Here is a 144,179-nt window from a genome sequence, read left to right as displayed (position 1 = left end):
CAATCTACAAACAATAGAATACAATCCGTGAACATACAATCTACAGACAATACACGCCCTTAACAAGACATTTAAACAGACCATCGGAAAGGCGTGTGAACGAAAGTATTGTTCTCTCGCCTACCTTCAAGTCAATTTCCAGAAGTTAAAATATTCGAATGATTTTTAGTATTTAATGGATATTTATATTGATTTTCATAAAACAATTTACATGTGTACTTATTTGGGAAAACGACGAAAGATAACTCTAAAATTTTAGTTGAACTCATGTTTTTCACTATAGAAATCAATGGAGAACGGAAACTATTTTTAAAACATCTCCCCCCCCCCCACCCCGTGAAACACAAATTCCTTTTTATAGGAAATATGACTGTCATCTCAAAAATTCATACCAAAGCTTTTTATGTTTCACGGGGGGAGGGGGAAATTTATTAACAGGCAGAAAAGCCAAAAATGCTCATTTCGTAGTGCTTTACAACTGAAACATTGTATTTTACTAGTATATATGCTTAATTTTAAAATAAAATTAAATCCAAGATAAACAAACAAGTTCACATTTAATTTTATATGCATTCTACATTAAAAAAAGATTCTATATTTTTTTCTTAAATAAGTTCCTTATCTCGAGGCGAACCCTTTGATTACAATACATGAAAATACAATATATTACATATACAGAAAACTGTTCGTATTTTGGAGGAGTAATTGTTGTCTCTCTTACAAAATATTTTTTTTCCACTTAATAATTAGTTGATATACATACTATCAGTAGAAATTTTCATCTATATTAAAAAGAAAATAGTCGATCCTTAAAGTAAGATCTACAAAATATTACTGTAAACCAACTTTTATTCGCGTGCAAGAATTTTTCGCGAAGTTCGCGATAGCATCGTCATCCCGAATATTTCTCGTCGCGAACCGGATCCGGTTGTATCAACATTTAATGAATGTTTAAAGCTTCATTAAACTGATCATTTTTAATGTGTCATTAAATTCTGTTGTATCAAAGTTTTAATGAACGAATCGGTGCATTAAACCTTCATTAATTTCCTCAATTTTAATGAAGGTAAGGGGGCTTCATTAAGTGGTCATTAAGTATGGCGGCCTACTTTATGTTTTGCCCGCTTGGCAAAAGGAGAAGAATCAGTGCTTATTGCGAGCCTTTATCACTGCACATTATGGACGAGGAAATTCGGAAATGATACCCTTTAAAAAAGAAAATAATGGACAGTCTGTCGAATCATCAATATAGACAGTAAGACATTCGGAATTAGAAATACATCACCTACCTTGTCAACAAAATTATAGGTATAAAGATGCTTCTTTAAATCAAATCACAATAGAAATCCCAACTGTAATCCCAGTGAATCCAAAATACCTTTGTGTATATTTGTAAACTAAGTGACGTCATTTCTTTCGTCATCATCTATGAGTTGGTTAGGTTTTTGTAACAAAGGTAAACAGTAAAAAAGATAAATACAGCTCCTATTTTAAGATCTACGGGTATCAATAAAATCATGCATATGAATAATAAACAGAGATCTTATTCAATATTATAATACTGTAATAGCAAGCCCCCTCCCCTTTCCCACATACACACCTTTCAGCCTAGATCTACCATCATGTAATATTTGCACAGATTGTCATTTTTTGCGTGTTAACATTTTCTTACATGTAATTAATTAAAAAAAAAAAACGTTTTTTCTCCATTGAAAAGTACTTCCAAAAGCCTGAGATTTCTATCGATCACAAGTACATACTGTACATACTGTAACAACGAATAAAAAAAAATCGTTTCGGAGATATTTTAACGGTTTATTATTTTTTTATTCATTGCTAAAGTGAAAATGTTATAAATTATTCATTGCATTGAGAAAGGTTTATTTTTAGTAGAATAAAAGAACCTGTAACCTTCTTAAAATATGATATCTTAAAAAAACGTATTTTAAGTTGTCTAAAAATTAACCTGTGTCTGTATCTAGAAAAATTGTCGGAAAGACACTTATGCAAAAAAAAAAAAAAAAAAAAAAATGCAAAACATAATTACATGTACAATACATATATGAAATCTTTTTCGCAAAAAGGTAAAATGGATTCCATTTTGCGCCGTGATACTCTCCCGTATTTTATCCTTTTCTATATTGTTAGTAGTGAACATTCTTCGTGACTTTGCTATAATGACATTGATATATTCTTCTATTCATATTGTTAGAAATAATTTGAATGTTGCTAGAACCCCCTTCCATTATTATGATTATATCTATATACATTCGTTGAATGAATTTCATAGTTTGTGTGACTGAATTTTAAGAATAAATGAATTACGAATATGAAGAGCTTATTGAGACAAAAGAGTTACATTATCAATCAGGTAGAGTGCATATAAGAAAACATAAATAGAAAAAAGATGTGTCGACCGGCCCAGACTTTAACGAGAAAAGAATGGAAGGAGCGGGAGGCCCCCCCCCCCAAGTGCCTGTAATATCAAATAATAGAAAAGTAGACAGGATAATAATGAAAGCGAAATACAAATAAACAGACTTTTGGTTGTATTTCCCTTCCATAACCCCCCCCCCATGCTACATGTATTTATGATATCAATTTTTCACTACATAAGTTCAGTTAAAAGTTGAATTTCGCTAGAATTATTTTTTCTTTCCCTGAATTCTATATATTACATTTGAATTGAATTCCGTCAGTAAATAATAAGTTAGGTATATCCTTCAAGACACTCACAGACTTCGTTAAATGACGTATTTTTTTTTAATTAGAGCTTATTTATTATAGGTATATTGTTAACAACGAAAACGCCCATGGATACGCCCCCGGAAGTATTAATGCATTGTATTGTGGGATATTTCCCTAATGTTAATAAATCTTTAATGAATTCTTAAATATTTAATGATTCATTAAGTAATAAGACTCTAATGAAGGTTTTGTACAACACACTTTAATGACGTTATTAACTAATGTATCATTAAGAATTTAACTATTCATTAGGCTTAATTATTCATTAAATTTAATGAACCTTTGATACAACCGGGTCCCGGTCCTTAAAGTGTATGTGTCTATTAACATTAGATTCAAAAAGAATTTGATCGCCAAAATTAATCGTTATTTTGATAAGATAAAGGACTATATGTCATCAATAAACAAAGGAAGAGTCTGATATCAGTATGATAAGACCCTCACACGCAATCAGTCACATTTGTTTGTTTAAACAATATTTCCTCCGATAGGAAGAAATAAATGATTAAATTGTTCCCGGGTTTGACAAGATTGAATGCTTGTTCTGTATGACAAAATATCATCTAAAACATGATACATCTAACAAGCCATGAAGAGTATTTTTGTGTTAATTCTGCATATCTGTATTTCTTCTAGTTACGGGTTAATAACATGTGATATAGCGAAAACGTGCACGGAATGGAAGGTTAGTCATTACATACACTGTTATATCATTTATGTTGTATACTTGATTATAAACATGGATGTTATATAGTTTATTCTGTGCTTATGCAACATGTAAGTGTTTTACAAGGGCCTGAAAATTTAAGCCGATATGTTAATCCCTTACATTATTTTTGCAGTTTCCTTTTTACCTTTTAAGAGACGGTTTTAAGTTAGATAAAATGAGACAAAATTAACAAATTGCTGAATATATCTTTGTCCAAATTATTTTATATCTTTAAAATTAAAGGCTTTGTTTACAGGAAATGAAATGCAGTACAGTCCCTTGTTCAGGTATGTAAAAGCGATTCCCACTCAACTGAGAATCGCATATGTACAAAAACTAGTACTTTACAATTCTTTTTATGAAGGATATGGATATAACGAACAGTATTAAAGGTCATTGTATCGACCAAAGATCTTACGAAATGATGACTTTCAACGAGACTGCTGATATCTTTATTTCATCAACTTGTTTGTCAATAATTACCCCCTTTTAGAAATTGTTCATACATAGAGCATGCTTTTACGAGCATGCTCTTGCGTATCGAATCAACGAGATATGTAAACGCCGTATGCAAGTGATGAAGGTATATTGCTGCGTTAGTAAGGGAAGTTGACGGTTCAAAAGTTAAAGTCATCACGTTTATCATAGAGCTTGGCTGGTAGATTACAATTAACGTCTTTCTCAAGTAAAACATCCAAGTATGAAACAGATGTGTCAGACTCTGTGGTATCTTTTATTTCAAATTCACCAAGATATATCGTATCGACATAGGAATGAAAATAATCAATGTTTTCACGCATAAGATTTTCAGAAATTCTGCTTCATTGGAATAAAAAAAAATAGGTCTGCAAATAACGGAACGCAATTGGTACCCATGGGAATTCCAATTGATTGTTGGAAGACCTGGTCTCCAAAATCCACATAGATATTGTCAATCAGAAACTCAAGCATCTTTTTCATATCAACTTCAGAATACTTGTGTGTGCAATCAAAATGTGTTTTTAATTAACAAAATAATTTTGCAAATGACCAATGACCAGGTATGTAAATTTACGAGTTCCATTTTTATTGAAAAAGCAGTTGTCAATGATATCAAAAAGCCTGAACTTTAATTTTTTGTGGGGAATGGTTGTGTAAAAAGATGAAAAGTTGTTAAGTTTTTAAGCTGTTGATTTCGGTAAAAATCTTATGATTTCAAATTTCGGAATTTTTGAGTATCCACATCTAATTCACTCCCCTTTTTGAATACACACTTAATTGACAACGGATTTTTCCGTTATTACCTGATCATGACACGGAACGGGTGTGACCGGTCAGCAGGGGATGCTCACTCATCCGTGGCACATGACCCCACAATGGTTGTTTTGGATGTCCGTGTTTGCTCTGCTCTTATATATTGTATTGTTTTTTGTTGTTTTTTTTTTTTTTAGATCTTTGAGCGTGAATACTATTCGTTATATTTATATGTTTCATGGTTAAAACATGATCATGTAAGCAAATACAATCCCTAACTGAGTCGAAGATAGAATCAAGTCTTTTTTTCATAAAATATGTATTGTTTGATAGACTTACTTCCTGCACGTCTTCTAATTTCAAGCAAAAGTTAATGGACTAAAAAAAACATTTTTAAGGGGGTAGATTATTATAGTTCTAGGGAAAAAGTTGAGAAGACACCCCAACAAAATTCTGTGTGCATTGTCAGATGGCACACTTTGTATCCCAATAAACATCATGATAAGGTTCAAGATAGAATAAATCACTTCTGATTTTCATGCTTTGTTGATTGTATTAGAGCTAAATCATCAAATCGCTGGAACAATGGTGGATGATCCGAAGTACAGAAGAGTGCATGCAACTTTTATGTCAGATGACTGGATATCATTTGTCATAAAATGGAATCCTCCAAGTAAGAATTACTAAATATTGGATCGGAATATTTCAAGATAGAATTACTTATTATTTATACAGAAAGATAGTAGTTAGTCATCTGTTTTATTGCAATAAATGGATTACTTGCCATCAAATACATGTATTATTATAAAGCAAGTAAAACCTTAATGCAGTAAATATTCTTCTTTAAAAAGCAACACAAATAGTGATGAAGACAACATTTAGATTGCTTTTGAGATCATTACATTCTTCTGACTTTTCTTGAATCAATATTTGAATATTTCTATTATCAATATACTTATAGTATCTTATGCAATAAATTTATATGTGTATTTTACTCGTCGTTTTTAGAGAAGTTGTGTCCTATCAAGTTAATTTCTAAATTTCCAGGAACTGGAATTTAAAAGCAGGACCAGAGAATATTTTCGTGTCAAGGAAGAACGTTTTCATTTTTAAAAAAATCTTATTGATAAAATCATCAAGAAAAATATGAATTAGATGAACGTTTTTGCTTTCGGACATAGTAATTTTTTGATGTCTGTCTCTATTTTTTTTTAATTAATACAATTTTTCTCTTGCATTCCAGCTTCACTTTTTCTGAAAGGATTCCGAATACAGATTGGTGATGGATTGGAAACCTCTATCTTAAATAATTTTTGCTTGCTTTTTCCATCTGACAGATGTTTTGTTGGAACATTAGTACTAAAGGTATTCTAGCATTCCACGATTGTTATGATGGTATTTTATAAGTAATCTTGTTATATTCTAAAGGGTAATTGGGACTCCAAAGTCTTCCGTTGTCGTCAACAGTGCTTAAGTACATGCATCCTCTTCATGTTCATTTATTGAGGTTGCATGTAATAGAACATGCATGTACAGACAAGCAAATGGGCGACTGCAATGAAAGTCTAGAACTCAATAAAAATTGTCAAAAATAATACGAGTATTATTAAAAAAAAGATCCTATCGGATTGTGAGTGAAACGGTGGATTTGATTGAGCCTTATTAATCCTATTTATTATTGAAAAATATTAAATTCAGAACAATTAGAATAGTTAAATGCAACTGAATGGTACAATCTTTTTAAAAAATATATATTTATAGTAAATTACGTTCTAATCAATTTTAAAATTCACGAGAAAGGTATATGAAGAAGAATAATGTACAATTATGGACTGCTTAAACGGGAGACATTACCTATCATGCAAGCGCCCTCGGATGACAACTCAGACCTGATATTTGGTGATGTCTCCCGTCTAAACAGTCCATCATAGTTTTATTATCCCGAAGAATCTAAATTTCAATTAAAAGTAGAAAATAGTAATCAAACCTCTTGTGTTCCCCATCTCTGCTCTGATTCCATACTTTCAAAATTCAGCTCAACGCACTTTTTAAACTCACGTGGCTTTTCGCACAAATTAAGGTCACATTCTTCTAATGTAAATTTGTGTAACGCGATAACAAAATATATTTCTTAAGGTAGGACAAAACACCCGAGGATTCTATTTTAAGCAATTTCTTAAAAAGTTCAGGAGAAAAGGAGAATAATATTACTATACTGACAACAATGAATGGTTCATGTAAGAAAAATAATAAGTTTTGGCATGTTTGCGTCATATTTTGTGAAAGAATCAGAGAATCATATATATTGGTCACTTGGGGGCTTAGATTTTGGAATGTGTTTACGCTGTCTCAGTGCAATAAACAAGCATGTAACAGTCTGTTATAAAATTCAGTGTAACTTTTGTTCAATAAAGAGTAGAGGGCTGATACTTGGACACATATATAAGGAGTCTCCATTCCTTATATGTACTACAAAGGTCGAGGTCATATCCAAAGGTCAAAGGTCAAATATTGTGACGTCATTTATTGAATCTTTAGCTTTTTTGCCATTGAATTCGAAATTTTTTTAATCGCCAAAATATTTGTAATCACTGGTTCAATTTTCTTTATTTTTACACATTTTATTCTAGGATCCATTTGAATCATTCTGTTGATTTTTTGTAAAAATTGAATCATACATTTCCTCTTAAGAAAACTTAAACTGTCGGATATTTACATGTGATTTTTTAAATCCGATGCTATGTATGTACTAATTTCACTTAATATTTTACTCAAATTTTCCAGTATCAATTTGACTTACTGATTTTAAGTAATAAAAATGTTATCTTTATTAAGAGGTTTACACAAATTTGCAATAGATCAATTGATAATTCTAAAATTAGGCTCATTATCAAGTCGAATGTCTGATTTCACAATCTTCTTACAGGGGTCTGCTAGGCCATATTTCAGACTATGTTGGCAAAAAATGTGTGGTTGAATTTCTTTCACATCATATATGAAGAGAGATTTTGCATCCTAGAACAAAATATCATAGTTTTAGAAAAATTGAATTTGAGGAAAATTTTGACCTATCTATTGTGTCCTACCTTAAGTGAATAACTTACTTTTGATCTTATTCCATTACTTTAAACATGGTTCAAACAAAATAATTGGTAGGTATTTTATAATATGTATAATATGCTCTTGGATGAAAGAATAAGACAGTTCCCAAATGTTTTTTCATGGTTTCACGTCAAATGCAGACATTTTTTGTATCAGTTCATTTTAAAGCATACCTTTGCCTTTGCTTAATACAGAAACAGTGAAATTCATGTAACTTCTGTATTTTCAGTACATGAATATGACACTAAGGCGCAAGATGATAGAAGTACTTCTCGTCTGTTCGACTGCTTTACATGTTAAAAGGATGGCATTTTTTCCACGTTAACTTTCCGAAATCTTGCATCATGAACGATACCTTCCAAAGCAAACTTTCAAGGTTTTAGACCATAAATGAAAAAGAATTTTCTTTTCAATACTGACAATTTACTGTGTTGGAAGAAAAACAATTTATTATCCTATTCTTTGACATGATTTCTTTATGCAGTTTTGTCATTTTTCGGTGCTGCATTTCGACAAGACCAAGACACGTATGGAAAATGTGCAAAGTAATTAGAAAAAATACTCATCTGTAAAAAGGCAATTTGAGCATTTCAACTACATGTAAATAATATCAACGAAAGATCGATTGATTAATTTGTAAATACCTGTGGTATAATTATAAACATGTAACATCATACAATTCGTGAAAAAAATCCCTTTTAAAAAGGGAGTTTTAAAACTTGAGAAAATGAATTTAGATAATATGCACCTTTCACATGAAATATTTGATAATATAAGGGTTACGTCTCGCACTGAATCTCGATAATTTTAAGTTTCATTGCAAGAATAATGTGACCTTAATTTGTGCGGAAAACCATGTGAGTTTAAAAAATGTGTTGAGCTGTATGTCAACGGACAACTTTGAGGTCATCGAATTGTCACACATCACGTGACATGTTATAAATCCATCAGATTGACTGTATAATACATTTTAAATACATTTATATTTTTATCCATTTATTAGACAATGTGATGAGAGTAATAATAAACACAACCAAGAAAGGTAATTGTTGAATCATGTCATCTGTTCATACTTTTTTTTCTAGAATGTCACTTTTGAAATTCACTGCAATTACACAGGATATTCCTCACGAGTTGATATTTTAATGAACAGCTTACCGATGTCTGATGCGCACAAACCTTTACCAGATCACCTGATTATTGAAAGGCCGTTTAAGAGTAAGCTCAAAATTTGATATCTTAGTATACAGGAGCAATTTCTGAAACTTATAGAGACGGAAAATGATATCCGAAATTGAAATACACATGTATATGTATGCTAAATCGGATTTATTTGTAGTTTGCCGGATATTTTGGACAAATAAACCTAATCAGATGTAAAGAAGGAAAGGGAAGCTAATTTAAATTCCTCCTGTCATGGCAATATAGTACAATACTTATTTATACTATTTATACTTATTTATATTATATAGGGGGACAGAGACTGACATCACATTACCTGGAGGATTCTGGTCAGCTTGACTATGAACAATTTCTCTTCAAACAAGAATACAAAAAAGAATGTCAAAGAAATGACGAAGAAGAAAACCAGCCCCATCATACGATCGGATTGATAGTTTTAGCAGTTATCATTGTTATCTTGATACCCATTCTCCTTCTACTGAAAATTAAACAAGGTACGTTAACGAAGAAAAATTATCTTAAACCTAGAAGTCATGCAAATGCCTTATTTTTATTAAATAGGCTGTCACGTTTAATTTCGTTATTATAGGTCAAAAAAGGTGTGACTTATTTTGTCCTAGGAATGAAGATGATAAAGAAAACAGAATAACAAAAGTTGAGCAAGGTAGGTCTATATTTCTGTGTTTTATTGTTTTCTCCGAATTTGAGTCAATGATATTTTAAGAAATGGAAAAGGGGTTTGTGGGATGGGGAGTGGATGATTTTGAAAGCACCCTCTTGGCAGCTTTCATTCTTTGTTTTTATGTACATTTCCTACGCCAAAGAAAATGGAAAATGATTAAACAATTAAAAACACTTATCTTCTGCTATTAGATGAACTTCAATTGATTATACCTTTTGTTTCATTTCAGAAATTTTGAACACGGAAAATAATGTTCATGTCTGTGTTCCTTGCAATGACAATCTTGACAGCCACATCTTGTCTGAACATATTGTAATCAAAGAATCTCCTCAGAGCAGCCTTCTTAATTTATCAACCTCTCTGTCTTCGGATGGAACGCAGGATATTGAACAGCGCATGCTCGAGATAAATTTTGGCAGTCCATTGAATAACCTTAACAAATAACGTGTTTGTTTGATAGAGTTTTATTTTATACCTTTCTACTACCTCCTATCTGTTTATATAATTATATATTTTATTATACTTGTAGCACTCAAGTTAAATTGGCTAAAACGTTGTTTGTCACTTATACGGGGGAAATTGAAGGATTTAGGAAAGTATTTCAAGTGTTTTCTTGCTGAGTTTACATAGAGTACCGGTACTTTAATCAAATGTAAATCATGTTCCAATCATATTATCTGTATGTTATAAAGTCACAAAGTTAGAGCTTTCATATATGTTATACTTTACATGGACTTATTAATATTGCAAATAGATTGAGTTTTGATACGGGGTTAATTATTTTTCCACTCACAACTGTATAATGTATATCAGGAAATACAGATCGATTTTAAAAGAGGGAAGTATGTTAGCTCCTACGAACTAACACTTTGTTGTATAATAATTCAGAATTATTTCCACCATATGGTCGTATCAGATGTACCAATTTTCATAATTATTTTCCTAAAATTTGAAAGCAAAATTGAATGTGCTCACTGAAGATTTTATAAATCGAAATGATAGGAGCAGGGGATATTGAAATATGCTAATTGCCTGACTGAATTAAAAGATATCTAATTATGTACTTTAATTATTTCTTCCTGTTGTTTGAGAAGTAACGCCCGCTTTTTTGAATTGGCTATATGAAGAATTAAAGAAAGGTAAAGCTGAAAAAGCATCATCAAGTACGGTTGACTCTTTTAAGGTAAGATTTCAAGCTTGTTCTTAAAGAGAACCGAAAGCATGCCGTTCATTCATTTGATAGCTATGCAAAAACCATTTCAAATATAATGTCCTGTTGCTTTTTTCAGTCATCGGACTTGAAAATTCGCCTGTTATAGTCCACAAACAAGGACATCCTTATAAACCTTTATAGATTTTTGGCGCACTTTGCTATAATCACGGACGAAGTACAAACGCATCCTCTATTTCCAGACATAGTACAGTTTTCATGTGTATGAATTCATTTTCCAAATAACGAGAAGGAAATATTGCAATACGAGGTCTTTTTAGTTACTTAATAATATTTTTGGTACCAATCACGGATAAGGATGAAAACAAACCACCTCTCATCAACTGTGTATTCAATTTACTTATGAATGACCAGAGGGGTGGGTTACAGTAAGATGACATTTTTGCTTTTGGGAATTTATTTTTTGCTGTAAGAATGTAAAAATCTGGTGAAATGTCCCCTCACTGGTGAAAGAGAATACGGTTTGAAGAAAATCAGAGTAAGTATAACATGTATATTACACTTCATATAAAGGAATCTAATTAACCGCACTTAATCGTAATGTTTTAATAATTTATACTGCTTCATGATTCCAATTTCTATTACTTCCTGAGTAGCAGTACGTGTACCAGTGCAGGTAATATCCTTGAAAAAATGTTAGAATTATGCCGAAACTTAAACTACTGGGAAGGCAAGAAATTAAACGAATTTTAAACAAGTATCCCCCCCCCAAAAAAAAACAGCACAATTTGTGTTATGATGGCGTGAAATCAATAATTTGATCCGGCTTTAAATAATTAGAAGTGTCCTAACATTGCGTTTTATTTTGCATTATGTGTCAGATTATCAATTAATGATCATTCTTAACTCAAAAGACATTACACATAAAAACGCACGTTCTAAATGACATCTAAAAGGTTGTTTATTTCACACAGAACAAGAAAAACAAACTTAAGATTTTTTAAATTAAGTAATTGTGTCTGTATTTTACAACAGAAGACCCAATTGTTTGTCAAACTGGCTATAGATAAATTGAGAATGCATGTTAAGAAAAAAAAATCCAAGAAAAAATTATTTAAATTAATCCTTTAATTTTGAAAAATTATATCAAATGGAATTTATCATGTAGGGTGTCAAAAATTTCCGTATAAATGTTACCTTATTTTAAGTTTAATACGGGGCATAAAGGTTAATGGTACTAGTTTTCAATTGATTCCTAATCAAATTTTCAACAATGTTCCGATGATTGTGATGTTCCTTGAATTTGCTACGTTATTGTACCAGCAAATAAAGAACAAATGTATCTAATTCTTCTGAACAGAATTTTGATGTTAGTGATGAATGTATATACAATTAGGGTCTAAAATCCACTTTTAATAAGCATTTTTGAAAAGAATCAAACACAGAAAATTTTTGATATAGTTAATTGATGAAAACTACTTTCCGTTATTTATGAATAATTATGTAACCATTTGCATGTGTTTCCTGTTTCAGGTACAAGTATTTGACAGCATGGCTGCACAGTTTATAATTACATGTGATTACTGTGACAAACCGGCCGAATGTTTCTGTAACCCGTGTCAAGCAAGACTGTGTACGAATTGTGTAACCATACACCTGCAGCAACAATCAGAAGACGGGCATGAAATTGTGCTTAACACCAAACGTAAAAAGAAGTACACATCTCTAAAATGCAAGACCCATCCAGAGCTAGAGTGTCACATGTTCTGTAAAACGTGTGATATTCCAATTTGTTCCAAGTGCGGTACAGGAAAGCACAAACCGCACGACCTGGCGGACTTTGAGGAGAAAATTGACAAATTATCTCAGACATTGGATCAAGAGCAATGGGAATTGGAATATACAATAAAACCGGTATATATGAAAATCATCCAACAAATCAAGTTCCGAATATCTTCTGTTCGAAAACATTACAGGTCACTTTCTGAAATCGTGGACCACAGTGGAGTAAAATGGCATCAAGTCGTTGAAGAAGTCATCATAGATCTGAAAAATGAACTCATGCAAATGGAAATTGATCAATTAAAGTTGCTTGAAAGAGAACATGAGATGTTCAAGGAGATCCTGGAACAGATAAACAACACAATAAATTATAATTCTGATTTAAGTGCATCAAAAAATCGAGCTAAGCTATTGCAATACACGTCAGAAATGAAGAGCTTCAGCTCGATTCCTCCCCTCACTGATTTTATACAATCAGAATTCACAGCTGAATCCCCCTCTAAAGAGAAGCTGAGGACCCTGATTGGAAGCTTAGAAAGATTTAAAACCATAGATCTGACTGGATACAAGGTACCCCTCGGACCACTCCCAAAAATGTCCAAGTGTATTCTCAAACACCCAGTTCTGATATCTCAGATCGAAACAGATTTTCCACCTGACGACCAGGGAAATAAGATCTACGATATCGTTGCTGCAAGTCATGGTCGTTTTTGGGCAGCAGGATACAGTAGGACTATGAAACAGTTCAGTTTCAATGGTCATTACATCGATTCATTTACTGTAGGTCACAAGAGTTCTTATATTGCCACGTCCACAAAGGGTTTGCTTCTGTACAGTGACCAGTCAGATAACACAATTAAAATGATCACCTCCGAAGGCAACACGGAGACACTTGTACATTTCGGAGACTGGGTCCCAAAAGGATTGGCTAGCTCCGAGTTCAAGAATGGTCAACGACTATTTGTATGTCTCCACAGCAAAGATGACCATAAGGTTGCACAGTACAACTCAAAAGGCAGCTTCGAGCAGGAGTTTCTCTATCCGAGTGAGCATCATCCATTATATATTGCTGTTAACAAAAATGGGGATATAGGAACAACAGATCACCGACAAAACTCTGTGGCCGTCATGGATAAATTTGGAAACCCCCGATTTATCTACAAGGGCAACATAGAATCAAACAAACACAAGTCCTTTCAGCCAATTTCAATTGCAACAGATTATTTCAGTAATATTCTTGTAACAGACTGGGCGAATCACGGAGTTCACATACTCAGTGGTGATGGTGCCTTTCTCCGCTTTATCTCTCCTCAGCAGCGGATAAAAGAGCCCAGGGGACTTTGCGTTGTAGGTGAGGGATTACTCTGCATGGGTGAATGTGCCTCTGGGACCATAAAAGTTTTCAAATATTTAAAAATTTGAATGAAGTCCTTCCAGGTACATGAACTTTAAACACAAAGTTCTCAGAATAAAAACTTATTTTTTATTAAGTAGATATCATGTGGACATTTCAAATAATGATTCAATAAAATTGTTATGTTGAATGTTGACAAAACTTTTCATACAAATTGTAATAAATATATTTTCACTTTTAATTGTTTGGTTTTTCTATTTATCTGATTATGACAGGTAGCACATTGCGAACGTGATCGGAGATGTGACATGATGAAACCTCTGATGCTCTAGAGGTCTACATTTGCTCTTCTTTGCTATTATCCTTTATTCTTACAACACTAGTTATGGCTCTACTGTGTTGTTTAGACGATTTGAATGAGTCATTTTCTCTTTTAGATAACGAACAAGTTTATTCAGTTTTTCATTTGAGAATGCATTTACATTTTGAGGATTATATAACATAAATACTTTTATACGACAAAAATGAGTGTATTTATCTTGAATTCGTTGAAGAGTTTGCTTATCATTGGTTAAACAGGCAAACACACAACGATCCCTCCGAGATTGTAGAAAATTTAAAATCTTGACAACCACTTGTTCATCTGGATAAACGACCTCTTTCACCATTCGATCACTCGGTACAATTATAAACGCTTGATTAGAATCTATTAGATAATCAACATCTGAATCGTTTCTGTAATTATTTTCTGCATTTTGTGAATCCACAATTGTCAAATTGAATCGGTTACCAAGCTGTTGTTGTAAAATTTCTAAATCGGTGTTAAGAAATGGTTCAGTAGCAATGTTCAGACTATTTTCCGAGAGGCCAATAAGAGCAATATCTGAAATTAGAAAAAAAAAATGCGTACACACGTACATTATATTGTATATAATTTTTTTTATTCTGAAATTTATTAAATTTAATCTGCATGATCAGTGAGCATTTCTGATTAACTGCAAAGAATACATTTTAAATATTTACTCTTGAAAAATAGGCTTGAATATCCATTATTATATTAAATGCAAGACTTTCATAGCGGTCGAACTTTTTAGAAGATCCATTAACCCCCACCCCCTCTCTCCTCAATCATATTGGTATCAACTATGTTTTGCTTCATAGTTGCCTTTAATAAGCCGATCAGTGTTTAGCGATGATAGCACAGTGGTATGTTACGTATGACTGTAAAGCATCAAAGATTTTTGTGTCTGTCGACATTTCCTGAAATCTGTTCAGGCTCCGGGGTCATAAAACTTGGAAGAGCTCTTTTTGATCCCAGTTTCATTTTTGCACTATTGATTCCTTTAGTCAAAGTGTGAATCAGGAATTGACATCTTTATAGCTCATGAGCACATTGTGATCAATCGACTAAATTTTGCAGAAAACATGCGTATTTAAATACCTTCAGCAAAGAATTAAAATATTAGCACAACCCACGATCCAAAAATGAAAACATTTTTTTTTCGGACACAGATCTTTCATTGTGCTATTCAATATTTTAGATTAGAGATTGTCTTCTGCATGAAATTTTAAAACAAATAAGGAATTATCCGTATAAAATTATGTTAAAATGGCACATTTTATGAAATTCTCAGAGCTAAAACAGGCCCAAAGTGGTTCTTGCTCTTTGGACATTTCAACTATAAATTATTTATACTGATGATTCCTGCAGATCGGACGCTTAAGATTTTCTTTTCAAAGGTGGTATCTTCCCTGACATTAAAAATAATCTTTGGGATTTATGCTGATTTCAATGTAAAAGAAAGACGGAATGAATCCATGAATCTTTTTAACCATGCATACAAAATAGGAGCAGAGCAAACACGGACATCAAAATCATCAGAGGTGGGATCAAGTGCTATGGAGGAGTGAGCATCCCCTGCTGACCATTCAATGCGTATGCCCCTTGTCTTGATTTCGAAATAGCGGAGAAATTCATCGACAATTCATTGTGTAAATAATGGCCTAACAATATGCATGAAAACCGTCAGTCAGCATTTGATTTAATGAGAAATTGTAATTGCTGACAAGGTAATTGTATCGATCATGGAATTTAATAAATGATGACTCTAAACGAGACTCCTGATGTTCTTGTTTCAGCAACTTGTTTGTCAAGTTAACGTTCCTGGTTTTAAAAATTGTTCTTACATAGGGCTTTCTTTTGTATATTGAATCAACTGAGAGAGAAAAACCATGTATGCATGTGATGAAGGTTTATTGCTGCTTAAGTAAGGTAAGTTAACAATGGAAAAATAAAGTCATTTCGTTTGTAGTGCAGCTTGGTTGTTAGATTGCAATTAACGTCTTTTTCAAGTAAAATACTAGTATCTAAATTTGAAAAGATGTGTCAGACTCTGAGGTATCTTTTATTTTCAACCGGGATATATCGTATCGACGTTAGAATCGTAACAACAATTGTTAATTAACAGTACGTCATCGATATCACTAAATGTCGAGTTGACGAACGTGACGAAATAAAGCTTTCAGAGAAGATCTAAGTTATACGAGGGTTGATCCAAAAGTAATGTCACAACTTTGATAAAATTGCTATAAATCGACGTAAAGCAACAAAATTACACATGAAGGAAGCTTTATTTATTTCAAATCAGACCTAAAATATTCAAAGGAATATGATGTATACTTCTCAAAATATCGGATTTTAAACAATGCGCGTTTATGGTAGTCGCCGCACCTAAATATAACGTCATATGACGGATACACACCGTCATACTTTTAAGTGTTTCCCCTTCCTTTCATTAAAAAATATTTGTAATTCGCAAACACTTTCATCAATTCCACTTTCTTTTAGAATTCTTGGTACTATTATACACTAACTCTTTTCATAATTAATCCCTCTGTCAAAATTTTTTGAACAGCAGCATAAGATAAACTTAAAAATTCACATGTCACTCTATACGTCTGTCTTTTTTCACAACGTCAGACACCACTTAACGTTTCCGTCCGATCTCCTTTCTTTCGGTCTTTTTGTCCTCTGCTATTCATTCAGTGACCAATCACCCGACCAAAATTGCTGAAACCATCTATCAAGATGTCTCTTATGTACATTCTTTATTCTGTAAGTCTGATTGATTAACGAAAATGTCGCTAGTGATGATTCCCATATTTTGAAGCAAAAATGCTTTACAACTCGTCGAGCCTTTTTACCCCCACTTCGACAATCCCTTTGCTCAATTCAATAGAGTAAAACAACAATGTTTATGATCAAAAATACCAATGCCGTCATTTAATTTTCAATTAAAAACTAGAAAATGACAAGAATTGTGTCTTTAAAAAAATTGGGAGATTAGGTGCTTTTTTAAAATCTTTTTAATATGTTTGTCGTTTTTATTCTAAGAAAAAATACACTTTAAAACGTGACGTTCCGTTGTGACGCGGCGACACCCCCTATGCTCTATGTTTTAAATATCTATAAAATAAATTCAAATTAACATTATTAAATTAAAATTTCAATATTATAATTAGATTTATATGTGTGCATCTTTTGGTATATTGTATTTGATAATATGACGCCAAATATAAAAGATATGGACACTGTGACATTATTTTTGGATCAAACCTCGTATCTTCTTCAAAAGGACACATACATTTCATTTTCTGTCGTTTTTCTGATTATTTCTTAGCTGAACGCCTAAATTTACTGAAACAGGGAATATAAGTAATTGCTAGTCGATCTGTTTGTTTCCTATCATCTTGTGTCACTACAAAAAATTTAGCAATTGTTATAAAATATCTGGTTAAAATCTGAAAAATTTCGATTGGGATTGGTCAAAACTTCTCAATATTTTAAATATAGTGGACTCATTATTTGCTTTTTAAGAACAACATCAATGACTGTCTATATGACTTTTTCGTAAGGATCGATTTTTACCAACATTAGGGATTCTGAGTGAAATGACTTACCCATAATTGACGTTGATGGTGGCCTTGACTGTTTTCGTTTTATAAAAATGAGAAGAATTCCGATTCCGACTGCAAATATTATAACACTGAAAATGATGATGATGTTGAGGTTTTTGTTAAATTTTCTTGGAGGCAATGTAGAAGTATTACTGTAAGGAACAACCAGTGAGTATAATGGTGTCATACCGCATCCCCTCTCTGAAAAAAGTTCATGAGTTTTACATAGTTTTTACTATAAAACTAAGGTTTTGAAATTCTTTTGAAAAACACATTGATAAAATGTATCTATATTGTTTTGTTAGATTTCTTCCAATACGCTACTCTTGATTTGAATTAAGAATTCGCAATAAATGCTGCCTTTGGGCATTTACAATTTATATCTACGTACAGATAAATAATATTTCGTATACATGATTAAGGATAGGAAAGGCTATAAATTCAAACTGATGTTTATTTCAAGATTATATCAAAGCAGTTTTGAATCTTTTTACTGGATATTGACAATGTGATTTAAACACACAGCTAAAAAATATTAAAAGTAAAAAAAAAAAAGCATTATAGATTATAAAGTTGTTAAAACTAGACACAATCATATAGAAATAAATGATTTTAGTTGGAATTTCAATTATTGTTAATAAACTTCAATTAAAGATGTCGCTCTCAAAAATTACTTTTCTCGATGTATGAACATCCTCCGTGCATCCCGTCAGGGTTAAAATATATCCTAAACACCTGTTTTGTCAAGATATATCAAAACATTAATAATATAATGTAGTAAATACTGTAAATCATGAAATATTCGCGATGCCTTATTTTAGCGGAATAATCATATTAACCTCTTCATAAGCGAAACGGATTTCACGAATTGTGGTTACTGATCTTAGGGAATATACGCGAGAATGAACTTTTTGCGTAAACACTATCTCTTGTTATTTTGCAAAAAGAAAGAACTTGACAATGAAAAGTGGTTTACCGTAATCAAATATGCTCAGTTTGAGCGTTTAAGTATAGAGTCTACAATTTATTGTGACAAATGATTTGACTTCAATTGAGATAATTATTTTTCATAATTGTTTTTTTAAAAGTTGTATCTTCTTGTACTTTTGTCTTCAAACGTTTATGAACTATAGAACTGTTATGGGACGATGTTGTTGATAGTCTCTCGACTGTCGTTCTATAAGTAATGCAAAATGCTGTTTATGATAAAATTTACGAGCGCTGAATGTTTTCTTTCGGTCGAAATGAACTATTTGAGGATTCAAAAATCATTGAAAACTGCATGCCTTTCCCTACAATCATTTCCAAGAAAATGTTTAAAGTAAGCATGGTCAATACACTAAGTTGAACACTGTTTAAAAGGCTTTGTGCTAAAAAATGAAAATGATATTGAAAATGTGCTTAATTACAAAATCGCTGAAGAACCAGTAATATAGACGTGGAATCAGAGAGAAAGCTGTTGTCTTATTATAAAAAAACCAAGGTTGCAAAAAAATTTCTTAACTGCAAGGGAAGTTAAATTACTCTTTATTGTCTGACAATGCTCTGATATTTTTTAAAAAAATGAAGAAATCAAGATGAACTAGTGCTAATTGTAACGGGAAGAGGTCCACAAACCTACACATAAGGAAAAATCAAGGATTGTGTTTATTGTATCTATATTAATTTATTTAAATGTACTTAATATCAAGGCATTCAAAGAGTTTCGAAAATACGAAATCAAATTTTACTTAACTGCAACATGGCATGTTGAAGTTAAATTACTAAATCCCATCCTGTTTGGCTGATTATAGGCATTTAAAGTTTTAGCCAGTTGCAGCGCACGCATGCGCGTGATTTCTGAAAATTACTTTATATCATATCGCTGCATGACAATGTTTTAAATTTCAAAGTATTTCGTTAAGATATAGATTTTTTTAAAAAAATGAAGAAATTTGACCATGTCAAATACTAATATATTCTTATATTCAAACACATTTCATCAGAAAATAGAAAAGTTACGGCTATATCAATTATATTGGTCATTTACATTTGATCGCGCTCTTGCAAGCAAGTGCGCGCAATATGACCTTGATTCCGAAATCTACATCACATGTCGATTTTACTTACATCAGATATTTACAAGATTGTAAGTTAATAATAAGAAAAAAAAAACAACAAAATATCATTCGGCTTATTGATCAGTCGATGATAACTTCGTTTACATGTAATATTTCGTTGTGTTGAAAAACAAAATATTCCCAAGAATATACTAGCATGTTATATTTTTTTCCAATATAGGGCGCATCTATAATTACCCGAACTCCGTGCGCAACTGGGTTTGGAAGGTCTATAATTTTACTACAATTCCTCAGAGGTTTCTGCAAAAAACAAAAACAAAAAACAAAAAACAAGCATAGCATTGACAGAATTATTTATATACTTTACGTCGATTGTTACTACATTTCTCCTGAATATAAAAAACCTTTAGCCCCCACATAAGAATCCAATATTGGATCATATACCGTAATAGTTTAAAATAGTTACTTTGGTTCACTATGGAAAATACCATGCTATGCAAGAATTTAATTAAGGATTTATTTATAATCATTAGCTAGCTATTTGATATGTTAATGCCTAAACAGTTTTAAAAGTAAAAATGAATTGATACTATAAATAAATAAAAAAAATGTTTACAGATGAGCAACTGAATTCCTTAATTTTCTTGTAATAAGTGTTGTTCACTTCAGCAACTTCAAATATGGCTTTTTGGTAAGAAAGATTTTTCATAGCTTCCCAAAATCCACTTGGCAGCATTATTGTTATCTTGATCTCTCCGGCACAATGTGAGTCGAGGAAGGGAAACCATTGAACGTTGTAAGCACAAATAGTTTCTACAATAGAGGAAAAAGTCAAACAACAAAATGTTTCTACGTACAATAGATAAATATTTTATAGAAATAAAATCTTAATTCAGTTACAAATAAAACAGATAAAATCTTATAGCCACAAATAGAAGTTAGAGTTTTTTTTAAAAAGTCAACCAAAGGGTGCTTGTAGACTAGACGCAGAATCAACAACACCAAACCACAAAATAACGAGGCCGAGGTAATTCGAGTGCGCATGATTTTGCGCAGCTTTTTATTTTCATGCAGTCATAAGTGCAACAGAACGCCTTTCCCAAATATTGTAATTCTAATATAGAATTAACATTATCTGTAACGTCTATTGGTCTGGAAATGTGATTTTACGACAATAATTAGGAAAAACGCTGAAATGGCTCTAACGGCGTAGCTGTTTTCCGATTTTGTACGTAATGAACGACGCTAGCTGAAAAATGAAACATGGCTCGCAAATAGGTTCGTAAACGTCCAAGGATATTGTACTTAAAACTGATGATAGAAGATCAGTCTAAACTATTTTTACCGCAAAAATCATATGCGCCGACAATTCATCTGCACTGATATTTATTTATCCCGTAATATGGCAATTTTAGAGGTATTGGATATTGAGGACATAAACGTTTATAATTAAGACCTTGACCAACCTAGATGTGTAACATTTTTAAAATTTCACAATTTGGTGACTTTTTACATTAACTTTCATTTACTTGACTGAAAAAGAAATCTCTAGGGCAGAAATACAATATTTGTGATAATTTGATGCTATTCCAACAAATTCCCATGGGGTCCAATTCTTTTGAGATGATCCACTAAGAAATCGGGGTGATAAACATTTGATTTTTTAATCTTAAAACAATAAACATAATAAACAAAAAATTATCAAATCTCTAGGGTAGAAATAATTAGACTCGGTCTCGTTAATTTTATTAATAATTCTTCTACCACACATTCATAACGTATTCCATATGGACAATAAAAATAGCGTAGAATATCCGCACTTAAATTATAATTGAACATTTCATGGTGTACAAGTACATATTATAATAAAACACTTACCAGAATCGTTGAAGGATAAACAAAACTGAAGAAGGCCAATCATAAACAATGTTGCACATTCCCGCTTCATTTTATTTACATATTTTAAGTAACAAATTAGAACTGCATTAGAAGGGCTGAGTGAGAAACAAGGAGCTTAATACATTGTAACAATAAAATACTGCGGGATTGAGTTCATACAAGTCATGTATATTTAAAGGTTGTTGTTTGATAAACTGATTTATGTTCTAGTTATCATTTAAAAGGAATCTACTGAATATGTCTGTCGTTACAGCTCAGGGAACACGCGTGCACAGTGCTTTTGTTTTGATAGCGATGGATTCATGATTAAATTTTTCTATTGATTACTCAATATGACATGCATTATGGTTATTGTTTTGAGAAAAAAATGCAATGAGTTTGAATGAATGCGTTGAAAGAAATAAGGATTTAATTATTAATTTTGGTTACCATGCGTTGAAAAAAAAAAGAATAAAAGTGGTCAAACAAAAAAATTTTGAAATATTTTTTGAGCGTTAACACATAATAATATTTGCAAAATGATGTCTGAAAAAACCTTTACATTGTGATTAATATTGTAAGAAATAAAAGATTTTGACCAAAATGAAAAATTAAAAATTCAGTCCGAATTTCTTCTGCATTACAATACATTGACTTTTGTTCCTGTATATTTTCTTCAAATAATAAAATATTTAATTTTCAAACTGATATTGAGTTGAAACTTAACTACTTTATCCATTTAGATAAAATGGATAAAATAATTTATACTTTATAAAATTTCATTTCTGTTTTCTCAATTCTGAGTAAACGTCATCCTTAAGTCAAATTCTAACTGACTTTTTCATGCTTTTTATAAGTCCATTATTTACAAACTGCATTGGTGACGGATTTTGCCGTTATTTCTTAATTATGACAAGGAGCACACGTCGGATGTGACCCGCAGGCAGGGGAAGCGCACTCCTCCATGGCGCCTGATTCCACCTCTGATGTTTTGGAGATCCGTGTTTGCTCTGCTCCTATTTAGTATTTTAAATGGACTTTGAGCTAGAATAATGTTCATTATTTCCACGTATTTCACATATTTTGAAATTCTGGATGCCCGAATTAAATGTTTGCTACCTTACTTGTTAGTCCTGAGTGGGAAAATCTAATTAATGGCGTCTGTTCAAATCAGGTTTTACGCCTATGATGACTTAGGTCAACTTGGTAATCATTTGTAAATGCAGTATATTTTTGAAATTCTTCTTGTCAACAAAGTGTCTACAAGTCGTGTATTAAACATGCTCAAATGGACGCATTGTAATATGTATCTGATTAATAGAGATGGCTCATGATGAGTGTGATATAGGTCGGCATGGAATGCTTTCTACTCTTTAAAACAGCCGATTCCTATGGTTTTAGAACTGTGTGGTTTTTGCACTGTTCACAAATTTAATTATTCAATGGATTTACTACCTTTTTGTTATCTTTATCATTTTCATTAAACATTGATATTTTATTGGCGATAAATCATTTTAAATATTATGGCTAGTGGCAATCTAATGTCCTTTGTCTTCACAAATTTTCGGAAATCTTTTTTTCAGATGAGACCTAATATTTAAGAAGGAGCTCCATACATATAAATTTGAATTGTTCTTGAAAATAACATTCATACAGGGTTGTTGCACATCAAAAGAAGACATATTTAATTTCAAGTGGGACTCAGAATGCCAAATTAAAAAACTTTCTAGATCCGAAAAAAAGATACTACAGAGATGTAAAATATTTCCGTGAACTATTTTAGTCATAGAGTGATGCAGCGTGGGAAGTTAATCGACCATGTGATAAACAAAGCATCCGGGTCCTCTCATTCCCAGAATAAATGAAAATGAAGTGTTATTTAGGATTAGTGTTTATAGCAAACACTGGTTTGTATTCATTTTGTTTGCTGTATTTGTTTATATTTTACTCACTTTTTATTTTTTTTTTAAACCATAACCATTTTTTGAAATATTTTTCTTTCTCATTATAAACAAAAACTTCCGGTTTGAAAGCTAACATACAATCTTTATGAACGTGTTCACATTTCAAAAAGAAATAATAAAATAAAATTGAGTTTAAAAATAATTTAAAAGAAAAAAGGGATAACCTAATATTTCCTCTTACATTACAAAAGTATAATAAATGAATTTTAACTCTTACTACATGGAGATAGTCAATTCTTTTCAACCTAGCATCATCTAATGCCAAAAATTAGCACTAATAGTAATTGTAACACCTGCTTAGATCTTTATTTTTAAAATGAAATAAGTTTATTCCCATCAACTGGATAACACCATTCATAAATATAAAAATACTGCTATATTATATCAATTAATACCTTATATTCATTAATTAATGATTCATCAGTTGACGATTATTTTCACAAGTATTTTTAGGGGAGGTATATCACATTTGAAAGTTCATAAATGCAAGTTCAGCTACTGTTCATACACATGTATATATTTTAAAGCAACGATGCTTCATTGGGAAAAAAAACCTTCGTGAAAAAAATTCATCTCATTATAAAGTTTTTAAAAAATCATTACTTCATTTATTTTTTAACTACAACTATTTATTTAGTCCCTTCAAATACAAGAGTAATAGCAAAATGTTTTAAAATTTATTTCATTTTATGCATACAAACTTAAGTTGTCTGACCTAAGATATTGCCGTGCATAGGGACAAGGATTTCTAGAAGATGAAAGAACTCCGAAAAGGAATTAAAATACGTCCTATGATAATAAACTAGAACATAAATGCAATTTTTTGTACTACAAATATACAAATAACAAACGCAATAGAATTATTGTATAATACCATAGCCTTTGAGACATGGATATTTATAACTCATGTTGGTATGTAATGCAACAATAAAAAATAGACTTTAAAGTTTGAACATATTAGAAACCAATTTTCCTATAATATAGTCGGTTTTAATTTGCTTATTTTGAGAGATGAAAAAAACACATGGAAACAGGAAGAAAACGAACCCAGGATTGGTTTGACCCTTATTGTGTACTTAATAACAAAATAAGAAAAACTGTTCTAAAAATGACATCTTACTGCAATTTTGTTTTGAGATATCGTGTTACAATTCATCTTTAGTCCAAAATCAGTAGACTTAAATTGTTCAAAATACAACATAGTTGTTTTCCTTATAATCATATAAAACAAACAATCAGGAAAATAATTATTGTCGTCGAGTGATATTGAATATTGCTGAAGAAAAGAAAATAAAGCAGTTTTTCTTGCATATATGCTTTAAATTTTGCGTTCGCGTACATGTCCGAATTAATAAAAATGTTTTCCTTATAACATTCCAGTAACTAATTTGATTTTCAGTACATGCTTTGATCTCAATAGAAGCCCAAAACACTACCATAGAATATGGAAGAACAAATATAGACATAAACTGTGTAGTTAATGGAACGTCCTTAACCAAGGTTATCGCTATCCAGATGAGGCGATCCGACACAGACATAGTAGCCGTTGTAATGGATAAAGGTATCTCATGGCAGGACAGAGAACTACAGAACCGGGACGGCGTATCCGTTAATGCTTCCATAAGTGACGTCACGACATCTTATTTTCGATTGGTGATATTGAAATCAGCCGTCAGATATCCTTCTGATATGGGTAGTTATCGGTGCTCTCTAAGTGCACATGGTGATAAATTTTCCTTGAAGGCCAGCAAATCTCCAAGTGTGTTCCTGAATATTACAGGTGAAGATTATTTTCTAGCATTTTTAATATATAAAAATAAACGTATACTAGTATTACGATTTTGTTTTATCAAGGTAATTTGATAGCTATGTTTGATTAATGATGATATGCAGGAATGTGTATGCGGTGTCTCTTACGGTATCATATGACTTCATTTTTTATACATGTTTTAAATGCCATGTCGTAATGGTTTTAATTACAGATATGAGTCTAAATACTTGTTTTCGATGTCACTGTAAAACCACGTAAAACAGAAACTGATAAATGCCTCAAAGTTGATATGTAAGCAATATTCGGGTTAGGGCAAGCAAGGTTTATTTATCATCGCACGAATATCGCTTATTTTTCAAGACAGTGAACATACATTTAAAATTCATATTCTGCCACAGTAAATTAAACATTACTTTACTTTTAATTCGTTAAGGCTTTGAAAAGACTGTCACAAATGGTAAGCATTCTAAATTAATAATAAATGTTTAATGGACTTTGTTGTAATATTTTATGAACTTTTGTTCTTGAATACTGTTCGTTATCTCCTTGTGTTTAATTAAACTAGCATTTTAATAATATAAATTCGGGCTAGGGCAAGCAAGGTTTATTTATCATCGCATGAATATCGTTTATTTTTCAAGACAGTGTACATACATTCTAAATTCATACTCTGCCACAGTAAATGAAACATTACTTTTAATTTATTTCAAAGGCTTTGAAGAGACTGTCACAAATGGTAAGCATTCTAAATTAATAATAATTGTTTAATGGACTTTGTTGTAATATTTTATGAACTTTTGTTCTTGAATACTGTTCGTTATCTCCTTATGTTTAATTAAACTAGCATTTTAATAATATAATTTTTCTAAGACTTCTTAAGGGGGCCGACTATAGTTTTATTGTGTGAAAACTACAATAGGGAAACTCTTCATTTTTATACCATATATAACTTACATAAACTTCAGTGTACATGCAAAGTTTGGGGAAAATCTATCGTTCAGGTATTTTGAGGGACCGTCTCAAAATACAGGTACATTTACTATAGGATTATGTAGGAAAATGCTAATTTTTAACACTTTAAAGCAAATTATGCAAATAATACAATAGACATACTGTTCAAACTATAATATTTGATGAGTAATACTACATTATACAATATATGTAAGAAACACAAAATTCTACCGTCTTGTTACCAGAGGGGGAAACTCAAAATGCAAAAAATTAGCAAATTTTACTATTTCTATAAAGTATTACAAAATATGACGTACACAATGGATTCACGTGAAAACATAATAAAAATATTGGAGATATTCTCTAATTTCTATGTTTTAAATTTCAAGCGCGTATGTTTATTACTTTTTCTTTAAAAATATTTTTATTACACCTTCGTCAAAAACACACTGCAACGACGTCAACCTACATGTACCTATCAATTGCAAAATCGGTTAAAAAGTCAGTTATATCAAATTGTAATTACATTTTTATACCTATCATTTCTTAATTTTGTTTAATTTTAATAATTAAGCGAAAAAAGTTGCATTAAAACAGTAAATACGCTTCATTTTACTATGATGTGCGAAATATTGCGCAGTGGAAACTATAGTCGGCCCCCTTAATTGATTAAATAAGGTTTATTTGATTTAGTAAAAAAAATCTTTATAACCTCAAATTATACACACTGAGTATCAATTTTAAAGTTCTGCTTCCTTTTCTTTCATACGGATGTGTTACAACTTGTATCGTTTTATTTCCTTATACCCTTGTTTTGGGATTCATAATTCTAACATAACATCACATTATATCCTGGTCTCCTAATCCTACCTCTGAAATTTCCGGAGGACTTTCAAAGAAAAACTGTTATATACATCTTTCATTGTGTAAAAATGTTCATTGACAATATAACGTGATCGATTTCTAGCTCGTGTTTCAAATATAATAAATTGAAAAGTTGATGTTTCTGAAAGAGATTTTTTTGTTTTATAAAATTGTTCTTCAATATTTTGCATCGTTTTAAAAAATGTTATGCATAAAGAGATTCTGAATGTGTGTCATTGCAGTGTCAAACCAAATTTTTGAGACCAACTAAACTTCAGATATGATTAGTGCATATTTTTATTATACTAGTAAATGGTAAATCTGGGATATTAATTATAGAATAGTTGTTATAGCGAGCTGCAGCGAGCTGTCGCGAAGCTAGCGCTCGTAACTGCGGGCCTTTAACGAAACGCCTAGATTAAATGGATCGAATAGAAAATTCGGACTACGCACATTCATTCGATAGATTTTTTGACCAGTTCCTCCAATTTTGACCCACAATGCTCGGATCGCTTTGTACGCAACATATAGCAACGTTCTCGCGAGAATAAGAACAAAAAAGTTAAACGAATAATAAACTTGCCTTGATTTAATGAAATTGTTGCAGAAAAATAGTCAGCAAAACGGTTCTTCATATAAATTAGCCCTGTTTAGGCCTGATTTTGATAATGCAACTTGTATACAACGTCATATGACGTCAGTTTATAAACTTATTTATTTCTTAAAGAAAATAAATTGAAAAGTTGATGTTTTTGAAAGAGATTTTTTTTGTTTTATAAAATTGTTCTTCAATAGTTTGCATCGTTTTAAAAAATTGTTTGCATAAAGAGATTCTGAATGTCATTGCGTGTCAAACCAAATGGGAGTCCACTAAACTTGCAGATACGATCGGTGCATATCGCTATATACTAGTAGGTAAGGGATATTAATCATAGAAAAGTTGTTATACAAGTTTGTTTTAATTTTACTATTAATTTCATTTTTCTAGATAAATATCCAAATTTTAAAAATGCTTTATTTGTGGTATCTTTTATCCCAAGTTCACTGGGATATATTGAGTCGACATATGAATATAAGAAACTACTTTCAAAGAAACATAACACAAAGTTTCTTATGTCCCATGGAGAAGAGTAACACTGGTGTTTTTTCAATATTTTTGTCAATTAAAATATTATCAAAAAATCTTAATTGTGTGTAATATAAATTATCCCCCAAAAACTTGGCAGTTAGAAATCTTCAAACATTTCCCAAACTTTTTAAATACTCAGTTTTCACATTTTTTTTCACTAATCATTGAGTTATTCATTAAATAACTAAAAAACATTTCTTTGAATAGAGAGGTAGCTTTTTAAATAAAGACATATAATTTTTGCAAGGAGAAATTTGTTCATGTTATTTTTGTTAATCGATAATATATTGTTGATATATCTATATGTCGAACTGAAGGCCACACCGTGTTTTCTTTTTTCATGTGTACTTTTTTGGATAAATTCTTTTTTAATGAAAACAACATTGGAGCGCATTTTTGTCATGGAAATTTCGAAAGGTTGTTGGACGATATGTTTGGAAAGAACTCTATACATTCTTCCAATATTTTCATTTTTATTGAAAAGACAGTTTAATGTATCTATGACGTCATAAAGCTTGGGGTTTCGTTTTTGTGGGGTATGGTTGTATAAAGTGTTGAAGAGGCATACATTCTAAAGTTTTGAATTAAATAAATTTTCTGATTTCAAATTTTCTCTGAGTGCCTTGGTGTGTTAATGTATCAAAATCTGATTAACACCACGTCTAAATTACACTGTTATAAAGTACTCCTAAATTCAAAGGTTCTCTTTCCCTGTTGCAAATATTTAAGTCAGAATTAAAGAAAAAAAGCTTGGTAGAACGATACATTAAATTTTTTTCTAACCATGGCAACAATATTCCTCAAATCAAAAAAAGTACGATATCTAGAACTTTGTATCTTAAGGTATGCTGTTGAATAAACTTAACTGTCTGTAGCCTGTCTCGGTTTCAAAATTGATCGTATTATGAACGTGGTCTCAAGTTTCAAATCACTAGTGGAGAATGGCACCTTAGGCGATTTTGGAATTTGATTTCGATGAAATTCTTATGCTTTGAACCAGACATTTGAAGATAAAAGTAGAGACACAAATGAAAAGCTTTAATTTGTGGTGTAAGAATTTAGAGATCTACAGAGAGATGGACGGGTATGGATATATATAGCAACATATAAAACATGTACATGTAATAAATTGACCAAATCACGTACAATCAAATATATACTATAGTACATTGAAGTTATCAGGATGATTTTATAAAACATCATTTCAATATGATGATGTAAATTCAAAATACAATTATGGCATTTGACACATATATTATTATTATCTGTATATGAACAAACCGATATGAAATATTTCTAATATAATTACAAAAGACCTAAACAAAGAGAATATAAATATAAAATGAAACATATAAACATAACAAAATTTCACAAACACATAGATGAAAATTTACACTTGTTAAAAAAAACCACAGTCTCTTTTTACATTAACGTAACTGTACTGTACAAATTGATTTGCATTCTCTCACCTGATTATTTGCAATTTTTGAATATCTCATTTTTTTTTCAATGTTGTTTTTTCCAAAATAACACTGGCAATGTTTAAATTCAAATTCATATATAACATTTTTGATAATTATTTCTTATGGAATAACCATAATACTACTCCATCCATTCCTCCACTCGAATCCTTGTCGCTGTACATCCAATAACAGTCCAGATTAGCGAAATAAAGCTCCCAAAATAAAATTTGGCACCTGGATATGAGGAACAAAAAGCATGATTGTATGGCCAATAAATATATACACACATAAGCTTTGGTGACATTAATAAAACATAAATATTTTCTTTACTCTATTGAGGCATTTTCAAAACTTTTCATTCAATATTTCTTTTTCTACTTAACATTAATTTTGACTAATAGTACATTGACCAAGCTGCATAGAGCTGCATAAGAAAAAACATAATATTTGCGTAAAATGTTCTACTTTGTACAATACAGTTTTTGTCAGGAAATAAGGAGACAGACACTCGAATGTATATGATTGAATGAAAGCTAAATCCATCCTCAGATAAAGCAAACGATGTATGTGGAGTCTTAAGATTTTAATGTTAAAGCATGTAGATCCCTTATAAGTGCAGTATTTATCGAGATCAAAAGGATTTTCAGTAATTTTCCTAAAAAGTATGATAAGTAACCATTAAAGCAGCCGTAGGAGAACTTATATAATGTCATGAATATTTAGTTTATGTTACAAATATTGTATCAAATATATATCACAATCATATATATAATTCTATGATGTTCATGACTAGTGACGTGTAATGGAAGCGGGTATTGTTATGGAAGTAGGTAGTACACTCATGTCATCACATAAGTATTGAGTAAATGTCACATATATTTCATTGATGTATTTTAAACATGTGGTACACTTACTTTAAATATATCATTATATCAAGCTTTAAATAAATAAGCCGCCATTAACTCTGTATCATGCAAAGCATCAGAAATGTATATATTCTTATTTTGCGATATTAATTCAGACATTGGAACCATTACTGAGAATACCTTTGAAGGTGAATTACCTGATGCACTGGGATCTTGGGTCCCAGACGGTGAATCTGAAATGGGTTTCATTACAAAGAGATTTTTTCATGGATCACTGACTACCAAAAATCTCTGGTGTATTTGCTATTTCTACTGTTGGTGTGGCTAGATGAATACAACTGACAGCAGTATTTGATAATTTTAATGATCATTTGGCATGTCCGTAGTTTATAACCGTGAGACTGCTAATCGAACGATAGTTTATTACCATGAGGTTGACATATCACTCAAGGTGAATCTATAAAGACCTTTATAACCACGGCAGTCCAGACATGCACTAAATAATCATTTAGATAATTCTGTCGTTCGATAAATTGAAACTGTCTGCAAATACTTATACGTTATGACAGTCAATTGCTATGCCAGGGGATAAATGCACCATCTGTCATCATCTAGCTAAGGGTAAAATGACTCTTTTTCGGTCTTTGGACATGTCGTGTTAGACGTTTACACATCAACGATTATCTACTGAAATTAACCCATTACAGTTCTAAGAATAATTTTTTTTTCTCCACGAAGAATTCTATACATAAAATTACCCATAAATTATAGCAAGTACATTCTGTGCAGAGCAATACAGTGGTTAGAACGTTACTAAAGAGCAAACAAGTTTTGGTCAAGCTTGATAAGAAAGCTTAATTACATATCAATAGAGATTGAAGATATTCTTTCAAGCTTTTTGTGTTTAATTGGTATACTTTAGCTTAATAATATTTAATATCGAATCAAATTTAAATAACATCTATTTGATATCCATAGTTAAACAATTATGATGGCAAAAAATAATGGCATTTGACCAAGTGTGAAAGGATTCGATTTTAAACAGAGATTCAAATTTTTAACCAAAAAATTTGCAAAAATGTGTCATTTTCTAATTTCTATTGTTTTTATTCATTATAGCTCACCATAAGATGTGGATTCCGGCAAAAAATTTAAGCCTATCTAATGTTCGTTTAAGGAATCAATTATTATTTATTGCTTTCTATGTTAGTAGAGCGTTGGGTTTCTATTTTCCATAAGGTTCAGTGTTTTACCTGAGGATGGGGAGAAGCTAGAAGCAGGCGTGTCTGTAATAATAAATTGTGAAATTACTTACATGTTGTAAAGACCAAGACAACCTCAATTTTGTATGTCCGGTATTATAGTGTCTTTCTATGTCAAAAAGCAGATATATTATATAAAAGGTTTTCTAATCTCATACCTGAATTTGTGGAAGTTGATAAAAGGACTGTTGTCGTTTCTGGGACTATCAAAAGAAGTGGGAAAATATAGACTGAGATAAACTTTTGATAAATGAAAAAGTGTATAAAAAATTATATAATCCAAAATTTCATTTATTGTATGCAGGACAAAGGTAGAAAATTCTGTGTAGGATTTAAAAATGAGAGAATATTTTTATATATGTGTAGAGGTATGCAAACTTTAACATACGATGTTTTCTCGAAATTAAAGGATGGATATCTTAAAATATTTAAGTTTGATCATAATGTACCAATTATTTTACAACTATTATCAATTAATTTACAAAGTAGCGGCGACGTTACAGATAAAAGAGTAATCTTACCCGTCGTGGTATCTACATAACCTGCAAAGCCAAAAAAATATCCATGCGTGTATATTGGGTAAATAATCCAGAGTTTTAATTTTACTAATCTAAAGCTTGTTTGATATTACACTTGCAAAAAACGAATACCTGTGATATTAACAAAAATTGTTCCAGATTCCACAGTAACACTCGCAGACGTTAAATCTAATCCTGACATAGTGCATTGGTAGTCACCCTCATCGTCAGGATAAACTACCGAGGACATCGGAATGTTCAGGTGAAGGCGAGCGCTCATGACGTCATTGACGGATCCATTGGCTATGACACCATTCCTGTTTTGTAGTGAAGTATCTTGCCAAGAGACTCCGGTTGCAGTTGCAGAGACAACTGGGTTACCAGAACGCCTTAACTGGATGGAGAACACTGAGTTTAGGGAAGATCCGTTTGTAACTTTGCACAAGACATCTATGTCTTCTAACCCATACTCTATGGTAGCATTGGTAATTTCAATTTCAAAAATTTGAGCAGAGACTGAAAGATATAGAGAAAAAAATCTTTTGACATCGACTTAAAGATTTGTCAATACTGTCTTTATATCTTTATTTTCTTTATATATATGTACACTTGCAATTAAGTGTCAATTCATGATTTCCATTTGATTTATTATTATTTCCATTTATAATAAGTAATATACAGTCCTTATACTGTATATATATGTATAGTCCTTGTGATATTGATGGAGTTTCTTATCAATATGCGTGTGGTAAAGTAATCAATTCATATTACTAAAATGATGATAATCACAAGAAAGTCGCTCTAATTAAACAAATGTAGAAAAGAAAAATAATAAGATTAGTATCTTACCTGTATTAATCAATACAACTATTCCTAATAAAAATATCATATCTTCTCCTTTCTTTGCTCACTATCAAAAACACATACACGATCAGGATGAAGAAAACCACGTGACTGAGGATGTTATTGAAAGTGCTATCATTTTAATAGTACTGGTGTTTGTATTTACAGATTCACTATGGCAATATTTACGACTTAATGACAGAAATACCATGACATGTCATAAACGCATTATTTACTCCCAACATCTTGAAACAAGGGAGGAATCACACGTAAATGACCAGGCAATGACAGTATACAAGAGGACAATAAATAATTAAAGGACTGGGGTCTTACTTTTCTTATAGAATCGGTTGATAATATAAATTAAAATATTTACTAATTGATAAGAAAATTATGCTTTCTTTTTGTATATTAAAAATTTATATTTATGTCTGTTGATATAAGAAGATAATTCGGTTTACATACAAGAAAATTATTATGGCTAGACGCTGTTAATTATTTGATTGGAGACAGAAGAAATCAAAAAATGTTGCAAATGTAAAACAAGCAAAGACATCAATCTGGCCTTATTATACAATAAACATAACTACATTGTACTTTCTTTTTAAATGAGAATATGCATATGAAGTGTACAATATGTAAAAGGATATTTTAAAAATATATATTGACGTATTTACTATAAGGACAAAGCTTTTAGTCGAATGTTTTCCTTATTTTTTAAACTTTTTTAAAAACACATATACATTGTATAGGTGTATCAATTTTGCTCTGACGGGCTTTTGTTGAAAAATTTACATGTTAAATATGTAGTAGTAAATTTGGCAACTGCTCTATTGATCTAATATAATAGCCATAATATCTACTTAAAAGAAGGAGTAGTACATTGTACATGTAAGAATAGTAATAGATACATTTCAGAAGATATGTAGTAGAGTTCATTTCATTGCTTAGTAAATCAAATACTTAGTATGTGTACGATGTAACAAATTGCTCTTCAAGAAAAGATTTATTTAAACTTAAACAGATTTTATAATGATATATAAAGCAATTTTCATACAGATAACATTCTGTTGATATAGTTGTACAGGACAACTTTAACAATTATTTTAAAATAAATTTAAAATAAAAAACAACAATGAATAAAACAAACATGATAAAATATGATAATCTGTTATGCACTTGATTTAAATTAATAAAAAATGGTTAATATAAACAAACAAATCATGGGTACAACAATATGATATATTATTATGGACTCACAAGTAATATGCAACCTGTTGCTGTAAAAACAAAGTACCACTTAAAAAAAATTGATAACGATATAAACAATAATACAATGTATATATGGTGTTTTGTTTTTTGTTTTTTTGTTTTTTTTTTTTAAAATCATAACATGCAGATAGGTACTCAAAATAAACTCACACAGTGCGGTATTTTTTTTTAAATAATTGAATAGAATGTTCTTCAAATTGAGGTTCAATATTGATAAAATTTTCTGGGTTGAAGACCCATGGGTACCCATAACTCTTTTATACAATCTTGCAACTATATACAACTGTTTCAACAAAATTTAATTAAAATATGAGAATTTATAGGACCTTTTTTCCTTAAATATTATTTATGAAATATGAAGTTAGAACACAGTACAATGAAGTATAGAAGTACATATATATTAAAACAATATAAAGAACAAACACGGACTTAATACATAAGAGGTGAATCAGGTGCCAATGAGGAGAAAACTTCCCCTGTTGATTGGTCACAACCGCTGGATACTTCTTGTCGTGATCGGAAAAATCCATTAGACAATTCAGTATTAAAATCATGGACTAAAGAAATTTATGGAGATTATAAATATAATTCAGTTTAAAAGCCCAATAAACAAAACTAATATAACAACCTGTATGAAAAATGTCGCTCAACATTTGGCTTCATGTTTATAGTATCGACGATACAATTTACGGGTGTAACATATTGCAACTTTAATGTTACAATACTTTCCTATTGGAGAACCGGTAAATTTTTGGGAAAAAAGAAACAAAATTTGTATCGAGTATACAATATAATACAGGGTATTACCAGAGTATTCCTCAGCTTTATCGTATCAATTCAATTTATTTTACCAGAGTATTGTTAAACTTTATCATTTGACTTTATTGGCTGAGGTCGACGTGGATATTTCAAGGTCACATGTGATAATACCACTTCTCGACGACTGTTTCGCATATTCTGCTGCTTATCCAAATCTCTACGACCTTGACCTCTCTGAGAGGATTGAGGATCAATGCCATTTTCCATGTGGTGCCTTAGTAAAGATCGGATATCAGGGAATTTATGTTCTGGAAAGAAGTAGTGCCAGTCTTGTCCGCTGATGTGTCGCTCTGAAAAAACTGCATAATGGACCAGCTTCCTCATGTGACTGCAAGTAAAAGTAATGTCTAGATAAAAAGCAGTAAAAATAAATAAAATGTATGAGATGTTCATATGCTATGGTGTTTTTAAATAAATTCGTTGAAACGACAGAGTTACTAGTTAATAATTCTACTGTTCATATTTTCATGAGAAGCACAAAAAGGCCTAGGCTACGCATACTCAGTAGTTGGGACATGCACAAGATTCCTTTATCTATCTTTGTACAGATATATTGAAATTTTAAAATACATTCTACATGTAGCTTTTGGTAATCATAATCAATTTGGTTGTTCGGAATATTGAAAATATATCACACGGGTTTTGAAGAATCTCCTTAAAAGAAAGGGAATTCTAATCTGGATTTAGGCTTGCAGAATTCAATCCAATTTCCTCAAAAATGCAATCGTATTTAATGATCATAACATGCAAAGACGATGGTGTTACCTGCGGATTGAACCGGTATACAAAGATCATGTCATGTAGCCAATTCTTCAGTAGCTTCTGTTTTTTTTAGTTCAATACAAAACACTGTTCCTCATTCTCTTAAAAATGTTATATTTACATTACATTTTTTATCCATTCTGAGAGTTTATGTTCTTCGTCATACTTTGCTTATATCTAGTATAATCTTCAACAAAATCACCCATGCTTCTCAAGTGGCAAGGTCCTTAATTTTTAGACAAGTAGATTTCAGATAATTTAACATTATATTATGATGGAGGGAAGTTAAAAAAGTTAAATTATTTCCCCAAAAATAATATATCTAATCAATAAACATGCAAACCTCAAAATAATTGCAGTATCATGAAATGCAAATATATATAAAATGTTTTATAGAAAAAATATTTCATTATCAAAATATATATATATATATATATATATATATATATATATATATATATATATATATATATATATATATATATATCAAATCACATAAATAGCATAGATATATTTTATTAGGTGAAACTTACTGGACAATCTACGGTATTTTATTTTTGAGTCAGACGTTACAGTGTATTTGTATCGTAATTATGTCATTTCTGGTGCCCCATATTTTTGTTTAAATACTAGTATACTACAGTTTTTGTTTCATATGAGATCGTTGAATGATTTTTACATCATTTATTTTTATTATCTGATGATTTTGATTTTGCTTTTTCACAACTGATATTTCATGGAACAAAATTGACGATAATTTTACCTGACAGTTACGACGAGACGATGAGCCTCCCTCATGTACCAAATGACATAGTGGCCATCTTCTTTGCAGTAATGGGACATTGACTTCTCAACCTACGAGATCAAGGAAAATCCTGGGTCTCAATGCTCAACAAACTTTCCCTTATAAATTTATTACAAAAAAGTAGACGCCATAGCACTGACCTCACTTTAATCATTACTCAAAATACAAGAGAATTAATCAAAATAAAGAGCTTGTGTGAGCAAGAATAAACTTTCTTGCTTTATAAATTACCATATTTTCTGTTTCCTCTGGATCCCAACCAGGAAAATTTCTCATTATTTCACAGATTTCTTGGAAAGATATTTCTATTTTACGCTTTTTAGGAAGTTTGGGGATTTCAGCAGAGGAAGACGGCATGGAAAGATTAAACTTGCCCTTAAGTTCAGCAACTAAAATGTCTGGGGGCTCGGAAACAGATCTCTGTCTTTTAGTCTGTGTCGCCGATGTCAAGGATTCCTGATCTACATTTCTGGAGAATCCTTGAATGTCATCATCAACAGTTGTGCCTGAAGGCAGCAGTGTGTAAGAGTTGGCCTTTGGTTTGGAGATAGAAAAGTTTTCTGCTGCATTTTCTCTTGTATGTAACTGTTTCACCGATGTCCTTTCTGAGTCTTCCACAAGAGAACACAGTGACAAACTGTTTTCAGTATTGAGAGTCATTAGGGGAAAATGGTTTGTGGAAACTTGAGAGGTGGGTGAAATGTTCGGTCCCATTATGCTGAACTGTTGATAGGTCATTCCAGGGACACTTGTTAGAGGACGTAATGGTTCGGTGGAGGGGATAGGATAAGAAGAACAGTTACAAGACAGACAGTGTACCCCGGTATTGACAGTGGAAGACGTCTCACTGGCTAGTCTCTACAACATCACAACAAATTAAAGGTTTTACTATTAATCACATTTTAAAAAAATCTTCTTTGCTTCAAATATAAGCTCTGTAAAAGAGGAATTACTTATTAAACATTCATACCCGACTGACTGTCCTCATTTTACCACAGTAGACACAATCTTCTGTGATATAAATAGTCTTCCTTATCATATCCCCACAGGTCATGGTATCCCCACCACAGCTCTTTGGTATCACCTCCTCTTGCTCTCCCTCTTTCAAGCAACAAGGAATTGTATTAGTGTATTCACTGGGTATGTATTTTACTTGTTGCAATTGAGTCATGGAGATGGTGTTTTCGATGCTGCTATCAGAGCTAGAAGTTTCTCCTGCTCTTATATTCAAAGGTAAAAGATCTGGTCGTCTTGAGGCCTTTTTTCTCAAGGTAATCTGTTTTCCCTGAAAATATTTTTTAAAAGTTCAAATTTATTCCTCCTCTCCAATCCCTCTCTTGTAAAAATATTAAAGTTCCATTTTCTTTTTAGAAGAGGGGAGACTGTTTTTTTTTTATAAAAGTAATAGATATTGCTAGAGTAAGGTAGTATTTCATATTGGACACTACCTTGAACCCCTTAGCTTTTGACAGTAGGGGTGTGTCCACCAATTCATATTCGCTATCGTCCGAGTCCCCACCCAGTAAATTCTGAAGACTCTCTTGTATTGTGGTGTCACATTTAGTACGGACCTTCAGCAAGCGCGTGGGTGAAGATGTATTCCAGTCATCAATGATTCGCAAATAGAGATGCATAAACATTGTTTCTGTAAAGAGAGGTTAATATTGAAGTTATACTTGACAATTCTTTTAACATCTTGCAATTGTAATTTCTTTTTCTAGCTATTGAATTTGTATTAATCTAATTTCCAGATAACTTATTTAAGTGTAAACTTATTTTCAAACATGTCTGACAGTCATTACAATGTTAAACACAAGTCAAATGTCCTTCCTTTGAAACCCCCTTCAATATGTCTTGTTTAAAACTGAAAGTGCAAGCTTTGGACTGAAAAGTGCAGTATGTCTTGCTGCTTTACAGGTCCTTAGAGGCCGGTGTATGTAATGTGTTATTGTTCTTGCTTTCTATCTTTCTGTTCAGTCTTACAGGTCCTAGCTGTGTATACTGATTATGTTATGTGTTATTATTCTTGTCTTCAATTTTTCTGTTCAGTCTTACAGGCCTTGGCTGTGTATGCTTTGTGTTATTGTTCTTGCCTTCAATCTTTCTGTCCAGTCTTTCAGACCCTAGCTGTGTATGTTATGTGTTATTGTTCTTGCCTTCAATCTTTCTGTCCAGTCTTTCAGACCCTAGCTGTGTATGCTATGTGTTATTGTTCTTGCCTTCTATCTTTCTGTCCAGTCTTTCAAACCCTAGCTGTGTATGTTATGTATTATTGTTCTTGCCTTCTATCTTTCTGTCCAGTCTTTCAAACCCTACCTGTGTATGCTTACAATGCTATGTGTTATTGTTCTTGCCTTCAATCTTTCTGTCCAGTCTTTCAGACCCTAGCTGTGTATGCTATGTGTTATTGTTCTTGCCTTCTATCTTTCTGTCCAGTCTTTCAGACCCTAGCTGTGTATGTTATGTGTTATTGTTCTTGCCTTCTATCTTTCTGTCCAGTCCTTCAGGCCCTAGCTGTGTATGTTATGTGTTATTGTTCTTGCCTTCTATCTTTCTGTCCAGTCTTTCAGACCCTACCTGTGTATGCTTACAATGATATGTGTTATTGTTCTTGCCTTCTATCTTTCTATCCAGCAGGGTGACACAGTCGTATCGGCCACAGCTCCATAGTGTATCTCTCAGTATAAAGAGGGAGCTGCAGTCTTCGTGTCCACGCCACTCCATTAACATCAGAAAACCCGCGGACTCACGCTGGATGTTTGATTGTACCTCAAAATTTTCAATATGTTGTTGGGAAAACCCAAGTAGTTCTGCAACATGTATCCAATCACCGGTACGTATTCCATAGTTCAAAGGTTGTAATTTATTGCCAAGTTCATGAAAAACCTTAAACAAGATGGGAATATATTGATTTAATAGATGACTTAAATTACATTCTGCTTATGGTCATTTCAATAAAATGTGTTAATTAAATTTATTTACCTAAAATGTTAATTTCAAACTAGGTCCGTGGGAGAGGAGTCTAAGTTTTGGAACTTGCGTCCAATCCCTTTGACATATTGTCAACAAAATATGTTTAAAACAAACAAAAATATGCATCCCTTACTTTTTAATTTATTATTCCCACTTATAAATTTGATCACCTGTTGTTGCCTCAAGGTTCATTTTTTGATCAAAGTTGTATTTAAACTATCTAAAAATCGATTTTGCTTTTTGATACATTTCTGTATACAGACTTCTGCCATTTTCCCCAGCATTATTCATTGAAAGAAGATCCCTTATATCTCTTATCCTTTTCAAACAATATTTGTATTACTAAATGCTGGTTTATTTGAAAAATTAACTTTGAGTATTTGTAATCTGTTTTCAACTTTCCAGATCTTTCCCTATGGCATATACATGGTATTAAAGGGTTGCTTCCTTGTTCGAAATATGTCTACTAGAACTACCTATATAAAATTAAGGTCAGTGTTAAAGTTTTATTTGAAGTTCAATTTACCATTTACAAAGTCTGAAAGACCTCCTGGCATGAAAAGAATTTTGAAAATACTTAAAATTATTAATAAAGGAATTGTACTAAGAGGGGAATTCCCATTTCCTTTTAAAAAAATATATGAATGCATTCTTTATTAATGCAATTCAATGTAACTGTTATTCATATAACAGTTATGTCTGGGGGGAAAATCGTTATAAAGAGTCCAATGCATTTATTACATACATAGCATGTTTAAAACTTTCTGAAATTATTAATAAAGGAAATTTACTAAGAGAGGAATTCCCATTCCCATTTCCTTTTGCAGATTTATGAATGCATTCTTTATGAATTATTCATTCATATAACATTATGTATGAAAAAAATTATAAAGTACATTTAACACATACTTAGCATGTTGGGTCTTTTTTAAAATGCAGTTATAAATCGTATATTTAATTTAAGTAAAATTATATCTGTTTATTTATTTTTATTCGTGTATTCATTTAACTTCCATATGCTACAGAAATTATATATAATACCAAAATAATTTTAAATGTTAGCATTTTTAATAAACCACTGGAATTTAGTTTACTGATGCTCATGTTCAATCATGTTTAAAGAAATGTCAATTTTAGAAATATTTCGAGTTTACTTCTATTTAATGATCCATTTACCAGGTTCCGGTTTCTATTGTTACATGGGATGCACATTTGGTACACTTTTTTAAGTTTCTAATTTTGTCATGCTCTATATGGTATCTGTCAATTTAAACTGAAAGCATGTGTCAAATCATCCTCACAATGTCAAGGGTTTGTGATTTCTCGAACTCCACACAAACTCTTGAGGGAATATTTTAATATTGTGTGGAGTTCATTCTCACCAAGACTGTTGTAATAATTGTACTGGTAACTCTTTAGCAGGCTTTGATACATGTAGTAACTGATATTATACTTACATGTAAAATTAACTCTTTACATATTACTGTTTAGCAGGCTTTGTCACTGCATAATATAATTCTTATTTGCTGGTTACTCTTTAGCAGGCTTTGATACATGTAGTAACTGTTATTATACTAGTACTTACATGTAAAGTTAAATCTTTAGCAGGCTTTGTCACTGCATAGTATAATTCAAATTTGCTAGTAACTCTTTAGCAGGCTTTGCCACTGCATAATATAATTCTTGTAAAACTCTTTAGCAGGCTTTGTCACCGCATAGTATAATTCTTATTTACGGGTAAAACTCTTTAGCAGGCTTTGACAAGCATAATATAATTCTTATTTACGGGTAAAACTCTTTAGCAGGCTTTGACACAGCAAAATATAATTCTTATTTACGGGTAAAACTCTTTAGCAGGCTTTGACACTGCATAATTTAATTCTTATTTACGGGTAAAACTCTTTTGAGCAGGCTTTGACACAGCATGATATAATTCTTATTTACGGGTAAAACTCTTTAGCAGGCTTTGACACAGCATAATATAATTCTTATTTACGGGTAAAACTCTTTAGCAGGCTTTGACACTGCATAATTTAATTCTTATTTACGGGTAAAACTCTTTAGCAGGCTTTGACACTGCATAATATAATTCTTATTTACGGGTAAAACTCTTTAGCAGGCTTTGACACTGCATAATATAATTCTTATTTACGGGTAAAACTCTTTAGCAGGCTTTGACACAGCATAATATAATTCTTATTTACGGGTAAAAACTCTTTAGCAGGCTTTGACACTGCATAATATAATTCTTATTTACGGGTAAAACTCTTTAGCAGGCTTTGACACAGCATAATATAATTCTTATTTACGGGTAAAACTCTTTAGCAGGCTTTGACACTGCATAATATAATTCTTATTTACGGGTAAAACTCTTTAGCAGGCTTTGACACTGCATGATTTAATTCTTATTTACGGGTAAAACTCTTTAGCAGGCTTTGACACAGCATAATATAATTCTTATTTACGGGTAAAACTCTTTAGCAGGCTTTGACACAGCATAATATAATTCTTATTTACGGGTAAAACTCTTTAGCAGGCTTTGACACTGCATGATTTAATTCTTATTTACGGGTAAAACTCTTTAGCAGGCTTTGACACAGCATAATATAATTCTTATTTACGGGTAAAACTCTTTAGCAGGCTTTGACACAGCATAATATAATTCTTATTTACGTGTAAAACTCTTTAGCAGGCTTTGACACAGCATAATATAATTCTTATTTACGGGTAAAACTCTTTAGCAGGCTTTGACACTGCATAATTTAATTCTTATTTACGGGTAAAACTCTAGCAGGCTTTGACACAGCATAATATAATTCTTATTTACGGGTAAAACTCTTTAGCAGGCTTTGACACAGCATAATATAATTCTTATTTACGGGTAAAACTCTTTAGCAGGCTTTGACACAGCATAATATAATTCTTATTTACGGGTAAAACTCTTTAGCAGGCTTTGACACAGCATAATTTAATTCTTATTTACGTGTAAAACTCTTTAGCAGGCTTTGACACAGCATAATTTAATTCTTATTTACGGGTAAAACTCTTTAGCAGGCTTTGACACAGCATAATATAATTCTTATTTACGGGTAAAACTCTTTAGCAGGCTTTGACACAGCATAATATAATTCTTATTTACGGGTAAAACTCTTTAGCAGGCTTTGACACAGCATAATATAATTCTTATTTACGGGTAAAACTCTTTAGCAGGCTTTGACACAGCATAATATAATTCTTATTTACGGGTAAAACTCTTTAGCAGGCTTTGACACTACATGATATAATTCTTATTTACGGGTAAAACTCTTCAGCAGGCTTTGACACTGCATAATATAATTCTTATTTACGGGTAAAACTCTTTAGCAGGCTTTGACACAGCATAATATAATTCTTATTTACGGGTAAAACTCTTTAGCAGGCTTTGACACAGCATAATATAATTCTTATTTACGGGTAAAACTCTTTAGCAGGCTTTGACACAGCATAATATAATTCTTATTTACGGGTAAAACTCTTTAGCAGGCTTTGACAAGCATAATATAATTCTTATTTACGGGTAAAACTCTTTTGCAGGCTTTGACAAGCATAATATAATTCTTCTTTACGGGTAAAACTCTTTAGCAGGCTTTGACACAGCATAATATAATTCTTATTTACGGGTAAAACTCTTTAGCAGGCTTTGACACTGCATGATTTAATTCTTATTTACGGGTAAAACTCTTTAGCAGGCTTTGACACTGCATAATATAATTCTTATTTACGGGTAAAACTCTTTAGCAGGCTTTGACACAGCATAATATAATTCTTATTTACGGGTAAAACTCTTTAGCAGGCTTTGACACAGCATAATATAATTCTTATTTACGGGTAAAACTCTTTAGCAGGCTTTGACACAGCATAATTTAATTCTTATTTACGGGTAAAACTCTTTAGCAGGCTTTATTTACGGGTAAAACTCTTTAGCAGGCTTTGACACTGCATAATATAATTTTTATTGCCTGGCCTCATGGATCAATATTTCCTAGGTGCGAAGCTAAGAGGTCACAGTTAGCAAGCAAAATTTTGTGCATGCTGATTATCATCGGTTTTTGTTACATGCGTTTCAGCAACAACAGTTAGCAGAAACATAACCATATTGCTGATACAATACATCGATGTATTTATCTCCTTTAGCTTTTTGCTAGCAGCTTTTTATTCCATGCGATTTCTTATACGGACCAGTCCGTTTGACCTTTTTTCTGCGTTTCTATACTACTGGATTAGTCCATTTGTCTTCTAGGTAAGGGGTGACACAATCATTTCGCGCCAAAATGTCACGTGTAAGTTTTTGCGCCTTTTCCCTGAACTATTCTATTGAATGGAAATGAAAACTGCATGCATTATATAAAGTAGTTTTTTTTTTGTCGGAATCCTGGTCGAGCTTTGGAAAAAAAATATCCATTCGGTGATATTGTGAAGTGGGTTAGAAGTTACATCATTTAAAGTAATAAAAACGAAACGAACAAAAATCTCTCAGGAGGATGTAATGGCCAAATATGCATCTGTTCATACCCACCCCCCTCCAGGGGGTTTCCTCCTACAAAAACAGTATAGACCTATGAAAGTGTCCTCTCACATTTCAGGATTGAGAAATTTATTACTTTTTTGTTCGTACAAATATTTTTGATGTGGACTCCTCGTCCCTGAGAAAAACTTACTGTATCCGCGCATGTTGCCATTCAAATATAGCCGTCAAGTTTGTTGGGTTATTTAAGCATATAGAACTTTATTTATTCCACGTTTCCAACAATCTTTAATGCTCTGGCATACCCAAGATACTATTAAACACATTCTTCATGTCAATCATGTCGTTACGATTCCCAATTTCTTGTAGTTATCATATTTTCATCTTCCTCAAAGCCTACGCTGTAGTTGAATCTAATTTATGTAACCTTTATATATAGCCATGCTTTTCAGCATTAATCAATCATATTAGTTTTCCCCCTATTTTTTTCATCCTCTAAAACCATTTTTTAGACTCGCGGAGTGAGGTTTTCATTTTTACGTCGAGGGTTCGAATCTACAGCGGGACATATGTACATGCTTTCATTTTTTATTTGTAAAACAATATATACATTTTAAATAAAATGTGTTCTTTTTCCATTGCTCTGATGAGTATCATACAATTGACTTGAAATGAATACATGATGTTTTGTGCAACATCTTTATAATTTACTCTAGTGAAATTATCTAATACCCCCTCCCCCTGCCCCAATGTAAACGTTTACATGTATAAATTATCATGCTTATAGGTTCAATAGATATTGATTGCATTAGTCAGGCAAGCTTTTTTGAAAAGCTGTTACTTGTTTACGGGTAACTCTTTAGCAGACTTTGTCACTGCATAATATAATTCTTATTTACGGGTAACTATTTAGCAGGCATTGCAAGTACATGGTATAATACTTAATTGCACTGTTTACTCTTTAGCAGGCATTGCCAGTAACTGATATAATACGTATGGTTACTCTTTAGCAGGCATTGCCAGTACATGGTATAATACTTATCTGTACTGGTAACTCTTTGGTAGGATTTGTCAGTTAGCAGGCTTTGCCAGTAACAGTTATAATATTTACTTGTACTTGTAACTCTTTAGCAGGCTTTGTCAGTGACTGTTATAATACTTACTTGTACTGGTACATGTAACTCTTTAGTAGGCATTGCCAAAACATGGTATAATACTTACTTGTACTGGTAACTCTTTAGCAGGCTTTGCCAGTAGACTTTCCAGTTCCTGGTTGCTTATCCCTATAGCCTGTATCAGGCAGCTCTGGGGCCCAGGTAAAGGTGAGCTCAAGGCCAACGCACCAGCGGGAAGTGGAGCTATGTTCTGTCTATTCATTGGTTGTCCCTGTCCCAAGCATGTGTGTGGTAATCAGGTAATATTTTATAAGTGATAACTGTTAGCACTTATATTACTCGTTGAAGAAAATTTATTTTAAATGTATACGAAATGACTTCTGTAACAGCATGAAATAAGAAAGAGCAAAAAAAAAAAAAAAAAAAAAAAAAAAAAAAAAAACTTGCAGTAGGGCCTACACATTAAAGAAAGGGATTAAGAAGAAAAATGCATTTAAAATGACTTAAGGCCTATCTGAGATATTGTTTATTTGCACATGAAAGATGCATTTGTGGGAGGTCAAATCAATGCTCAAGATGCTTAATTAACATATGTGAAAAAATGGAAAGAAATTAATTCTTTCTATATATATTTTTAAGCAAGAAAATCTTACCTATATCTTGAAATAGATGTAATACTCGTGAAGCGTTAGGTTACATTGTGAGGTTTATTTCCGCAGTTTATATTATTCTACCACAGTCATGCACACATGGACTTGAACTGGATCATCCATGGATGCAGATGGCACGGGTCTTTATTGCCCATTAACAGTAAGACTGGAAAATTCTTATACAACGCACCTTTTCCAAGAACAACCTTTAAGTTTAATAACCATCCTGCTCAGGCTGTTATGCTGTTAATTGTTTAGTCAAGCTTGACATCTTTTTCTTTGTATGTAAACAAACTAGAATGACCCTTTATTTTTGTAATCCCGTGCCCGACTTAAAATTAAGGTAATCGTTGAAAAATTTCCCGATAAGGCCGTATAAAATAAGGTGTCACTTATTTTCATAAAAATAAATTTCAATTTATTCTTTCAAAATTAGTTTAGAATTAAAGATGAATATCTTAATTTTTGTTATTAATATTTTAAAAGTTAATATGAGATAAATTCACACCGTAGCCGACACAAACTTAGATGTACCCGCAAGTGCGTTAACATTAGGCCTATGGGAAAATATAAGAGGGTGGCATTTATAAATCGATTTTCAGAATATGAAGCACTGAAATATACACACACACTGAGGGACACTCACCTTTTTGCCCAGTTATTAGATATGCCCTGCACACTAATAGTTTACAATAATGAATGTCGCGTGTGTACTTCATATCCAAAAATTGAAAATTGTCTAAAATTTGCATAACCTAAAATTAGAACCTTCTGGTTACTTGATCATACACCAGGTTAAAATACTAAGCCAAAGGAGCACATTTTTTTTAAAATCAAAAATAATTCTCGAAAATATTAACAATAGAATACATTTTCGGATACTGTCTTTATTTCTATACTTATTTCGTCGCAAGCATATAACGTTAACGTCTCATTTTTATTCAACTACACGGAACTGGGGAGTTTTCTGAAAATCGTCGGCATTAGCGTTCCCAGTTAAATATTTTTCAAGCAGATATTTTTTTATATCATTTAGTCCCTTGACCATTAATTCCTTGTCATCTGTCGGGTTTCAGATGCTGTGTTTTAAGCTAATATGGGTCGAGGTCAATGTTTTTAAAGTAAGTTAAAGTTTTTTTAGCAATGCCACTATAAGTACTTGATGACCAGACGTGCTTCTTGATGTATCTTCGGATGCACAGTACCAGACTTGGTTCGGAAGCTGGGTCTGACTTACATTTCATTGATGAATGCTAGAGTAAAAGCTTGACTAAACATGCACCGATGATACATTTAGGGTTGCACATTACCAGAAATGGTATAGATGCCGGATCTTACTTTTATTTTCTGACTGATTGAACGAAAGAAGTGAAAAGAAGTCCATTCCTTAACGTTCTGTATCAAACATATATCAGGAAAAAATATTATTTAGCCTTTTTTTCGAATAGAAACCCTTGCTCCTCCATTCTGCTAGAGAAGGTTCGTTATGTTTTTCCGTGTGGTTGATATTTATGTAGGGAGCGTAATTTTTTTTAAAGACTAAATGTTGATTTATATGTTTCTGCAGAATTTTGGTTTTAACACATCTTTGGCATTTATAAATGTATTTTGAACTGCGATCTGGACAAGCACTTTCAAAAACGATGCTACGCCACTGCACACACCCCTAAATGTAACTAGAATTGGTGAAGCAAGAACCTAGTTTCAGTTGCTGAGAACATAATGTGCATCTTTAAGTTGTTTTAAAAATACTTCCAACTTTAAGAATGAAATGGAGACACTCAATCTATTTAAGTTTTTTTATCAATTGGCTATTTATTCGAGTTAGTATTGCATTACCAATAATAGTTTACTACCTGCAAGTATAACCTGGTTTTAAAATTAAAAAAAAAAAACATGTAAATTCCAATTCAATAATTCCGCAAAAAAAATCATTGTAGCGAAACAAAATACAAATATGATCTATTACTGATCGAGGTTAACTCATTTATCAAAACTTAACACAATAGTCACAAGCATTTTGGGAAAAAAAAATGACCCCCACCCCACCCCGGTTTAAAATCATAATTCCGCCAAAAATCAATGAAGCGGAATTCAAACTCGATCTCTAATTCAGCAAGATACACTTAATACTAAAAATAAGTTTATCAAATAAAAGATTGCAAGCAAGCGATTATAGAGAAAAGTGCGGAAAACCAAATGGGAGAGACTGACAGACAGAGGGACGGACAGCTAGACAGACGATACGGAAACTATACATGTAGTCCCTCTGGTTTCACTGGTAAGGGACTAGTAAATGCTATCTTGATAAAATATATTGACTTTGTTTAATATTATTGATAAATCAAAATACAATGAACATTACAATGCGATTCTTTTGAATATACTTTTAAAATAATATAAATATGCACCTGCATTTCTTTAATCGTACAGAAATCCATTTTTTTTTTTTCAAAGCATGGTTTAAAACTAGATTAAATAATTTTAATGTATAATTTCACAATAAATTTTGCGCTATAACTTTAGTTGCTGAAAATGTATTGCAAACAGTTCTAAACACCTGTAAATTACACTCAAAGTTGATCTATCTCATGTTTTTTTTCTATTTGTTTCCCTACGTACGGAAAAACTGTTATAAATTGATTATTATGTTTAAATATAAACTGTCAGTAATTATAAATTCCTCTTGTAAACGTTTCTGTCTATTCTGTATATATATGCTTTATAAGTTAAATTCTATCTTTCACAGAAAAGTTACAATTAATAGAAAAATCTTGCAACTTAAAAAACATTCACATAAAATAATTTTTTTTAATTTTCTGTTTAAATTAATATTGAAATTGGTTATTTGATGTCTTTATTTACATTTGTCACATTTCATTTATGATTTGACGTTGAAAAAACTTCAGTATCCCGTTTTAAATCTGCCTACTCCTTAAATGAAGTGAAGGGGGTATACTTAATTTTTTTGTTACGTACCAGAAAATGTGCAGTATAAATTATTTTCATATTTTTAGGAAGATAAGACATTTATCTACAACATATCACAATTTCATAACATTTCTCGAGGGGCCGCAAAACAGCCTTATCGAAACTCCCCCTTTCCCGAACGACCAGTATAAAATAAGGTGTCTTGATTTTTTTTTTTCTTTTTTTTTTTTATTAGAATGAAACATGTCATAATTTTATGGATACTTTATGTTAACTTAAGGTATACTTAGTTTATAAGAAATTAATCATTGAAACAGATGTACTCTCTAAGTCTCATAACTTTTTTAACCACAAATTAGGAAAAATCTTATCATTTCAGAATAAAATATAAGTAGGCCTATTATACTTTGCATTTATAAATAAGGCATGCATGTATATGCACACAGAAACAACTATGTTTGTTGAATGACTGCAGAAATACATGTAGTATGCTGACTAAATTGAAATAGAAAGATAACGAACTATAATCAAGCTGAAAAATCCACTGAAATATACACACACTAGCCCCCAACCAGTTGGAATCAGGTGTCATGAAGGAGTAATCATCCCATGTCGACCAGTCACTTATATGCCATGTGCTCCTTTTCATGATCAAGTAAACGAGAAAATCTGCAGATATTTAAGTGGGGAAAAAGACAGCAAATATTCGAAAGACTGAATTTGCTAACTAGGTCATCGTACATGTATCAGCTATGCGAAATGTTGACTTGAATACATGTAAGACTGTTCATAGCTGCAATAATGTAGCCCTCTCCTTTATTTATTTATTTTTTTTTTATTTGGGAGAGAAAATATCAGATAAAAAAAAAATCGGAGAGGGCTACATTATTGCAGCTAGACTGTTCATATCCCTGCATCATTACTAATATGTCAGTATTTATTCAACCGTAGAACATGCTTAAACTAATTTACTTCGGGACTTAAACTCCATATGTTTTACTCGCCTATAAGTCGGTAATTTGAGAGTTAGATTTTAGTGCCAAAGTCTATGTCCGACTATAAGCGAGTCATAAAAAGATTGGTATTTTTCTGTATTGGGAATTGTAGTATTTTATAAACATTTTCAACAGCTATCGTTGAACAAAGTCTGGATATATTATTATCATTTATGTATAATAAGATTATACATACATTACATGTATTTTATATACATATATTAAATAATTTTATTTTTTTAATCTTAAGAGGGAATTATTAATTCTATTTATGATTTAAAGTTAAATAGCGACTTCGTTTCTAAAAATATTAATTAAAATCAGGGTAAAACATCAGAGCGTTTATTAAAAATTAGCATCTGATTCTGGCAAAAAATTGTACCGACTTCGCGGGTCAATGGCAAATCCCTTCCAAATAACCTCAAAAAAAATAAAACCGACTTATAGGCGAGTATATACGGTACATGTTTGTTGGTGATAAGGCTATACTGCTTCATGTATAAATAAGGGAAGTTTACAGCATAGAAATAAACATCGTATACACAATAAATTCAAGTTGCTCAGTCGTTTGCAATCGTTGTCTTTTATAAAGATATACATGTAATATCCAAAAATGAAACAGATGTACTAGTTTGGCATGTCAAACGTTGCAATATTTCATCTTTTCCATTTGTATTGTATAATTTTTATTTGTATTCTATAAATTTCCGTTTGCATTGTAAATTTTTCCATTTGTATTGTATAGTTTTTATTTGTATTCTATAATATCCCATTTGTATTCTTTAACTTTTATTTGCTTTGGTATATTTTTTATTTGTATATTCTATAATGCTCTATAATGCTTCACTTGTATTCTATAATTTCCTGTTTGAATTGTACAATTTTTTATTTACCATTAATTCTATATTTTCCATTTGTCAATATAAATCATTTGAATTGTATTTTTCATAGAATTCTACAATTTCCATTTGCATTGTATATTTTCTTATTTGTATTGTTTTAACAGTAACATTTCTTATTTAATAAGTACCCAAAATAATATCAACAATTTGTTAAAGACCTACTGAATTCTAGAATCTCAAACATCTTTTAAACAATTACTTCTGAATACTTTTGTGTAGAATCAGAACACACAAGTTGAATGACAAGGTATGTAGCTACAAGTTCCATTCTTATTGAAAAAATAGCTGTCTATGAAGTCAGAAGAGCATTGACTTAAATTAGTGATGGGAGTGGTTGCAGGTTGCATACTGCAGTATATTGTTGAAAAACAAGTACATTCGTACTTTTCATTAATTTGTTTTATGATTTCAAATTTTCGATCAATTCCATAGATTTTTTAGTATCTCTATACCATACCAGATAATCACCACTTCTCCAACATGTTGCTGTACAGTATTCCTGAAAACGAACAAGCCCCCCCTTCATTTTTTTCGCATGGATAAAAGAAATAGCCTCGGCAGAATATTAGATTGAACACGTTATGTTTTAATGTCGTTTAGAAATCCATTGTAGGTATAATATGGCAATTCAAACTTAATATGAATGAACTGGGGCCAGTATTTAATTATTTTATATTTACATCCATTGAATATTTTCTCGTCTGTTTTCTTACGCGGGTTATGTAATTTTTTTCTGCAATAGCTGCTACATTCATTCCCGTACTAACAACCAAAGAAAGCACTTACAACGCACTTTGAAAAATTACGCACTTAATTTGAAAAAAAATTTCAAAGTGCGTTAAATTTGGGACCAAGTCAACGCACTTTGAAAATATAAAATTTCTTTTCAAAGTGCGTTAATATCGACCATATTAACGCACTTTGAAAAAATGTGTTTGCAAATATTAGGTATGATAAATAATTCAACCCGTTTGATAACTTTTCGGTGATAAGGTCATTTTAGGATGCGATTTTGATTTTTCCATACTTTGAAAATTCTTTTTTTTAAATATTTTACTGTACTTAATTTTTTTTCCATTTTGCATGCATTTTATGTCAACTAAAATTTATTGAAAGTTTTCAACGTCATACCAGTTAGACAAATACATATATTTGGGTGTAGTGTAGGCATCGGTAAGGGGAGGGGGACTTAGGCACACAAATGTTTAGCAAAGATATACATAATATAGGCATTGAAAATTGAGGCTTACCTTTGGAAGGGGGGGTCCACTTTCAATTTGCTACCGACGGCTATGTACAATATTAATGTATCAAACAAAAAATGGAGAGGTGCCTGAGGGACCCTCTACTCGTCTTCTCCTTGTTCTCAATGGGGTTAAATGAATAATGTAATAATTAAATTAAAAAGTTTTTCGGAAGATATAATTATTACATATTGATTCTCTCAATTACTAAAATCTAAGTCTAGAATTTTTTATTTTATACATATTTTTTCAAAGTGCGTTAAATGTCCCCATGGTAAAAATGTTTATGTACACTCTTAACGCACTTTGAAAAAAAATTTCAAAGTGCGTCGAGTGTGTCCCAAATTTAATGCACTTTGAAAAATTTTTCAAAGTGCGTTAATTTTGTCCCAATTTGTACGCACTTTGAAAATTTTTTTCAAAGTGCGTTGCCACAAAGCATTGTATTGTTTATTAATAATGCATTTATAATGTATCAAATTCTTGCTTTTATAATTATTCATAAATACTTCGGTATAAAAATTGTCCCTCAAAAGTTTCATAAACGCAATATTTCAATTTCTTTTGATACTTTTAATCCATTCCGACACAGGAAATGTTTAAACAGGCGGCTGAGAAATAAAATACATCTAGAGTACTTGTTTGATATGCCAAAACAAAAAAAAAAATTGGGAGTTAAAAAAAATACACAGATTATGTCGATTTATAGTCAGAGTGTTCAAAATTTGTGACGTGGAAAAGTGACGCTGATCATGTTTGATAGATATTGAACTGCGAGAGGCAAATTATGCTGTTTATAATTATGAAAGGATCTTTCACGATGTATTAATTCACAATATTATGCTTTGAAATCAGCTGTTAGTGACATTGTAAAGTTTACTAAAGAAGACTGGTTTGTGTCTCTACTTAACTCTTAAGATTTTCACCAAAATAAGGGGGAAGAGGGAGCTGGCTTGATAAACAATGACGTTGTCGAACGTCATGAAAGTAAACAGCGACAGCGCCGGGTGATCATATATTGTGTTTTTTTCCCTAATCTTACGATTATTTGATAAATTATTGATGTATCAAGCTAAAAATTTAAACACTTATATATTTGTTGTTTTGTGTTACAGGTACTTAAAAATTTTGAAAGCCCACACTACGTGTATAGAATTCATTTTACCGTATCAGTCCACGAACTTTTTGATAACCTTTCGTATAGTCTTTAAATAAATTTTCGTGAATTCAAATCAGATTAAAATCAGGATTTTCCACAAGAAAAAAAAGCCTAAGATGGTAAATTTTAGTGGTTTTATTTTCTCCTTATGTAAAACAACCAGAATTGCTGGTATTTTACATTAAAATCAAATAGATGTCTAAAAGACATAAAAACAAAGTTGGTATTTCTATAAACATGTAAATAAAAAAAACTAAACTGAACAAAGGCCCCAAACATCACATTGGCAGTAAAGTGAAAAGTACAATTATAAAAATTGAAAGCACTGGACACTATTTTACTTAGCGCTTCTCTCTCTCTACAATATCACAGATAAAGTTAATAACAGAAAGCCATTTCAATGATATTAACTTAGTTTTAAAATGAAATTAAAAAGTATTTTGATGCTGAAACCATTTATCACTTCGTATAAAAAATACTTTTATTAATTAAAAACTTATATTGAATGTCACAATTTGAAAAGCAAATACACGTTCGTTATGCGTAGGACGGAATAACTGTAAAATAATTTGCACAAAAAGGAATTAAAAACTATGAAAATCACGGAAAAATTATTAAAAGAATTAAGAGATGTGATAATAATGCTAAATAATAAGTCAATTTGACATTCTTTTATGATTTGTCCACTTTTCAAACAAGGACATTTCACCGTTTTCAAAACAACGTAAATCACATCCTCAATATCAATATAGCAATGTACAGAATTAAGAATTCTAGAGATTCGTTGCATGAACATTTTATCCTTAATTATGTAGAGACCTCATTTCTGCACCCAAGATTACCAGAACCATGAAAAGTTATTAACTACATGACACACGTATCAATATTAATAGTATTCAAGGAAACTTCTGAGATTACAAACTAGGCCCATTGATTCACAAACGGTGTATACTCCACACAGTACGTAGGTTTGCGGGACTTCAGTACCAGGTCGGAGTGTTGGCGGTACATTTTTTCTCCCATCATGGGAAATCTCTCCGCTAGTAACTGCTCCTCTAGAGGTGTGGGGAGCGGCATAGCACGTTTCTGTTTTTGTTTACTTACAAGAATGTACCGTCTGGAAAAGTAAACAAAAGTAAGCTTTTTCATGTAAGTTAAGTTTACTTTTAATTTAAATCCTAATTTGAATGTATTTTCTTTTTATTTGCTTCTGCTTGTAAATAATTTGTAATTTAACTTATGTTTTGATCACTTGTGGGTCACTGCATCAACTATCTTTGACTCTAATGAGCAAAACGTTCTGTATACATATTTCCACAGGTCCTTATTATTACCATTATTTTGAATCTTATTGACCGACATATCATATCTTATACAATTATTTCTTAGATGTTACCAATATATTAAATTATATATAAATTCAAATAAAAATGACAACATACGTGCACTTGCTGGGAATGGATTTGGTTGAAGGAGGCCTTAGAGAATTCGGGTTTCTGGGATCAATCATGCGTGGAGAAAGACTAGGCTCTGATGTCTGACGACTAGGAGGTCTGGATAGTGGAGTATCTGATCCACCTTGTCGTATCTTGTATCTGAAATACCCAATCCGATTTTATCATTTATATCTTAGACATGGATCTGACATGCTAAACGTAAATGCTGTAATGTAATGTAGTCAGTGCTTTGCTACTGACGTTGCAAAGATGATATGCCAAGGACTACATTGACCAATTGAAAAATTGAGAGGAGTGATTGGTTCAGATTTTAAAAATAAGCATTGTTTCTTAACATCTAAAAAGAAAATAGAACTATGTAATTTAGGAGAGTCTAGTTGTGTCTCAAGTCAAAATTGAACTCAAACCAAACTGGATTGAATGAATAAAGATCAATGCAAAGTTGACAGTTTTCTAAGTGGAACTGTTGGAGCCAGAGCATTTCGAACGATTTTCTCAGGAATTTCTATGTTTAGTAACCATGGCAACAACAATTATCAAAATCGGAAAATTTAGAAAAATATCACATGAATCTTAAGATAGCTTACTTGAGTATAAAGTTATATTGAAATCGGATCAAAACTGCTGGAAGAGTAGCACTTTGAAAAATTGTTTATGGGCACCAAGATAGACAGACAGGTAGCTAGACGAACGGACGACAGACATCATATTACTAATTTATAATATCTCCTGTTCACTAACTAGTTGAGCCAAAAACATACACTGAAGATCCATAATAAATAATTGGGTATTTCTCCTAAAAGAATCTGGGGCTGTAACGTAAACATGAGCTTTGTTATACCTAAAAGGTTTCTCCACTTTCAGTGCTGTTTTGTCCGTCTGTTGCTTTTGAAGATTTGCTGCTGCTGTTTTGGGTCGCTTTGGGACTTGGACGGTAGGTTTTGCTGTATTTAGATGAGGCATATAGGACATCGAAGTGTTGGCCCTCTCAACCTGCGTCAGGGCAAAGAATGAGGTTTCAGAACGCGTAGAAAATCCTATGGCTGCAAAAAGTCGAGTAATAAATATTGTACAGCATAGTACTGAAGATCACTAAATTTTCGCGACATCTTATTTTCGCGAGATAGTCATTGACTCTTTATTAGCGAGACATAATTTTCACGAATTGTTGTTTTTCCTTTATATAATCCTTAGGTATACTTTTAAACGCGAGAATGAAATTTTCGCGAGCTCATTGTCTCGCGTAATTACGTGAAAATAACGTTCTCGCGAATAAAGTTGTGATTTACAGTATTATAACAAAATTAAAAGTCAGTGGAGTTAGTTAAGAACAAGATTAATATGTGGAATGCACTATAAAAATAAAGTTTTGGAATGTGTATAAAACTCGTGATCAAAAGAGTATACCAGGTATATTTTACATTATAGAGTAATACAGAACAAGAATAAATGAAGTGAAGAAAAAGTGACATAAATTAGGACGAATTCATCATTAATCCTTCTTTGCTTCAAATAATTCTTTGTCACCGAGTTCTTACATAACATATCTGGGTGAGAAGAGGACTTTTACCTGATTGTGTATCTATATCTCTTTGGTGAAGCTTTTGTCTCTTTTCCTCCAGCTGCTCTTCCCAGGCTTGTCTCTTCTGGGCTGCACTCTTTGACCGCAATGCCTTTTGCATTCTAAGCAACATGTGTCTGTTAAAAAACCGAAAGGGCTACATTTAAAATTCTGAAAATAATGAGAACTACAGGTTTTGTCTTTTTGAAAATTTAAAGAACTTATGATTAATATAAAGCCATTTAATATCATCATGTTATCTTTATATTGGTAGCTACTAGTATTTTGAATCTTTATATCGTAATTTTGGTAAATATCTGTAGAAAGTCTATATGGTGTTACAGGTAAATACGCTTGTTCATGTGATCAACACTCAACCAATCAGAGATCTTAGAATAATAATTTTAAAAATTGTGTACAATCAGAATAATTTTGCAAGTGATCAATGACAAGGGAAGTAAATTTACGATCTATTTTTAAGGAATAAGCATCTGTCAACGATATCAAACAGCCTGGGCTTTAATTTATCGTAGAAAATGGCTGTGTATAAAGTTGAAAAGTCGCAAGTTTTTAAGCTGTTGATTTTGGTAAAATCTTGTGATTTCAAATTTTCTAAAGGTTTCTTGGAATTTTAAGTATCCACGTCTGATTTACACCACTTCTCGAATATATTGTTGCACTGTACTCTTGAGGTTTCTCCTTCACTACCGTAAATATCTTCGAGAGGGGTAAAGAAAGAGGCTTGGCTGAACATATACTGGAGCCCGCTATGTGTCTTCGCTATATTCCTTCGCTAAGCGCTCGGCACTTTAAAGTGAAAGTTGCGAGTCTTTCGGATTCTCAATGGTTCTGAGTGCCGAATATTGGTCTTAATTTGAAATCCTTCACCGGTATACTGTGATTTCTTCATGTTATAGTGAATCGTTCTTCAATGGGAGGTAAAACAACGTAAATCCAGTCAATCCAACTGAAGTCATATTTTAGATAAATGAACAAGGTGATGATAACGAACAGTTATAAATCTAAAACGCTTCGTTTTCTTTTTATGGCAAAAAGTTTATTTTTAGCGATATAATCCGTACAAGATGTTGAAATATACATGTCTGTATTTTTCTCTTTATTTTAAAATATTTACATTTGCAAATGTTTTCCTTTATATAACACTACTGAAAGGAATGCGTATCTATAACTGTATAAATACAGGTATGGGGTCAAGAGGTCATAGATGTGCGTTTGGATAATCGTTTGACGTAATTTCTCAGTGACGTCATAAAGGGTCGACGCGCGTTCATTGAATTACATACATGCCGTTGGGTTTGAAAAATAATGCATTTCACACGTTAAAAGTCACAATTATGCAAATATAAAGTATGAATTAGTCACAAATGTAAATATAAGTAATAAGGTATCATTTTAAAACATCTATCGGGCTATAAATACGGGTCGGTACGAGATTAAATTCATCATAAAGCCCTTCGGGCTTTATGGAATTTAATCTCGTGACCGACCCGTATTTATGTCCCGATAGATGTTTAAAAATGATACCTTATTTCTTAAGTAAATGTAAAATACGTTTTGTAAAGACTTGCAAAAATAAATATAAATTTTAACAGAATTTCAAACCCCACACAGCCATGTCGTCTACTTGTAGAGCATTTGAGGTAAAAAGCCATAAAAACCCAACATCATTGATTTTTTCCCCGTAAAATCTTCTGCACAATTAATCCTCCGAAGATTTGTATCTCTTTCTGTCGACGCAAAGTCAACCTGGATACTTAAGTTGTCAAGAAAAAAAAGTTATAAGAAAGACCCAAAGATCCAACGTCTAGATCTGTATTAAGCGTGCCATTTCTTCCATGGTCCCAACGAATCCAATGTAATTTTAAGGAAAATGATTTAAAATGTTCATGCCTTGCAACTGCCATATAATGCATCACAAAAAGAAATCTTCAAAGAATCTTTCTTTTTAAAGATCCAATGAAGTTACCATTATAATTAAGCTAAACCTTTTTTTTTTCAAATATGTCTACTCTGTTTTGGAAACCAAAGCATACATTTTTATTTATTTAAACCCAAGTATAACACTCAACTATATCTTTTTAAGATTCTGTTTATAGGAATTTAATAATTTTCATGTTCATGCTATCATCAGATATCGAATTTGAGAGGCCCTTGACTGTGCACGTTTATACAAGCTTGTCAAAATAAAAGTGTGTTTTTCTCAATAAAAAACAAAATAACTTTAGCGTTATGGATAATCTCTGCTTCTAGACTTACCTCTCTATCTCCCGTTCTTGCCAATTTTCCTCAAATTGGTTCCCATCATTTCTGTATAATAATTTATTTTTATCCGTAGCTGATACTCTGAAATTGTGCAAAAATCATCTAATAGTATAAAGTGAGTGATAGAAAAAAAAAGCAAGAGAGGGATTAATAATTATCAATAATAACAATCGTTTCTTACCCATGGATATTATTATATCGCTCCAGTGCATCTTCAAAAGCATTTTGGAGATCCTAAGGATATACAACATGATCAAAATGTGGTTTAGTGACATCATAATATGTACATGCAACTGGAGGAACAAATTATATTATCTTTCATTTTCAAAAAAATCTAATAAATGAGATTTTCTTTAAAATCGTTCTTTTTTTTAAAAATACATGTATAACATTAACTTAGTTTGAATTAAAATTTAACAAATATAAAAAACGAAAATTAATATGCTGACAGGATATATTTTGCAAAGCTAATCAAAATGCATTTTTAATATTATCTAGCCATGCAAATATTGTGTTATGTTACAAGCCCTGTTAAAAAGACATATCTTTGTTTTATATAATTATTGGTCATATCATTAAACAATCGATTAAAACATTACACACGCAGATCAAATATTTAAGAAATCATAAAAAGAAAGCCACACATTTCGCTTCCATTTTACTCATCCATAAGCACCGTATGTTATAATTCTATAAGCAAATATTCCAAACAAACCACCAATTATGCAGCACAACCTTCAATACTCAATAAACATTGCAGGACACAAGACACAGTCCATGTACGTTACTGTGACCGAAGTCACAGTGGTTACTTACTTCTAAATTGTCAGGAAGTTCAAGAATAAGTTCTAGCTGTAAATGAGGCATTTCGTTAAGTATGTTTTTATCAATATAAGAGCCCTACAAACACATTTTTCTGATCAGTAGTAAAATCATGTCTATGTCACAAACACTGAGAAACAAAGTGAAAATCCAGAAACTTTGTCAATATCTCTATATGCAGGGTAAAATCAATTTTGACAATTTATCCATATAGTAAGCCCTTGTCAGCCATTATTTCTCCAAGTTCTAATCTCTCTGTTTGAAACTGTTTGAAAAATTCTAACACATTTTTAAACCTCCTGTTTGATCATTGATCAAGGACGATGAAACACGATGAATGCATTTCAAAATTTACTTTTGAATCAATTCGATCAATATCTCTTCAAATATAATAACAATTTTTCTGGTCCAAATCAATATCTCCCACAGAATGGCGAAACTCTATAACATTGTTTATCTGAAAATCCAAATAATCACATGTGTTCCATTGAATTTAAAAATCAGTCCTGGGTGATATATATTCTCCATGTAGATCTAGGCCCTTAGTCATTACACACTCCACTCCAAAACTCACGTGACTACAGGCTCTTTTTTTTGTGCATTTCGAATTTCAATAAAAGTTTATCAATGCAAGTGATCTGATCCATTAACTTTAATTCGATGGATCCTTTTCCCCCATTCTTCACCTGGTAGTGATCCGAGGAGATTTAAATTCATAGACTGTTATTTGATTGAAATGACTTTCCTCAGCCATGAAAAGAAAATTTAACAGTTATAATATTGTGTCTGTTGGCTATCAATTAAGTACAATTAAAGCATTAGAAATATGCATTGAGCTCTTTAATTAAACGATCTGTTTATACTATAATCTTTTTAATCCCCCTATCAATGCATTATTCAGTTGAAATTTGACCACAACATTTGGGTTGGGGAAGTGAAGTGGGGCAGACATGATTTGATTTATATTTTGAACTGCATTTGAAAGACACTAGTAAAGGTAAAAAGTTTAAATACTGTTCCGATTTTTTACATTTCTTGAATGGTTATAAATGTATTATGCAGAAGAAAGACATGTTTGAAATGACTTTTGATAAATTAGAAAACTGAAATTAAATTTTCACAAGACAGATTTCAAGATTTTATTCCATATTCCTTAAAACAAAATCATAGGAAAGAAACAACTAAAGAACCTTTTTAATTAGATATTTTAGTATCTCTTGCTAAGTTTTGTGTAATTTAATAGTCAATTATTGACCAAATATTTAATATTGCAGGTACTCAGTGTTACGCCATAAACCAGTGCAGTTTCCCAATAGATATGCAATACATATATTATTTCTTGTAATTAATCAATAATGGGGAAATCTTTCCTACTCACAATGAATAAAGTTTTGCATGATTCACCCAACTGGTTTAGAAAACAAGACATTCAATTTATGCTGAAGTAACTTAGTATCTGTGCCAGATTCCTATTTTCTTTCCTACATTATATACATGTAGATTGTTTATTTTACAGCATTTGAAAGGTTTATCCTGGCAATAGAATGATATCATTTGATATACTTGAAGATGTTTGCTCTTGATGAGAAAGGGAATACCTTCAACTACACTTATCTCGAATGTCACTAACATTCATCAATTTTCTTTAAAATGCAGTTTACTGAAGTCTGTGACAGTGAACACCTTACGTTTAAATTAAAGAGTATTTCAATGTTTGTTTCAACCAACTTTTATTGACAGTATCATGTCACATTGGATTTTCTGAAATCTTGGGTATTCCAAACCCCCACTCCACCCCCAAAAAATATTTCAATACAGAGAGACAGTCAACATTACGTTGTCAAATTGTAAAACAAAAGAAAAAAATAGACCGCGGAAAAAATATCCTAGAAATGTCACACTGTGCATAAACTAAGCTCATTGATTGATACGTAACATTGCAAATAGATTGATTCCTACAGCCCCCGCAAATTTCCAAGATCCTGTTATTGTTTTTAACTCGAGACAATGCTGCAGAATTTGCTTGTACAATGATATTATACAAGAAAAATAAAGCATATCAAGCGAAGATATTCAAGTAAAATGTGCATTCAATACCCAAAATTGTTGTTTTGAAGCACTAATTGTGAAATACTATTCCAGAGATTTTTGTGGAACTCTTGCAGATTCCAACAATAAATAAACTGGCTACCTCTATAATTTCCCATCTACCGGTACAGATATCTACATACTACCTATCTTCTCTACAAAAGACTCTATTTTTCTTTCTAAAAAGCATACATCAGGATATAAACTACTACAGTAACTGTTAAACAAATATGAAAAATGCAAATAGAGAAAATCTACACGTACCGCGATGTCGACTTTTTCCGATTCTGAGGACTTGTTATAACACAAACACATTTAACATAACTGTGAACATTCACAAACTGTTTATTTTTATTATAATTTATTTTCTGTTTCAAAAACATTTTTCTAAAGTGTTATGAATTTAATTGAAAATTTTCATATGCTTTCTTTCAAATAGAAACAGGATAAGACTCAGAGCTTTTAACTTTTTCCAATGCATTCAATAGAAGAAACAGTAATCTTTTTTATTTATTTATGTTTTTTCATAAAATCAAGTATATGTATATCTTGATGTGTGAGGTAAACAAAAGAACATTTGAAGTACATTATTGGGATCTAGATAATTTCATATATTTTAAAGTTACTTTTATATGACTTACCTCTAAATATGTCTATTTGTAAACAAAAACAAGAACCTGACATGAGCTGTCTGTATCTTGTTTGTTAATCAACAAATGTGTTCAAATCATTGCTAATCAATAAGGGAAGGAATTGTAAACATTTAATTTTTTAAACATGATGAAAATCTTCATTAACTAAGTAAAATAACATTTTTAAAAATAATAATACAACGGGGTTTTTAAACTCACAAAGTTCCGTTTAATAAAAGAATTAAACTCAGTAGTCCTGGTCAAAACTCTCTTGATTTCATCAGAAACACTTACAAAACACCCTCAGGTTTTCATTTAATTGATTCATATTGAAATATATGTAAATGTTACTTTATGTGTGTTGTCATTATAGATACGATATAAACACAATACTGTGATGAAAACATGGTTAAAACATATGCATATATTGCACAAACGTGAATACAGTTGATACACGAGTGTGTGCACTCTTGATTGTGATCTACAATATATGAACATGTGATTTCTTGGTATTCCCCATAACTCAGCTTAATATAATGTATATGTAATATATTCCCACATCCTCCAAAGTTACACTCACTAAAATCTTTTATTTCTGATGAAAACCGCACTATTCCTGTTAAAAAATTCGACAAACCGCTACATGTCAATTTTGCATCATGATTAATATTTGTACTTGAAATAATTCATAGTTGCATAAATGCATACCTGAAAATCAGTCTTAAAAATGTAGAGGAAAGAATATTCGTTGAGTGTTGAATTTCATTTATATCTTTGTTAACAAATTTCAATGACGTAATTAAATTCCATATAAAATGTTTCTATGATTTTTTTTTTTCTGAAAAGATCCATGAAACCTTTTTAGATGAAAGATAAAGGAAATTTATTTCATCTCCTCTCATAATACAATTTCTGCCGTATATTAACTAAATTGAATTTCCAACGCACACTAGAAAAATGTCAAGTAAGATTCAACTATATAAATGTTACTAGTATTTGTTTTTGTTTATTTATTGATGAGCCGTATGGCTGTTGTTCAGTAAAGAATTATATAAAAATATTTTCACTGTGTCTGTTTTTTCTGCGTAGTTTTCAAACTAGATTTTACTAATACTCCTTTACCATTTTTAAATACATTTTCATTTTTTCCCTGCATTTTAATCGAGCTAGGTGCAAATAAAATTACGAGTTGTTAAGAAAATGAAATTCTATCGATATCTTACCAAGAAGATCTAGATATTCTATTACAGAAGAAGGAAATATAAGGACAAGACAAAAGTGACCAAAGAGAAATGGTAATTACACATACAACTCTAGACGTTTAAAATTTTTAAGAGTATCACCACCTCCAAGTCTGATAAGCAAGGAATTAAATAAGATACAGACAAGTTATTAATGCAAATTTTGTTAATTCAAAAAGTTTCCTATTATTTCAGATGTAAAGGAAATAATTCTAATACATGTATTATATCTTACAGCTTTTCTCTGATTATAATTCACATCCAATGGAGTAACATAAACAAGAAGTTTTGATGTACTTAAGATAAGATATCAACATAATATGAATTTAATATGAGTATTTGTCTTAGCTTCTTACTTTCTGAAGGCTTGGGCCGGTGGAAGGAGGAGTTCGGTCTCTGTTGGATGTACTTTAACTCCTCCTTCGTCAGTAGAGATCTTTCCTTCCTGCTCTTGTAGTGGGTCCGGGGTCTCTGTCGGTCCATTTCATCGTCTGCCTCATGCCCACTGAAGTGTGACCGGTCCTCGGTCATTTCAGAAATAGGGGAGGCTAATCTGGATCGATCTAGTCAGGAGAAAGGAGCACTGGCGTTAGATTTGTAAAATACGGTGTCTCACAGAAAATCAGATCACATTACAATTCATTTAGGAGAGATCATTGCAGAAAATCGTTTTAGCAGTATTATTTATATTCTGTTCATGCAATTTTACTTCTTTATCCATGCTTTTTTTTCTTAAATAAGATTTTTTTGTTGACCAATGCGTTTTTATTAAGGTACATGTATGCAAAAGCTAAAATATTTCAATAAATACAATGAACTGGGTTATGAACACAAATCACGTTAGATTAGTGTTAATAGGCATGTATATACATAAACATTTATATAGAAGCAAGTGCAAAATGTATTTTTAGAATTAAAAAAGATTTTCGCAAGAATGGTGCAAAGTGGTTATGCTCTGGAAATTATAACATCTCTGTAAACAAGGAAAGCAAGGTAAAACTATAAATTACAAAAATTGTCACATGTAATATAAATTACAAAGTACTTTGGTGCTCAGTATATCTAAAACAGAAAATTTAATTGATAGAATTTATTAACTAATCCGCTAGCTCAGTTTCTTTGGCGCTTAAACATTGAAATATAGTTATAATTAATATTTGTTAAAGTGACTCGTCTTAAACATTTTGAAATACTTGTATCATCTTAATATAAGACAAGTATTTTACGTCCAGCCCTTTGGGTCTATGTGATCACATGGATTTAAATCAAACATTTTTTCTTTGAGATTCATTCTGGAAAATTTTACATTTTTAGGTGCAAGTCATTGACTTGGGCTCATAAAAATGATAGTGAGATGTATTCTCGTCTTAAATTCGGTTATTTTAAGAAGTAATTCATTTTTGTACAGGTCTTCACAGCCAACTTTACTTTGTTGTTTTTTGGTGTAATGAGCTGCTATAGTTTTTATTTCATCATTACTATTCACATGCAGAAACCAATGAAATTGACCAAGTGCCAAAGGCGTTTAACCGAAAGTCTGTGTAAAAAGAAACTGAAACTGAACACAAACCAAATTCATCTTTATCCTGATGATTTATTTAACGTAAATGTTGAAAATGAAGAAACATGGTTAAAAAACACCCAGGAACAACATTTTTTCCTCATCAAAGAATGAAGGGGGAAATGGGAAATAAGTAGTACATGATGGTTAATGTAAAAATCCTTGTTAAGTTTCAAAGCAAAGACACGGAAAAAGGAAAACAACGAAGGAAAACAACAGGTGGCTATAAGCAGTGAATTACATGTCTCTATTTTTCCGTCACTTTCTTTGGGTAGATCTACCCTGATCAGTTTAGGGGCCCCTTTACGGGAGTCTGAGAGTTTCTTGAGGGCCGCTGTGGGGGTCTCAGACCGGGGACGTTCTGGGAGGTCATTTTGTACACTCCACTGTCTTTGCACTGCTGTTTCTATCTCAGGAATAAGGTTATCTTGATCTTCCTCCTCCTCTAGTCCCTTCAGTGGAGAAATACGGCCTGCCAAATTGGTGGTAAGTTATCTTATTTCATGCCAACTTATTCTTAATCACTTTTAATTCATGCAACACTTCATGCATCTATGACACAAATTCATGCGCTGTAAATAAATGGTGCATGCAAGTACAATGCTGTGACTGATTTCAATACTTTATTACGTATAACAATATTTAAACATATATTATATATCTAATCTTTAATTTATATACTTGAATACTGTAGTAATTTCTGCAAAGGGCATGGTTTGTACTAATTTTTTTTTACCCTTTTTCCTCTAGAAAGCACATTTTGTTTGTAATCCTTTGCTAGAAATATTAAATTTGTTTTTTTACAAAGACACCAGTACCTTGTCTTGACTGCAGTTCTCTCCTCACTTCATCCGGGACTTTGTCAATCTAATAACAACAGAAATAAAGTATGTGTATAAATATCTAATATCATTAAAATATAATTCCATTTCTTTATACAGTTTCTAGGTATTCGAGACTGAATACTTCAGTCATGTGAAATAACAACGCACATTCAACATAAGGCTCTACTTTCTATTGAAGATTTAACCACTGCTTATAAATGGAACACAATGAAATTAAAAAAAAGAAAAAAAGAACGATGTTCTTGTTGATTTCTTTCTGCAAATCAGTTTGTTTTTACCCTTTTAACAGGCTACTTACAGTAACTCTAAGACATATTTTCCGCATTTTTGTAAACCAAAAAATACTTCAACATTGCAGATATAACGAAACTACATCTAACTTCCAAACACATTACATTTCTCTGAAGAACATTCAAGCGAACTGATTTAATTGAAATCTTTGTATGCTCCCTACAGAAATCTTGCTAATCCATTCCACCAATATTTAAATAATTAGAAATCTGAAGAAAACCTGTAATTTAAAGGGAATGACAGAGTCCTTTCATAAATGTGTTCTGTGGAGTTTTCCCTATGTTTGCTATCGCGGTTACTCAGGTTGTTTAAATCACCACTTGTCAAAAGTCATTTGTTCAAACTGCCTGGCATCTTATCGCTGCCTTCCATTATGTTCTCTCTAAGAGGTTGGTAATTTGCAATCGTTATAATTAATTACTAGTACAATTCTATGTATTTTTTGTTGCTAAATAATTAATATTTTGTTTTGACGACTGTGCATGGGATTTAACTCAAATAGATAAAAGTTTATATTTCTTATATTCAAAGAAGGGAATTATTTTCTTTCAAAAATGCTGGCGAAAGACATTAAAAGGATGGAGTTTTATTTGCCAAATACGCAACAGTTTCACGTAATGTATATCAAATAAATTATTTTTCTTTAAGAATTCCAGAACATGTTCTAAAAAATAACCATATCAGGAAAAAAAATCCTTAAATTGGAAAATTTTCACTTTTTTACAAGAATAATTCTTTTTAAAGTTGACAAAAACAGTTACAGGTAAATTGAAAATCCTCGAATACATTTAAGCAGGTTAAGAAGAAACTTTAAGACAGAAGGACTATTAAAACACATCAATACCTCACTTAAAGATATTTAAAAGATTTTCTCAAGTTATGGACATACAAAGTTTATTTAATTTGGTTTCGTGATATTAATAATCATTCTTTTTTTCTAATTACAGGTTCTGGTATATGTAACCATGTTTTGTTTACAAAACACGGTTATGAGAAAATTCTGTTGTGTTCCTCCATAACCTTTCAGGTGACTTAAACAAAGAAACTTCATTCCGGTTTTAAAGGCAAAAAGGAACAAGCTCTTCAGTAAAACTTCTGCGTAAAATACTACAACAGAAGTATGCAAAAACTGGTGTATGCAAAACTGGACTGCTTAGAGGCAAGAGCTTTAAACTAGTCCTGTTAAAATTTTCTGTAAATTTTCCTACTAGCTACGGACTGGTATATCAATTTTGCATTGACATTTGATTGCAGAAAGATGAAGCCTTAGGGGTAAAACAAAAAATTCTAAACAAGATTCATTCTAACGAAGTAAATAATTTTTCAAAAGAAATAGTAATATATCAAAATAAATAGTAGTATTTTTAGCTTTAGTTTCTTTCTGAAAATCTGTAGATTTTTTATAGGGTAGGTATGCTGCCTTAATATAACAAACAAACAAAGGAAATAATGGAAAAATCATTTGAAGGTTTGTTACATTTACGGATCATCAACTCAACAAACTCTTTTTAACAAATATTGCTTAAAAGCATTTTTTGGGAAGGAAGGATCATTTTCAAAGGAAAGAAACAGCAAAATGTATCTACAGGTAACTCTCGATACCTCGAAGTCCGCGGGACCGAGGAAAAACTTCAAAGAGATCAAGAGTTCGAGTTTTTAAGAGTCCGGTATTTTCCGGTTCTGTTTGACAGGTTTTAAAATTAGTCTCACCGGATGTAATGATTTTATGCAGTGCTAACCTTTACACGTGGTTTTTATAAAACAACGATATGTTTTAGTATTTTAGATGAATACATGTATTTATTAAACTGAGTAAAGCAAAAAATGTACTTCGTCAGTTCATGTTTATTTATTTGTTCTTTATAATATGGATTTCATACTACGCATTTTACATTTTACAGCATCGTGTGGTACACATGCACCGTGACTTTTCCAAACATGTGCATTAATCTAAGTTCTGTAAGTATTTGCCCAGCAATAGTCGTCATACTGACATTGAGGCGTTTCTGAATTTTCCTATTTCGTTAAACTTTGACACTGATTCGAAATAAAAAATAAAAATAAAAATTAAATTTATTATTAATAAGAGTTTCGTCTTGAAATCTGCAATTACAATTTTTCGTATCAGTGACACTGCGTTTCTAAATAATCATAATAAAGTCAATGATAATTATTTTAATAGCATGTAGGCAACATAAGATTAAATATAATTCAATTATCACCTTGCAGCATAAGTGTCACCTGAATAAACATCCCGTTTCATGAGACCCACGTCTTCTGCCTGAGGTCATTACATGTCCAGGTAAAGTTGCTAATTATGTAGCATTGTATACCGCAACTTCGAGGTATAAAGGGTAAATTTCAACAGAATACGCATAGCGGGACTGCATTTTGACTTCGAGGGATCAAGGGTTTCGAGAGATCAAGAGTTCGAGAAATCAAGAGTAAATTTGCTTAGTTATATAGGGGGAAAATTCGGGACCGGAGACTCACTACGAGCGATCAAGAACTTCGAGAGATCGAAGTTCGAGCCATCAAGAGTTACCTGTACTTAAAAATGATATGAAGTCAACAGAGAAGGCATCAGACCCACCTCTAATGGGACCTCCAACCTGCTCCCTGGAGTGGGTGTAGTGGGCACCTGAAGATACCCGTTATTTTCTGGTGGTAGAGGTGTCGCCCCTCTAGAAATTGGCATGGGAGGGGGTTTAACTATCCTGGGTCCTGGTGTTCCAGCAGCCCCTCGTCTGATCTGTGGAAGATCCAGTTTGGTTCCCATTAAACTTGTTCCGCTGACACCCGTTTCTCGGGGATTCCAAAGCTCATCTTGAAAGCTGTCCAAGTCGGGCTGATCAAACTCTACTAAAGGATAGTCCTCCTTTAACTCTTGTACGGGGACTTCCTCTTTCTTCTCATCTTGTAGAGGTTTCTTATTCAATTGTTGCTAAAAATCAGTAGAAGTTCATTCATAAAAAAACATCAACATATTTCGATATTCTGATGCTAACATATACTTAAATAAAAGAAAAGTGTGGCTTGTATTTGAAAAAGTTTTGTGTTAAGAAATTAGTATCTACTCTTACTAATTACAGTATCATAATAGGCATATTATTTCTATTTTTTTTATCTTAGGAAAATGCTGAGTAAGTATTCAATAGGATAAACATGTATATAGACAGAATTTTAGATAGGGGATTGGGTTACTTCTTAAGAGTTTGGAAAGAAAAAGAAATTTGTGAAGCATTGTATTAGTATTAAAATTTGCTTTTAGGGTTAAGAAATATATTCATTTTTCAAGAGATTTTCAGCTGAAAATAAAAGAACTATTCATTACTGAAAGGTTAAATGACTGAGTAAGCAGGTTTAATTTTCTATACTTCTGTCTATATTTTTCCATTTACCAAATGACACCTTTTATTGTCTAAACCTGCATGTAGAAACAAGTAATTATCCAATAAATACACATAAAAACACATAAGGATATAAATTATTCAAATTAATCCAATTTCTCTTAAATAAATTTCAGTTTACCCATCATATTCCCGTTCCAAGTAATCATTTGAATTATGTAGAATAATCATTATTTCCAGATTATGTTTATACCACATTATCCAATAAAGCTAATCTCAACTTGATATCAATCCTTCATTCAGATACATACCGAGAGCTGTGGGGCCACACCATACGGATGTTCCTTCTTCAACTCTTCTAGGCGCCTCTGTTCTGCTATCAGTTCAGCACGAGTTGGTCTATTTCCCCGTTTTGGGAATTTTCTTTCCTTTAACATTTGTTTTTTCACCCTTTCTAATCGTCTTTCTTCCTCTGCCTGCTTGCGAGCAAGCTCTTCCTATTTAAATCAAATTAAATTTTTTTGTTTTTAGTTTTATCACATGTCATAACTTTTAATTATTTACAAGATACTAATAAAGCATAATTTGTTGGAATACAGAACAATAAATTATTATCTTCAATCAATTTCTATTCTCTATGATTTATAAAATATATACATGTATCATAAAAATGACATTAGTTAAATTCATTCATTCTTTCATTATAACAACTGACAATTCTTTTCTCTTTATTTTTCCCATCCCATCAACAAACATATGTTGAAATATTCTGGATAAAAAGATTTTCCTACCTACCTACCGACCCAATAATTTTACCATGAGCTGGGAGAGGGCAAACAAATATTATTTGATGGTCAAAACAATAATCCGTAGCTTGTATATCTGACATACAGGGGTAAGTAGTTGATCCTCAGGCTTGGCGTGCGTGTGGTCGGACCTGGCTGGGGATGGGTCTGTCTTCCTCGTCGGTTTGGCTTTCTTCACCACTGGCTTGGCACTCTTCATCAGACCCTTAACGTCCAGTTTGATGTTATCCAGTCTGTACTTGTTCCTGCGATCGGGAATCGGCTCCTCCTCCTCAGAGGAATCGGTTTTTGTTTCTACCTGCTGTTGCTGAGCCATCAAATCTGTTGCTTCTACTGTAAAGGATTAACGCCAATAACGTTTTACAAAAACATAATGTATAGGGACAAAATAATATTACATTCAATAATGTGGAGCGACCAGTTCATATTTATCTGATGACAAAAAGTTATTTTGCATATACTTCAAGGTATTAAAGGACAATTTACCAATATGAGCATTATTAAGTGAAAGAAAAATTCTAAAGCTTGTATAACTTCATAAAATACGTAAAATTGTTAAATGATATGTTCAGATTTCCTTATAACAGAAATATATATGCATTCTATTTAGAAATTTGGTGCATAGACCTCGAAAAACTAATGATTTAAATATATTCAAGTGCTAAAAATACATTGTACATATTTACAAAGGACAAAGACAAATTTATAAAACATTGTCAGGCAATATTTTCAGACACCATTTTTTGCACGCAATAAAGTAAAACGTGCAAGGAATATATATAAACCTTATACCCAGACATCAAGACAGTGATTATAGAGAAGAACAGTTAGTAGTTTATACAGCTCCTTTTTTACCATGATAGCAGATTTTTAAAAAAAATACAGTTGATACAGTTGATTTTTCAAACAATTCTAGATCATTGATTTGTTGATTATTAAAAGCAAGTATAATACCCAGCCTCATCAATGTAGTACTTCTTGGAAAGAGTGAAAATTAAGTTAACAAAAAACGCATGGTCATGCAAATACAAGAGTTTTAACTACCCTGATAATATAAACTCAGAACAAAAGAATAATCAGTAACGTAATGTTTCATGAAGTTGTGTAATATCTAGATAATTTAACTTCCACAGATTTCTCCTCAGAAAGGAAATCAATTTCTTGAGCTAGCTTCCAGCTATATTTCAGAATGAATTGCACTTTTATGAAATATGTTCTGCCCTTGGATTACTAAAATTTATACCCATGACAAAAATTGAAAGACACACAAACATTTTCCCTAGAGATTTATTTTCAGAGCAGTTAGTAATCAGTAAGGAAAGTATTTAACAAAGGAAAATCAAAGGTAAATGGTTGTGTTTTTGACTTCAGAGGCACAGAATGTACTTAACAAAGAGAAGGTAAAGGGTAGTGTTTTTGATTTTCAAAGGTACAGAAGACAGTGTTTTTGAAACTCAAAGGAAAATGAAAGGAGGGGTATTTTGGAGGTATGTTACATGTCTTCTCCTCAGGTTTTTGCTGCTTCACTACTTTTGATTTCCTTGGGGTGTCTTTTTTGGATTTGGACTTCTTGATTCGGTGTGATTTTTTTATCATGAGATGTTTCTGATACTGACTGGTCTTCATATGTTTGACTTTGTGTAACTCCATCAACTGTGTCTGCAGAATCCAGTGTATTTGTGATACATGTATCACCAAGATCTGCAGGTTTTAGTCCTGAAGAAGTGATCTTAACTGTTACTAATTTTACAAAAATAATATTAATTCTGAGAACGCTTTAATCATAAAATAAATTCCTCTCTTAAGATAATGTTTTAATACAGTATATGTAACAATATTATTGAAGTTTTATCAATGATGCATGAACACTAACATTTGTTTTGTTTGTCATAAAAACCATGGAAATACTTGCAAAACAAACAAACAAAAAAACTTGATTAATGCACAATATGCATAATATTTGCTGCATAGCATATATTTGAAAGACTGTTTTAAACACCTTTAAATTCTTTAAGAAATATGACATTTATTTTGGAATTACATAATATTTCTAGGAACACTAACCTGGCACTCTACAATACATGTCTCGTACTAGTATTTTTATATTCTTGAACAAATACATTATACAGAACATATATAAAAGGTACATGATAAAAATAGTCTCCAACACTGATCTACCAAACATACTAGTATCTGAACAAATTTTAGAAGGTCAGTACAAATTTACTTGACATTCAAAAAAATTTTTAAAAGGCAGTTTTCCACTTGTAAAACGTTGCTATGATAAATTCTATCATCATCAACTAACAAATCTATTCTCTTTTATTTCCTCGTTTTTGAATTTTACTAAATTTGCTCAGACCTTCTAAATCAAAAGATTTTCCTGGCTTGTGATATTTACTGTGCTTAAAACCAGTAATTGTTTGAATTATCCTTTACCAGTGTGTACTACAATCAACTCATATCAAGGGTGTAAATATAGTAAGATATATTTCAAGATATATTTCAAGTTTAGGCAAACTTATTGTAGAATTTAATATTTTGTGTTGTTTTTTAACTGAAACGTTTTGTTTAAAACCCCTGGTGATGAGTTGATGCTGATCCCAAACTTTTCCCCTTTACAACATTGTGCTATAGTAGCAGGACAACCACATAATTCTAAACTTTACCTCCTAATGGGAAATTGAGGGTGGAATTGCTACGAAATCTAGAAATTTGGACATCTTCACTCCATTGAGAGGACCACTCAGACACCAGTGTATCAGGGGTGGGGATTCTCTCAAATGTGGGAGTGGACAGACCCTTGTGGTCCATGTGGCTAGTACTACCCCTGTGTGAGGCGGGGGTGGGGAACCTTTCAAGTGTAGGTGTAGGCCCTCCTTTAAGGTCCACATGGACTGAGCTACCCCTATGTGAGGAGAGAGATGGAGTGGAAATGGCAGGTTCTAGGGGTAGAGTATCTGGGGGGTTTTGTTTTTGGATTTTCTGATCTGGGTAGGATAGAGACTCAAGCTCTTTAGCGGGTTTTTTGACAGGGATAGGGGGATACTTTGATGTATATTCTAACTCATTGGGAGGAAGATGTCCAAAGGGATCCTCTATAATTGTAATGAAGAAAAAATAATAATTAATTTTACATGATGAAATCAATGAATACACAGAATTTTCAAAGGAATGTGATGAAAATCCTTTTTATGATTACAAAATATAATTGCAAACAAATGTAAAAATAATTTTATTGCGTAAAACATTTATACAAGCTGTTAATGCATCAAGCTTTAAAAATTAAGTCTTTAAACTAGATATTGAAATTTTGTTTAAAGGCTTTAACAAAATCAAAAGCAATTCAAATATCAAATACTGGAAGTTAGTCAAGTTGTTCACCATGCTTATTATCACATCAAACTTACCTTCTGGGACTTCTTTGAGCACAAAATTATCATCCAGTGGCTTCTGTGGAGGTGCTTCTACTTCCTATATATAAAAAATTAAACAAAAAAAATGTTACAATTCAACTACTACTATCAAATTTTTATGGTTAAAGTTCACCCTATCAAGAAATTCGTCCAGAATATGGTTTATAATGCCCTCACTAAGGAGTCCGATGGAATATAGTAATGGGGGAGGGGTGAGAAGGTGTGTTTGTGTGAGTTAGTTTGTCTTTGTACAAAGCTGGTGTTGTTAATTGTGTTAGAATCGATGTTGAATAGTACTGCCTTGATGTATAGAAATCAATGAAGTGGTCTTTTACGAGAGATGTCCTGATTTGCAGTGCCTTGATCCTTTTTTGGCAGACAGAAACCATTAAAAACATTATAAATACTGTGCATCAAATAAAACCTGTAAAAGCTCTATTTTTAGTTGTGGTTTTCATTATTCTCATGGTATATTTGTGTTTTTGGTAAAATCTTAAATTTCACATTTGAAGTATCATTATTCATCTTCAACAAGGAAATCCAATCCCCATGAACTACAGTGTAGTAGGTTTCCTAAAACCACAAAAATTTTACAATATGTACCCCCACAGTAGCACAAGTTTTTACTGTAATAAAATTTAAACCCTTTATGATAAAACATTTCTTTGGTACATTAGTTTTCAAACAGACCATTTAAGTTTACTGTTGTGGTGAAGAAAACATGCATTTAAAATGAATAAAGAACTGTGTGCACTTATAGACATGCTCTCTAGCTATAAATGCTCTAAAGAATCGTGAGCTGAGAATCCAGACTGATAAACAGATTTCTGGAATATTGTCCAATCTTAGATATCTTTTAATTGTTAGTCTTTCTAGGTATTTTGTGTTCAAATTTTAAAACACTGTGCTCGATGTGATTTTTCTTTACCTTTACACATATCTGAAAGAAATTTCACAGATACTTTAATTAAATTTTCAAAAGAAAATTACTGAAAATTACTAAAATTCAATACACACACATTGTCAAATAGTTTGTTGCATAAATATATCATTTTATTTTCTGGATGTATTTTTGCTTATATCATACACAGGGAGGTCAGAAGCTTCATGTGATTTTTTTTTTCATTTCGACTTTACAAATGTTGAAAGCCTGGAATCTGCAACTTCATTGTAAAATACAGAACCACTATCATTTTCAACAGTTTTAAAGGTAGTAGCTGTTGCAATGGCTCAATTCATTGTAATATTGAGAAAAAAATTGTTTTTGTTTATTTGTTTATTTTTCATGACCTAAACATCTAAGAAAATTGCACCAGTGAATAGAAAAGCCAGTATTTTCAGTCAGAAATAAATAAATCAAGAAATTATAGACTTCTCCCATCAATCAATACAAACCTCCACTATTTCCTCTACCTCTGGGGTGGCTGGGTGGGAGGGAGGGGTGGGGATGGGGGAGGGGCCAGGGGAGTTACCAAACATAGGAAAGTCAAATTTTGGCATGTCATCTCCCCCTGACTCCTGGTCTGAGGCGTGAGGTGTGACATCCCCATCTAAAACACTGACTGCCTTTCTCCTCCTTCTTCTCCCACCTAAAACACAAGACAATGTTACAACACTTACAGAAAAAACTAAATTAATGAAGACTGCCTTCTGAAATCTACACAGATATATTTAAAAACATCATATAAATAAATAATAATCATGTGTTACAGATACAGTATATGCTTTTAATGTTTCAAGAAATTCATATATTGGTTACAGTTTTTACCTATATTTCAATGTTTTATTTACTTTGAATTTTGTAAAATGCAGTAAAACTATAAATAAATGCATTGAAGATATAAAAAGCAACATTTACATTGTGTTTCTAAAATGATTAACATTCAAAATATTATAAGATTCTGTTTAACTTTTAAACATGAAATTTGAAAAATTGAAAAGCGAGTAATTATGAAGAATTCTGCATATTTTAAAGATAAAGAACATGAAAGCTGTATTTGAATTAATTTTTAATTTTTTACTGGCATCATTAAACTTAACTGCTAATTACCAATAAACAACCCACAGCTGTACTAAGGGTGCAGAATAGCAGTGTAAACCAACAATTTATTTTGAATGACTATTGATTACCAATCACCATTACTATAATCTGTGGTTCTCTAAAATAACTACCTGAAAATGCAGAAATAATTGTGCGTATAACATCTTTTTTTTTAAGAAAGGTGTAGAAATTTTGTATGTGCACATAAATACTTGTAAAAAAAAACTGCAAAGAGAGGAGAAAAATCAATGGAAAGAGTGCATCAATATAAGAATAAGGATAAATTAAACAGAGGGGAGGGTGCCAGGTTTCTTACTCCTCATCTGTGCTATAAATGTCATTTTCCTTCGTAAATAACGTTCCTTAGATGTTCTTGCTTCTCTGAAATCTTCCTCAGCTACAAGGGGTGCACACATACAGAAATTATCCATGCAAATCATGCAATTGTTTACCGAGATATATACATAATGTTACTATAATGAGACATGCAATATATTTATACAGGTGTAATTCTACCTATTGAAGATCTAATAAACTGAGTTACAAGTATTATCTTAAATTCATTTATCTATAAAACTTTTGGTATTAAGATATTGATGACTATAAATAATCAAGTAGCAATAATTTACAAAAGTGATTGTTTAAAAACATGAACAAGTACATGTCACTTTGTTGTTCCCAAGGAAAAAATCCTTTACAATCAAATATGAAATGCTTTTTTTAGTATGAGAACATTAATTGCAGCTGTTGTAAAAAAAAAATGCAAAATCCATGCATTTGGGTTAGGTATTTTTTTCTGCAATATCGACAGGAGCACATTCGATTACATGCATTTATTCTATAAATAATCATATCACATTAAATGTTGTATTATCAATATGTATTAATATGTATGTCAATTAGGACTGAGTATTGGCCAGAGATTTTGTATTGCGATATATTGCGATATTTTTAACTGTATTGCAATATGTATAGTAATATTTTCAATGAAAATTACAATGGCATTTTCTTATTATATTAACTTTAATTTACATGCAAAATGTATAAAACTATGAAAAGTTACCAAATGGGAAAAAAATCGTGTTGATGTTACATGTATGCTCTGAGATACATAATTCCACAAAACAGCTTCTGTCTTACTGTTTGGCTTAATAACATTTTTATATTTAATGATAAAATTCTTTAGTCTAAGCATTTTGCAGATATATCAATATTACAAAAACGTACTGCAATACGTTATTTTTTGTCACTATATTGCAATATACCAAAATATTGATATTTTTGCCCAGCCCTAAATGCTAATGTACGTTTATTGATAGATAAGACATCTATATGGTTAAATTTTGATAAATGACCATGGTTTTAACTAGAAATAAATTATATGATATTTAATACTTGAACGTCTACATAAAAATGAAATTACAGTTCTCAGTCCTGAGTGCATCTGTTTCATGACAGGGCATTATTTCTTTTCATTACAATTTCAATCAAATAAAAATTTGATAATGTGATACAAATCTTGGGGGAAAAAATCAGCCTTCATTTTCTAAGACTTTTGCACTTAATTTTCAATAATGGTAGCCTTTTGAATGAACATGGACTTGGACAGCCATTGCACATATTAGATACTTTCTTCTCAAAAATGAAAAATATGCACGCTTTAATATCTACAAAAATATCTTTAAAAAATATGCATATATAAATATCTACAAAAATATGCATTCATAAATAATATTTCTGAAGAAGAAATTCTCATTTTTATAGAAAATTCTGGAAAATGAAAAATTTTAACCATTGATGAAAGGGGTAAAATAACCTAAAATAAATCCTCCTGTCTTCATCTATTTTAAGGAAATTAACCTGAGAACTGTAATTTCAATGTTACTTAATTAGCCTAAATTTATAAATATACACTATAACTCAGATCATGCCTGTTTTTCAGTACTTATCCATACTGGTTCTGTTTTACCTCTTCTGTTGATTTCCTCCATCGTAAGATTCAATCGTTGTCGAAGTTCGTACTTGTCTATTTCCGAGTCCAGTGTCAAGTCTATCATGGACCGACTCCAGGGGCTATCAAGAGGGGACTGGTAAATCTCAGTTGGGGCCAAAGAAAGGGAAGACTCAGATCCACTTTCCTGTTACAATTAGGACATAAAACTATATGTCTAGAAAACCATGTATTTAAAAACCTACATGTTAAATAAGAAACCCCTTTATATTTAATAATTTTATTTATCTGTAACTTCCATTAAATAAAGAAAGGTAATAAATAAAGTATATTTCGCTTGATTTTAGAGCCAAAATTGGAGAGAAAAAAAATGTAACACCTTTTTGTTCTAAAATTAGACAAAAATATTCTGCCTTTTTACCACTATTATATATCTGCCATTTAAGGACAGGTTTAGCTGGTCCCCCTTTGCTTGCTTCTATGCTACATTAAACTACCATTCATAACAGCCATGAACATGTGTAGATAAATGTTGATTTTACCTCGTCACTTTCAGAAGATTCCTCATGATCCATTTTCCCCTCCAGAAAATCTTTGGAGAAATCAATAAAGTCAAAGGGCACCTGAAGTGTTAAATAAAAACTGTATGTACTTTTGTAATCTTGATTTTAATACTAAAAGCATGAAATGAAAAAGAATTTTCAAAAAAGTACAATTTTTTATTAATACCAAGTAATTTTCCAGTGTCACTGGTTCAGGAAGATAAACTCCACCTTCATAAATCACAGATGGGTCTTCTATAATGGCCGATTCTGTAATACATCACAGAACAATTATAAGCTCAGAAGTAACAGAGTTAGTGGTGTGATGATCTGTATGAGGCCACTATATTTAAAAGTATTGTTTATTTAAACAATAAAATGCTTTCTTTGTTTGTTATTAATGGAATTAACGGAAGCAGCTGTTGCAGAAAAAATACATAACCCGCGTAAGCGGGTTATGTAAATTTTTTCTGCAATAGCTGTGACCATTAATTCCAGTAATAACAAACAAAGAAAGACATTTTATTGTTTATATTTATATCTGTTTAAATAATCATTTAAAGTAGGATTAAAAAGATTAATTATGTATTAATGATGCGAACGTCTTTATACGTTTCATTGATGGAACAGCCACTGATCAAGAAATCTGTACAGGTGACATGCCGACTGTAGTTCATGCAGTGATGAACGCAATGGCTTTTCTTACGAAATAAAGGAGAAAAAATATTCAGCGTATGTAAATATATAAGAATGTCTTAAAAGTTAAAAAAAAAATTTAAGATGTCTTTTGCAAAACCTTTATCTATTTCTTCTTCCTCTTCAGTGACAGATAAATGTGGACAAACTGAAAAACCAAATTTTAAAACTTAAGGGGAAAAAAAAACAATAATAGAAAAATGTGACAATAGAAGAACACTTAATAAAATTGTTTCTTATCAGTATTGGAATGTAGGAAAATAAATGACAATTTTTTTTTAAAATATGCAATTTTAAAATATACAAAAATATTTCGAAAAAAAATGACAAAATTTGCTGCTTAAAATACATGTATCAAAATCAACTTTCATGAAAGTTTCACCTTTTGTATGGTCGATACTGAAGATATGGTTCTTGTATCCTATAATTAGATCGCCCTTGTTGTTAAGGAAGCAGGCAGCTGACAAGGATCTGTCTAGGAGGGAGGAACTACTTCCCTCTTCCTCCTCCTCTTCCACCTTCTCCTTCCTTCCTTGTTCATCCACCTTCATCTTCTTCCTTCCTGGTTCCTCCTGTATGATGTTCTCGTCAATTTCCAGTTTGTCCATGAAGATTTCTGTCAGCAAGTGCTTGTTTTCATCCCAGATCCTGAGCACCCCATTCAAACTGTAATATTGAATGAAACTTTACAGTCAAGTTACTTCTCAAAATGTTGACAATATTTAAAATTGGGCTAGATTATTTTAACCTAAATGTGTGAAAGATTTATTACAAAAAAATATGTATGCAAATTTGTCAGAAATATTTTTTCCTCATGCTGAACATGACATGCAAAGTTTGCCTAAATGGAGATAAATTTTGAAAATTTCAAGGTCATTTTAGTCATATTAGACATCAGTAAAATGTTTTAACATTATAGTGAGTACCTGGCAGAGCAGAAGATTCTCATGGAAGCTGAAGAGTCAATGGCGACCACTTCAGCATGGTGCTCAGGTCTCTTCTTCTTCACAACACTATCCTTATTTGGTTCAACTGTTGTTATGTTAAAACAAATGGAATATCAAAAACTTTCATATACATGTAGCTCTGAACTTGTGCTGTAGAAACACATTTATATCTCAGTTTGCTTCAACAATTATATTCATTTAAAGCCATATGTACTAAAATTTTGAAATACAGAGCTTTTGCTGTAGTAATTGCATATCAAGTAATTATGCATTTTGGATATATGACTTGCACTTGAATCATACATGACATAAAGATATAAGAAACACAAACTTTTAGCTCTGAACAATCCCCAGTCCTCTGCTGGTTCCAGTAGGTTAAAGTTCACACAGCCATTTAGGTGTCCCGTCATAAATAAGTCACCCTGAAAATCAAGACATACAACTGGAATATCAAAGAAAAACACTCATTTATATCTTATTACCGAGGTTTTTTTGTCACGATTATCCTCATCCTAATTGAAAGTAATTCAATCTTGGCAAATGCATCAGAGGATTGAGAGGAACCATTATTAAAAGGTAGAAAATGGACTGATATTGAAGTGAAATTAATTGTCTGCTGATTAATGCATTTTACTCAAAGTCCCACAATTTCAAGCTAGTGAGAAATAAAATACATGTACATTATTGAAGAGTAATATTTTGTGTCTGTCTCTGAATATCTATTGTATACAAGGTTAATATGTTAACACCGAGCTATTTTGCCCTTTCACACTTGCAAACAAATTTGCTCCATTTTAAAATTCTGTCACAGTTGTTATCCTCTTATGAGCAGGGCAAAAAGGGTGAAAATAAAATGATGGCTAGAATTTCCCTGCATGTTTACAGATTTTTTTTTAAGAAAATGAGTGCATAAATTTTCCTGTATAAGAATTTTTTCTTCTTTGTGTGTGTTGGGGTAATTTCAATACAAAAACAAATGTACCAGTTTATGTCAAAGTAAAGCATTTTAAAACATACCAGTCTGGCATAGCAAGTAATATCCAGTGAGCAGTACAGCTCGTGCTTCAGCTCAAGCTTGGGCAAGCTCCAGATCTGTATCAGGCCAAGCTCCTTCAGGTAACACAGGGTGATAAGTGCATTGTGGGATATGTCATGTCTCATTTCCTGTATCTGTAATGTAGATTGATCCCAGTTAGTAAAACTGAAGGTAATCTCCAAACAATGCCACACATGTATGTCTTTTGAAACACATGATATTGTCACCATACACTCTCTTTGAATTCACTTAACATTTTTTAAAAAATATTACCCGATCAAAAATAATGACTTAAAGATACATTATACAAAATTTGATACAAAGAATGTAATTTGACTGATTCTGAATGAAAATGGAATAAATAAAGAATCCCTGAACTGTAAGGAATCATTACAGGTAGTTTCCTTCATACTGAAATATAGCACTTTGTATCTCTTATACATACAGTAAAAATACACTAAAACGAAATGCTAGGGATGAAAATTTGTTTTTGTTACAGGTATGATTATTTAATCTTTTTATCTGTGAAGTGTAAAAAATATTTTAAAGTCATTGGGGTAGAAAGTCACTTTGCTGTAAACATCAGTTCTTTCTTCACGAGCCTGATCCTTATTTAGCACTGTAGCATGTTTAACTGTACCATATACATTTTTTTCATGACAAAATCCTGTGTAATTTATCCTTGTTACTTACAGCGTCCTTTGAAGCTTTGAATTCCATGTATTTCTTCCCTTTTGTGACTGGATCCATGAACAAAATTCTGCCATCCTAGAGATACAGAATTTACACAACCATTAAAAACAACTGTCTGACAGACTCCCTCTTCTGAGAGCTAATACTCTTAGAAGTGAAATTAACTGCTTATTTATCATAAAAGCTGAAAAAAATATGCATTTATTTACTTATTTGTAACTGGTGATAAAGCCACTTTCTAAAGATCCTTACTCAAAAGTCAGGCTCAAAATTACTACAGAATACATTTCAAAATGAATTTAATCTGCCTGAAAATTTAAGCATCTGATTAGAAAAAAGCCTTTAGTTAAAAACTTCTTTATTAGGTTACATGTATGTGATATTGATTGTATTTAGCACAGAGAATAGCAGAATGGTAGAATGACCTCTAGTCCCATCAGTAAATAGGTCTCCTCCAGATCCATGTTCTGTATGGGGCAGCAGAACCCCTCCTCCGTCCACATGGTGGCTGTGGAGGTCAGGATACACAGAGAGTGACAGGCGGACAGAGTCTCATTACCCAGACCATTCTCCGTGGCCCGGTGGGAGGGGCCACCTTGTAATGAGGATGACCTGTAGAGATAATGATTGGAAAGGTCGACAACAACTTGAAGATAAACTTAGATGTTATATATTTAGTGTAAATTTTAGTCTATATTTCTATGAATTAAATTTAATACAAACATAGATTAAACTGTATGTTTACTTTTAAGTTATAAAATAATTGTCCACATGTGTCTTGATTTATATGTCATTGGCATCATTGCAACTATTGAAAAATAAATTTAAGCATCAAAATGCTTTCTCCTTGAACTAAGGCTGTGTAAGTGACTTAAAATCACGCTACAGTATTATCTAAATCCTTCTTGCATTAGCGGTAAGTGACTTACAATTGTAACAACCTCCTAAAGGATTACTGTAGAAGTACTTTTTTCCGCGTGGTATTGATTTACGCTATGTACGAGGTCACAAATTTTCCGCGGAAATTTGTCCAAGCGTAAATGTAAGGCATATAGTGACAATCTAGAAAATCCGCGCAATTTTCTACCCAAGGATTAAACATAAATTGAGATTTCGCAGAATTATGATCCCATGGAAAAAAGTATGTCTACAGTATCTGAATCCTTCTTCTGTTAGCTGTAGGTGACTAACCAGCCTTGAAAAGGATGATCAAAATCTTCTTTCTTTGGCTGTACATAACCTACCAACCATCCAACAGGATTATCTGAATCCCTCTTGACTTATATGTAGGTGACTTACCAGCCTCCTAAAGGATTATCTGAATCCTTTTTGCCTTTGTTGGAGAGATAAGGAACCTGCAAGTCATGGACATTCCAAGTCATCACTCGGCAACTGGGGTCAGTTCTAAAAGAAATACTTTCACCTTGTAACAAAATTTTTTTTCATTTACAAAGATATTAGATAAAGTTTAAATTTTCAAATTTTGACAGTTCAGTTGAGAGGCCCAATACTTCTTACTTGGTGGTATAAACCCAGATCTCCATGGTGGTGATGAGAACAAACACCATGTTGTACTCTCTGCTGTAGCAGACACTCAGCACCCTCTGGAGGGGAGAAATATCAGGGGGAGGTAACACCGTTGTCAGGTTCTTCTGACTCTTACGGGAAAACAGACGCATGCTGAAATGAAAATGACAGAAATCATGAGAAATTTTTCAGTCCTATTTTTACAATGAAATAATATCAAGCATGCTTAATTTTTATATCTGTGAGGTCTTAAAAGCCTCACAAATCTTTTGGGTCCTATTGATACAGGTAGGTAGCTTACAAGCCTCTTTACATTTTGTCTCTGTGAGAACAAGCGGTACCTGCTATCGTGTCCCTCTGCAACAACGCGGGTCGTTTTATTTTCACAAGTGGCAAGAGAAAGGCGGCAAATTTGGCTTCTAGCAACAGCGAAGAAATCGTAGAACTGATTAAGATTCCAAAGGGTGATGTTCCTGACTGTGGCACAGTACATCAGACAGTCATCTGTCATCCCCATCCATAGGAGGCCATCAGTGGAGATCACAACGCTGGAAAATAATGACAGATATATGTGGAGTGACCTATCTCCTTACCCATTTAATATTTCCATTACACTCAGTGGCCCATCTCCTTATTACCTGTATATTTCCATTATACTGAGTGACCTATCTCCTTACCTGTATAATATCTCCATGGTGTTCAGTGACCACATTCTGACTGACCCGTCCAGTGAGGCGGTCACTATGATGGATGGCTTGACTGGGTGTACCACTAAACTGGTGACTGCCCTCGAGTGACCGCGGAATGTGTGAACCAGTCCACCTCTCAGACTCCACATTTTCACTAAAGATACAATCAAATTCCATGAAATTATTCTATTTCCACCCTGTCAATTAATAATGTGACCTGTATGATGGCATACTGTCAACTCTTACCCTCTGTATCAATAGAACATGTCAGAAGTGTTTTGGAGAACTGTGAGTAGATACATCCAGTTATGGACATACTGTGAGCCCTGTGAATAAACAAACATGTCAGACTAATACATAAACACTGACATTATTTTTGGTGTTTCTGCTTTTGCTATCTCTAAGAGAAGGGTTTCTGATATGCTACCTTTTAATCCCTTGTCAAATGTAATTTTTTTTTTTATAAACACACCTGGTCGATCAATCAGCAATTGTTTTTTGTAAATGACAATATCTGAGTTCAGGATACATCTTGAATCTTTAATCTCGGGATCAAAAAACGCAAGTTAACAACGATCTGTAAGATAACATGCAATTCTATAAATAGCATAGAACTTCTATATACGTGATTAAGAATCTATATTGAAGCTGGTACTATAAATAATAAATAAACATTACTCATTCTTCTTAATTATTCTTTAAAAAACTATATTTTTTTTTCAAAGTTTCTGTCAATGACGCAATCTGTGTGTATCTGGTAGATTCAAGATCACGTGACAAAAACAGTCCCGTCTTTTGACTTCACCATATGCCAAGGGCTCATAAGGAGAGTAGCGTATCAAAAAACCTTGACTAGCGAATATGATCTCTATCCTGCTCAATTTTTATTAGAACAAGAAAAATCATTCCAAGTTTTAAGTCAATTTTATATCCAAAACTACATACATTACTCTGAAATTATGATTTTTCCATGGGAGTTTGTAACCTTACTTGAGGAATTTGAAGAGTAGCTGCCCTTTGAGATCGTAAGCGAACAGGTCTGTGTCTGAGCAGCAGTAGAGGTGTTGTAGGGTAAAATCTAGATCCACCCGCTTAACCCAGCTCCCTCCCACATCCTTCAGGTCACGACTGGAATCAACATTTAAAATAATGTAGTACTGATAAGAAAAGGTCAACATAAATATTCAATTATTGAAATGAAAGAGTTACTTAGAGGAAATGCAGCTGTATGGCAGTTTGTATCTATTATTGCTAAAGAATATAATTATAAAACAAGAGGCCCAGGGGCCACAGCGCTCACCTGAGCACATCAGGCTTGAATTTACTCCACCCCCCCCTCCAGGCGTTCATCATTTGAACAAACTAGAATCTACACTACCTGAGGATGATTCCATATAAATATCACTAATCATAGCTTTGAGGTACTTGAAAAGAAGATTTTAAAAGGTTTCCCTATATATCCCTGTGTAAAACTTTTTACAAAGAAATAATATCATTTCCTGGCCCAGTGCTTTTTTAATTTTTCCTATATATATATATAAAACTTGGGAGGTCTTATAAACAAACTAACAAATCTTCCACATGAGTTTCATCTTTCCTGGTCCAGTGGTTCTGGAGAAGAAGATTTTTAAAGATTTTTCCTATATATTCCTATGTAAAACTTGGGTACGGCCATTTTGGCCCCACCTTTGCCCCGGGGGTCATGATTTGAACAACCTCTACCTGAGGATGTCCACATGTTTTGTTTTCAGTGGGTCAAGTGGCATATATTCCTAGAAAACTTGGCGGCAAATTTGGCTTCATGATTTGAACAAACTTGAATCCACACTACCTGAGGATGAATGATCTTTCCTGGCCCATGGTACTGGAGAAGAAGATTTTTAAAGATTTTTCCTATATATTCCTACTGTGGCACAGTTTGCCCCGGGGGTCATGATTTGAACAAACTTGAATCTGCTCTACCTGAGGATGATTCCACATGAGTTTCATTTTTCCTGGCCCAGTGGTTCTGATTTTTCCTATATATTCCTATGAAAACTTGGCCATTTTGGCCCCACCCTTGCCCCGGGGGTCATGATTTGAACAAACTTGAATCTACACTACCTGAGGATGCTTCCACATGAGTTTCATCTTTCCTGGCCCAGTGGTACTGGAGAAGAAGATTTTTAAAGATTTTTCCTATATATTCCTTTTTATTTGTGACCTTTGCCCTTTTTTCAAACTTGAATCCACACTACCTGAGGATGCTTCCACATGAGTTTCTTACTTCAGGAAATTTTTTTTTAAATGCCATTAATTTTTAACAAATTCATGATTATCTCCCCTTGTGGCCCTTCAAAAAACTTGAATCCCCTTTAAAATACTTTGTGCCAAGTTTGATATATGAAAATGTGAAAAGTTTACGACGACAACGACGACGACAACGACTACGACAACGACTACGACAACGACAACGACAGACAACGGACAAATTTTGATCAGAAAAGCTCACTTGAGCCTTCGGCTCAGGTGAGCTAATAACTGCTGGAATATTTTGATGAAGACACACAATTTATATCATTATTTCTATAATCAAAGTACTGAAAGCACTCATGGGAGTTGAACATTGTAGTAGAATAAAATCTTTGATTGGGAGGTTAAGTGATTGAACAATATTTTTATTTCAAATACAGACAACCGTTTCAGATTTTTTGAGTTGCAACAATCTTGAGAAAGACATTCAGAGACATTGAATAGCAAAAAATGCAAGGGCTATAATGCTTGCCTGCCTACATTAGTCCTTTTTTTATACCCCCTGCTTGAAAAGCGGGAGGGTATTTATTAATCTGGATTTCAGTCCATCTGTTTGTTACGCTTTAGGTATACCCATCTCTTATCCGCATCTCCTCTTACACCACTGAACGAAATTTTCATAGAATCTTTATTACATATTGCCGCTGTGCACCTTCTATTACTTTTTCATCTTACATATATTTTGGGTTTCCCATTGCAAAACATGAACACTGCCATTATATTCATATTAGAGGCCGTTGATCATTTATATAATTCACTGCTCACAGTCTTCAAATTTGTCATATATTTTTCCTTGGCACCTTTACCCATGTGTTATGAAAATTTCAGTTTCGCAGGAATAATATCAATGTTGATAAAATGTGGATTATCACACAGCATCCTTTTAAGAGCTAACAGGTTTGTTATATAAAACTTCTCTGTGAATATATATGTATTTCAATTACACGAACATTATACATGGAGTATGTCAGAACTTAATCTTTTTTACTATTGTGAAGAAAAAAGCAATACCAAGTTAAAAACAAATATTCAATGACCAAACATAAAAACAGTGGTATATGTGAGAGTTTGTGTGTGTACAAATTATCTGGTATGTAAAAAAGGTTTTCCTTTTATTAAAAAAAAATATACTTCATTTTGTTGTTTTTAATCGTGATTTTACGAAAACATCGGTGTCCGTTTTTGGTTTTAACATTTATAACAGAGTACTAGATTTACCGCTTTTGGCAGGTGATACTGCTGGTTTAGTACTAAATACGCACGTTTCCTAAAGTTTTTATGCATTAATGAATTCATTTAAACCCAGAAAATGTTCATAAAAAGTTGGAATAATTTCTGTGCAACGGTAAAAAAGAAATTAATCATCCAGTTATGGACCGCTTCCCGTGAGTGTGTAGAGTTGTCGTTCGTATCTCTTAGGGCTGGGTACTGGCCCGAGATTTCGTATTGCGATATATTGCGATATTTTTAACTGTATTGCGATATGTATTGCAATATTTTTATTTTAATTAAAATTGCATTTACTTACTGTATTTACTTTAATTTACATGCAGAATCAACATTACTATGATAAGTAACCAAAACGAGAAAAAAATCTTGTTGATTTCATTAAAGTTATGCTCTGAAATGCTCCCTAAAAACAACTTCTGTCTTACTGTTTGGCTTAATAACAAACTTTTATAAGTCCATTTTTATATCTAATGACAAAATTCCTTAATCTAAGCATATTGCCAATATATCGATATTACAAAATCGTATTGCGATACGATATTTTTTGTCATTGTATTGCAATATATTGAAATATCGATATTATTGCCCAGCCCTAGTATCTCTTTCAGTGTATGACGCTACACTAAAACTGAGTTCCATTACGAAAAATTTTTGAGGTTCTTTATAAATTAGTTTTATTTTGAACAAAATCTAATATTCAAAATAAGATTACTTTAACATTACATTTACTTACATTTCAAATTATGAAAATTAGATCAATTCAGGAGAAAATGTCACAGGGCTCTCACACCACTTTTTGGGACTGGGGCCGGGGCCGTTCAAATTGGGAAAATTATCGTCATTTTGGGAAAAATTGGATAACCAAAATTCATTCTAAAAAATCCTCAAATTATGCTTTTCTAGCAATTTATCAATTTAACTCTGGATTTGAATAAACATTTAAACAGGACAAACATGGGTACGTAGGCTATTTATGAAAGTACATTAGCTTTGTCATTACTATCTTTGAGTGTTGATATTGCTGTTATATGTCTTTCTGAGTGCAGTTGCTAGTCACATAGTCCCGAATTTCCTCGATCACATGGACAACATTGCTTACCAATACAGCGCGAGACTGAACATGCCGAAGCGTGGGTATGTTTCAGAAACCTAGAAACTTTCTAGGTGCAGCTTACTAATGTTTAAATGAAATATCTATTTTTGAAACCAAAATGATGTTTTTTGTCGAAAATACATGACAAGATACTCTGCACTCAAGTTGGTACATTTTTGTAAAAACAATAACCTGGTTCCCCGAAACATAAATATTCAATTATTTATATTTCAAAGTGTGTTGTGTTTGGTTTCTTTTTGTAAGTTTCATGGCTTTTAGTTTGTTTATTTCTTTTGGGAAAAAAGGTTTTTTTGCATTGCTAAAGAATATAAAATAACCCTGAAATGACAGGAACTATTTGTGGCAGATATTGTTTTCTGTTGAATATCATCGGAGAAATCATACAATTTATATCATTATTTATAAAAATACTGATCAAAAAATATTGAAAGTAAATACATACACTCTTCTGAGTCTGTAGTTGGCAAGAGGTTTGATTTCTGTTAACTGTTTGGTTGCATCCTGTTCAAACTTCCATATCTGTATGATTATTACCAGGTATACATTTTGAGAGTTATGTAAATTATATAACTAAAAGCATTTTAAAAATTGTGCTTTATTTCCATTAAAAAAATTAAAAACGATTTCTAAGAAAGCGAGAGAGAAGACCTACCGTTGTTCCTCCCACCCCGCCAGTAATTAGCTCATCCCCGACGGGATTGAACAACATGAACAGGACAGATCGTAGATTAGCACTGACTGAACAGGTCTCGATAAAATCACGATTCAAAACCTACAAATACACAGTTTACAATTATAAGATGTGGTTAATGATAAAATTCAAAAATTCAAACACAGATACATTAGTTAAACTGATCTGATTCCAAGTTGTTGATAAATAATTCATATAAATAAACTGTTTCTTGTTCACTGTTTTGTGACTCTCAATGGACAGAACTGTGATATTTTGAAGTAAGAACAAATCCAGCAAACATCAGTTTGTCTCTTTAATGTCAGCTGCAATCAATTTTTATATAAAATTCATTTTACTTTGAAATTACTTGTACAAACCTTTAGTGAAAAATCTTTTCCAAGAGCAAAGTAGCAGTTGAATTTTTTGGCATAAACCAAATATGAAATCAGTCTGTATTCATACTTGGGATACATCAATGCCCTTTGAACTGTTGATTAACAATACATTATTTCATCAGCCATAGCACTGATTTATATGTAAATGTAAAAGCAAATATTTTTTTATTTAATTAACATCAAATTATTCAAATTACAAGTCATACATGTAGTCAGTATATATGCATTAATTTAGTTTAAGGGAGGTAACACACGTAATGAATCAGATAACTTACTGCGACTTTCTCCATGCAGACCGGAGTCTCTTTTCCATGTGGTGATTCCTTTTCCGTCCAAAATCACAAACTGCCTCATCCTACCATTGTACACAACTAAAGCAAAATTAAAGTAAATTAGAGCATTCACATGAATAAATGAACTGTGTTTAGTCAAGTTTAGTCTAATCATATTTCAACTCTCAAGTGTTTTTTATTTCCTAATGGAACTTTCAAATTAAAAAGCAAAAATGCGGAGCTTCATCCTTTACATGTATGTTTTCCTCCTTTATTCACAATTATCTTTTATTTTGTTAAATGACTAGGTTATTTGATAAAATGCTTTTGACCTACAAAATTAGTCGGCCTAAAAGTGCTATTTATACTAACTTCCCATAATGTCAGCATTTTTGCGGCCATGTGTGTAGGTAGCTTTTGGTAAGACTCCATAAGGAACAGAGGTGAAGTGATCTGAGTAATGAATGTTAAGCTCCTCTTGTTCAGTGTCCTCCTCCGTCCTCGAGGAAGATTCTGACGTCTCCGATTCCTCCCTCCTCAGATTCTTGGCGATTTCACCCTTAATTTTGTCCAACATGGGATCATCCAGCCCCTCCACGTAATCCTCAGACGATTCACTGGGAGCAACATAGTAAGCGTCCTCCGGCTCCAAACCAAAGTCTTCCCCGAGTTCATCTGGCCCCAGTAGTTCCGTTAGGTATGTGGAATTAGGGTTAAGAATGTCATCTATTCCTTGGTTATAAGTCTGACTGCTGACCTCTCCAATTTGATCAAGTCTAATGTTCCTCAAAATCACTTCATCCTCAAAGTGAACTCTGTCTGTTATTCCAGGCATTTTGTTACTTGGAAAACATAAATCAATTTAAGTATTTCTCAAATGATTGAATGAAAACAAGAATATTAAATTTATGAGCTAATCAAAAAATGTTAAATTTTTAAGATATTTTTAACTAAACGAACTATTCTAAAAATATTCATTGAAAATCGTGACATTTTAAAGCTGATAAAATATTCTAAACTTTCTTTATTTGACAATCTACTTTTTAGAGTTCAATTCTTGGCCATGCATTGTATTTTCGGGAAAAAATTGTTCAAATCAATTACAGGGGCACCTTATCCACTCTACTCTCTACTTCACATATAAAAATACACATGTATTTTTATATGTGAAGTAGAGAACAGAGTATATAAAATGCCCTTGTGAATCAATCGATTGTCTGTAACATCGATTGACTGTAAACAATGTTGCCCCAGAAATCTTGCAAGATTTAATGTTTTCTCGATTCCCCCGCAAAAGAGCGGTAGTAGGTTAGATAACTGCGAGGTATTCATTATGTATTAAAGTTGATCCCATATAGTTGTAATGTACATTAACAAATTTACAAGATATTGAAGTGTACAAAATGATCGAAATATGCACTATAAATAAGTAATCATAAAAAACCTTTCTGAGCTTATGCCTTTTACCATTGAAAATTTTCCATATTAAGATGAAAATCGAACTCATTTTTAAAATTCATGTTTATTTACATGCCATATTGACATTTGAACTTGATCGGATAACAACTCATGTTAAATCATAGGGCGCGCTTGATTTGTCTACACCTTACTACATCTGGTGGGCGGTGTAGACGATTTGCACCTTATAATCAAGTGAAATTGCAGTTTTACTGTCTCGGCATTTGTCAGCCAAATTGAATTTTCTGTGTAATTCCCCACATATGCCCTGCACAGGGTGTAGATGGTGTACACCAAAAGTGTACACAGTCACTTTTGCACTTGCTTACCGAAAAGTGTACACCGGAGGCGTGTTCAGCAGAGCGAATGTTCGCGAGCGCTCGCCAAATTTCCTTATACCTCCAATAGAACTGTTCGCGAAAGCTCGCGAACGTTCGCTCTGCTGAACAGGCCTCGGATGTAAGGTGTAGACAAATCAAGCGCGCCAATAATGAACTGAGATAATTCGAATTGATCTGTAAAAATATTGGTGCATTTTTGTTAGCATAAGTAAACTACCTGAAAGTTTTCAGATTACCTTTTAAATTAACCCATTGCAAAAATTCACATGGCAAGACGAGTTTTGGGGTTGAAAAATCTTTAAGAAAATGTTTAGAAAGAGCAAGTGTCCGCGCCAGTCGTCCATGATGTTTACAGATAGCAACGTCAAGAAAGCGCCATCTAGGCTCCTAACCTAGCTTTGATCATGTCGATCTGATAATTATTCGATTATATATCAATCCACCTGAAGTTCGGACGCAACTTATCAGCTTTCATTCAGCTTTCATTTGCCTAATTAAAAAAATCACAAGCACGATGTACAGTTTAAACTGAATTAATAAAACTTTTTTCAAGTGAAAAAAAAATATGGAAAACAACATTAACTTCTTATTTATTTATTCATTCATTCATTCATTCATTCATTCATTCATTCATTCATTCATTCATTCATTCATTCATTCATTCATTCATTCATTCATTCATTTATTTATTTATTTATTTATTTATTTATTTATTTATTTATTTATTTATTTATTTCATATTTTGTACATATATTAAAACATAAATTATACATGTACATGTAGGTCCAATGGGGCGGTTGTACATGTACTAGAAATGTACGTTTATATTGTATCTTTTTTTTTTTGTTTCGTTTTTGTTTGGAAAACTTTACACATGTCATTTTGATAAAATATTTAGTAAATAACTTTTTATTATTATTATTTATATTGCCCAATGTCACAATTTGCATAAAATTATAAACAATTTATGAGCTTTTTTACATTTTGACTACTTTCATTCACAGACTCTTACTGACTTACATACAGTCTCATTCTTTAGATCATGATAATAATAACAAAATGGTTTAAAAATATCAATAGTTCATATACACTATATCTTATTACAACTTTACATAAAACATATATTTACTACTCTATATAGATTTATATTGACAAATCTCTTTATGAAAAACGAACAGTATAAAATATGTTTTTAATAAGCTTAAGCTCATTGAAATATATTTTTCCACAAAGACCATTCTTTTTCAAATTTATCTATGCGAAGATTTTTGACAGCTATACATTTTTCAATATTATGTTTTAATTTAATATGATTTAGTAAATAACTTAGTTACTGTTATAATTTCTGCAAAATTAAAATTAATTTGAAATATAAAATACAATATAGAAAGCAGGAAAATTGGTACCGGAAGAAGTTAGCATTGAAAAAAGTTGGCTCTTTGACCCCCCCCCCCCCCCCCCCCCCCCCGCACGAAATAGGATTTTCGAGTTTGGGCAATTTATAATTTTCGCGTTCTTTTTCTCTTTTTTTTTGCTTGTCAACTTTTTCAGGTAAGTCAAAAAAAAATTTCTCTGGGCTGTCCCCCCTTTCAAAAACGATGCTACGTGGCTGATCATAATTAGATTTGGTTATGATTACTACGTTTGTTAGCTTATTTATGCAAGCCTGTACACGGTCCATGTCTAGTGGACTGGCACAATAAAAATCAGTATAAAGCCAATCTAGCCTTTAGTTAGTTAATTTTATGCTAAATAAATGATAACTTTACTAAGAGTTGAAATTTAATCATTTCATTTCTTTCATTTTCACAAATATAAAATGAAAATCTCTCTCGAAAATTTCTGAAATACTGAAAGGAAAAATATGTTGTTTTTATATTTTTTGTTCTTTTGTTTATGCAACTGAATATAGAAAGAAATAGTTTTGATTTCTTTCGCTATCTGTAGTATTTTATCAGTTGAAATATTTTACCTTTGTAGTTTTATGATGTTTGTTTTTGTTTTAATTGTTTTTAATATTCGTTTTGCTTACAATTATCTTTTTAATTAATTTTGTAAACATCAATGGACGAGCAGCGCCTCTATTAAAGACCAAAAGAAACCCCCTAATTAATTATTGCAATTATCAGATACACGTGTATATATTGCAAGACTAGGAAGATGGATATTCATAATTACATGATCAGTGCACAGAAGAAAGACATTCACTGCAAGCAATAAGTGAGTTACTCCTTATTTTTTTGTTACATTATCTTCCTGTACATATATAGCATATATCTTGATTACATAAATTCAATTCAAATGACTGCGAGATTTCTAAACTGGTAAATATCTATAAGCATGCATGCTATAAATTGAATTCGGTACAGAATTAACAATCAGTCTTTGATTTGAACATATTTTATTGTTTAACACAAAAGGATCAGAAACAAGTTCTTACAACTTACAAGTTCTTCTCCTGGTGTTAGTAAAGTTGATACAGTTAGTACAGTTGTCATAATAATAACATAATAAAGTATATATAATATTGACAAGTAACATAAATAAATTGAAATGTTAATTAAATCTTCCAGATTCATTGATAAATATTTACATTCAGTGTAATTTTCTTTATGAAATGTATTAGAAATCCACGACGTTCAAATTTCTATAACACACGCGAAACCTTGTCACAACGCGGTAGAATACACAGTAGGAACTACATCACGGCCAGGAACACGTTAAGTTCCAAGACAGTACCGTTGTCAGAAACATTTAAAGTTAAGCACTAAAAATGGCTCGTTGTCATGAAAATACAGGTAAGGTTATGACAAAAACTGTCCGGTGTCATTACTTTAGAAGACAGGTCGTGAGCAGTTTTTCAATTTTTAAGTCAAATAATTTCAACCAATGTCTGAAATTGCAATGGGGAACAGGACTGACACCCCTTTTGGTGTTGTATGAATTTCAGCCGTTAAAATGAAGTAATAAAAGAGGAGTTTGCGTTGGCAATCACATGCCCATGTGTGAAGTCATGATCGTCAGCCTGAAAATTTAATATTTCTTACGTAAAATTTATCAAAATGGTCCTTTTATTTTGAAATATAAAGAAAAACTTAATTTTACATGTGTTAGGTAACTGACAGCCTATTCTTTATAGCAGGCTTTATGAAATTGCAATTTAAAAGCAAAATGTCCGTTGTCAGTACATGTTAAGTTTTTCTAGTCCGGTGTCTTTTTCTTAACATATAAGTTTTTGTTTATATGGGACTAGCTTCAGTCTGACTGAAGCTAGTCCCTATTTCAAGTACTTTGTTAGAAGTGAAATAGTAAGGACTGGTTTAAGTCAGACTTATCAATAAATACGTATATAACAAAAATGATCAAATGTATATGTACTCTTAAGAAAGAAAAAGCATATTGCAGAAAAGTTTGAATCTTTTGGGGGGTCGTCTTAGGAGTAGTGTATATACCCGAACGTGCTTACCATTCTCTGATGTTTTTTTAATATATAGAGTGCAAACGTATAACAATTCCTGAAATATTATCAGTAAAACATAAATAAAATATTGGATCTACACGAACTTAAAAATACGGAAATTTTTAATACGTATTAAATTATTGATAAACAAGTTGCTGAAAGAAGAATATCAAAAGTCTTGTTTTAAAAAGTCATAATTTCAAAAGTTCCTTGGTCGAAGCAATGATCTTGTCAGCAAATACAATTTATCATGGAGTCAAATGCAGACTAACGTTTTTCATAGTAATTATTAGGCCATTTTTTTTTGCACATTGACGGATTTTTCCTGGTACATTTCCCGATCAAGACAAGGAGCACACAGTAGGTGTAAACGGTAGACAGAGGATGTTCAATCCTAAAAGAATTTTTTGAATAAGCAAGGAAATTTATTCAAAATGAAGAGAAATCTGAACCAATGACTGGAATCTTTTACTTTGAGATATAAGCTCTTAAATTAACGTTTGCATAAAATCTTTGAATATTTCCTCAATGATAAAAATAATATAGTATATGTAATAACAGATAATATAATATTTGAATACATATTGTTTTTCCGCCTACCGACAAGTTATAATTATATAAAGTTAACATATTCGAAAAAAAATTTTAGTATTATTTTTATAGATTATTATATAAATTTTCTTAAAACATTACTTATTTGGGAAAACAAAGAGAGATAACTTTAAAAATTTGGTAAAATTTTTGTTTTTCACAAAAACGGAAAATACACCCCCCCCCCCCTTGAAACAAAAATTCATTTTACAGGTGATATGGACTATTTTTTTTCAACAAAAAAACAAAGCTTTTTGTGCTTCAAGGGGGGGGGATTTGTATACTTTATAGACAAAAAACGACAAAAACAATATTATCATAGACATGTTTATAGACAAAAAACAAAAAAAAAATTATCACAAATAATTCAATTTATGCCGCTATGAGAAATCTATTAAATCTTAAACCGTCGGATAGTTAACATGGTTACAAATTTTATTAATCGAAAAAAAGACTTTGTTTTTTTTTTGCGCCATTTCTGTTACCCTGTTAGTGCGATGGAAAAAACCCGCCACCCATCCTTTTTATGGGTTCATTTTTGTATTATTTTGCATTCTGGTCAAAATTTGTATTTTTCTTATAGTAGTAACTTGTCATCTGGAATTGGTGCAATTGTTTGGACGCCTCCAAGGATTAACTCATTTATGTTATATTTTATGCATATTTACATGTAAACTGATATTTTCACTGCATGTAAATTTCTAGTCAGTCTCAGGGGGATCACACTTGTACCTTTCATGCACCTATGTTCATGTTTTATCTTGTTTTGTTTAATATCAGGTGAGCCCCCTTAATGGTTTGTTATAAATTTACTTTATGCCATTCAAGTGAATGAAATAATCGACAAAACTGCATAATCTGTGTTTGGTTATTTTTTACTGCACTGTCTGGCTGATATTTTTAAAATGCTTATTTTTCACCAATTTCGAAGCGATTTACAACTGAAACATTACATTTTATTAATACATTTATTTTGATAATTTCTTTGCCGATAGGAAAATATACTAGGTACATTTAATCATATCCAAGACTATTTCAAAATATGGTGATCTTTCAATGGAGAATATCGTCTACCCCGGTCCCCCTTTTTATGAGCTTGAAATAGGGATAATTCACTAAATTTAGAGCTGGTATCAAAACAATTCATCAATTACCACTTAATAACTGTTCTTTGTATTAAAAACGATTTTATGGCCAAATTGCCATTAATATTAAACAAAATGAGTGCAAAATGTAGGCAGGAATCAAGAGTTAGCGAGCATATTTTTCTTCCTTCACTTTGTAATTAGTTTTCTAAGGAAAAAGGATAAAACCCACATGTATGACAAACAAAAGCTGAACATTATATGAAATATAGAAAATAGCATACGTTTAGCTTCTTATGACTAATTAGTTCACCCATTTATTGAAGGCATGTTTGAAATTTATCAAAGCATTTAAAAAAACTAAAATCGACCTCCTTCATAGTGTATACGTACAGTAAAGTAGCGACAACGGACCGATGACAACGGACTGAATTTTCGTATCTTGTCATGACAACGGACAAAAATTATAATAAATCAAATATTTCAGTTTTAATTTGTTTTATTTTTTCCCGTAAATGCTTATAACATGTCTTGATACTGACTGCATCAATTGGTATATATATGATATTCTATTTACAAGAAATATAACATCATAGAATGAAAATGAATGAAATCCACGTTTGATTTCACCAGAGTTTATATCACCAACGCAAACTCCTCTTTTATTACTTCATTTTAACAGCTGAAATTCACACAACACCAATAGGGGTGTCAGTCCTGTTCCCCATTGCAATTTCAGACATTGGTTGAAAATATTTCACTTAAAAAATGAAAAACTGCTCACGACCTGTCTTCTAAAGTAATGACACCGGACAGTTTTTGTCATAACCTTACCTGTATTTTCATGACAACGAGCCATTTTTAGTGCTTAACTTTAAATGTTTCTGACAACGGTACTGTCTTGGAACTTAACGTGTTCCTGGCCGTGTACATGCTTTTCAATATTTAGGAACACCAAAATGTATATTGTTTTGACACAATTTCATTTTTTAAAAAAAACAACAAATGTGCATTAAAAATTAATTTGTCATTTTTTTCCTCGCAATATTTATTTGCGTTATTTAACTTTCCAACATCACAAACGGCATTCCAACGTCACGAACGGCTATTACGTGTATTAAGCAAACCAATACCGAAGGGCGCTAAATTCACATTAAACATGAACGAAATAAACAATTATGATAAAGGAAAATTAGAGAATGTAAATATAAGCATTGAATTCATATTTTGGGATGTCTTCGGTCCTATAACACACCTGGCCGTGCCGACAAATTACCATACCGCGCTAACGCGCGGTATTCAATTTGACGGCACGGCCAGATGTGTTATAGGACCGAAGACATCCAAAAATATGAATTCAATGCTTAAATTTATGAACTGCTGAAAATATAAGACAGTTCATATCAGAAGATAGAGTGTCAGTACCCGATAACAACAGATGTGTGTCTATTAGAATTGATTCGTCTAGTTTAGAAAGTTTGTCAAAAAGATTATTTCTTGCTCTTACATATCTTTTACAAACAAAGAAAAAATGATAATATACATCCTCACTCTGACCACAAATACATTTAGGAGATTCAATAATGTTCCTTCTGTAAAGATCATAATTTAGCAGACAGTTGTGTCTTAAGTTAGTGTGTATAATATTGATAATACGCTTACCAAACGAAAAATATTTTTGGGGTTTGGTTATTATATCGGTGATGTTCTTTTTAAAAGTATTATTAATAGACGTTGCTTCTCTGACTTCTAATTTCAGTGAGTTCCATTTTCGAATAGTCTCGGGTACAAAAGATTTTTTGTAAAGTTCTAATCTACTGATTGGTATCTTGTAATCTTCACTGTTCCGAGTATTGTGCAAAGAAACATTTTTTTTATTTTAGGGGGAATGATACTGCTTAAGTACTCAGGTACTTGATTATTGTGAATTTTGTACATTGTTATAAGCTTAGCAGTATGCCGACGTTTGTCTAGAGGTTCAGTAGAGAGATTCGTTTGATGCTAAAATTGGTAAACCTGTGACTATTCTTGCGGCACTTAACTGAACCTTTTCTAACCTATCCATATCAGATATGATACAACCATCCCATACGACGGACGCATATTCAAGGGTTAATATAATAAATGTGATATACAAAATTAGCTAAATTTTTCCTGCCAAGGGTAAATTTAAGTTTCTTTAAGAGGCCTAATTTTTACATGCATTGCTTACAATATTATTGATATGTTCAGACCAGCCCAAATCTTTAGAAAAAAGCAAACCAAGATGACGATGTTGTGACATAATCCAGTTGACTCCCTTGAAAATATAATTTGGGATATTCTTCCACATATTTCTTTGTAAAAAATACAACTTTTGTTTTAGACGAATTAAATTTCAATAACAATTTATCTGACCAATCACTCAGTATTTTCAGATCATGATTCAAGACAATTTCAATGTTTCTAATATACAAATCAGAATGTTGTAATGAGTTGTCGTCAGCGAACAATCTACATATTGATAACATATTGGTTGCTACATCATTAATGTAAATAAGAAATAAAAGTGGTCCTAACACTGACCCTTGAGGCACTCCAGCATTGGTATGTAAAATTGACGAAAGCTTAGTAACTTTAATCATTACCCTTTGAGATTTGTCACATAGATAACTTGTAAACCATTGTAAAAGATTTCTACTGATACCATATGACTGAAGTTTAAAAATTAACGCTTCTTCATGCCACACATCAAAAGCTTTCGATAAGTCAAAGAAAATCATACAACACATTTTTCCATCCTCAATACTATTCACAATGTTATGATATGTTTCCAATAACTGGAAAACAGTAGAATGACCAGGCAAAAAACTCGCCTGGTATTTGTAAAATAATTTGTTTTCGTGGAAAAAGTTGTAAACATGTTTAAAAATGATTCTTTCCATAATTTTACTAATAAAACTCAGAAGAGAAACTGGTCTGTAATTACTAGCTAAAGATGGATCGCGATTCTTAAATAGAGGCAGTACATGCGCTGTTTTCCAGTTGCTTGGAAATGTTTTTTTTTCTGAAATTGATTTATTAAAAAGCATGCATAAGGGTTTTGATATTGTAAATTTAGTACACTTTAACATTCGATGACTTATGTTGTCTGGACCAGTAGCCTTATTAACATGCAAAATCGAAATAATATCAAGAACCTCTTGAATTTGTATTTGAATATCAGAAATATTTTCGTTACATAAATAGTACAAGTTTGGGAGTGTGCAATTTCTATTTTCTATATTTGAAATTGATGAAAAATATCTATTCAATGTTTCTATGTTTCAAAAGTAATTTAGCATTAGGAGACAAAATAGAATCCATTGGTCCACAAAATAGAAATCAATAATCTACTTAAATATCTTTCAAAAATGCGTCAAGTTATAATCATTTGTCCTCAAGCGAAAGACATTGACTCTATTTTCTGAAAAGAAACAGCACAATATGGGGATACACTTATGGATATATACATAATTATGTATATGCTTCAAAGTTCCAATTCAATTCCAGTTCAAATTTTCCAATTCAAGATATCTACTGAGTATAGCCATGATATCCAGGTCACCGCCCTAAAGTACAATCATATATTATCATGATTATGCATGTAGGTTTACAATCACAGATCAGGCTCACATATCTATAAACATATACAATGTGGGAACATTGAATTATGCTTATCAATTGTCTTATTAGATTTTCTATGAATTTTTCCATCTCTTTGAAAGCTAAAAAGAAATGTTGCAATAGCATTTAACACTACATCTTTTCCATATATAAACATATTCACAGTGTTTTTATAATATAAGTGTTTCGAAATTTACTCTAATATCCATATACACTTTATAAATTATGTGGAGTTCTTGTGTAACCGCCGCTTTGTACATGAGTTCCTATTCTGAAACAACTCTTCAGTTACATGTATCTTTTCGAATAATAATAATAATAGTGCCTATACACTGAACCAAACTTCTAAGTGTTCACCTAACATTTTTGAAGTTTTAAAGAACAAATGCAAACAATAAATAATTTCTTTAATTCCTGATTAATGATGCTTATTTGAGTTGGATGTTGCGTAAATTTTATGTAAGTATCTCGTCAGAATTTTAAGCAAAGTGTCAAGGAAAGGAAGTACCCTCAAAATGATAATTCACATAAAAAATCTCTATGGAGTAGATCACCACTCGCTCTAAATACTACAAGACTGTAATAACAGTTGAATACCATGTACCCCTTAATAGGAGATTGGCCCATCTGCTGCCAGACCTATTGTCTAGATCTTTCCAAACTGTTGAAATTGTGTGGAAAAGGGGGGGGGACACATTTCTTATAAAATCCCAAATGTGTTAAATTGGATTCAGATCCGGGAATTTGAGAGTGTAGCATCACACAAATGCCTTTTGGTCAATATCCTAGGGAGTTTAGCACGTAAGTGCACCTCTTTAAGGATAATTCAGACTGTTTGATCTGATATTAGACTGTCACGATCACCGATTTCTTATCATTTTCGTACGATTGAAATTGTTTGTTTTCATGTTTCTAAGATTGTTTCAGGATAATTTAACACTCTTTTAACATGGTGTGACGCGAAATTTTGGCCTCGGACGAAAATCAAGGTCACTTCCGGTTTGGTTAAAATTTGTCAAAAACCTTCAAATTGTGATAAATTGGTGATGAAAAATGACACACAGGCTATAGAAAAATGTGTTTAAATGGGTTTTGATACTGGTTGTTAATTTTTAAAAGTAATATCAAGTACAATTAAGCACTAAAATAAAAGCGAGTAAAACGCGGTGCAAGGATGATCCAGATATAAACATTCCAACGGCTCTCCCTTCTATCTCAATGGTCATTTTGCCAATGTTTTGTGTTTTTTAGTGAAACCAGTTTTTAAAATCTGATAATGATCACAAAAAGATACTAATTATACAAAACACGTGCCGCAAAGTACAGATTTATTATTTTTAAGCTTCGTCACGGAACATTGGTTTTCATAAGTGATCATTAATTTTCTTTCAACAATTGTTGAGAAGACTCATTTGTTGTAATAATTTGAAAATATCACATCATTCTACAAAGTAGTTTTTAAATAAATACATTTATTAAAGTGAACACTTAGAAGTTTTGTTAAGTGTAGTCTAATAGATCGACAAACACAAAGGTGAAAAATTGTAATAAAACGTTTCTGATATTTTATGTTGTGTTATTTAGTCATTATAAGATGTGTTATTTAGTCATTATGAGTTGTGTTATTTAGTCATTATGAGATGTGTTATTTAGTCATTATAAGATGTGTTATATAGTCATTATAAGATGTGTTATATAGTCATTATAAGATGTGTTATATAGTCATTATAAGATGTATTATTTAGTCATTATAAGTTGTGTTGTTTAGTCATTATAAGTTGTGTTATTTAGTCATTATAAGTTGTGTTATATAGTCATTATAAGTTGTGTTATATAGTCATTATAAGATGTGTTATTTAGTCATTATTAGATGTGGTATTTAGTCATTATTAGTTGTGTTATTTAGTCATTATAAGTTGTGTTATTTAGTCATTATAAGTTGTGTTATATAGTCATTATAAGATGTGTTATTTAGTCATTATAAGATGTGTTATTTAGTCATTATAAGATGTGCTATTTAGTCATTATAAGTTGTGTTGTTTATTCATTATAAGTTGTGTTATTTAGTCATTATAAGATGTGTTATTTAGTCATTATAAGATGTGTTCTTTAGTCATTATAAGATGTGTTATTTAGTCATTATAAGATGTGTTATTTAGTCATTATAAGATGTGTTATTTAGTCATTATGAGTTGTGTTATTTAGTCATTATGAAATGTGTTATTTAGTCATTATGAGTTGTGTTATAAAGTCATTATAAGATGTATTATTTAGTCATTATAAGTTGTGTTATTTAGTCATTATAAGTTGTGTTATATAGTCATTATAAGATGTGTTATTTAGTCATTATAAGATGTGTTATTTAGTCATTATAAGATGTGCTATTTAGTCATTATAAGTTGTGTTATTTAGTCATTATAAGTTGTGTTATTTAGTCATTATAAGATGTGTTATTTAGTCATTATAAGATGTGTTATTTAGTCATTATAAGTTGTATTATTTAGTCATTATAAGTTGTGTTATTTTGTCATTATAAGATGTGTTATTTAGTCATTATAAGTTGTGTTATTTAGTCATTACATGTATAGGTTGTGTTGTTTACACGTAGTTATTATATTTAAATGCATATTTCATTAGATCGCGTGCCATTACGTTGTGTTTTTGTCAGGGCTAGCATTCCCCTTTTTGACTGTTTTTTCCCGCCTTTCTCTGAATATTGCACAAGAAACCCAACCCACCCCTAACACAGGTTTCATCTTTGAAGAAGTTTTCTTACAAGTTTTTCCCACTTAAACTTGTCCAAAAAGTTCCGTCCTACTCAAAAAAGAAATCTCGGAACTTTCTGAGTAGGACGGAACTCTGTAATTTAGTAATTTAGGCAGAAACTACGAATTGGGTCATATTCCACTCTACATGAGTGAAATTCAAGAAACATAAAAACAAAATATATGTAGAATGTATACAGAATTTATCTGAATGAAAATTAAGTATAAAATGACTATATTTCAAAAACTAAATCCATATCCGATTTATTTTTGAGTCATCTATTTTTGTATACTAGTATATGTAGAAAGGAAAAAAAAAATATCATCAACGTTATCAACAAGACAAAACTTGCACATCGCGAAAAAAATGTTTGCACCACATATACGAGGGTTGTCCCGTAAAATCGTGGACAAAGCGTTTTTCTCGAAAAGTAATGGGCGCACTAAGCTGAAAATTTCAGTAAATGTTTATTTATCATATTTAAGTGCATGATAATTTTTTTGATAAAATATAGGCAAAAATAAAGATTTTATTATGCTTGAATGTGCACGAAGTATTTCCCTACGGCGCACGGTCAAAAAACCAAGGTTTTATTAAAGAATACACAGGTCTGAATTCAAAATAAAAGTTTTAAATACATAAGATTTGGATTGAAATTATCCTAATTCAATTCCACAATCAATTTTGTAGTCTGTGTAAAAATTTTTAGGCATTTGCTTAATTTTTGGCAGTTTCTCGAGCATTCGAAATGGGAAAGTGGTAAACACAACACACGAAAAATGGCGACGTTTTATGACGTTACGGCGCACCGGAGAACAGTTCAGTTTTATTTCGATGTTGTAATGACACCTTTAGAGACTTGAAATTACCATAGAAGATAAAAGATTATTAAAATATCACCATATCTTAAGTATACAAATGAAATAGGAGTTTCCTTAGCGAATTTTTTTTTGATCGAGTCCCTAGGGAGTACAAAACATACGGACAAACTGCTAATGTAACAGCAAAAGACGCTGTCACAGTAGACCGCCGATATGATATTTTCTATTAGTTGAATGATGATTAGAAAATTGTCCGTAACTTACTAATAAATCTTCAGAAGATCGCATGGGTTCTTCGGCTATTTATGGAGACTAAAGAATGTGTATCAATGAAATTCCTAAATTTAAGTCGGACCCATCCAACTTCATTTTCAGCAAAGATAAAACGTGACGCTGTTTTAGACACTTTGACGTTAAAATCCATGCGCCGTAAGGTGATACAATACATGGCATAAAATCTTATAATTTGTTTATTTATGCATATATTTATCTGAAATTTGCTGTGTATATTACTAAAATATGTACTAAATAATAGTGAAATTTTCAGAACGCAGTGATGTTTATTTTTCACACTTTACAACTTGTCCACGATTTTACGGGACAACCCTCGTACATGTATAGACTTTAAATACGAGGTTATGACTATATTTAAAGTACATGATCTTATGAAAAATGCGTAACACATAATGACAAAACACTTCACATCATGACAAAAACTTCACATCATGACAAAACACTTCACATCAAGACAAAAACACTTCACATCATGACAAATGCACATATAATGACAAATGCACATTTAATGACAAAAGCACTTCTCACATCATGACAAAACACTTCTCACATCATGACAAATGCACATATAATGACAAAACACTACACATCATGACAAAAACACTTCTCACATCATGGAAAATGCACATATAATGACAAAAACACTTAACATCAGGACAAAATCTCTTCTCACATCATGGAAAACACTTCTCATATCATGACAAAAACACTTCACATCATAACAAAACACTTTTCACATCATGACAAAACACTTTAATGATAAAACACTTCACATCATGACAAAAACAGTTCACATCATGACACAACACTTCACATCATGACAAAAACACTTCACATCATGACAAAAACACTTCACATCATGACAAAACACTTCACATCATGGAAAATGCACATATAATGACAAAAACACTTCACATCATGACAAAACACTTCCCATCATGACAAAAACACTTCTCACATCATGGAAAATTCACACATCATGACAAAAACACTTCCCATCATGACATAAACACTCCACATCATGACAAAAACATTTCACATCAGTACAAAAATCTCTAAAATGAAGAAATATCTTCATATTATGAATAAATTTTGTTTTCCACAAAATAGCAAAACACTTCACATACTTTTTAAAAACATTTACATCATGGTCATGACTTTTCAATGAGAAGAGAGGTGTTTTTTATTAAACCTGTGTAATGTCATGACAAGAACTTTTAACATTATGATTTTTGATTTTTAATGACCTTGCAGTTGGACACATTTTTCAGAAATGTTAATTTTTCTTTAAAACTTTTCAGAAGAGAAAGGGACATAATTGACATTTGTAATACCTGGGATCAAGAGCATGCTATGATTTTGACAAAAACACTTACACATCACAACAAATTAATTTAAAAAATAATCAACTTCACATAACTTCTGAATGACATATAATAAGGTTTTCACTTTGATATTTGACAAATATGCTATAAAAATGACAAAACACTTCAAATGACACGGAAAACTTAGAGAGATAACAGTTCTTTGAATTTGCTATCTCTTCCTCCGACTTTACCAAAGCGAGGGGACATTTAGTTAAAAATATATCATTTGTTGTTAAGTCCGTCCGTCACAAAAATATATCCTTTCGAAAAAGATATCTTTTAAATATAATCTGTATTAACTGAGAGATATCTTTCTATAAGAGATATTTTAAGTTGTGATATTTCTCTGCGTGAAAGAGATATCTCTTTTAAAAAATAGAGAATCTTTTTGTTAGATATCTTTTTATATTGTAAATATCTTTAAGTTGAGAGACATCTTATTTTCCCCCCCCCCCCCCCCCCGGTAAGAGATACTTCTCTAAATATATAAGATATCTCAAAATTTTTGAATAAATTTTGTTTTCAAAATATATCAAAACGGCTATAGTTTTAACTACTTTTTAAAAATATTAACCTTGGTCATGACTTTTCAATGAGAAGAGAGGCTTTTATATTAAACCTGTGTAATGTCTATGACAAGATCTTTCTAAACTTTATGATTTTTGATTTTTTGACCTTGAAGTTTGACAATTTTTTCCATGAAATGTTAATTTTTCTAAATATAACATATAAAAAGAGAAAGGGATCCTATATTTGACATGTGTAATACCTTGAAAATATGACCCCTTAATTCACAATTGACCTAGTTCATCAACTTCTGAATAACTTCTAATGACATCATGGATAAGGTGTTCATTTTTTTGCTATAAAAATGCATCTCAACCTTTTGAATTAAAACGGGGGACCACAGTTCTTTGAATTTGCTTTTGTCCTCCGATTTTACGATGGCGAGGGGAAATTTAGGTCATGCCATCTGTCATTTGTTGTTGCCTCTAAAAAACTTCATATCTTTTGAATAAGAAGAGATAGTGCTCTCATATTACATAAATGTAATGCTAGTTCCAAGAATTTCTAAATATACTTATAAATGTAGTATTTACAAAATTTAAGGTGAATCCTTTCTAAAATTGCATTATTTGAAAATCCCCATACATATTTGAATTTCTAAGTTGGAGGTGATCAAATAATTTGAAAATTACTTCTTGCTTTTAAAACTTCATCGTATGGTTATAGCTGAAAGGACTTCTGACAATGTTCAATATAACAACTATATTTTATAACAACTATAATTTAGAAGATCGTGGTTTAAATTCTAAAAATCTAACTTTGGCGTTTTGCTTCTTTTCAAAGTGCGTTGCCACAAGGCACCCTTGTGCATACCTAACGAAATTTACTTTGATCTGTATATGTTGTCTTTCATCTTGTATTGGTTTTATCACAGCTCCTTGTGTAAATCGGTATAACAAACGTTGATAAGACGTACTGAAAGCTCATCTAAAAGAGGAATTCTCTTTCTTTCATAACCCCGTTTTATACTCAGTGTGCACTGAAACAGTTCCGCAAAAGTGTTTCGCAGTGTTTTGTCATTATATGTGCATTTTCCATGATGTAAAGAGTTTTTGTCATGATATGAAGAGTTTTTGTCATGATGTGACGTGTTTTTATCATGATGTGAGAACTGTTTTTGTCTTGATGTAGTGTTTTTGTCATTAAATGTGCATTTTCCTTGATGTGAAGTGTTTTGTCATGATGTGAAGTGTCTTAGACCATAACGTTACAGATCCAGTAATGCAAAAATGTACAATTTACGGCACAAGATTTTTTGCCCACTATTTGGGAAAATTTCTTCCCTTTCCAACTTTGGTAAATCATCTACCTTTCACCCCTTAATTTCATTCTTAAACCAATTTGTATATTTTATCTACCTCTATACCCTTTATAGTCGTCTCTACAGGCGATAAACTGGCTTGAGTTGAATAGTCTGAGGGATTGCAGAAAATTTTAATTCAAGCAAGTTTATCGCTTGTAGAGACAACTATAAAGGGTTGGGAAGTGGATAAAATATTCAGATGTATTCAAAAATGTTTCTAGAATTATGGAGGGAAAGGTAAATAATTTAACAATGTTGGGAAGAGGGGAAATTCTTCCAAACAGTGCGCAAAAAATCTTGCGCCGTAAATTGCACATTTTTTGCATTACGGGATCTGTAGCGTTATGGTCGAAGACTAATATATAAAACCATAACGCTACAGTTCTGCAGCTAATGTTTCATTTGGTCGCTGGTTTGTCACAAAAAATCATAACTTTTGAATGAGAAGAGATATGGCTTTCAAATTACTTATGTGTATTACCTGTGACCTTTCTAAAAGCACTAGGAATTTTGACTTGGAGTTAGTTCTAAAAACAACGTTACTTTAAATTGACCAAAACTTTTGAATTAGAAGAGATAGGCCTAGGGCTTAAGTATTTAACCTGTGTGTTACCTGTGACAAGCCCTTTTTAAATACACTTTGTTTTTTGACCCCGTGACTTTGAAGTTTGACCTGCTTTTTCAAAAACTTTGGTTAAACTTTTGGATGAAAAGATTTTTGAATTAGAAGAGATTGTGCTTTCAAATTTCACATGTATATTACCTGTGACAAGACCTTTCTTCATATACTATGCTTTTTGACCCCGTGACATTGACCATAACGTTTGACCTAGTAGACTTGACATGACTTCAAAAATGTTCCTTTAAAACTTTGGATAAAGAAATGATAGGGCTTTCATACTTGACATATGTATTACTAGTACCTTGGACAAGATATTTCCTAGCATGCTATGATTTCTGAACCCTTTGACCCTCATGTTTGACCTAGATTAAAAAAAAACATTGTTTATAACTTTTGATTGACATATAGGTCGTCAATATTTGACACAATATGGCGTACCTAATGACATCTCACACAGAGACCCTGAAAGCGGGGGGGGGGGGGGGGGGTTAATTCTTGTTTGTTTTTCATTTCAAGAGTCACGATGTACTATTATGTACAAAATCTTACAGCCAAATTTCCTTGTTATTCCTTTTAAATTTCCTTGTTTGCAAAATAAAAACAAAATGTACGAAAACATATCAAGAATGCGAAAATTTCATGTTGAAGTTCAATGAAACTTTTAACATAATGGGTGAACCTTGATTCCTGTCAAATGCTTTCAAAGCGCTGTCTTTGCTCTTTGAAATGTTATCATCCTTTGAATTAATTGTTGGTCTCTTTTGCAGATTTACGGCCTACGAGAAAAAAGAATGGAACGTTGCTCTTGGTTTACGAACAAACATCACAGCAAAGATACTGTCAACATACTTAACGCAGCATTCGATATTAGGGACTTTCCAGAGAAGGACTCTGTACCGGATTTTCTGAAACTCTGCATGTATGTCAATTCTCATCAAGGTCTTTCCACCCTTATGATTTAAAAAATGGTTCAAAGTACAAAATCTGCAGTTATTTTCATTTTCGATATAGTTTTAATTTGCCAATTATTGCAAAAAATGTAAATGTTGCCATATTACCAGGTATTTAATATGGGAGACATAAATAAACAGAAGTATATGACAACATAAAAAAATCATGATACATGTAATAATTATTGTACAATTTTTGTAAACAGTATTATAAATTATGTAAAAATTGTTTCAAATGCTCCGAAAAATTTGCTACTTATCAAATACTTTTGAATTGTGAATATCAGGGAAACTATTATATGTTAGAAGTTCAACAAAAAATATACCTGAATGAAGATAGCTGAGAGGGAGTTATTGCCATTGTTAACATACTTTAAAGAATAGGAATACCTGATCAAATAAAGAATATCTAAATTTTCAAAATTCTTTAATATCGTTAACAATATTTATCATTACACCCATTGAAAAACATTCTTTTGAAATATAATTATTGTTCTATTGGGTATGAATTTAGATCAATAACTTGCAGTCTTTGCAAAAAAACCTAGGACATCATAGGAGGATGTAAATACGTTAAGCCCTTCACAAAATATTAGTTATCCAGGTTCAGGCCGAAGGGTGTATGGAATAAAACCCGGGGTAAATCCCCGTACACCCTTGATTGAACCTGGATAACGAATTTATTTCTTTTGTACCAATAAAAATGCTTTGTAAACATCAGCGTGTGTCTCAATCTATCGATTAGATAACTACGTACTGAGAATGTATGCATTGTGACGTCACGTTTTATTTACACCCGGCTCAAGTCGGGTGCACGGATATTTACACCCGACTTTGTAACCAATCACAGCTCGTGTTACAAGCTAGATAGGAAATAATATACTTTATTCAAGTGATTCATGTACATGTATATAGATTTAAAGTTTACTAAATTAGTGAATTTGTATAAAGAAAAAAAATAATAAAAAAAAAAAAAAAAAAAAAAACATAAAAGTGGCATCCTTAAAAACAGAAAGTATACATAAATGTTTCCATTTTTACCTTAATTTACTTTTATTCTATATTGTCTATTTTAATAGGAGCGAAGAGAATGGGTCTACAGAGGACTGTCAACTATCTGCAGATTTGCCAGTGACCTTTAAAGTTCTGGAGAAGGGCAGCAAACGAGGAGGAAGATTGTTAGTATCCAGTGATGGCTACTCCTACACTGTCAAGGTATATTATAGTGACACACCAGATAAATAATCACCGACATACACTATCTTGCCGACTTGGGAAAAATTGTATTTGTTAAGATATTCCTATGATCGATTCGCATGTTAATTAAAATAAGTTAAGGTTATATGGAAGGGGAAACCACTTTTTAAGTCTTTCTTTAAGTTTTTGAAAAAGGGTGATAACTCTTAAACTATATTTTAATGGCATCGTAATTTCGCGTTTTAACACACAAAAAACAATGATGGTGTATTTATTGTTTAAATTTATAATCAATTTTAATTATTTATTTGAAAATAATTATTAATATAAAAATCTCTGTATCATGCGTAACTTCTTCACATTCACAAGATGCCTCTCAAAGCCCTCAAATAGCAATAATTCATCTGTGTTCGTAAATTTTATTGTTGAAAAATATTATCTGTTTGCACACAAGAATGACAGAATTTTTCTTTGTAGAGGGAGAACCAAAGATCTACTTTATGGAGATGTAGCAAGCGGTCAACCAATTTCACGTGCCACTCTTCTGTCACTCAGAGAGGGGGTCATTTTAAGCAAGGAGTTCGCCACCACATTCATATGCCCGACCCCCACCCCAACCTCAGGGAGATAACTGCTAGGGTGAAGGAGGCCATTAAGGACCGCACCACGGAGTCCGCCATGGTCATTGTGAAGGAGACTGTTGAAGCACACTGTGAGTCCGACCAGAGATTCCTTGCATCGGACCTGGAGAACGTGAGAAGAGCGGCCAATCGTTACAGAAGGAAAATCAAGATTGGAGAGAATCCAGCACTTCAGGTAAATTGATATAAAAGAGCAATCTTTCATAGATGTCTTTATAAAATTAATATCCTGCAATACATTTGAAATTTAAGGTATGTCACTCGTGAAATTGGTTAAATCAAGGATTTATTGAGAAGTATATTTTGGATAAGTGCTCATATAGAGTGACTCAAAATCGCAGAGAAAATAGGGGGTCAGTGTTCATCTTACTGATCTACGGTACAACGAAGTTGACCTTTTTGCACTTAAATTTTAACTCTTTGGTTAATTACTTAAACCTTTATTATAGTTTATCAGATGTAACCATGGCAAAAAATATCAACTTCCTTTACGTAAAATATTTTGAATAATATTTATAAATTGAAAAAATCTTACAAATTAATGCACGTAAATTATTGTGTGACCTTTTTGCACTAAAAAGTAACATATTTTGGGGTATTAAAAAACTAAATTGGCAATAAAACATTTTCTTAAATCAAGCTTTTTGCAACTTAAGTGCTGATCAGTCACAAGTATCGAGTACTTTATAATAATGAAAGAAAAAATTGGGGTCAGTGATGTTGATTTTGAAATATTGGTCAAAATAAGTGATTTTCCGGAAAAAATTGGTGTAAATTTTATATTGACTTATTTGACATATCTTCATTTTTTGCCAAAGTTATTTGAAGGAGGGTGTAAAACTTGTTCTAAAAATATAAATTAAGACTCATATTAAATATTCCTAGCAAATATCATAATGGAAAATATTCTCAAAGTAAAAGTATGTGAGGCTAAAGTTCCAAGATTCTAAATTTAATATATGTGCAGATTTACAGAATTATCTGCTAAATATCCTTCCACAACAAGAAATAGTCGCTCATAAATCTAGCTTCTTTGTATCTTTTTGAGCAGTTTTTTCGTTGAATGTTAAAACATTAACATTGTTGAAATTAAATATGTTAAAAAAATTAAATTTTGATAAATAGTTTTGAAGTAAGAGGTTTTGCGTGAACTTTTCCAAAAAGCTGACGAGTTTAGGTTTTGATACGTAGAATTTCAGTGCATTTATTCATCCATTTAATACACATGTATTAATTGTGCCACTTGACAATAAAGAGCAAAAAATCCTTAATTTCTTATTTTTATATTAACTATTCAATTTTATTTGCAACAGGCTGACAAGCTATCCAGGCCTCTCCCTGTGTTATCAGATCCCTCCCACAACAGAGAGGTTAACAGTGACCATGCCATGCTCGACGATTCCTTTGACGTCAGAGACGGCATCCAGAAGAGCGTTCCTGTATTCCATGATGAAAGGTACGTGCATTCATTTTACAGAAAAGGGAATAGGATGAAGATTGAATTTCCTAAACTGCCAAAGGTGAAATTAACCTAATAAATTTGAAATTATTAGAACACGACCGGGATACTCGCACTTGATTCTGGAAGTGGGGGAGAGGGGGTTCCAATACCATTATCATTATTTAATGTCTTCTTTTAGGTGTGAGGAAGACGACATCCCTCCACTGGGTGCTGTTTTGGAGGATTCCCCAGTGACCTTCAGAGTCCTCGAGAAGGGCAGTAAGAGAGGTGGGCGTCTTCTGGTGTCCTCGGATGGCTACGCCTACACAGTCAAGGTACACATTATACATGTAAAAACCGAAAGTTTATCGCTGATTACAAATAGGCCTATAAAAGATGTTTTTTTAAAACAGATGTGATAATGATAAAAACATTTTCTGGGAAAAAAAGTTTTAAAAAACACCATAATAAAAGATTTCAGTTTCTCTCTCTATGGATCTTCAATCTATGCCCCAGTGAATTAATGACAATATTAAAAACAATAAACCTTAATTACAGAGAGACAACCAGAGAAGTACTATATGGACTTGCAGTAAGAGGTCAGCTTCCTTGAACTGTCATGCCTCCATCATTCAGCGGGGGGATTCGTTTAAACCAGGCAGAAACCACCACCTTCACCTGCCCGACCCCCACCTGCCCCACCTCAGGGACATAACTGCCAGGGTGAAAGAGGCCATTAAGGACCGCACCACAGAGTCCGCCATGACGATTGTGAAAGAGACTGTTCTAGCACACTGTGAGTCCGACCAGAGATTCCTTGCATCGGAACTTCAGAATGTGAAAAGAGCGGCCAATCGTTACAGAAGACAGTTCACCCTGGGTCAGAGTGCTCCTGCGGATGCTGCATAAATAAAACACCATGGGATGTGTAATTCAGGAGGGAAACCCTCATACCTTCACAAACATTTCATCTTGGACTTGAATATAAATTGTGAATGATTGTCTGCATCATGTGTTTCCATATGTTTCAAATGAACTTTCCTAAAATCCAGTTAAAAGTAATATATGTATTGTTTATAGAAGCATGTTCCTGTATTTGACTATGTATATGATAGCAAGATAATTGTAATGCTTGTTTTACGAATTCTTTAATATTATAATATTTTACAAAAATAAATTATGAATCATGGCACTTGTTTTTTCCTTAAATTATATTTAATGCTGGGTTGATCAATGCATTACATATAAATGTACAGAAATTATAGAATTCAACAGCTGTATCTAATGAATACTGTAGATATTTAATGAAGTGACATTTTTGCTGATAATTTTTGGATCTTCATACACAAGATGAATAAGAATCATGGCTATAATTGCTGTAAATACAATGCATAAAGACTTTGTGTATAATGAAATTTTCGCAAGCAGACATTCTTGCAAATTTTGCAAAATAAAAAACAATATTTTTAAAAATTTTTTTACAGAATGGACATAAGATTTATCACAGATAACAACCTTCCACAGAATATAAGTACTTATACATATCAAAAAGATGAATTCTTCTAAAAAGAAAACTTTAAAAGTTGCATGAAATACAGAGATTTCAATCAAAAGCACTGTTAATAGGAAAACAAACATGTGCTTAGCACTGCTACATTGTATATGGAATGCTACTCCAATGCACATTTCAAATCTAATCATGAAACTGGATGCTACCTAATTTCATTAAATTCCTCGTTGTTCTCATTCTTCGGTAATTATTAAACCCTGATACACTTGTGCTTCACAAGTCATTTATTCTAATTTTCACACTTTGTCACGAAATCACTTTTTAACAAACCAGATTTCATTGGTTCTACCAAACAGTTGAAATGGGCTATTATAACCAGCCGTGAACCAATAATCCTGACGAACCTCGTTCGTTTTCTCTTTCAAGTCTTCTGACAATTTCTGAGCTTCGTTTATCCATGAATCCTCCTTAGCAAATCCTCCAAACGTTTTTACGTAGGCTTCAAATTCAGGTCTCTCCTCAATGAATACATTTGGGTTTTTTGGCTGAGGGGGGTTTTCTTGGTGCTCGGGTGGGATGAAAAAAGACACAGTAAAAGTGCTCTCACAGTTGGGACCGGCGCCTGGTTCTACTTTGGTTGAAACTGGTGCTGTCATATCAATCTTCATTTCTGTTGAATACATTGTTCAATTGATTAGATAAATATAAGGTAAAAATTAAAACATTTAATGAAAACAAAAGAAAGCAGCTCTACATTTTATTTAAATCTACCTTACATCTTCACACTCAATTACTATGAAATCACTAATTTTCCTGGGGTTTAATTTTCTTTGTTTTTGAGGTTATTAAGAGATCCACAAATTGATGACCACCACGAAAATTCAAATGTAAAATTTCATATGCATTACTTACTAAACATTATCCAACCACGAAATCAAATCCCCACAAAACAATATTTTTCCTCAAGCCTCGAAATTTTGACCCCACGAAAATATATAATTTTACAGTATTTTTTTTTTTTATATATATATCTTAATACATTTGGAAATAGTAACTTTATTTCTTTTTTTCATTTTCTTTTATTGTCAACGTTTTAGGGATACATTGTCAATTTATTATTAAATTTTAACCCTCCTCCCAATAAGCAAAAATTTAGAATTGCAAAGTAGCATTGTTTTTGAAAAATTCAAAAGTATTTTTAATATACAGTATTATAATAAAGTCATGTTATAATCATACAATAAATGTTAGTTTCATGCATTCTGTTTTGATAAGCGTAAAAATGTCTAAAACTAATAACAATTCATGTTTTAAAAAGACCCATTTTCTTACTTTGTGCTCAGTTAATTATAACAACATGATTGTATATTATAAGATGTTAATTAATATGACATGTCAGTTTTATGAATAGATCTATTTATCAATTTTTTAGAACCTCCCACTACTGCAGGGACGTAGCAACCGGGGGGGCCTGCCCCCCCCCACCACTTTTTTGGCCAACATTACCTTTACTATAGGAAATGTCCTCTGAAAGGAAGGTTGGCCCCCCACTTTTTATCACAGTATAGTGTTATCAAGGAATTGTAAGAAAAAAATTGAAAGTGAAAGTAATTTGGCTTTGAAAAAGTTGGCCACTAACACCCCCCCCCCCCCCCCACACACACACACACACACACAAAATAGGATTTTCAACTTCGGGTGACAATAAACTGTTGCTTTTTTTTTTTTTTTTTTTTTTGCTTGTCAACTTTTTCAGGTAAGTAAAAAAAAATTTTCTCTGGTTGGCCCCCCACTTTCAAAAACGATGCTACGTGCCTGTACTGAGTCTTATACACCCATACACCTCACCAGGGTCTTATCAATTTTAAAAATATATTTGGAGAGGACAAAATGTTAGTAACATACAAGTTATAATCTGTGTGTTAAGCCTTAAAGAAAAAACATGCAGAGATATAACCCCATTTCCAGAAGCAATAAGACAACAGGTGTATATGTCACCTTTCTCGTTCTCTCCCTGAATGTAATTAAACAATTTCCAGAACCCCTCTGTTCTCGCTTTCTCCTGCTTCATATGTTTTGTTGTGTAACTGACCCACTTTGCCGGACTGTATCGCCTCAATTCATACCCCTAAAGTAACAATAACATACAATAAACGTCTGATACCTGATTTGTTGTTTCCTGTGATGTATTGGAACAACCTCTGGAAGCCGACACTTCTGGCTTCCTCATGATTCATACCCTGTACCGTGGTGCTGACCCACTTAGCTGCTCGATATTTACGCTTCTCAAGACACTAGAAATGACAGTACACATATAGTTTGTACCCTAAAACTTCAAAGGTTAAAAGTCCTGAAATTCTGAAACATGTAATGACTATCAAGCTTGTACTATATCATTTTCAGTACAATTAATGGTTATCATGATCACCATTTATGATTATCTATTCTTTTCAAGAACAGAACAGTTGCAGAACAGAACAGAACAGTTTCTTAATTCTCATAGCCTAGCTCCCACACCAAATCGTGAATCAAGTGAGATTAATAATTACAAAAAATACATATACCTTAAAATAACATTTTCGTTCAGTTTGAGGTCCTGTGAGTGAGCTCATTATATTATAATTAGCTCAAAAGTATATAACATATACAATTTTAGCTCACAAATATACAAATATGCTTTTAAATCCGAGATTCGTAAGACTCTTACCCCTACACAAGTTGGGGTTAGAGTCAGATGAATCTCGGATTAGTTGAGCTATTGTCCCTCTACACAAATGAAATCATAAAACCTTGACATGGTGAAGATATGAACTTGACATGGAATCTCAGCTTACACATTACCTTATCTGAGCTGAGGGTTTCATACACAGGTTTGTCCAGACCTTTAGACGTCACAACAGAGCCAATGGCTTTCAGAACGCTGGTCATCTTTATAGTGAGGGCAAGGTAGATAAATTAACAAGATCTTCAAATGGTCCACGATGTAATAACCTGCTGAATATAAATAGATACAGCTAGGTTTAATGCTACAAGTTACATGTAGGTAATTATAAGGTATTATGATGACATATGTTCCTCCGCGACAAACATGTCAAATGTGTGTTTTGTTTGTCATGCATACGGTTACACTTATATTGGTAATGGTATTATCAGCATGATCAGATAGAATTCTAAATTGTTTTCATTATCAATGTTTTAAAAAATAAATTTTAAACATGTCATGTGCACCAACTTGTGATAATGGCAACTCAAAAGATTAACCATAAGGATTATATAAGAAACACTCTGGTGTCTTGCCAAAATGCCAAATACAGTACTAGTAACAAAGGTGTACTTCATTTTTGGTTAGAAATCTTAATTAAAAGCTGTTTGTTGTTGAACAGTTCAACATGTAATTCAATGACAATTTTTTGAGAAAATTATATTTTTTCGATGAACGTGTAGTGAGAGTAAAGAAAGTTTGTTCAAATCAATTTGATATGCACACTGCATATATTAAACAGAATTATTTTAAGTCTCAATTTGTTAGATTATCTTAAAATATTGTAACGAAATCATACTTACGAACTTTTGAATGGTCTCTGACTCTCGGCTTTAACTTTCAGTATTTATACATATTGCCGTTACACAACAAAAAAAATTAAAGCAAATATAATGAAAGCAGATTGATGCATTCAAATATCTATGTCCCAAATTCGATCTTATGAAACGATTCTTCCGGTGACTTCAAACACGTGTTTTGCAGTGTGTGTAAATATTTACATCCGTCATCCTCGTGCGTAATCCTTGTAAATGGTACCAGGCTATCCTTGTAAACTACTAACCTTCGGAACTCCTCGTGATTGAAAATGGTGACAGAGGCGGATCTAGGAGTGTGAGCTCAGGGATTACAAAGGTTGCATAGACGCCGAAATGGGGGAGGGGGGGGGGGGGCTAGGGGGACTTAGCCCCCCACTTTTTTTCCAAAGATAGATCTGCTATAGGCAATGGAAATTGGGGGGGGGGGTTGTTGGTTTAGCACCCCCCTCCGCTTTCAATTTGCCAATGGGTTGTTACTATTTGATTTTTTTTTTAAGGTATAAAAATGGAAAAATTGTTTGGGTAAAACAATTCAAGTTACTGAAAAAAGAAAAGTTGTCCAAACTCGAAAATTCCATTTCCTGAGGGAGGGGGGGGGGGGTTAATACCATCTTTCACTACCAAAGAAATCCGCACGCTAACTCTCGATTCCCGCCTACATTTTGTAAACATTTGATTCATTATATAAATTAATACCAACGCTAAATAGTAAAGAGTAAATTATCCATAATTCCAGCTCTTGAAAAAAGGGGGTAGACAATACTTTCCATTGAAAACGAACTATATCGTTCGCAGTTCTTTTTCCATTTCAGTTTTTTAATCAAACACTACATTACCCTTGTGTCCTCTACAAAAATTTGAATTTTTCAATTAAATTGTCATATACAAATTTTAATTGAAAAATTCAAATTTTTGTAGAGGACACTTGTTTGACTGTACTGAAACAATGGGGGGTAGAATTTCAATGAAATTTTCTATGAAAAAAATTATGTCCATAAAAGAAAGGGACCCTGGCATCCTGATACTTGTACTACATGCCTGAGTTTAATTCTTTAATTATATACTAAATTGTAGAATCAATTTGTCAATATATTTCAATTAATCCACACAAAACAAAACATTTTGATAAAAATTTCAGAAATAATGCATGTGTGTTTAATTCTTATTTAATGAATTTCAATAAGAGACAGGACTTAAGAGAAGTTTTCTTCCTCGAAATTTAAACATGCTCTTGCTTGAAAAAATATCATCTATATGAGGCCGAATTTATCATGTTTATTAACGAAATTAACATGCACACGTTGCACTTTTATATCGTCAAAAGATTTTAATCCCCCATTTCTTTGAGCGAAAATCCTAAGCTTTCGACGACGCACGGTAATATAAAGGATGCGTATTGATTAAAAATGTCCAAGATAAAAGTTGTTTATCCTTGAAAGTGTGTACACTATTTTTATAAAGTACCCAATGTTACATTAGCATATTCACACAAGATAAAATCCGAGATCCGCTCCCCGCTGAGTCAGCCAGACGCAGCACAGAAAACACACTCGGTAGATAAAGCAGTCAAGAGAGTGCAAGATCTCGATATCATCATCAGTTTCCAAAACGTTACACACGTTCAAAGTTACAGTACAGAATCAGTTAATGTCGTCTAGAAGGTAAGTTTTATTGTGTTCTTTTTTAAGTTCTTAACATTTACCATCCTTTGTATATCGACCATATATCCGTTGATGAACACGTGAACAGTCTGGGGTACCATTTCATCGATGATGCTAACTTCTGACATGTAAACAAAAGAAAATGTTGATCTTGTTTGCAAGTTTTTGAGTTGACAAAGGTATGTACCACTGAATAGTTTTCTTGCGAAACATCTATGAACTTTAAAATTATCAATTGCGATGTCAAAAATTGCATGACTTGAGAAGATGGGAACAACACATTTAATAAATGAATACTATAAAAGGGTAAGCATGGTACATGACAAAAATCTTAGAATTTAAACCAAATTTGCAAATTTTATTCCGATATCAACCAATATATATCAATTATTTATAAATAGTCCTTGGAGGACTTTTTTGATTTTTTGTTGTGCATAGTGGACACACATATGTCAAGATAACTTTGGCTGCATGAGGAAGCTGATAAATTGGCCCCCCTGTAGTTTAATCCACTGTACACAGGATATTCCGAATGAATTCTGAGACATTAGATACTAGTACTCGCATCTGGACAGGGGGCAGTCTACAATGGAGTATTTATTCACAAAACAGATGATATGTGGAGATAAAAAAAAGCAAAATAATCTTTGTCAGATGTACATTTAAGGGGGGCGACTATACTTTCCATTGCGCAATATTTCGCGCATCATAGTAAAATGAAGCGTATTTACGGTTTTCTTGCAACTTTTTTTCGCTTAATTATTAAAATTAAACAAAATTAAGAAAACAAAGGTATAAAAATCTAATTACAATGTGATATAACTGATTTTTTAACTTATTTTCAATTGATAGGTATAGGTTGACGTCGTTGCAGTGTGTTTTTGACGTTATGATAATCTGTAGCTCTTAAAGAAAGGGGTAATAAAAATATTATTATAGAAAAAGTAATAACATACGCTCTTGAAATTTTAAACATAAAAATGTGAGAATATCTCCAATATTTTTATTATGTTTTCATGTGAATCCATTGTGTGCGTCATATTTTGTAATACTCGATAAAACTAGTAAATTTTGCTATTTTTTTGCATTTTGAGATGCCCCCTCTGGTAACAAGACGGTAGAATTTTATGTTTACATAAATTGTATAATATAGTATTACTCATCAAATATTACAGTTTGAACAAAATGTCTATTGTAGTATTTGTATAATTTGCTGTAAAGTGCTAAAAATTGGCATTTTCCTATATAATCCTATTGTAAATATACCTATATTTTGAGACGGTCCCTCAAAAATACCTTCACGGTAGATTTCCCCCAAACTTTGCATGTACTCTGAAGTTAATGTAAGTTATATATGGTATTAAAATGATGAGTTTCCCTATTGTAGTTTTTACTCAATAAAACTATAGTCGGCCCCCTTAATTATCAAGTATAAAATTTGTATCCCCCCCAGTAAATTCAAAATTTACAACATAATATTTTGGTCAACCAGTAATTCAAAAACAGCTAAATATATATTTTTAAATAGATTCACTTTATATATTGACAAAAAATGTCGACTGTAAAACCATGTTGGCGTTTGACATATTGGTGGAGTCACAGCTTAAATACTCCATCAATTCCTCCGTCTTCTTTCCTTTGTACATTAAATGATTTAGTTTAGTTTTCTTCTCACTTTTACCGGTAAAGCTTCCATTTTTTTTTTTTACAACTTTCTACATGTAAGTCATTGGTCAACATTTGCAAATGTAACACTACGGGTTTTTAAAGAATTAAATTTAAAAAAACTGCTTGAATTCTGATGAATTCAGGTACGTAGCAAAGGGGGGGGGGGGGGGGCACCCCCCCCCCCACTTTTTTTCCCAACAATACCTTTACTATTGAAAATGTCCATTGAAAGGTTGGTTGCCCCCCCCTCCCCCACTTCTAACCACGGTAGAGGGCTATCAATGAAATGCAGTATTGTATGCAAAAATGGAAATGAAAGGAAGTTGGCCTTGAAAAAAAGTTGGCCACTACCCCCACCCCCACCACCAAATAGGATTTTCGAGTTTTGGCAATTTCCTTTTCTTTTTTTTCTGCTTGTCAACTTTTACAGGAAAGTAAAAAAAAATTCTATGGCTTGCCCCCAACTTTCAAAAACGATGCTACGTGCCTGGAATTTCCCCAGGTTACTAATTTTTCTTCCAATAAAGTTTGCAATGCCATTAAAGTTACTAAATTACTTCATTGAACGTATGAAAAGAATCAAAACTAAGAAAACTATACCGAGATACAAAAAAAAAAAAAAAAAAAATGGGAGGCCCATCACACTTGAAAAACTACTACTACTACCCCCCCCCCCTCTATCTCTCTCAACATATATTTCAAACATGAAATGCTTCCAAAAAGTACACCCCAAAGGTGATTTTAAAATATACATGTATAGTACTCTTCATTAAAAATAGTGTTCCTTGCATTAAATGAAATACCCATCTATCCATTACTTGCTTCACTTTTTTCTTTTGTAGATTAAATGCTTTGCAAAATGATGGACATGAATTTAAATACCCCTGTACCTTCATGATGGTTTTTATTTACCTTTTATAATATATCCATGAGTTAAGTTTTTTACAGAGACGTATCCCTATTTTTCAGTGTTAGACATGGATAAAATATGCAAGCTTGATCTTGAAATTAGTTGAGGGTAAGGCTATATTGATAAATAATTCATAAAAATAATCCAAATTTCATTACATTTTGTAGGCTACCGAACTCTTAATGTATAACAGACTGAACATTTATTTATGTATATGCAACATTTTCATCCCATTTTTACAAACTGCATATAGGCCCCTAATTTTATACTATACTCGACCTATAAAAAGAAATACTTATAATGTAGTACGAGCACATTCCTTGAATTACCATAATTTGGACATTTATTCAATTGATTCCTGGCTAAGAAGTTCTGACAATACTTTCGTTACAGGATGCTTTCCCGTTGTTCCTTTGTTTTGTACCTTAAGGTGGCAGTCACCGTTCTCTCCACCATTGCTGTCTTGTCCACCATCGAGTTCATCAACACAACCTTCCACCGACGCTCCATTAGCTCTGAAATGCCAAGGTCGTGGCACGCCAGGACGCCTTACCTCGTGGACACCCCGGCTTGTAAAATTCCTAACCTTGACCCATTTGACCCTTCAGTAGCGCAATTTATCAAGCCTCAACAAAATCCGATTTTATGTAACAAGAGGCCATCCCTAACATTTGAAAATGGAACCAAACTTCAAATCAATTGGACAGCAGTCAGCCATTCAAGATGGGGTGAAGAATTTGGGTACTGTAGATATCAGCCTATTTATAGACCTCCAGATAACCATGACAACAATTATTTGACATATCTGGAAATCAGTGACGAAATCAATGGTACAGTTGACATGAAACATGAATTTATCAGAGTCATGTGCTACAACCGCAATCACGGAAAAATTTATACAAATTTTCATCAATTCATTTTACCGAAACCGGACGTAGAAGAAAGGTGCTCACTTGCGTTTGTTAAACATAAGAACAGTCCGTACGTGAAGGAGACGTTTAATGTTGTAATGATTGGTGTGGATTCGATCTCAAAGCTTAACTCACAAAGATATCTAAAACGCATGCGCACATTTTTAATAGAGGAACTCAGTGCTTTTGAAATGACAGGTTATAATAAGGTAGCGGACAATACGTTTGTAAATATTGTTCCAATGACGATGGGAAAATTCTTAGAAGAGGTACCATGGAACGAAAGTATGAGTAAAATTCCATTTGACAAATACGATTTTATTTGGAAAAAATTCGCTTCGAAAGGATACAGGACTCTCTATGCAGAGGATGCACCTGAGATCGCCATCTTTGATTATCTTAAATCTGGTTTTCATCGGTCGCCAGCGGATTACTTCAACCGACACTTCTCATTGGCCATGACAACAGATAAAAGTGTGTGGTATGACAGCCATAACTGTGTCACAGACCGGCTAGAAACGGATATTATCCTCAGCTACATCTATAACTTTATGGATAAATACAAATACGAACCACATTTTGCATTTTCGTTTATCACTGGTTTAACTCACGACTTCCTCCAAAGTGCTGGATATGCAGACATTCCGTATTTAAATTTTCTGAAGAAACTACGAGAAAACGAACAGCTGAACAACACAGTATTAATTTTATTCAGTGATCATGGAATGCGATTTGGCAAACTTCGTGAGTCGTACATCGGAAAAATGGAGGAACGATTGCCTTTCCTCTTCTTTGTTTTTCCACAATGGTTTCTGGCAAAATATCCTGCGTATGCAGAAAATCTAAGGACAAATACCCACAGGTTGACGACGCCATTCGACATTTACGAGACTCTGTCTGATATTCTCTATTTTAATGAATCTATTTCGTTAAGAAAGGGGTTTAAAAATAGAGGAATAAGTTTATTTAAGGAAATACCGGAAGACAGAGGATGTGAGGATGCAGGAATACTTCCTCATTGGTGCACATGCGCAGAATTTCAAACATTATCTCCGACCAATGAAATTGTACAAAAGATTGCAAGTTATATGATAAAGAACATAAACAGTCAACTTGTGGAAGTGTCTAATAAATGTGCATTTCTTAAATTGGGAAAAATCAAAACTGCAGTTAAATTACTTCCGTCCGAAAAAGTGTTAAGGTTTCAGGAGAGTAAAAATGACGTCATCAATAGGTTTGTGAAATATGGAGACCGATCTAAAGCTCAAGTGAATTATCAGTTGACATTCAGCACTGTTCCTGGGGATGCATTATTTGAAGCCACTATGCAGTTTGATGAAGTTGATCATTCCTATAAAATGATTAGTGATATTAGTAGAATTAATGCTTATGGCAAGCAATCTGCCTGCATCGATGTCCACAAACTCAGAAAATTCTGCTTCTGTTCATCATAATGATTAATAAATATTTTTTAAAAATGTCAGCATTTTTCAATTCATGGAAAAAACTATATCAGCATTTCTTTGTTTTGTGCTAGTAATTGCGTAAAATCTTAGACATTTTGAGCATTGTAGCACCTGAAAGTAGTACATCAGTGTGCCCCATGATTTTTGTGAAACATTTACATGTATAGACTACATAAAAGATCATTAATTTGCAATCTATTGGAATTCCCATAGGTACCAATTGAGCCCCCTTATCAGCAGACCTATCTTTGTATTCATATGAAGCAGAATTTGTGCAAAATCTTATGCGTGAAAAAAGAAACCACTTGCTGAAGCCTTCAACTCGACATTTAGATATATCGACGACGTATTGTCAATTAACGATGGTAATTTCCATTTCTGTGTCGATACGATATATCCTGGAGAACTTGAGATAAAAGATACCACAGAATCTGACACATCATTTGTGTACTTGGATATTTTACTTGAAAAAGATGTTAATGGTAATCTTACAACCAAACTATATGATAAACGTGATGACTTAAACTTTTCCATCGTCAACTTCCCTTACTTATGCAGCAATATACCTTCATCACCTGCATACGGAGTTTATAAATCTCAGTTGATTCGATAAGCAAGAGCATACTCTACGTATGAACAATTTCTAAAGCGAGGTAAATTATTGACAAACAAATTTATGATACAAAAATATGAGGAGTCATCATGTAGTACGTTCTATGGTCGATACAATGACCTCGTCAGCAAATACAATTTATCAATGACTGACGTTTTTCATACTGATTATTAGTCCATTATTTATACACTGATTTGGCGACGAATTTTTCCGTTATTTCACGAACATGACAAGGAGCACATGACGGGTGTGACCGGTCGGCAGGAGATGCTCACTCCTCCATGGCGCCTGATCCCACCTCTGATGTTTTGGAGGCCCGTTATAGCTCTGCTCCTATTTTGTATAGTTTTATGGGCTTTGATATTGAATACTGTTCGTTATCTCCATATCCTTCATTGCAACTACATGGACGTTGTTCAACATTCATATAAACACACACACAAAACAAATCCATAATCTATATAAAAAATATCACAAAACAGTCGAGTTAAATAAACAAGTACAAAATTGTACTGGCGCGAATTTCATATCATGGACGCTGCCTGAACATTTTTTTTTTGAGGTAGAATGTACAACTGAATGGATTCAATTTTTCTTTTCTTTATATGTCTTTTTTCATCACACTATCTTTAATTATGTCCATCATTCAGCACAATCCGGAACCTGACTGTTCAACATCCAAAAATATATACTTGTCTTAAGGTGGTGTTGGAATGGTGCAGTTTTCCTACGTACTGTTTCGACGCATGGATGATCAAATTAATGCTCTTGTATTTTAAAAAGTAATCGTCTTGGTTTCTGACGTTCCTGCATTCCTGTTTTACTGAAAGGTTTTATGCTTTTTTTTCAATATTCTCAATTTTGTTACTTAAACCTTCAAATTGCCTGCTTTCCAACAGGTCGTCTTCTCCTCGGTGTCATTATATTTCCATTATTATGACTGTGTATTATTAGCTTGTTCCTATGCCTGATAGAAGCTGACACTTTCGATCTGCGTTCAGTCGGGAACCTTGTGAACATGTGAAAGCCTGCTGAAACTCCTCTGAATTTCTCAAAATATTATTCACCCTAAAAAGAAAATAATCCTGTTCTTTTCTTTTGTTTACTTATAAAGTCAGTAATATAAATTGACATTCAATTCAAAGATTTAAAACAGAAATAATCCATTCAAAATAGAAATAACCCAGAGACAGGGACCTGCATTGAATTCATACGATTCCAGTTTTTTACTTGTATTGACTTTAACGTATCTGCGATTTTTACCTATGTCGACTTGATATTATTGATTTGATACTGTCTTCGTTTTTAACAGTACATGTATCAACTTGATACTATATCCCAAATGTTTACTTGCACTGACTCAATATTTACCTGTATTGACTTGAAACTATTCCAGATTTTTTATCCACTTCACATGTTTGCTAAAAAGAAAACACAGGCATAATTTTATTCCATAAACTGATGAGAGCTGAAATTACTTTGGAACTGTATTTTGTACAGCTCAGATAAATTAAGAAAATATAATTATGTATTTGATATCATTAATTTCTATAAGACTCCTTGCTAACAATACAATTATATTAATTATAAATAGTTATATATTTATTTTTTATCATTAGATGATGATTGCTTAAATGCAAGTATTTATTTACTATATATAGTTGTTTTTAAGTGTTAAATAATCTGAATATTATCATTACATAAAGGCTATAATTCTATGCCAACAATATTAAAATTACTTGAGCAAATGTTAGATAGAAAAGTTGCTTTGGTGTGATGAAATTTGAAGGATCTGGGAGAATAACTTCCTGTATGTTACCACTAGTCACGTGATCTGTGTACACCTAAGAGAGAAAGACAAATGTAATACCGTTGGAATACTTCTGAAATCATACATTTGATTTGCTCTGCAAATATTACAGCAAAGAAAAAGCCAGTCACGTAAATCTTAAAAGAAAGTCAGGAAGTATAGAGATACAGAGAATACAAAGAGATTTTAAGCAGCTCATTTAAGCATGCCCTGTCGACCGGTGGTCACAACCAGCGATTGCATATTGTCACGACAGAGCAAACGAAGAAGACATTCTCGAAAAAAAAAACATTGTGTAAAAAAGTATAACAAATTGAATTAAAAACGTAAGTCAGCATTCAACTAATATATTCTTTTAAAGGCCATTGCCATTAATCAGTGCATGAACAACACTAAGCAAGCCACGTGCGTAGATTTCTTGAACAATGGCTGTTCCATCAGTTATCAATACAATTATATATTCATCTTAATTATAATATTTTAACATATATTTAAACAAATCTAATTTTACTTTGAATTCTGATGTAAATATAAACATTACAATGAAATACTTTGTTTGTTTGTTGGTACGGGAATTAACGTCGCAGCTATTGCAGAAAAAAAATTACATAACCCGCATAAACCAAAGAAAGTATTTTATTTTTTAAGATACATGTATATTTTACTTGTATCAACCGTAAAACTTGCGAAATCATGTCTTTAAACGAGACTTCTTTTGTCAATAGCTTGTTGTGTTTCCGAAATTTTTGTACGTAAACATTCTCTTGCTTACAGTGTATCTACTCAACTTCAAGACACACTAAATTAAGGGGATTAGTGTAAGTGTTCATGTCAAGAACTTAATATCTTAAATAGAATACTCGTACTTCGCTAGAAATTAGACACAAACTATAATTACCTTGGTAATAAGATCTAAGGCCACTCCACCTGTCATGACGTCACCAGTTTTTATGTCGTTGAATACCTTATTATAAGTAATTTATTCATTTATGTTCTGAATTAAATGTTAAAGCAACGTAAACTGCGTATTTTATCATCCATGTGCGATATTATATAATTAACATAATTGTTAATCATAATTCGTTTTGAACCAAAACCACATTTAACATGATACAATTACAGTTTCAGAAAGACATTATTTAGAGTATTTAGACACTGTGAATATATACCCCATTCACATCTGAGGCCTGTGAGTTGTAACATTCTCTTTCTTCTGAAAATTTTACCAGGGACTCAAAACTCCAATCCAAAGGCGAGAACGAAAAGTCACCTGTTATTGAATAAAAGTTGAAGACATTTAACCATAAGACAAAGTGAAGATCCATTGTTTTATTTAAGAACATTATCATGTTCATATATGGTTAAAGAAACATAAACATACCTAATACAACACGTGTTAACTCCTTTGCTAAATGCCAACCAGTTGTGGTAATTGCAGGAAATTGTGGATCAACCGAATAATGAAAGTTCTGAATCGGGTAAGGTATACCTAGAAAGACATATTAAGCAAAATATAATTTTAGCATCCAAACAGGACCAAAGATACACTAGACCAGTAAACTTAGATGAGCAGTTATAGTCTTACCGATCACATTCAGACTGGAGTCAAAAGTTATAAACGTTCCATCCCATGCAAATTCAGCCGTCGTCACAGGAAACCCCAGAGTGTCAAGTTCCCTGTAAGTTTTCAACTGAAGGGCGGTGTTAGCACGATTCAAGAACGATACATCGAGTGTGTTTGACAATGTAACTGTCCAGGGAATTGATGGTGCTGATGGGAACTGGACGTCTAGTGATCCCATTGACGACAGGATTCTCTCAGCTGTGGAATTACTAAATTCGTTAGGTCCAGTAAGATAATTCCTCAATGTTTGTTTTAATTGGTTAGAAAACTTCGTAAAATATGACGTTTTGGTCGTTATATCATCTTTGTGTTTCTTCCTGTATTCTTCATGAAATTCTTCATTGAGTAAGGAAAGCGTTGAATCTAAACAATGACCAGCGGAGAATGGAACACTGGTGTCATTTCCATAAATGCCATCCATGCTTTTTCGTATAGCTAGTGGGGTGTAGGGCAGAAGACCAGTCAGCACCGCCCTCGTGTAAATATACAGCACAATGATGTCATCATTAGTCTGGTTAAATAATTGGTCAAGAATCTGGAAAAAGAAGGGGTTAACAATTCTGATGGGCGTGTCCGAAAAGGATTGTTGATAAGGCATCATGTATACCCATTCAATGTTTGGATATCTCTGTTCCAGTTCCTCGACTCTGATGTCCATGTTAGATTCGAATCCAGTGGATTGGATAGCCTAGAAAAGTGAAGGTATTTAATGGTAATTTTGTTGCTGAATACAAACCCATTTTCCTTGTTCAATAACATCATGATCTCAACAATTTGAAAACTTGACAAAAATATTATTAGATTAGTAAAAAAAAAAACCTTTGAATTTGATTTTAATCAGAATGAAAAAAAAAACATCTATGCCAGGAATATAAAGTGTGCGGTATAATTTTTTTTTTCAAAAGATTTGATTGGTTTGATAGATATTTTTTTCACATCTTTATATATTTTGTACATCACAAACATATACATATAGTTCTAAAATTCTACACACAAACCTTTGCCAATTCTTGCTCAAAAGCGAAGACTTCCTTCATCTTTTCGATGAGAATATCCGTAATGTTTTCTCCTATGAGAAAAAGAAAAATTATTCAAGAGTGATATGAATTTAATTTTGCATTTATTATTTTTTTAATTTAGCTTTTGAGTAACATTGTACATATGACAGGGCCTCCATATATCTACAGGATGTCTAATTTTCATTTGCTCCAAAATTATAAATTTCACATCTCCAAAACACATCTGGAAAATAATGCAGATATAAGCTCACGAATTGCATGTTACGTGGGTTATACCTGCTGTTTGCGGTCGTAAGTTAATATTGACTTTTTGCAAAACGGGAACTATTCTCTCCAGGTATTTTTGGGCTATCTGAAAAAAAGAATAGGTATACAATTATTAAATGCTTAATTAGAGAATGTTTTTGTTTTTAAAATAGATGATAGGTGAAAACTGAAGTAAAAACCGTTGAAGAATTTATCAATAAACAAACTTTGAAACTCCTTTCTTCTCAAAATAAAAAAAAACTGTTCAAGGTTTTTTCATTGTGAACATTTAGTTTTAATTTTTTTTTTTTAAATTCACTTTCTTAAAATGGAGTTTAACGACAATTCATGCTACTTAAAAGTCTAAAAGTTTCTAAAGTATACAGATCTTCGAGAACTCACCGGATTGTTTTCATATGGCAATAAGTAGGCATCATCTCTCAGATATAGGTTCGATGGAGAAAGCTGAAATATTGATTTAAATGAATATTGTAAGTTCTGAATTAAATATGTGTTTAAACACCTCAGGAAGATTGAAAAGACTAAGACAAAATACTCCATATTTTGAATTTATGGATGTTTGATTTGTTTTTGTTGATTGATTTCTAGATTTAATAAACTATAGATACAAAACTGCAAGAGTGACTTTATTTATTTGTCACTAAAAGATTTTCAGATTTACTAGTATTGCAAGAAGAACGGGTCAGTTTGACGTCTTTTATATTTGATGAATACGCAAGAAACTACAAAACTACGTTAAATGGAAAGTTATCTCACTTGTAATATTTTTGTAGTTTTATTGTCTACTTCAGCTTTGATTAATCTGTAATCAAAAATCCCTGACCCTCCCATATCTGTGCCGACAATGAGGTGCATGGTGCCTATTCCCATGAAGGATTGTAGGTCACTTCCTATTCCTATGATTTCCAAGATAAGTTGCATATCACTTGTCACTAGGAAAAAAGTAATCGGGATCACATATAGTTAAAGAGATAAGCACAACTCAGACGTCAAAAGATTTAAACAAGAGGCCCATGGGCCACATCGCTCACCTGAGAAGCTTTGACCATTCTGTTCTTTACCAGATTTCCCCTTGTAATACATAATGCATCCCCACCCTACCCCACTGATCATAATTTAGACATTTTGAAATCTACACTACCCCAGGATGCTTCCATGTGCACATAAGTTTCAGCTTTCTGGCCCAGTGGTTCTAGAGAAGAAGATTTTTCACAGATTTTTCCTATATTTTTCTATGTAAAACTTTGATTCCCCATTGTTGCCCCGCCCTTCCCCGTGGGTCATGATTTGAACAATTTAGAATCTACACTACCCCAGGATGCTTCCACATAAGTTTCAGCTTTTCTGGCCCAGTGGTTCTTGAGTAGAAGATTTTCAAAGATTTTTCCTATATATTTCTATGTAAAATTTTGATTCCCCATTGTGGCCCCGCCCTTCCCCCGGGGGTCATGATTTGAACAATTTAGGATCTACACTACCCCAACATGCTTCCACTTAAATTCCAGCTTTTCTGGCCAAGTGGTTCTTGAGAAAAAGATTTTCAAAGATTTTTCCTATATTTTTCTATGTAAAACTTTGATTCCCAATTGTGGCCCCGCCCTTCCCCCGGGTGTCATGATTTGAACAATTTAGAATCTACACTACCCCAGGATGCTTCCACATAAATTTCAGTTTTTCCGGCCCAGTGGTTCTTAAGAAGAAGATTTTCAAAGATTTTTCCTCTATATTTCTATGTAAAACTTTGATTCCCCATTGTGGCCCCGCCCTTCCCCGGGGGTCATGATTTGAACAATTTAGAATCTACACAATATCAGGATGCTTCCACATAAGTTTCAGCTTTTCTGGCCCAGTGGTTCTTAAGAAGAAGATTTTCAAAGATTTTTCCTATATATTTCTATGTAAAACTTTGATTCCCCATTGTGGCCCCGCCCATCCTGGGGGGTCATGATTTGAACAATTTAGAATCTACACTACCTTAGGATGCTTCCACATAAGTTTCAGCTTTTCTGACCGAGTGGTTCTTGAGAAGAAGATTTTTTAATACCCCACCCTATTTTTGTCTTTTCTTGATTATCTCCCCTTGTGAGGGGACTTGGCCCTTTATTTTAACAATTTAAATTCCCCTATACCCAAGGATGCTTTGTACCAAGTTTGGTCAAAATTGGCCCAGTGGTTCTTGAGAAGAAGTCGAAAATGTGAAAAGTTTACAGACGGACAGACAGACAGACGGACGGCCGGACGGACGGACGACGGACAAAATGTGATCAGAAAAGCTTCGGCTCAGGTGAGCTAAAAATCGAATTACATGAATATGTTTTGAAGAAAATAAAAACTATTAAAGCATTTGAAACAGATATATCTTCATTTTGTGGTAGATTTCATGTTCCAAAGCTCCCTAGACAGACTTACCTCTCTGCACCTGTTGAGGATCGTTGGACAAGAGACAGCTTTGGTAATGGAGCTTGAGCGCCTGTAAATATTCACTGTCTTCAGAGGTAACATTGGATTCTATCATTGCTAAGAAAATATGTAAAAATAATAATTAAACGTTGGTTATGATCATTTCCTAACAAATGCCATCAGTAGGAGAGAAATTCAGAAATACAGACATCAAAAACAAAACGAGAATACTAAATTGCTTAAATCTTTTTAAACAAAAAAATAAAAAGTACCTTTTAACCCCTCTCTGAAATTATAACGTACATCTTCTATTACAGAATCTCGGGACTCGTTATACAGATTAAGGGAAACTAATGCTTCTCTTCCATATACCCATCCACCACATGCATACCGATAAAAATCATCACAAGGATCTACAAATTCGTCCATTCGGGAGGAAAGCAGGAAAGCTAACGAGTAACAGAACCCGGACTGACAAGTCTGTGGTTCTGTTACAGATGGAGAGGTTGAGGGAACGACAATGGTTATTGTTTCAATGTCTGTTGTTGGTGGAGAAGATGTCATTGTGGGATTTGTCTGAGTAGATGTAGTTGTTGATAAAGTAGTTTGCCTTTGAGTGGTCGTTGTTGGCCTTTGAGTGGTCGTTGGCCTTTGAGTGGTCGTTGGCCTTTGAGTGGTCGTTATTGTCGTTGGCCTTTGAGTGGTCGTTGTTGTCGTTGGTCTTTGAGTGGTCGTTGTTGTCGTTGGCCTTTGAGTGGTCGTTATTGTCGTTGGTCTTTGAGTGGTCGTTGTTGTCGTTGGTCTTTGAGTGGTCGTTGTTGTCGTTGGCCTTTGAGTGGTCGTTGTTGTCGTTGGTCTTTGAGTGGTCATTGTTGTCGTTGGCCTTTGAGTGGTCGTTGTTGTCGTTGGTCTTTGAGTGGTCGTTGTTGTCGTTGGCCTTTGAGTGGTCGTTGTTGTCGTTGGTCTTTGAGTGGTTGTTGTTGTCGTTGGTCTTTGAGTGGTCGTTGTTGTCGTTGGTCTTTGAGTGGTCGTTGTTGTCGTTTTTAATGTTGTTGTGGGAGTTGTCGGAAGTGCAGCAGTGGTTGGTGGAGTTGTGTAATTCGTTTTTTGGAAAAGATGACATTTATAAAGGGGATTCATTTTTGAGCCAAGAGGGCAAGTAAATGCATCTATAAACGATTTGTCGTTCATCAGAACTGTGTTTACTCTGAAAGAAAAGGTTGGAAAATTCTTTACTATAGGTGTAATTCTTATAATAATCTATCTTAACTGGAACCATATTGTATTTAATATGTGTTTATAGAATTGTATTATTATAATGAGGCAATAGCTTTAGCATATTTAAGTCTAGTCTAGATAATATACATCTGTTCCTGTATACTAGTATGCATTAAAGATCAATTTAAAAAATGGCAATCAGAGTTCCTATAGATTTTTTGTTGCTAATTATCCTACCTTAATTTATTAGATAACACATCCCCCGTATTGTCCACTTTGCACATTTCCTGTAATGGTGAGATATTTAAATAATCAGAATAAAAGAAAATGAAGAATGGACACAAAAACTATAATGCATAAAGTCTCATTGCTTTTCAAAAGAATCACAATACTTGTATGTTTAAAGTACTTTGAATGATGAGCTTACCTGTGTAATGGACAGGTAAAACAGCTGATCTGATTGAAGAGCTAAGAATGGGAACTGGTATGTCTGTATCAAGTTATTTATAAGCAACCTTTTGTGTTCCTAAAATAAAGTGAACAAAAATTAATCTTGTCAAAATACTTTTGACATTTGTTTTACATCTTTCTTTATTTTTTTTGTATATAGAAATAAAATTGGAACTACTGTAACAATAATAATCATGTTTTACTTCATTGATTAAAATTAATGTCATAGGTCATGATCAATTAACGTTTTGGGGTTTGATCTGTGAGTTTTCTGTATCATTTTAGTGACGTACCTGTATCAATATATACAACCCTGCATGTCCTGACATTATCTGCTTTGTTTTGTCTATTCCGATATCCTTTAAAAAGAATAAAACATTTGAATGAATTGTAAAGATATCGAATAGTAATCAGACTCGGATATCCAGTGGAACAATAGATATCGGTGGCAGAGGAAACACAGATCTCTAAAATATCTGAATGGGATCAGGTGCTATAGGGGACAGATCATGAGCTACTTGTCATGATCATGCTAACGAAAAATTCGTAATCAGTTCAGTGTATAAGTAAAGGCCAAAAAAAGTATGAAATTCTTCAGTCAACGCTAGAATTATGATGGAGTGTATTTGCTGATAAAGTCATTATATCGGCCATACAATTTACAAATTGTTGGCTTAAAACTAGAGGCACTGAGAGCAATGAGCTCACTAAATGATACCCCATGTCCTCCGTATGATTATAATGGCAAGTCCATGTTTTGCTCTGGGAGACCCAAAATAAGTTTCAGATTAAAAATCATATAAGATTCGAAATGAATGTCAAAGAGAAAGGAATGAAGATGTAGCTCCATTCTTGGAATGTTGCGATAGAGATATAGATATTAGTATAATAAGTTATGATGCAAACTTTCGATTATCAAAGATTCTTTAGCAGTAGTGACGATATTTTTGACCCTCATATTCTAATAAACATGCAGATTTGTCATGAATTAGATAAAATATGACTTACAGTTCTCTTTTCAAACAGCTGATTCATGAAGCAGTCGTGTTTCTCTTGATAATGTTTGAAGGAGGCATCACTCCAGTCACTGTTAGAGGAGCGAACATCCAGCGCACCTTCAAACACAATTAACGTACTAAATCATCTGTTACAAATGTTTTACTTTAAGTTTACTTTTAGTTATTATGAATAAGGAGATTGTGTACCTGAAAATTATATCGCCATAAAATTTATCTTATTATCATGAGAACAGTAAAAAAGCAATACGAGTCTAAACATATCTAGAGTTTGGCCACGATCAAGTTTTAACGTCATTCTAATGTCAATCTTGAATTGATTTTCCGCGGGCCATGCCAAAATCAGGTCTTTCTTGCTATAAACAATGATTCATATAGCATCAAGCACAGGAGTTCGCATACCTAACAATTTTAAAAAATACGTAATACCCATGTTATTATTATAGGTATTACGTATTTTTTTAATTTACTGAAACTCCTGTGCATAAAGGACTTTTCTATAACATACAAGTATTTTATTACGAATTTCCTTTTGGAAGATCATTTTTATCTTGAGTTTTCCTGATTAAAGGTATGTCATTAAAATCTACTGAAGATATTTCTTTGCTTCTCATTCTCGTTTTTGTCTGCAAATTTAAGATCATAGAAAATTACATGTACATTGTTTGATTTATGAGGTTTATAGACTGTTGATCTTTAACCTTGGAATAAAAAGGGGCATTGTCCTTACCATATATTACTTCTGTTATTTTTTCCGAAATCATTAAACCAACGGTCGTCAAAAACGGAAATTCTGGTTTCAGGTTTGTTTTCCACGTTAGAATTCCGTAAGGGATACCTATAAATCAAGCATCAAGATACTCAGTTAATAAATAGTTTTTTCTAAGAGACATTATTGATAATTTGGTTTCTGTTTACATGAAGAATAATTACTTTCTAAAGAATATGTTATCAAAGCTATTTGACAAACCAAGAAAAAAACATCAACACGCTAATTTCTTAGTTTCAAATTTAAGCCTTTTTTTGAAAACCATAATTTAGCTTATATATATATATATATTTTCCCCGATTCATTCTAGGATTTAACTTTTTAAAAAATTTAATATTTAGTTACTTTGTAGATGTTTGAATCAATGAAAAAATGGAAATTAATTTACCCAGTGTACTGATGTCCTTGTCATATACAATATCAACACTGTACCAAGGTATATCAGGTACTGTGTACACCTCTCCTATCCGGTTCATCAATCGGTAGGAGTGCGCCTGATGGGCATAATTAGCTCGGAACAAGTGGAACACATCCTTGTTTGTGGAGAGGAGGACGGTCCAAGGTATGACAGGAATCGGTGCTTTACTCAGAGTCATAGAGGACAAAGTTCCAGTTATCTTTAATTTAGTTTCTTCACTGTATCCCCCATAGGAAGAGAAGGATTTGACGCTTTGGTCTGTCAGATTCCTCACCAGGGAGGAAATGTACTCAATTACAGGTTTTGTATCTTGTGTTTCTGCATACTCGATCAGCACCTCCTCTGGAAGTAGTTCCAGAGTACTATCTATGCAGTATGTCTTCGTGTATTCTTGTGCGGTCTCTGTGTCATATAAATTGTCCATAAACTGGCGGGTGGCTTTTGGAGCAAATGGAATGATGCCCGTAAGAATAACCCGGATGTACAGATACATGACAAGAGTAGATTTATCAGTCCTGCCCAGCATTTCGTTCAGGGACGTAAAGTAGCTCGGGTGATCGAGCTGTACGGGAGTGTTCGTTGAGAATTGTTGACTTGGTAAGGCTTCCGTCCAGTTGATGTTTGGGAAGTTCTGAATGAGGGCGCTGACAGGAAACAATGCGCTCTCCTCATTGGAAGATCTGGCAACACGGATAGCCTGTAAACGGTGATATAGTAAGAAATACGCCAGTGCAGTTTTTTTATTTACAGGCATTGATATTGAATGTACATGTATATGTATATGCACTTTTTCAACGTGCTGTATCAGAATTAAAATTTTTGTGAGTGAATGAGAGGTATAGTCACTAAATTAAAATAATGGTACATTAAATATACTACCTGTGAGAGTTGCCTTTCGAATTCAAACACTTCTTGAACTTTTTCCCGTAAAAGCCCATCAATTTGACCTAATACAAAATATCTTAAAGTTGTAATTTACATCTCCTTGACACAAATACAGGCACATATACTGAGTCTTGTCCCATAATCAATATTTTGTGCATTGAGCGTTTTCTTAAAGATTGATCAAAATGTGTTGTTTTAATTGACCAAAGAACAAATTGAATATGAGTAAAAACAATATTTTAAAGCATCCACTCCAGAGACATGTTATGGAAATAAAAAGATAACTTACCATAAGAAAAAGTTGGTCTGAGAAAGCTGTTCAAGCGCTGTATTAGAGGAACAACTCTGTCTAAGTAACGCCTGGCTATCTGAAGGAGGTACGTGAGATATCCTATATATATTCTATTTATACGTAATTATTAAACATTTTCTAATCAAGGTGTTATCATTTAAGTTGCAAATAAAAGCTTAAAAGTACAAGGCGAGATTTTGGCATAACTCTGAACTTGCTGGAAAAAGGACCAGATCATTGAAAACATGTCTGCAAGAATGAAGCACAGAGAAAAATGAAATCGGCGGAATGATGAACTGCAATTGAATTCAAATCCACACGAATCATCAGTCTACAAATGATTAACAGCAAGGAAAAGGTTTGCAAGATCCTGCAAAACAGAATCACAATGAAAATTGTATGAAGGAATGACCTTTTGCAGAATAGAGTCCCAATTAAAATGATCCACAACGACAAAAGACAGCTATCGTATGAAGGAAAGACCTTTTACAGGATGGAGTCCCAATGAAATGATCCACAACGAAACAAGGCAGGTAATGTATGAAGGAAAGACCTTTTGCAGAATAGAGTCCCATTGAAATGATCCACAGAATAGAGTCCCATTGAAAAGATCCACAAAGAAAAAAGGTAGGTAACGTATGACGGAAAGACCTTTTACAGAATAGAGTCCTAGTGAAAGGATCCACAACGAAAAAAAGTAGGTAATGTATGACGGAAAGACCTTTTACAGAATAGAGTCCCAATGAAATGATTCACAACAAAACAACGTAGGTATTGCTTGATTGAAAGAACTTTTACAGCATATTAGTAGCAAATGACACGATTCACAACGAAACAATATCGGTATCGCTTAAATGAATCGCATCAACGAATTTGAATGAAACTTTTTTGAGGAAGTATCCTTTGATTTCTTTTTTCTTTTGACTTGTTTTTGTTTTGGTATTTAAGATAGCTTCATCGTCATCATATACAACATTTGTTTATCATGTACAAGATTCTTAAAGATGTGTGGAAATCATTAATTATATCATTTTCTTTATCTATATATAAATAAAATGATGACAGAGTAAAATATTCTTTGTAGGAAGGATATGGAGATAAAGAACAGTATTCAATTTCAAAGTCCATAAAACAATACAAATTAGGAGCGAGCAAACACGGACCTCCAAAACATCAGAGGTGTGATCAGGTGCCATGGAGGAGTGAGCATCCCCTGTCTACCGTCCACATCCGCCGCGTTCTCTTGTCATGACCAGGAAATAACGGAAAAATCCGTCGCCAATTCGGTGTGTAAATAATGGACAAACAAATAGTATGAAAAACGTCAGTCAGCATTTGACTCAAAGATAAACTGTATTTGCTAACGAGGTCTTTGTATCGACAATAGAACTTACGAATTGACGACTTTAAACCAGGCTGCTGGTATTCTTGTTTCATCAACTTGTTTGTCAATAATTTACCTCGTTTTAGAAATTGTTCATACGTAAAACATGCTCTTGCGTATCAAATCAACTGAGATATATACACTCTGTATGCAGGTGATGAAGGTATATTGCTGCATAAGTTAGGGAAGTTAACGATAGAAAAGTTAAAGTCAACAAGTTTATCATGGAGCTTGGTTGTTTGATTACCATTAACGTCTTTTTCGAGTATGAAACTGATATGTCAGACTCTGTGATATATTTTATCTCAAGCTCACCAGGATATATCGTATCCATATAGGATTAGAAATTACCATTGTAAATTGACAATATGTCGTCGATATATCTAAATGTCAAGTTGAAGGCCACAGCAAGTTTTTTCTATTTTCACGCATAAGATTTTGCACAAATTCTGCTTCATATGAATACAAAAATAGGTCTGCTTTGCACAAATTCTGCTTCATATGAATACAAAAATAGGTCTGCTAATAACCGAGCGCAATTGGTACCCATGGGGATTCCAATATATTGTTGGAAGACCTGGTCTCCAAAAACCATAAAGATATTGTCAATCAGAAACTCAAGCATCTGTTTATGTCAACTTCAGTGTACTTGTGTGTGCAATCAGAATATGTTTTAACAAAATAATTTTGCAAATGACCAGGTAAGTAAATTTATGAGTTCCATTTTTATTGAAAAAAAGCTGTCAGTGATATCAAAATGCCTAGACTTTAATTTATCATGGGGAATGGTTGTGTATAAAGTTGAAAATTCTTAAGTTTTTAAGCTGTTGATTTTGGTAATTTCTTGTGATTTCAAACTGTCCAAAAGTTCTTAAGAATTTTTGAGGATCCAAAACGAGTAAAGAATTATCACAGCTTAAATTATTGAACCTTGGGCTTTGTGTAAAATTTGATGTCGTACCAATAATTATATATATTTATATTAATATGCCCGAAGGGCGTTATAGTAGATTTGATCAGGTACCGACTTCATGTCATAACACAATGAAACTCTAAATAATGATATTTTATTTCTTATATTTATATTTTAAGTTTCCATTCCTGTTACAAAGAAATATATTAGGTATTATTTAGACTTTGATTTTGAAATACAGCGTAACGTTTATACGACGTCATGTGACGTCATAGTCAGAACTTTCCAAATTGCTCGTGCAGTTTGCTTTCCATACGCAAGAAAGTCTGATCATGTGACCAACTGCATGTCATTGAAAATTGAATTTCAATTTAATTTGCATTGTTATATAAGGAAAGACATCAACAAATGTAAATATTCCCTATTGTCTAAAAAATTTCTAGACAAAACCCGTGGTAATAAATGGAATATATCAGGCGAAATGATCTGAAGTACACATACAAATAAACTTCAATGTGTAAAAAACACAATAAAATGAAGGAGATTTACACAAACAGCAATAAAAAAGAACAAAGGTCCTCTTCGTAATACCTGGTATTTACCACGAAACAAATATTTTTATAAGATCAATAAAGCTTTCAATTTCTTTCTTAATTCTTTACTAAAATTGACTTGAAAATAAGTAATATTACATTCAATCGTGTTTTAAGATCTAGCAAAGTAACATACCTCGTTGTCTTGATAAGGTAGAAGATATACACTCTGTCTGAGGTACAGGTCTGGTGGAGAGAGCTAGAGCAGTAAACATCAATCATTAATATTGAACACTATTACTGGTCATTCACTTTAGAAAACGATTATCTTTTCTACTGTTCATTTTCATATTGTATTATGCATTCCTACATGCCAAAATGTTGCAGTTTCAAAAAGTGAAAGCAGACTGATGTTTATGGTACAAAAAGTGAACTTTCAAACAAAAATAAAAAATATTTAATTTTTTTTTTTATTATTGAAAAGAAATTAATATGAGACCATTTCCTTCATATCCAGTCATTGATTTCCATATATTTAAACTTTAAAGTGTATGAACCTAGCATCTACAGTGAAATGCTGATTTTGATTCAATAAAGAAACACACAAACCTGGAGAATGGTTCGTTTGACATTTCCAACAATTTTTCTTTCTACATCATAAGTAAAAAAGCCAAATGCACCATAATCCGAGAAAAGTGAGTACTGCATCACTGATGGCGTCATAAATGACGTCATAGAACTTCCTACACCAAGAGATTCCAGTAAACTTTCCACATCCTTTGTTACTTAATGAGGAAATATACAAAATAATCAGTATAAAAGTTCATAATATCAAAGAAAACTAGGAGACTTATTGTTCATAGAACAATAAGAGGTCTTTCCACCTTCTTTGAATTTCACATTTTTATACCTGACTCCTTAAAATTAATTTCCATGAAAAAGAAACCAGAATTGTCTTAAAGCATAGAAAAAATGTAATTAAAAAAAATTTTGGAATGACCTTGACCTTTGACCTTAAAAAAATATTCAAGGTCAAAGATCAAGGGTCACAATGCAATTGACCCCATGCTTCTATGACTTATAATTTTCAAGTTATAAGGTCTAATAGTAAGTACAAAGAAGTTAAAAGGCAATAACTCACATAAGGGTCATCAGATCCTTTTGCACTTATACAGTGAAGTTAGGCCTGAAGTCCCTTAAGACAAAAGGTAAAGGTTTGGTGTCTCTACGGTCTACAGTTTCGGAGGAGTAGCGATAACAAGGTTTTTCACACAAGGGGATATAACTTTTAAAAGGGTTAATCTTAGGGGACAAGAATGAAATCTTTGAAATAGTTTTAAAAGTGCATTTTAATGATGCACAGACAGATAATATAAGTTGAAAGAGATTATAATAGCTTAATTTCTCATTTTTGGAATGACCTTGACCTTTGACCTTTAAATAAATTTTAAGGTCAAAGGTCAATGAATCATATGCAGTTGGTCCCATGTCTTTACGACTTCTCGTTTTGAATTTTTTTAATTATTTGTAAAATTCAAAAACTTTCAGGGGCAATAACTCATATAAGGGGTCTATGGATCCTTTCGCAATGAATAGATTGAAAGATCCTCTCAAGTAGTCAAAGACATTGGTGAAGGTTTCATAGTTTCATACCTATACGGTTTACGGTTTCGGAGGAGTAGCGATAACAAGCATTTCTTGCGTAAAGGGCGATAACTTCGAAAGGGGTCAAAGTTCAAACTTCTTGGGTCGTTTTTCGGAATAACTTTAAATATCCAATATCATGAACTATAAGGTTTTCCGATAAGTCTTGCGGTTTCAAAAGTCCGGCAGAAAAAGAATAAAAAACATAAGCATTTCAATAGGTCTTTCCACAGAAAGGTGGAAAGACCTAATTAACAACAGGTTCAGAATAACAAATTGTTTTTGAGGATGTGTCATTAATATATTTTAATTTCATTGTGATAAATTTTCTTTAAATCAAAACATACCAAGACTACTATCAGGCCGGTTATTTGAATCTAGGCAACTCTGGAAGTGAAGTTTAGCGGCAATCATGTAGTCCGAGTCACCAGAAGTCACATCTTGTTCAAGCATTTCTAGAAAAAACCATAGCTAACAGTAACTTTACTATTAAGTGGACAAAAAGATGATGTCAAACATTTTATTTAATGATAAAAAAGATCATACTAGTTTTATAGACAACGTAGTTAAAATAACAAATCTTCAACAAATTATATTAAAAAAACAATTTGCAATTTGCTTTATAGATATTCCATGTTATTTCAATTAGCTTGTTTCTAAAAACTTAGAATTAATGTTCTTGATGAAATGTAGCTACCTATCAATCTTTGTTTTAAATTCAATTTCACGTCGCTCATCACGGAATTCCTATCGGCATCAAAGACATTCATGTCTAGCAAAACTTTCCTGCTTGAAATCCACGCCCCACAAGAGTAGCTGACGAAATCAGAACAAGGATCCACGGATGTATTCATTCTTCCCAGCATTTCATATGCCAATGAACTGCAAAAGTTGTCATCACAAAGCACCGGATCAGTCGAAGGTATGGCGGTCGTAGTTGGTGACTGAGTTTGCAATGTTGTTTGCCTCGTTGTGGATTTGGGCTGTGTGGAAATAGATGACAGAATAGTTGTAGTTTGTGACGTAGTAGTTGATGTAGTTGTAGTTGGCTGTGACGTAATAGATGATGGGGTTGTAGATGGGAGTTTTGTGGTCGTGGTCGTAGACGGTGTTTTTGAGGTTGTGGTCGCTGCATTTGTAGATGGTATTTTTGGCGCATCAGTGATTAATTGTGACGTGGATGCTTTTGTTGTCTGGGATGTTTTTATAACTGCTGAACTCGTAATTTTTAATGCTGTTGTTATCATTTTAGTGTCTGTCTTTGGTTGTTGAGTTGTCTCTTGTATTGCACTTGTTGATGATGTAATTATGGGACAAGGAGTCTCGTCATCGCTTATCAGTGGAGCTGTTGCACCCTTATTGTAAAACAAAACAATGATTTTTGTTAAGAAATAAAAGCTCTTTATAAACATTAACAATGGTTATTTCCATTCTTATGTCAATATGATATATTCCGGTGAGCTTGAAATAAAAGATTCTGACACATGTGTTTCATATTTGGATATTTTACATGAAAAAGACGTTATTGGTAATCCAACAGCCAAGCTCTATGATAAACTGATGACTTCAACTTTTCAATTGCCAACTTCCCTTAATTATGTAGCAATATACATGTACCTTCATCTCCTGCATAAGAGTTTTATATATCTCAGTTGATTTGATAAGCGACAGCATGCTTTAAGAACAATATCTAAAACGAGGTATAAATTGCTGACAAACAAGTTGCTGAAACAAGAATATCAGTAGTCTCGTTTAAACTCATAATTTCGTAAGTTCTGTGGTCGATACAATGACCTTGTCAACAAATACAATTCACCTTTACGTCAAACGCTGACCGACGTTTTCCTATTGTATACAGACTGAATTGTCGACGGATTTTCCCATTAATTCCTGATACTGACAAGGAGCACCGGTCAGCAGGGGGTGCTTATTCCTCCATGGTACCTGATCCCACCGCTGATGCTTAAGAGGTGCGGGTTTGCTCTGTTCCAAAATATGTATTGTTTAATAGAATTTTTAGCTTGAATACTGTTCGTTATCTCCATAAATTTCACTTCTAATCAAACCTTCATAATCGTCCCTTCTCGTATCTCGTACCTCTAAGGAGGCACAGCTCTATAAACGACAGTTACTGTATGCTTTCAAACTGTTCGAGGCATATGAGGCTCTCTTGTGAAAGAATGAAAAGCACGACGACCGAATGCCTTTAATTGATTTCAAATATACCGTATACAATTCATATAGGGAAATTGAAGAACAAATGTTTGATTGCATGCTTCGACATCTCTAATTATGATACCACAAATGGGAGGTCAGAAACGTCTTTCCAACCAAATTTAAATAAGAACGTTAATTTACTTAAAAGTGGGACGAACAGCTTTTGAGAAATCTTTAGAAGGGTTTGAAAGATTTATAGTCCTAATTTGAAAAACAAGGTCTGTTGTCTCACTTCAGAGTCTGTTTAGGCTACTGTCCTAAATAAATTTAATAAAGCATCAAAATAAAGGCATCGTCATCTCCTTGCTGCATTTGTCCTTGTTTTTCCTTTCATTCTCTCAAACTGCATGATCTACCAGATATTCTATGGACGGATCAAAGT

General features: G+C 32.4%; 12 protein-coding genes and 1 long non-coding RNA gene across 18 annotated transcripts; 6 read left to right on the top strand and 7 right to left on the bottom strand.

Moving 5' to 3' along the window:
- The first annotated feature begins 3,253 nt into the window (after window positions 1-3,253).
- On the top strand, window positions 3,254-10,101 carry LOC134247365 (uncharacterized). Of its 2 annotated transcripts, none has more exons than XM_062729739.1 (8): window positions 3,254-3,433; window positions 3,714-3,744; window positions 5,250-5,363; window positions 5,934-6,055; window positions 8,878-9,010; window positions 9,265-9,468; window positions 9,564-9,638; window positions 9,886-10,101. In XM_062729739.1, the coding sequence occupies exons 1-8, from the start codon at window positions 3,338-3,340 to the stop codon at window positions 10,098-10,100; spliced, it is 990 nt and encodes a 329-aa protein (XP_062585723.1). In that variant the 5' UTR covers window positions 3,254-3,337; the 3' UTR covers window position 10,101. The 2 variants fall into 2 exon arrangements, with proteins under 2 accessions (XP_062585723.1, XP_062585724.1); XM_062729740.1 differs by having other exon boundaries at window positions 9,595-9,638; window positions 9,886-10,020.
- A 1,181-nt stretch (window positions 10,102-11,282) lies between these two features.
- Window positions 11,283-14,090, top strand: LOC134247364 (uncharacterized). Its single transcript, XM_062729738.1, has 2 exons — window positions 11,283-11,365; window positions 12,361-14,090. The coding sequence occupies exon 2, from the start codon at window positions 12,379-12,381 to the stop codon at window positions 14,029-14,031; it is 1,653 nt and encodes a 550-aa protein (XP_062585722.1). The 5' UTR covers window positions 11,283-11,365; window positions 12,361-12,378; the 3' UTR covers window positions 14,032-14,090.
- LOC134247367 (uncharacterized) lies at window positions 14,064-20,274 on the bottom strand. The gene is made up of 4 exons (XM_062729741.1): window positions 20,218-20,274; window positions 18,595-18,655; window positions 17,924-18,121; window positions 14,064-14,846 (listed from the first exon to the last, which is right to left on the bottom strand). Exons 2-4 carry the CDS (start codon window positions 18,623-18,625, stop codon window positions 14,347-14,349), a joined length of 729 nt encoding a protein of 242 aa, XP_062585725.1. The 5' UTR covers window positions 18,626-18,655; window positions 20,218-20,274; the 3' UTR covers window positions 14,064-14,346.
- Window positions 20,275-23,691: 3,417 nt separating this feature from the next.
- Window positions 23,692-119,168, top strand: LOC134247344 (uncharacterized). Its single transcript, XM_062729719.1, has 4 exons — window positions 23,692-23,765; window positions 25,222-25,602; window positions 26,306-26,329; window positions 119,095-119,168. Exons 1-4 carry the CDS (start codon window positions 23,720-23,722, stop codon window positions 119,166-119,168), a joined length of 525 nt encoding a protein of 174 aa, XP_062585703.1. The 5' UTR covers window positions 23,692-23,719.
- Window positions 29,568-34,019, bottom strand: LOC134247325 (uncharacterized). 3 transcript variants are annotated; one of them, XM_062729695.1, is made up of 7 exons: window positions 33,496-34,019; window positions 32,779-33,162; window positions 32,650-32,670; window positions 32,287-32,331; window positions 32,120-32,152; window positions 31,064-31,099; window positions 29,568-30,234 (listed from the first exon to the last, which is right to left on the bottom strand). In XM_062729695.1, exons 1-7 carry the CDS (start codon window positions 33,533-33,535, stop codon window positions 30,140-30,142), a joined length of 654 nt encoding a protein of 217 aa, XP_062585679.1. In that variant the 5' UTR covers window positions 33,536-34,019; the 3' UTR covers window positions 29,568-30,139. The 3 variants fall into 3 exon arrangements, with proteins under 3 accessions (XP_062585679.1, XP_062585680.1, XP_062585681.1); XM_062729696.1 differs by lacking the exon at window positions 31,064-31,099 and having other exon boundaries at window positions 33,496-34,016; XM_062729697.1 differs by lacking the exons at window positions 31,064-31,099; window positions 32,120-32,152 and having other exon boundaries at window positions 33,496-34,013.
- LOC134247361 (uncharacterized) lies at window positions 35,101-46,759 on the bottom strand. The gene is made up of 8 exons (XM_062729736.1): window positions 46,393-46,759; window positions 45,846-46,010; window positions 39,763-40,033; window positions 38,596-38,792; window positions 38,118-38,432; window positions 37,379-38,005; window positions 37,106-37,197; window positions 35,101-35,908 (listed from the first exon to the last, which is right to left on the bottom strand). Exons 2-8 carry the CDS (start codon window positions 45,999-46,001, stop codon window positions 35,623-35,625), a joined length of 1,944 nt encoding a protein of 647 aa, XP_062585720.1. The 5' UTR covers window positions 46,002-46,010; window positions 46,393-46,759; the 3' UTR covers window positions 35,101-35,622.
- Window positions 37,916-40,781, top strand: LOC134247362 (uncharacterized). The gene is made up of 3 exons (XR_009987815.1): window positions 37,916-38,029; window positions 39,782-39,980; window positions 40,526-40,781. It is a non-coding gene; the product is annotated as an uncharacterized LOC134247362 (long non-coding RNA).
- On the bottom strand, window positions 53,738-60,728 carry LOC134247360 (uncharacterized). Its single transcript, XM_062729735.1, has 7 exons — window positions 59,738-60,728; window positions 59,103-59,155; window positions 58,916-59,002; window positions 56,648-56,775; window positions 55,919-56,120; window positions 55,063-55,215; window positions 53,738-54,737 (listed from the first exon to the last, which is right to left on the bottom strand). Exons 1-7 carry the CDS (start codon window positions 59,786-59,788, stop codon window positions 54,542-54,544), a joined length of 870 nt encoding a protein of 289 aa, XP_062585719.1. The 5' UTR covers window positions 59,789-60,728; the 3' UTR covers window positions 53,738-54,541.
- LOC134247340 (uncharacterized) lies at window positions 63,777-92,230 on the bottom strand. Its single transcript, XM_062729714.1, has 33 exons — window positions 92,107-92,230; window positions 90,444-90,913; window positions 90,075-90,170; window positions 89,782-89,891; window positions 89,384-89,503; window positions 89,174-89,250; window positions 85,086-85,223; window positions 84,342-84,421; window positions 84,084-84,249; window positions 83,748-83,954; window positions 83,398-83,559; window positions 83,179-83,283; window positions 82,305-82,491; window positions 81,880-81,954; window positions 81,168-81,320; window positions 80,482-80,572; window positions 80,130-80,235; window positions 79,586-79,869; window positions 79,304-79,351; window positions 78,695-78,777; window positions 78,508-78,588; window positions 77,984-78,152; window positions 76,331-76,411; window positions 75,369-75,562; window positions 73,968-74,031; window positions 73,227-73,655; window positions 70,643-70,890; window positions 70,063-70,248; window positions 68,995-69,345; window positions 66,084-66,132; window positions 65,507-65,737; window positions 64,061-64,267; window positions 63,777-63,817 (listed from the first exon to the last, which is right to left on the bottom strand). Exons 2-33 carry the CDS (start codon window positions 90,904-90,906, stop codon window positions 63,777-63,779), a joined length of 5,082 nt encoding a protein of 1,693 aa, XP_062585698.1. The 5' UTR covers window positions 90,907-90,913; window positions 92,107-92,230.
- On the top strand, window positions 107,995-113,615 carry LOC134247321 (uncharacterized). Its single transcript, XM_062729689.1, has 7 exons — window positions 107,995-108,006; window positions 109,159-109,310; window positions 110,421-110,556; window positions 111,016-111,354; window positions 112,493-112,635; window positions 112,820-112,955; window positions 113,179-113,615. Exons 1-7 carry the CDS (start codon window positions 107,995-107,997, stop codon window positions 113,527-113,529), a joined length of 1,269 nt encoding a protein of 422 aa, XP_062585673.1. The 3' UTR covers window positions 113,530-113,615.
- On the bottom strand, window positions 113,814-117,843 carry LOC134247324 (heme-binding protein 2-like). Of its 3 annotated transcripts, none has more exons than XM_062729694.1 (4): window positions 117,695-117,843; window positions 116,972-117,124; window positions 116,129-116,258; window positions 113,814-114,800 (listed from the first exon to the last, which is right to left on the bottom strand). In XM_062729694.1, the coding sequence occupies exons 2-4, from the start codon at window positions 117,056-117,058 to the stop codon at window positions 114,445-114,447; spliced, it is 573 nt and encodes a 190-aa protein (XP_062585678.1). In that variant the 5' UTR covers window positions 117,059-117,124; window positions 117,695-117,843; the 3' UTR covers window positions 113,814-114,444. The 3 variants fall into 3 exon arrangements, with proteins under 3 accessions (XP_062585678.1, XP_062585677.1, XP_062585676.1); XM_062729693.1 differs by lacking the exon at window positions 116,129-116,258 and adding an exon at window positions 116,295-116,424 and having other exon boundaries at window positions 116,972-117,121; window positions 117,695-117,831; XM_062729692.1 differs by lacking the exon at window positions 116,129-116,258 and adding an exon at window positions 116,295-116,424 and having other exon boundaries at window positions 117,695-117,830.
- A 5-nt stretch (window positions 119,169-119,173) lies between the features above and the next one.
- On the top strand, window positions 119,174-124,313 carry LOC134247363 (uncharacterized). Its single transcript, XM_062729737.1, has 2 exons — window positions 119,174-119,370; window positions 122,342-124,313. Exons 1-2 carry the CDS (start codon window positions 119,357-119,359, stop codon window positions 124,311-124,313), a joined length of 1,986 nt encoding a protein of 661 aa, XP_062585721.1. The 5' UTR covers window positions 119,174-119,356.
- A 1,081-nt stretch (window positions 124,314-125,394) lies between these two features.
- LOC134247359 (uncharacterized) lies at window positions 125,395-142,670 on the bottom strand. Its single transcript, XM_062729733.1, has 25 exons — window positions 142,278-142,670; window positions 141,928-142,035; window positions 140,546-140,721; window positions 140,133-140,195; window positions 137,104-137,182; window positions 136,809-136,876; window positions 135,900-136,626; window positions 135,473-135,580; window positions 134,735-134,841; window positions 134,020-134,085; window positions 133,704-133,802; window positions 133,514-133,563; window positions 132,331-133,265; window positions 132,068-132,175; window positions 130,415-130,590; window positions 130,040-130,102; window positions 129,668-129,743; window positions 129,371-129,441; window positions 128,334-129,060; window positions 128,130-128,237; window positions 127,918-128,018; window positions 127,647-127,712; window positions 126,678-126,782; window positions 126,310-126,359; window positions 125,395-126,006 (listed from the first exon to the last, which is right to left on the bottom strand). Exons 1-25 carry the CDS (start codon window positions 142,444-142,446, stop codon window positions 125,889-125,891), a joined length of 4,524 nt encoding a protein of 1,507 aa, XP_062585717.1. The 5' UTR covers window positions 142,447-142,670; the 3' UTR covers window positions 125,395-125,888.
- Window positions 142,671-144,179: the final 1,509 nt, after the last annotated feature.

The sequence above is a fragment of the Saccostrea cucullata genome, unplaced genomic scaffold, assembly GCF_032062105.1.
Source record: "Saccostrea cucullata isolate Sc308-1 unplaced genomic scaffold, CSIRO_AGI_Scuc_v1 ctg39, whole genome shotgun sequence".
Taxonomy (NCBI): Eukaryota; Metazoa; Mollusca; class Bivalvia; order Ostreida; family Ostreidae; genus Saccostrea; species Saccostrea cuccullata.
The sequence above is the reverse complement of the archived record's forward strand: the minus strand, read 5'-3'. Positions and strand labels throughout refer to the sequence as shown.

Coding starts and splice junctions, on each gene's coding strand:
- LOC134247365 (XM_062729739.1), top strand. CDS start 3,338: ATGAAGAGTATTTTTGTGTTAATTCTGCATATCTGTATTTCTTCTAGT. Junction 3,434..3,713: donor AAACGTGCACGGAATGGAAG/GTTAGTCATTAC, acceptor CTTTGTTTACAG/GAAATGAAATGCAGTACAGT. Junction 9,011..9,264: donor TATTGAAAGGCCGTTTAAGA/GTAAGCTCAAAA, acceptor TATATTATATAG/GGGGACAGAGACTGACATCA.
- LOC134247364 (XM_062729738.1), top strand. CDS start 12,379: ATGGCTGCACAGTTTATAATTACATGTGATTACTGTGACAAACCGGCC.
- LOC134247367 (XM_062729741.1), bottom strand. CDS start 18,625: ATGCACGGAGGATGTTCATACATCGAGAAAA. Junction 18,122..18,594: donor ATGTTCATACATCGAGAAAA/GTAATTTTTGAG, acceptor AACTTTTTTCAG/AGAGGGGATGCGGTATGACA. Junction 14,847..17,923: donor ACCATCAACGTCAATTATGG/GTAAGTCATTTC, acceptor TTCTAATTTCAG/ATATTGCTCTTATTGGCCTC.
- LOC134247344 (XM_062729719.1), top strand. CDS start 23,720: ATGAAAATGAAGTGTTATTTAGGATTAGTGTTTATAGCAAACACTG. Junction 25,603..26,305: donor TGTGTTCCTGAATATTACAG/GTGAAGATTATT, acceptor TTTATTTCAAAG/GCTTTGAAGAGACTGTCACA. Junction 26,330..119,094: donor TGAAGAGACTGTCACAAATG/GTAAGCATTCTA, acceptor CACGGTAATATA/AAGGATGCGTATTGATTAAA.
- LOC134247325 (XM_062729695.1), bottom strand. CDS start 33,535: ATGATATTTTTATTAGGAATAGTTGTATTGATTAATACAG. Junction 32,332..32,649: donor TTATGTAGATACCACGACGG/GTAAGATTACTC, acceptor TTCTTTTGATAG/TCCCAGAAACGACAACAGTC. Junction 32,153..32,286: donor ATCAACTTCCACAAATTCAG/GTATGAGATTAG, acceptor TTATTATTACAG/ACACGCCTGCTTCTAGCTTC.
- LOC134247361 (XM_062729736.1), bottom strand. CDS start 46,001: ATGAATAGACAGAACATAGCTCCACTTCCCGCTGGTGCGTTGGCCTTG. Junction 37,198..37,378: donor CAGAGGAAACAGAAAATATG/GTAATTTATAAA, acceptor TTGATCTCGTAG/GTTGAGAAGTCAATGTCCCA. Junction 35,909..37,105: donor CGTCTCGTCGTAACTGTCAG/GTAAAATTATCG, acceptor TTTTACTTGCAG/TCACATGAGGAAGCTGGTCC.
- LOC134247360 (XM_062729735.1), bottom strand. CDS start 59,788: ATGCCTCATTTACAGCTAGAACTTATTCTTGAACTTCCTGACAATTTA. Junction 56,776..58,915: donor CAAGAACGGGAGATAGAGAG/GTAAGTCTAGAA, acceptor GTTTTTTAACAG/ACACATGTTGCTTAGAATGC. Junction 56,121..56,647: donor AGATATAGATACACAATCAG/GTAAAAGTCCTC, acceptor GACTTTTTGCAG/CCATAGGATTTTCTACGCGT.
- LOC134247340 (XM_062729714.1), bottom strand. CDS start 90,906: ATGCCTGGAATAACAGACAGAGTTCACTTTGAGGATGAAGTGATTTTG. Junction 79,870..80,129: donor AGAATCTTCTGCTCTGCCAG/GTACTCACTATA, acceptor TCAATATTACAG/TTTGAATGGGGTGCTCAGGA. Junction 64,268..65,506: donor TGACGGAAAAATAGAGACAT/GTAATTCACTGC, acceptor TCTCCTGACTAG/ATCGATCCAGATTAGCCTCC.
- LOC134247321 (XM_062729689.1), top strand. Junction 109,311..110,420: donor GATTTTCTGAAACTCTGCAT/GTATGTCAATTC, acceptor CTATTTTAATAG/GAGCGAAGAGAATGGGTCTA. Junction 112,636..112,819: donor CCTGTATTCCATGATGAAAG/GTACGTGCATTC, acceptor GTCTTCTTTTAG/GTGTGAGGAAGACGACATCC.
- LOC134247324 (XM_062729694.1), bottom strand. CDS start 117,058: ATGACCAGCGTTCTGAAAGCCATTGGCTCTGTTGTGACGTCTAAAGGT. Junction 116,259..116,971: donor AAACCCTCAGCTCAGATAAG/GTAATGTGTAAG, acceptor TTGTTACTTTAG/GGGTATGAATTGAGGCGATA. Junction 114,801..116,128: donor TCAGGGAGAGAACGAGAAAG/GTGACATATACA, acceptor TGTATTCAACAG/AAATGAAGATTGATATGACA.
- LOC134247359 (XM_062729733.1), bottom strand. CDS start 142,446: ATGCTGGGAAGAATGAATACATCCGTGGATCCTTGTTCTGATTTCGTC. Junction 134,086..134,734: donor AGCTGTTTGAAAAGAGAACT/GTAAGTCATATT, acceptor TTCTTTTTAAAG/GATATCGGAATAGACAAAAC. Junction 129,442..129,667: donor CTTACGACCGCAAACAGCAG/GTATAACCCACG, acceptor TTTTTCTCATAG/GAGAAAACATTACGGATATT.